We start from the raw sequence: 144179 nt of genomic DNA, 5'->3' as shown, positions 1-144179 counted from the left end.
GACATAACTTGACGCGACGATGTCGTTATGCGATGATGCATTTGGCGGTATGACGTGACGTTATGCGACGGTTTACTGAAATAAGCAAATAATGAATTGTACAGGTTACTATACGAATCAACTCATAACTATTGTTCAATGATCTCTAATCCAATGAAATATATAACACTATCTACACTGGAAGCACATTATAGTGTGACCAAATTGGAATTAATATATCCTGGAAGATCTATCCCATGATATAGATACAACGAATTTGTTGTCTTACAGTTACACAGTTATTGTTTGTCATTATTATTGCAATTTTGTATATATCGCCACAAGTCCAAATATAATTCGGTACATCTTATTCAATACATATACGCCTTTCTTTATTCATTGACCAAATCAATTGAATTACTGTGCCATGGAAGTGAAAATGTATTTCTTGTAAGAAATAATTCCAATGAATTTGTATCTCAACAAGTAACTCTGAAACTCAATGCTTGTGTATATACACATCAATAACCTAGAGACTATCCTACCAAACATATCATACAATTAAACTCAATGTGAGCCTTCGTACACAGCAATCAAGTATATTGATTATGAGCTTAAATTGGTCATGAATACATAGTACAATGTATGGTACTGCTATATACGACAGACAACGTGTCATTATGTGTTATTTACATCATCAGAGCATGTAGAAAACTTTAATGTAAATTATCCATTATACTGGTCTAAATCCATACTACAGTGTTTGATCAGCTACATGCATCCTCTATCCCAAACAAACGAACAGAGTTCACATTTCATGTTAGATATCTGTTTACAGCAGAGTATACTGAAAATGTGTATTGTACTAGTATATTGCAATCTATCTTGTCATGAGTTCCATTTATTATGATCCATGATCAATTAATGATGGAGTATTCTTGGAGAATCATGACTTTAATCAGAGTTAACCTTATGGTAGTTGCTGTATATAGTTGCTACCCTCTCAATATACAATATTGAGAAAAGGCTTAAACATACGAAACAATGAATTCGTTGAACTTATAACCAACTATTTTAAACCCCGTTTTCCTTTTTTTCTCATTAGTGTTTTCTCTCCCCCTACTTCTAATGTATACAATTTTGGAGAACTCTCCTCTGGGGTTCCAAACTCTGTTATCTTTAGCCCTTTTTACACTAAGGAATTGTGTTTCTTAACCCCGTACTTTATTTGACCCAGGACTATCGTTAGACACGTGAAATTATAGGTCTCAACCAAAACTATTCCTCGTTCTGTTTACGCTCGCTTGCTTGGCACCGCAATTGCGGGGTTAGCACTGCAATTGCGGTGCCGCGCGTTATTACCGATTAGTACGGGATTATCGGTGGGGCTAGCCCACTTTGGCAAAAACAAGTAAACAGATGGTGGGCTAAGGAAAGTCCGGTACCAACGGTGGGGCTAAGCCCCCCGCCCCTTAGCCCCACCGTTGGTATGTTGTTGTTTTTGTTTTTTTAAAGAAAGACGAGAAAGTGCGCGGGACTAAGCAAACATTTGCAAGTGTAAAAAGCACTTTAATAAGGTACAGCTATAGGCTGTGGTTTCAGGTGCGTGCATATTCTAAAGGAAAGAAAACTTGATGTATACAATGACGTAGGCCTATACCTTCTACAATGGGTGTATTGAAAGTCATGGGAGGGATATCATTCGGGGTCATCCCACTAGACCGACACCCATGAGTCATACAGCCCACGAGTTCGACATTGAAAACAGGTCCATTAGTCATACAGCTCACGAGTCATACAGCCCATGAGTTCGACACTAGGCAAATAAAGCCCACGAGTTCGACACTCGATAAAAACAGCCCACGAGTTCGACAGATACAACGCGGCGCGCAATGTGTCGGTCTCGTGGGCCTTGTTGCCCGGTTGTTGGCTTATTAGTGTCGAACTCATGGGCTGTATGACTCGTGAGCTGTATGACTCGTGGGCTAGCTGTATGACTTGTGAGCTGTATGATTTGTGGGCTGTATAACTCGTGGGTGTCGATCTCGTGACGTGCACGCTATTATTCTGCCGTTGTACTTAAGATGCACATAATCACTTGGCAGTGGTGACGATGGGATTAAAGGGGATGGATACACTGATCAGTGGGAATCAGTGGGAATGCTGGTGGATGATTGTTCCAATCCTTGTGGGATTCATTAAGAGTACATTATACATCTACTGTCGTGTGAAAATTATTTGCTTCAGAATGGTCTCATATTCAAGTAATGTGCAGTTTAATGTTTCCAGGTTAGCATACCTGTACAGTGACGGGGCGATCTTTAACGAGCTGTTAATGTTAAAGAAGACCTTCGTTATTAGTCCATACATACAGGTCCATTTAGGAGAAAAAATGAGAGACAGAAGAGAGAGAAATCGATTGAATCATTTCCTTTATCCCATCCTTCGCTTAACGATATCTGTACGCCTTTTTCTGTCGTTCCTCCTTTCTTCAGTATGTCAGAAAAAGAAGAAAAAATTGTCAAAGTAATTTAATGTGCAAATGAGCTTGTTCAAAGCCTATTCTTTCCCGCTCGATGCACAGATGTGAAAGACAAGCTTCTTTACCACAAACACTGTCTTGAGAGCATGACCCAGAATAACTTCGTGTCACATGACTTGGTTCATGTTGTGTTGTAGTTGGTCCTTCGAAAATGTATTCCAGTTCGTAACATGACTCCCTTGGGCATGACTGCAGCATTAGGAACAGATGTTTATGTCTGCAGACATCAATAGTTGACATTCGACTATCGATGACAAGTGAGTGGTGATGTTTTGTGAGATCTTGTAGACTTATCGCCGATTAATCTCTTCACTATACGTGACGCTATTTCACATATTATCTTTTGTGGAAATAATGAGGGGGCAGGAGATACCATAACACATGACTGGATTTGTCCTTGTATAGCCTGGATAATGGAAAGCGGTGCGGCCTCGTATTACACATGGCCATATCGCATACGTGCTGCCAGGACTGTAATGTGAAAATTATAACCACACCAACCCGATCACACGAGGTTTCAGAAACGGATTTCTTTGAAAATCCATTTGTTAGTTACCAATAAGAGAGAGTTAGTCCACACTTCGTCTGAATATCGCAGAAAGAAAAGTGTGTGTGAAAAAAAAAGAAAAGAAAAGAAAAGAAAGAAGGTCATCTGTATATAGCTGAATGTAAAAACGAAAACCAAAAAAAAAATTAAATAAATAAAATAAAACACACACAAAAAAAAACAAAAGAAACTTTAACAGAAACACAGAAACGACCTACTATATCTCTCTAAAAAAATCGAGTGAAAATTTTCACTCTTAAAGGAGTGAATACAAAAAAGAGTGAATTTAGAGTGAAATTGTAGTGAATTTCGAGTGAAAATGTTCATTTTCACTCATTTTGGAGTGACCTCAGGGATCACTCGAAGATATTGGAGTAATCCCTGACGTCACTCTAAAACGAGTGAAAATGAACATTTTCACTCAAAATTCACCCCAACTTCACTCAAAATTCACTCTTTTTTGTATTCACTCCTTTAAGAGTGAAAATTTTCACTCGATTTTTTTTTTTAGAGAGTACCATCTATAGCTCATCGCCTAACAGGCATGGAACCAGAAACACCTGGAAATTTCAAACCTTAGAAAGGCTAGACGAAACTAAAATCAAAACAAAACAAAACAAACAAACTACTGTATAGGCCTACTAGACATAAGTTTCACATAAAAAACATAAAAACGAAAAAGAACACACAAAAAAAGAAAAGCAACCCACTACTAAAAACAAAACAAAAACAACTTTCATATAAAGCCATAAAAAACATAAAAACGAAAAAAACAAAAACAAAAAACAAACAAACAAATAAACAACTCTCTACCATCTACAACTCATCACCTAACAGGCATGGAACCAGAAACAACCCACGAAAAACACAACCCACTATGTACAGATCATCACCTAACAGGCATGGAACCAGAAACACCTGGAAATTTCAATCCTTAAAACGGCTTCACGAAACTAAAAACAAAACAAAACAAATCCAAACAAACAAACTAGAAATGTCGCTCTGGCGACTGGTTGTATGCATCAGCCATAATGCAGGGTTCTCCCAATAGGTCTAAAAATTGAAATGGCATGTTTGTCACTTAAATGTGTTGACTGTTTATACTTATACCTTGAACTAGGTTTCAGTAAGTTGGATGGATCGCTAAACTGTTAAAGGAGAAGTATTCAGGGCTTGTTTTCACTTGAACTTTGACCCTTGCCTTTGACCCCATGGTCTACTATTTTTCAAATAATCTCTAACTGGTAACATCCATTTTCAAGATAACACTTTGAGCTATTATTAAGATATGGGAAGAATTATGGCATTTAAACATTTTCCCTTGACCTCTGACCCCATTGCCAAAAATTTTCCCTACAGAATCGATGTGCAGTAATGCACGTATGATACCTAGTCTTATTAAGTTTATGCATAATTGAGTAATTCCACGGTATGAAGAAAAGGTGTAGTTTCACCATCAGATAATAGGATTTTAGCATTTTAAGCTGACCAATGACCCTTGACCTTTGATTCCATGACCCGAAAATTCCTAAGAGAATCATTGTCAGGCAGTACATGCATGTGTACTAACCTTAACAGGACAATACCTTGAGCCATTTCCAAGATATGGAAAACGAAAAAAATGAAATGTTAGCATTTTCATTTGACCTTTGACCTTTGACCCCAGGGCCCAGAACTTTTCCAGAGAATCTTTATGTGGTAATACAAGCAGCCTATACACTAAGTTTCAAGGGGAAAAAAATCAGACATTGCATGGATGATAGGAAATAGTAAAATTTTTACAATTTGATATTGACTTTTGACCTTGACTTTGACCCTAAGAGCCAAAAAGTCCCAATCATTGACATGCTGTACAGCGAAGAATCATTGAGCCATTTCCCGGATTAACGGCGAAAAAAGTTTTTTTTCACTTTACCTTTAACCTTTAACTTTTTCTCTTAAAAATTTTAATAAGCCCATTGCCCACTGTCATGTGCGACCTGAGCCTGCGAGCTGGTGACGAGCTGATGGTGCGAGCTGCACTTGGCGTCCAATAGAGCTCGCACCAGCTCGCAGGCTCAGGTCGCACAGTGGGCATTGGGCTTCAGTTTCAAGAAATAGTCATGGCGTCTATAGATACGGAGGAGATAGTAAAATTTTGAGGATTTGACCTTGACCTTGAGCGTGTGCATCCAAAAGTTGATAGGCACAGCTTCGTCCACTCATATACCAAGTTTCATTTGGGTACCTCAAATGGTTTTCGCTGTCCACAAAATTGATTACAGACGGACGGACGGAAGGACGGACGGAAGGACAGACTGACGACATCCCGGAAACATAAAACATTCGGCGACACTTCGTGGCGGAGGCATTAAACACGGAAGCTGTCCGTTATCCCGAAGGTTCGTTATTCCGAAGGTTCGTTATTCCGATTGTTCGTTAATCCGAAACACACAAATTCCCTATACCTAGAGGTTCTTTAATCCGAAAATAAAAAAAGGTTCGTTAATCCGAACATTTATTTTGTGGCGTTATTCCGAAGGTTCGTTATTCCGAAGGATCGTTAATCCGAAAATTCAATTCATTTTTTTTTTTCAATTCATTTTATTTCCATACTTCTCATTTATGGACATTATAACAGAATCAAACAAGTTCTTTCACCTTGTAAACAATGTGCAAAACACAAACAATATACATGGTGATAACACAGTAATTATATGTAATAACTGGTCAAATTCGAAATGGAGATGGGGTTGATCAAAGACGGGACCTACATGAAAGCAAGCTTGTTTGGCTTAGCCCCGAGTAATCAGTGTTTGTGAAAAAGAAACGGAGATCGGATAGTAGATAAGACCAGATGATGTAAGGGTGCCAAATAAGAAAAAAAAAAACTAAAATGTGAACTATTACTGTGACCGAGCTATCATTGGTTTCAGGAGTACAACATGATTTGCATAATCATAAAGCCTATTAGTACTTTGGTATACACTATAAACTGTTGTTGCATTAAAACTATCGCCAGGATATGATCAGTAAGACACAAGAAGTAACATGTACAGCTATCAAGCCATTTGGTGCCTGCCGTCAAGCTCTGCAATAGAAAGTTAGAGAGAGGAAGAGGGAGAGAGGAATTTGTTGGAAGGTAGGCCTCAGAACGTGTTAAACGTGGCAAGATAATTATCATTATCGTTATGTAACGAACTACACACCAAACACACTCTCATCATACAGCCATATTCCAACGTCTTGAGTTGTGATTCGACTCGATTTACTAATTGTAATAACGGGCGTTGACAACAGAATATTTAAGTTTCAATACTATACACGCTTTATTGTCGTGTACGTCATTATATCACACGCAGGTGATAATTATAGGGTATTTCCCCCAGAATATGAATCAATCAGGGTATTGGTTATTTACGACTCTCCATGAGCAATCACACCAAATTATATTTGGTCAAAACGTTTAAAAGGAGGTCTTAAAATTGAGGGGACATACATATGATTATAATTATTAGGAGCGGTAATACAAATAAAAGGGTGCATAAGTTACAAACCACCGCGACAGTCCGAACAGAGTCCCTAGTCAGCTAGTCGCTTCCAGGGTGAAACAGCGGCCACGTCACTCTCCAAGGGGACCTCGATCGCGATCGCGAACTGCAGTGCGCACTGCCACGATGAGCTCCGGGTCGAGATGCTGACGTGTACACGCACTGTCTGGAACGGGACCGGTGTTCGCCGCCTCGTCGTCGCCCGGCACTCACATCAATAGCGTTGACATCGATTGTTACGGATGCGATCCCACTTGGAGATTCACAATAAATTTACGCTAATTCATCGTGAGCTGAACATGGATGAAGTTCATCCTTAGTCATTGACGACGGGGTTGACGATGGGAGGAGATGCGAGATGATGAGCTTTGATGCAAGCCTCATGCAGCGTCCGCAAATATGACAGGAAGGCATCTCATCTTCGTAGTAATTGTTCCACAACTATTTAGAATTAATGTTGCTTGAAACATGCACCTCACCGATGTGGTGTATTGTATGAACTCCAAGAATTATAGTACAATGTAAAACTGACTCAATACGGGATGGACTTGACTCTGGAAAGTATAATATTACATCTCCCCTTTGTATCGGAAGCAGGAGATCGATGGTCTATGTCCATCTCCTTTGGAGGTTGAGGAGCCAGAGTGAGAGAAAAAGCTATGTCCACGGTTAATGTTAGGGAAAGGGGGCTACGTGGCAAGTATTATGGGACAAGCCTACGTGTACCTTTTTACATAACCGTGGTCAAAGGACTGGTCAGCAAAAATTAGCTCTTTTGATTCTTCTTTTGCCATCGGGGAGCGTCCGGAGAGAGTAACATGATTATATAATACCGATTGAAATAGCTCCCTCTCTCGGCCGGTGACTTATAGTCAGACTAACGGGGTACGTGCTGCTACAAGGAATCCCCCCCTAGTACGTAAGTCCTGACCAGTACTGACGTACGGACTCGATAATAATACAACAGATAAACATTTGTAACGGAAAGTACAAACAAAGCATATCGGCCAAGTATGACACACACACAAAAAGTGTATGTCATGTTGCTCGTGTCGTTCTGCGATGGCAGCCCCTAAGCGTTATACAATGTACTACATTTAAGAGTATCGCAGAAAGCACACAAAGTAATATACATGTACGATAAAAATACGGAAACTTAGTGTATCTGGTTGCAGTGAATCCGCCCGTGGTAAGTTTTCCTTCTACGGGGGTAACTCTGAGATCACGCAAAAGAAACTAAGATGATAACAAATTATCACAAAAAAAAATCCTGTACAAACTGTATACGGCCAAGGCGTACACATATAACATACATACTAATTACTTATGACAGTCACATAGTATTCACATTAATTAATTAAATCTGCCTTAAAACCTCGACATCATCAAGAGTGATGGCAGACGCCTCGTAAACAAATGAAATAACATTATCCTAACGATACCACATAACGCGCCGGCCATCTGACGTGGCGCCCCGATCTCGTTTGTCGGACCGGTGGATCCGACTTCGCAGCGGGCGTATCCGACGCCGTCAACGTCGCTGGGGAAGATTCGAGTGGGGAACGCGTTGTGTCGCGAGGCACTACTACATCGTCCGGCGCGCTGCTGCTCTCGACATGCGCGACTTTTAAGCGATCGACGCTCACCTGCTCTTTCTTGCCATTGATTTCGAGTGTGTAATGCCTAACGTTGCGTCGTAACACTTTGTAAGGCCCATCGTAGGGCTGTTGCAAGGGCTTACGAACTCGATCAACACGGACAAAAACATAAGAACAAGTGTGCAGGTCTGTCGGCACGTGAGTAGTCGTGTGTTGGGAGCGAGGCGGAGTAGGTGTGAATTGAGACATGTGGTTACGTAATCGAGAAACATAGTCGCTCGGGTCGACAGTGGTCTGCTGAGGAGCAACAAACTGAGCGGGCAAGCGCAGTGTCGTGCCGTAGACGAGTTCGGCTGGGGAGCACTTGAGGTCATCTTTTACAGTAGAGCGAATGCCCAATAAGATGATCGGGATATGCTCAGTCCAGTGGGAGGGGTCGTTCTTTGCTTTTAGTGCAGCTTTCATCTGGCGGTGAAATCTTTCTATCATCCCGTTTGCTGCCGGATGATAGGCGGTCGTGCGAATCCTGGTCGTGCCTAACAACCGCGTTAATTGCTCAAATAGGCGTGATTCGAATTGAACTCCACGGTCTGTGGTGACCGTTTCCGGCGCGCCGTGCACTGCTACCCATCGTTCGACAAACACTTTAGCTACCGTCTCGGCTGTTATGTCGGGTATGGGAACTGCCTCGGGCCACCTCGTATATCGATCTATACAAGTGAAAACGTATGAATTGCCCTGTGAAGTAGGCAGTGGTCCTACTAAATCGATATGAACATGCGCAAATCGTGCGTCAGGTGTACTGAATGTGCCGAGAGGAGCTTTGACGTGTCTATGAACTTTAGACTTCTGGCAAGGAATGCACTCGCGTGCCCACTTTCGAACATCTTTGTTGATGTTTGGCCACACGAACCGAGAAGTGATAGCTAGTTGGCTGGCTTTAACACCAGGATGAGATAAGCCATGGACTGAGTCAAATATCGCGCGCCTGTGGGATTGAGGAACGTACGGACGTGGCTTTTGGGTTGACATATCACAAATAATCTCACCACCAGTAGAAATGAGAGGCAAACGTTCGAGTTTAAGGCTAGTACGTGGGTTTCGCAGCTCTGTTTGCAACTCGTCATCGCACTGCTGTGCTTGTGCCATCGATGCGTAGTCTACTGTTTCAGTCGTGTGGAGCGCGTTTACCGCAGGGCGGGAGAGCATGTCGGCTACTACATTTTCTGCCCCCTTCACGTGCCGAATGTCGGTAGTAAACTGGGATATGTAGTCAAGTTGCCGTACTTCGCGCGGGCTGTGACGGTCTGGCTTTGCATTGAACGCGTAAGTCAGGGGTTTGTGGTCTGTATATACACAGAAGTCACGGGCATCAAGCATGTAACGAAAATGCTTGATAGTCAAGTAGATAGCAAGTAACTCTCGTCCGAAAGTACTGTACCTCGTTTCCGCTGCGTTCAACTTGCGAGAGAAAAAGGCGATTGGCTGCCAGGCCCCGCCAGTCAGTTGCTGTACCACGCCCCCGACTGCTCTGTCGGACGCGTCGACCATGATACTCAACGCTGATTGGGTAGAAGGGTAAGCCAATAGTGTGGCCTGTGCAACTTTCTCTTTGATTTCGGCAAATGCCACGTCGCATGCTGGTGTCCAGTGCAGTGGTTTTCGTGAGCGTGTTGCACGATTCCGGAGGAGGTCCGTGAGCGGTGTCAATGTTTCTGCGCAGTTTGGGATAAACCTACGGTAGAAATTGACCAGGCCTAAGAATGCACGCAGCTGCTTGACCGAAGTGGGCGTGGCGCATTGACGTATGGCTTCAACCTTTTCGGGCAGTGGGCTCACACCTTCGCTATTGATGCGGTGGCCCAAGAAATCAAGCGAGTCTCTCCCGAATTCACATTTGCTTGGGTTTACTACTACACCGTACTCTTGCAGTCTTGCGAAAAGCAAACGCAGATGGCGCTCGTGTTCTTCGTGATTCGCGCTTGCCACGAGGAGGTCGTCTATATACGCATAAACGAACGTGAGGCCACGAAGAACTTGGTCAATAAACCGCTGAAATGTCTGAGCTGCGTTGCGTAGCCCAAATGGCATACGCAAAAACTCGAATAGGCCAAATGGTGTGCTAATCGCAGTTTTGCAAATGTCATCAGTCTCTACGGGAATCTGATGATACGCCCTTACCAAGTCTATTTTCGAGAAAACGCGCTTGCCGTGCAAATTCGAGGCAAAGTCCTGAATGTGAGGGACGGGGTAACGGTCGGGGATAGTTGCCTTATTCAAGGCGCGATAGTCTCCGCACGGCCGCCAATCCCCTTCAGTGCGTTTGGGCACCATGTGTAAAGGTGATGACCACGGGCTGTTGGACGGTCGCACAATGCCGAGCTCGAGCATGTGTTCGAACTCGCGTTTGGCTACGGCTAGTCTGTCAGCTGTCAGTCGTCGTGGTTGTGCACTAACGGGTGGTCCCTTTGTCTCGATATGGTGTGTGATGTTATGTCGAACGTCGCTCTCTTTGTATACCGGTTTGGTTATGTCACTGAAGTCGGTCGTAAGCAAGCATCGGTATGGGTCGTTGTCATCGTCGGCTGTCATATGTAAGCCGACGGGGTTGAGTCCGACGTTAACCGCAGTCTGTCCTGTGACATGCAAGTTTGTTACTGTGTCTATCAGTCGTCGTTGTTGGACATCGACCAAAAAATGGAAGTGATGCAAGAAATCGGCACCGAGTATCGGTGTAGCCACATCGGCAATTATGAAAACCCATCTAAAATTACGGCGCAAACCCAAATCTAATGTTAATGAACGTTGGCCATATGTGGCTATTTGGGAGCTGTTTGCTGCTCGCAAGTGATAAGAGGATGGATACTTTCGCTCATGTTTGCCGGGTGGGAACACCGACACTGCGGCACCAGTGTCAATCAAAAATTGCTGTTGCGTATTGTTGTCAGTGACGTAGAAGAGGCGACTGTTGCTATGGGAACCAGTCGGGGTCGTCGCGCCTACCCGCTGGTCGCTTCGTTTCCCTTGTACGAGCAAGGTGGAGTGCATCGATGTGCGTTTGCACCAAATCGGTAGTGGTAAAAGCATAGCTGCTGTGTATTAGCTCCGGGCTGATCACTTGACGCTGCCGCCGCAGCGTTCGCTCCTTGGCTTTGCTGGCCGTGCTGGCCGTTGTGTTGCGAGGGGGTCTTAGCGCCCCTGCCTGCCGTGCTACGGCTGCGACTACGTCCCCGCTGCTGCATCTTTTTGACGCTAAACGTCAGATCAATCAACGCACGCTTTACTTCGGCAAGCTCGCTCGTTAGCTGTGCCAACGTCGCTGGAGGCGTAACCCCTCTCGAATTTCCCCCACTACTGCTTACTGGTGCTATTATCGGAGGGCTAGCTGTCATTGTATTGACACCCGGTACGTGGGCATCAACGATCCGATCCGCGAGCTCGGCCAACTCCTGCAAAGTTAGGGCGTCAGAAGTAGATGCTAAGATTAGTCTGACATTTTGGGGGAGTCTTTGCAGAAACAGCTGCTTCAGAATACCCTTTTCTAGCGTTTGATCGCCTACCAGCTGTTCCATTCTCCGCAGCAGCTGAGAAGGTTTACGATCGCCGAGTTCCTCCTCAGTTAGGAGTCGCTTAACGCGGCGCTGTTCAGATTCGGACATTCGTGCTATGAGAGTTTGTTTCAGTTTGGTATATTGGTTGGCAGAAGGTGGGTTAACAATCAAGTCACGCACATCCTGCGCCACTTCGGGTGACAATGCGGCGATAACATAGGCGTATTTTGTCTCCTCTTTAGAAATGCCGCGCGTGCTAAACTGTGCCTCCGCTTGTGCGAACCAAATTTGGGGGTCGTTTGCCCAAAATGGGGGCAATTTGATAGAAACTGTGCCTATGAGTGAGCGTTCCTCGGGCTCTTTTGCAGGCGAGGCCGCTGGGGATAGAGTTTGCTCCGCACTGTCGGTAGCCATGGTTACAATCTCTTCACGCAAGAATAAAATCGCCTAACGAGGGCGCGAGGTCCTGACCGGAGTGTCATGTGGTATCGGTCACTGCCGCAGCTATTTGCTACTGAATACGAACTATTAGGCCCACAAACAATCGAGAATAATTTGCAAACTTAACAGACAGCAACATACATATTACGTAAGCATAACACAAAATTGCCAACCTATGTGGTATGAGCCTATATAGTAGCAAGAATATGCTCAGATGGTTCACACTAAGTGCGTGTGTGGTTGTCAACTACTACATGGGTATTATAAAGTCATATTATCAAATGGAGTGGAATCACACCTCTTTAAGATCACGTCGGGGTCACCACTTTGTTGGAAGGTAGGCCTCAGAACGTGTTAAACGTGGCAAGATAATTATCATTATCGTTATGTAACGAACTACACACCAAACACACTCTCATCATACAGCCATATTCCAACGTCTTGAGTTGTGATTCGACTCGATTTACTAATTGTAATAACGGGCGTTGACAACAGAATATTTAAGTTTCAATACTATACACGCTTTATTGTCGTGTACGTCATTATATCACACGCAGGTGATAATTATAGGGTATTTCCCCCAGAATATGAATCAATCAGGGTATTGGTTATTTACGACTCTCCATGAGCAATCACACCAAATTATATTTGGTCAAAACGTTTAAAAGGAGGTCTTAAAATTGAGGGGACATACATATGATTATAATTATTAGGAGCGGTAATACAAATAAAAGGGTGCATAAGTTACAAACCACCGCGACAGTCCGAACAGAGTCCCTAGTCAGCTAGTCGCTTCCAGGGTGAAACAGCGGCCACGTCACTCTCCAAGGGGACCTCGATCGCGATCGCGAACTGCAGTGCGCACTGCCACGATGAGCTCCGGGTCGAGATGCTGACGTGTACACGCACTGTCTGGAACGGGACCGGTGTTCGCCGCCTCGTCGTCGCCCGGCACTCACATCAATAGCGTTGACATCGATTGTTACGGATGCGATCCCACTTGGAGATTCACAATAAATTTACGCTAATTCATCGTGAGCTGAACATGGATGAAGTTCATCCTTAGTCATTGACGACGGGGTTGACGATGGGAGGAGATGCGAGATGATGAGCTTTGATGCAAGCCTCATGCAGCGTCCGCAAATATGACAGGAAGGCATCTCATCTTCGTAGTAATTGTTCCACAACTATTTAGAATTAATGTTGCTTGAAACATGCACCTCACCGATGTGGTGTATTGTATGAACTCCAAGAATTATAGTACAATGTAAAACTGACTCAATACGGGATGGACTTGACTCTGGAAAGTATAATATTACATCTCCCCTTTGTATCGGAAGCAGGAGATCGATGGTCTATGTCCATCTCCTTTGGAGGTTGAGGAGCCAGAGTGAGAGAAAAAGCTATGTCCACGGTTAATGTTAGGGAAAGGGGGCTACGTGGCAAGTATTATGGGACAAGCCTACGTGTACCTTTTTACATAACCGTGGTCAAAGGACTGGTCAGCAAAAATTAGCTCTTTTGATTCTTCTTTTGCCATCGGGGAGCGTCCGGAGAGAGTAACATGATTATATAATACCGATTGAAATAGCTCCCTCTCTCGGCCGGTGACTTATAGTCAGACTAACGGGGTACGTGCTGCTACAAATTTTAAGAGAGGGAAGCGATGTAGAATGTGGAATTGATAATGATGAATTTGGAGAGCCTGACAGCAAGACCCAAAATGGAATCTGCAGCGTGTTGACAAGAATGTTTGATCGGACAATAACATACCACAATATTACATAAGACATTACAATTATTCAGTTTCTGCAAGATATGCACTCAATAAAAACTCTTTTAATTTGCGTTTAAAGGAATATAAAGACGAGCAGCTTGTTATTTCGGGGGAGAGGTCATTCCAATATCTAGGGCCCGTATACATTATCGTTTTTTAGCGAAAATTGTTCGAGTACGTGGAAGGTGAAATGCGTCACTTTGGCGGGTAGGATAATTATGAATCAAATAGTTTTTCCTGAACATGCGAGTGAAAACATCCGGTAACTCCTTGGCAGAAAATTTGTACATAAATATGCCGACGTTGTAACTAAATAAATCTAATGTTTTCAGTATCTTATTTTTGAAAAATAAATCATTCGTGTGGGACAAATATCCAACATGGTTGATATTTCTGATGGCGCGTTTTTGAACACGGAACAGTATGTCAAGAAGATTTCTAGGTGCATTCCCCCAAACAAGAATACCATAATTAAGGTACGGAGTAATCAAAGTAGAATAAAGATTAAGCAGGATTTGACTTGGAAAAACATTCTTCAGTTTATTAAGAACACCCGTATTTTTGGAAAGAATATTACTTAAATAACTGACGTGGGATTTCCAAGACAAATCACTGTCAATAAAAAGCCCTAGAAATTTTACACTACTAGCTTGATTTAATTCAGTTTCATTAAACTTAATGTTACAAGGAAGGGTTATAAAACTGTTGCTAAAAAGCATACAATGAGTTTTATCGATATTAAAGGACAAGTTCACCTTCATAGACATGTGGGTTGAGTGAATGCAGCAATATTAGTAGAGCACATCATTGAGAGTTTGAGGAAAATCGGACAATCCGTTCAAAAGTTATGAATTTTTGAAGTTTCTGCTCACTAAAGGCTGGATGAGAAGACTACTATAGCTTGTGATGTCACATGAGTACAACGATATAAAGAAAGAATAAAGAAAATTCAACACATTCTCACTTTTCTCGCATAACAAAAGAATACTTGACTTCTCTCTTTCAGAAGGCAGGGGGAATAATATTACCCTTAACATATGTCAGTAACAAGTCGAAGAAATGTTCACTTAATTCAAAAAGTAAAGTTTTGTGAAATTCTCTTTTTATTTTCTTTATATGGTTGTACGCATAATGACATCATACACTATAGTAGTCTTCTCATCCAGCAGTGACTACGTAGATACTTTAAGAATTCATAACTTTTGAACGGATTGTCCGATTTTCCCCAAACTTTCACTGATGTGTTCTACTAATATTGCTGCATTCACTCAATCCACATGTATATGAAGGTGGACTTGTCCTTTAAGTGACAATTTGTTGGCGTATATCAAAGATTGCACAGATTTAAGTTCTTTATTCATTGTGTTAACAAGAATATAAGGATCTCTGTGTGTAAAAAAACAAATTGGAGTCGTCAGCAAAACATATAAAGGAAAGAATTGGCGAGGAACTAGGAAGATCGTTAATGTACAAAATGAACAATAGTGGGCCTACCAAGGAGCCCTGTGGAACACCACATGAAATTAACTTTACCTGAGAATCACGACCATTTATACTCACAAATTGTTTGCTGTTTGATAAATAATCTCGAAACCAGTCCAAAGCCTTCCCACGTATACCATAATGTCGTAGCTTGTAAATCAAAATATCATGGTCAATTGTGTCGAAGGCTTTTGAAAAATCAAGAAAAACTCTAATAGTGTGGGAGACATCATAGGGATGTGGGAGACATCATAGGAATGAAATAGGGTTCGCTATTCCGAAGGCTCGTTTATCTGAAAATGAAATAGGTTTCGTTATTTCGAAGGTTCCTTAATCCGAAAATGAAATGGTGTTCGTTATTCCGAAGGTTCGTTGATTCGAAATGAAAGAGGGTCCGTAACGAACCTTCGGAATAACGAGCTTTGTTTCATTTTCGGATTAACGAAGGGTCAACCTTTGGAATAACGAACCTTATTTCATTTTCGGATTAATGAACTTTCGGAATAGCAAACCTTATCACATTTTCGGATTAATGAACCTTCGGAATAGCAAACCGTATCACATTTTCGGAATAACGAACCTTCGGAATAACGAACCTTCTGACTAACGAACTGTAACCTTAAACACACACACACACACACGCAGAATGCTACGAGGTTTTCCAGAATCTTATTTCAGTCCATACATTTTGTCCTTACCGGTATATTCCTCTGCAAACCCAAACCCAAAGAGCAACGTGGATTGAGTGAAAGCAGCAACATTATGTAGAACACATAATTCAGTGAAAGTTTTAGGAAAATCCCACAATCGATGGAAAAGTTGTTATTTTTTTAAGTTTGATGTTGTAATCACTGGATAAGGAGACTACCAAAGTATATCAAGACGTCGTTGCATGTGGACAATTACAGACGGGAGGGGCATCTTCTATAAGACAATTTTGAATTGGTAAGATTTAGTTTCCTGCAATTTGGTGTATACAATTTTTTATTCAATTTCTGTTAATTGTTTTTTATATCTCTTTGGACTGAAAGGGGGGTTGGTGTACGACCCCCCATGACCCCCTCTGGATCCCCCTGGATTCAAAAAGAATATTAATCTTTCTAGACCAACTATATGAGAACTATGTGGCCATCAATGATCCCATTTCGTTTTTTCATCATTGTATGCTGTTTTCAGAATATTTTCCATCTCTTTTGATTCTTCAAATCATATGCTGATTTGAGTAGATTTTGAATCTGATTAATGATTTATCAACAAACTTCAAGTTGATGATTCCCATGTTAGGCACGATGCCAGTGTTTATGTCTTGAAATATCATGTGGGTTTGAAAGACGGAGGTGGTATGCATTTTTCAGAATAGAGTATCATGATTGGTAAAAAAGAAAAAAAGAGTTTGTTTTGTTTCTTTCTAAAGGTCAAATAAGGAGACAGGGCATCATGAATGGATAATGCGTGCATGCATTGTCTATACTAAAACGTATACCTAAAGCAAGGAATGTTTTCTTGTCGGTATAAAATTCCTTTCCTGACATCCCTGTATTTAGCTTTGTTGAAACCTTTGTCAAGTCGTTGTAGTTGTTTTGCTGCACATATTTGCTGCACACTTGCAAGTTGTTGTTATTGTTGTTGTTGTTACCTTTATAAGTTTTGTAAGTTTTAAGTAAAAAATAAAAAGGCTCAGCCGTTGGAGCAGTTTTATCACTAATGACGATAAAATATTTGTTGATTTTGTTCATTTTCTTGAGTATTCTTCAAAATACTCATGATTGTGAATATTATTTACACACAATTATAAGTGAATAAAATAATTTTGTTTGGCGAGCGTAATGATGAGCATGCACCTAAATGAGTAATATATTCATTCAACTCATAGGTGCATTCTCATCATTATACTCACCAAACTAAATTTGTTTATTCACTCGTAATCGTGTGTAAATAATATTCACAATCATGAGTATTTTGAAGAATACTCATTAATAATACTCACCAGTGTGTCATTATAGTGTCAATCGCAAAAACTCACCTATCTGCATAACATCGGGAACTCACAAGATGAGTACTACAGCAGAAACTCAATTTGATGAGTAAACTTTACTCATTTGGTGTGTCATTATATAGTGTCAAAATTCAACTTCTGTTTATGAGTAAAGTTACACGATTTTGTTTTTGTGTGAACAATATAAAGAAATATAAAGAGAATTCCGCAAAAAGACTCTTTTTTTCAAGAAAATTACCCCCTGCTTTCTGAAAGCGGTCAGTCGAGTGCTCTTTCATTATGCAAAAAAGTGAAAGCATGTTGAATTTTCTTTGTTACATTTTCTTTATATTGTTGTCCAAAAATGATGTCATTAACTCAAGGAGTCTCATTATCCAGTGGTTCCAACACCAAAACTTTCACAATTCATAAGTTTTGCATCGATTGTCCGATTTTCCTCAAAATTCCACCGATGTGTTCTAATGTTGCTGCTTTCACTCAATCCACATTGCTCTTTGGGTTTTGGTTTCCTTTATGGTTCAGGTATGTTTCCTTTTTCTGTATAATACAGCTAATACTCGAGTATTAAGCGCAGTAACAAACTATCAACTGCTCCCTCCAATAAAATTTCGTAGTAATCATTGAGTATTCATCAATCATTAGCCATGTTCAGACGTATTTCTAGTCGGAGTAAAAATTTGTGGCACGGCAATTAAAATTCAAATTAATGCATATTTTACCACGACCCTTGTGTCCACACGACGGTCGTGGGAAGAAAATCCGACCAATTTATGTGCGAGGGTCGGTGTAACTTCCGGAAGTGGTAGCGCCGCGCACGTCGACCATGCGATTTATATATATATATATATATTTTTTTTTTTTTACCAGTGGCGTTTGTCTTCTCCATTCTTGTTGATGGAAATTTCTGCATGAGCGCTAGCTTCTTCGTCGCGATCGACTAGGTTAGAATTGCACTACACGCGCACGTGTAGTCGCAAAATATCAACATTGCGATTTGAGCCAGGAAGTTTTACCTAGGTCGTAAGGTATGTAAGTTCATAGATACTTCGAGGGCTTGTCCGCACCGACAATTTACTCCGACCGGCTAGTCGTGGTAGCGAGATACTCCTGAGAAAACTCAGGAGTATCTTGGTCGGAGGAAGAGGTCGTGGTAAGTTCCTCCGACCAGAGGAAGTTACCAAGACCTCGTTCAGACGGGCACTACTCCAACCTTTCCTCCGAAGTTACTCCGACCAAGCTTCCTCCGACCCTTCCTCCGAAGTTACTCCGACCATAACTGCCCTCGTCTGAACACAGCTATTGCTAACTAGCTAACTATTAGCTATTGCTTCTTCGACGTCTATATTTCCCCATTTCACAAATTGTCATTCCTTTCCATTGTAAATATCAAGTAAGAATTCATCTCATATCACAGCCATCTGGGAATCTACACCGTAGAAGCAATGCTTCTATGTAGATTCCTCATGCATTCACATGTCAAATCGTCTTAAATGCTGCACTTCACATTATTTATCCATGCTTTTGTACTGTTATGTTTATGGTTTATCTATTTGGTGAAATGTGAAATATGGAACGATAAAAAACAAACAAAACAAAACTGTGGTTGCGCAATGCAAATGCATGTTGGCCTGTGTTGATTCATGATACTCATTTCACGTTTGTAACCCAAATGAATATGTATTAAGTGCCATACATTTCAGGGGCGTCACCAGCTTTTTTTCAAGGGGGGTGCGTTTTGACCCTAATGTAACGAGATTTTTTTTTTTGGACAGACATTTGGAATATAGGAAGCTCCCAATCCCTAGACTTTTACTGTTTTTGAGGGAAACCAAGCGGGGAAAGGGCACCGGCGTAGCTAGGATTTCATCTGGGGGGGGGGGGGGGTTGTTAGTATGCGAGGGAGCGAGGAAGGGGGGGGGGAGGGGGGGGGAAGTGCCTGTTGTCCCCCCCCCCTCCCACGGTGAGAACTTTTTGCATTTTGATGTTGTAATTGGTGCAATTTGATGCAGGCTTTTTGCGTGTTTTTATCGACTTGAAACAATCCCATTTGTTTAAGGTAGCAGTACATTTTGATGGAATTTGTTGTTGAACAATATGCCTATAAACTATATAATTTCAATAAATTTCTTGTATTGATTCTTCCACTGATATGTCATGAACGCGACCGAGCCCGAGCAAGCGGAGAGAGCGAGGGGGGATTTGATGCATGTTTTGCTTGTTTTATCGACTTGAAACAGTCCCACTTGTCTAAAGTAAAGTAGTATATTTTGATGTAGATTATTATCGAACAATTTGCCTATAAAATAGTATCATCCGAATAAACTTCCAATTTTAATATTTACACTGAATATCATGAACGCGGCCAAGTAAGAGCGAGAGGAGTGAGCGAGGGGGAGGATGTGGGAGGGAGTGTCCCCCTCCCACGGGGAGCACTTTTTGCATTTTGATGTTGTATATAAATGGTGCAATTTGATGCAGGTATTTTGCGTGTTTTATCGACTTGAAACAATCCCACTTGTTTAAAGTATCAGTACATTTTGAAGTAAATTGTTATTGAACAATTTGCCTATAAATGGTATAATTCAAATAAACTTCTAGTAATAATTCTTACACTGATGTCATGAACGCGACCGAGCCCGAACAAGCGGAGGTTGTGGGAGGGGGTTGTCCCCCAATAGTATAAATGGATTATGAAATGACGGTGTGAAACGACAAATTACTGGCAGCAATATCGGGAGAATGGCTAAAAGATTACATGCGAGCGAGCGGAACGAGCGAGCTTTAAAATTTTGACATTTTACAGTCCCAAACTGCCGTTTGTACCCATATTTTTTTGTTTTGGAAATTAAGGGGCACCGGGCGCAACTGCTGGCAATTACTGAAGGCAGCAACATCAGGTGAATGGCATAACGATTACATGCGAGCGAGCGGTGCGAGCGAGCTTGAAAATTTTACATTTTACAGTCCAAAAGCTGCCGTTCTTAGCCATATTTTTTCTCTTTGGAAATTAAGGGAGGGGGCGCACCGTGCGGAACTGCTGGCAATTACTGGCAGCAACATCAGGTGAATTGCATAACGATTAAATGCGAGCGAGCTTGAAAATTTTGGCATTTTACAGTAGAAAAACTGCCGTTTGTAGCTATATTTTTTCGCTTTGGAAATTAAATCGGGGCGCACCGGGCGCAACTGCTGACAATTACTGGCAGTAACATCAGGGGAATTGCGTAAATATTAAATGCGAGCGAGCTTGAAAATTTGGACATTTTACAGTCCAAAAACTGCCGTTTGAAGCTATATCTTTTTTGCTTTCGAAATTAAGGGGGGCACAACGGGCGCAACTGCTGGCAATTACTGGCAGCATTATCAGGAGAATTTAAATGCGAGCGAGCGGAGCGAGCGAGCTTGAAAATTGTGACATTTTACAGTCCCCAAACTGCCGTTTGTAGGTACATTTTTCGCTTTGGAAATGAAGGGGGGGGGGGGGGGCGCACCGGGCGCAACTGCCGGCAATTACTGGCAGCAACTTCAGGAGAATGGCATTACGACTAAATGCGAGCGAGCGGAGCGAGCGAGCTTGAAAATTTTGACATTTTACAGTCCAAAAACTGCCGTTTGAAGCTATATATATTTTTTTGCAGTAAGGGGGGGGGGGCGCACCGGGTGGAACTGCCGGCAATTACTGGCAGCAACTTCAGGAGAATGGCATTACGACTAAATGCCAGCGAGCGGAGCGAGCGAGCTTGAAAATGTTGACATTTTACAGTCCAAAAACTGCCGTTTGTAGCTGTACTTTTTCGCTTTGGAAATTAAGAGGGGGCGGGGGGGGGGGGGGGACGCCCGGTGCGCCCCTCCCCCTGGATCCGCCACTGGTAGTCAAGGGTGTCGGTTTATGTTCATGATTGGGGGAGGTATGACCAGCGAGGTGGCGTCGAAGTGACCAAGCATGGGAAGGATGTCCAAAATCTATCTAAATAGTAAACACTGTCTAGAATACACTTGTACTAGTAGATATGAATGAAATCAGTGCTGCCAGAACCAGGGGTGCGAATTGTTTTGAAATTATTTGCTTCATAACGGTCTCATATTCAAGTAATGTGCAGCTTAATGCCCCGTCACTGACCAGGCATGCTAACCAGGAAACATTAAACTGCACATTACTTGAATATGAGACCATTCTGAAGCAAATAATTTTCACACAACAATAGATATATAATGTACTCTTGAATGAATCCCATAAGAATTGGAACAATCATCTCCCAGCATTTCCACTGATTCCCACTGATCAGTTACTAGCCATCCACTGAGTTGTGTATCATGCGTCCGGCACACGTAGACTACATTTACAAGTTCGGATTTTACAGGACGCATTGTATACGTTTTGGACACGATATCACCGAATGGTATTGCACATCATAATTGATATGATAATGAAACCATGATAATAAAATTGACACGACTGTAAACGTTTATATGAGCTAGTTGGTAAAAAGTTGGTATGAATTCAATTCTACTTGGTCTTAGTTCGCCTGTGTTAATGGTGGGTAGTATGTTGTTTTGACAAACGATAGGTGTTGACTTGTAAGTTGTCATTCATGAGCATGATATTTCGTGACAACAATCATCAACACCTCCGTGTTTTGCGGAATTTCAAAATCCGGATTGAATCCTTCTGGTACACCACCCGTGGAAAGGGCTTAGGATAGTAAATCTCATTTTCCCTTCCACTGAAATAATTTCCCCGTAATGTCAGTCATAGGTGTCGGAAATACTTATGTTCTTTTAAATATGTCAGTTTCATATCTTCACCATCTATTCCACATGAGACATTACATGTCATAGCTTGCCACATCCACAATAGTCCCAAAACAATCTTTCTCCGAAAAAAATAAATCATTATGGTCTGAATGGAGAAAATAGCAATATCGCACAGCATTGGAAGTGCAGATTTCATGGGGTAGAGAGGTTCGATAAGCAGGAAACTGGGCTTTCATACACCAGATGCATACCCCAGGAAAAAAAGCAAACAAACAGGACACAAAATTTTGGAAAAACCATGAGCTCGACTTCTGTTCTTTAGGCCGAGTTCACATAGAAGTATACTTTTCGGGTATTCGGGCTCGTTTTTCGAGGGCACGCGAATAGCTTGAATCGAACGATAGGATTTCCTCACACCGGTTCACATAGGAGGGCACTATTCGAAAGTACGAATAGCTTCGAAAAGTATAGCAAAGTGGGAATCGAGCTTGTTCGATTTTCTTGCAGCGTATACCGTCTCTCGTTTATGAAATAATGACACTTTTGGTCTGGATTTGCCCTTTAGCAAAAATAAGCATGTAGACTGACATTCTGATGCAGTTTAGAAATTGTTAATAAGATTTGCTGGGATGTAGGAGGAAGAAATCCTCACTGCATGGGATGGTGAGTTGATGGTGCTGGTGATGGTGTATTCGGTGCCCGAATACCGAATACGAATACCGAATACCGAATACCGAATACCGAATACTTCTATGTGAACGCAGCCTTATGCCTGCCACGCCGCCGTTCAGCACCACTACCCCGACCCCACCCCCACTCCCACGCACACACCTTCCACCACGCATTTCGAGCGAAACGCGGGTAATATTAGTCGTTGTTTCTAGGCCTCTGATTCTCATCTCAGCGTTGGGAATGGATTTCCACACTTTTCACAGATTCAACAGAAATGCATAAAGATATTCTTGATATGATTGATTGATTGATTGATCGATTGATTGATTGATTGATTGATTGATTGATTGATTGATTGATTTGTTGATAGATTGACCGATTGGTTGATTGATTGATTGATTGATTGATAGATTGACAGTATTTTTTATTGTATACATGTATTTTGTTGTATAAATAAAAACGGCTGAATAGCCCATATTCAGCGATACCAACATGACATCGCTGGTCTTCCATGGGATCCAGAACTTCGAAATTACAAATGATTTTGCACCACAATAAAAATGTATGAAATACATAAGTTGAAAACAGGAAAGTATGAAATACATGAATTGAGAGAGGAAAAAACACACAATCGCATACAAGCAAATAACACAATTAAGAAAGGGATACAAGAGAAAGAAAAGGGGGAAATATAAAAAGTCATTGCTTATGAGTACCTGTTGTACCTACTAATCAAAATAATACAATTCTTTCCCAAGGACAAATAAGAATTAAGATAACGGGGAAACAATTTCAGAACAAACTTATTTTAGATTTAAATGCATTAAAACTGGGGGAAATCTTTGTATCCATGGGAAGATCATTATATTCCGTCATATCTGTATTTATGTATTCATATCTATATTTCTATTAAGACATATATTTTTCACATGCATGCATGAAGACGTCATCTTTCAAGTTTCAAGTTTCAAATTTGTTTAACCAATTCATTAAACATTTGACATGTTACAAAAAGATACAGCATTAAGACTAATGAATGGTTTGGGACCCCAAAAGAAGCAGAGCTTGTAAAAAAAAAGGGGGTCCCGGATAAACATATAAAACAAAACATACTAAAGTTTTAAACATGTAGATACTAAGGTTATATGGCAATTCAATCAGTTTCTAATCAGATGTTTTGGTTTTTAGTATGTAATATCATCAATACGACATAGTGAAGTGCCAGTTTCTTCGTGTTAATGGTCTAGATAATTCATTTTTATGCGCTCATAAAAGTGGTGTAAGAAGATAATAATAATGTCTGTGAAGATAGACTACTCACTGATGACTGGTCATGCACGCCGTGCCCTGGATAATAGCAGCGTGTGTGTGTGTGTGTGTGTGTGTGTGTGTGTGTGTGTGTGTGTGTGTGTGTGTGTGTGTGTGTGTGTGTGTGGTTATGCGTGTGGTTGCACCTTACCACCAATGATACAAGCATTCTACCAATGCAATAAATGCATCGGAGCTCGTTTGGTTGGAGTAAATCAAGGGGCTGTCCTTCTACAGCAGACTACAAGGCGTACATTTACCGTTCGCCTTCACCGCTGGACACCACACGTAGGAGCTAGCAAGGCATCGTGTGTTGATCGCTCCCACGAGTGTACTTTCATCGGCAGCCAGTAAAATTACATTCAACCCACCCGACTGGCCTGAGCCAAGATGAGGTAAGTACTAGTAATGTTAGACCTTTGTACCTGGTCGCCTTACACGTGCTATTTACTCACCAGGGCAATCATGCACTCTAGACTAGGGCTGCAGTGCACCGATAGCAGAATCACAAAATTTCAAACGCAGCAAACGATTTTAGAATCCGTACTACTTGTATGATAATTGTGTGCCCTTTCACCATATTACGCGAGCTATCACACTTCAGGGATTTACCTTGCTAATACAATGTACTCGTGATAGTCGTATCATGTAACGTTTATACAGCGGTAGTGTATCGCTCAGGATGAGCACGTAGTAAAAAGACGTATACAGCTAGCCGACAGACTGAATTTTAGGTGGCAATATTGGTATCGCTGCATGCTTCCCTCGGGCTATACTTCATTTCTCGTCATTTTGCTTTGCATTGGCTCAATTAAAACATAAAGTCAGAAACCACAACAGATATTGATCTCTCACAGAATTGATTCTGCCGATTTACCATGATGACTGCTTTATGATAGGCCTACAGTATGTACCAAATTATCACGCATTTCTCCCCGCACAGCACAGTCATTTTAATGAGTTGAGCTTCGATCATGGTCATCTCCTATAAATTTACAGCAGGGGCGGATCCAGGAATTCCATAAAGGGGGGGGGGGGGGGCGCCTTTATAGAATTAAAATTATTTTTTTTCATTCCTATTGTTTTAACCAAAAAATAAAGAGGGGCGCGGGGCTCTTGGATCCGCCACTGTATAGCTATACCTAGGCTATACCCAGATCAAGAGAAGCCGAAGGACTACCTGGTGGAAAGAGACTTTCTGCCTCCCTGGTCATTCTACAATGTTGAATACCCCCCCCCCCCCCCCCATATTCCAGTACATTGTATTGATATGAGATCCAAACGCACATCCCTCACCAGGGCTCGGACTTGCTAGTAATACAATGTACTAGTAAATTTGTACACATTCAGCCGTAATTATGATTACTAAGTATTGCTCCACGTCATGGATGATATTTTGTCAACTGTGACATATACTGTATTGTACTTTGCTATGTCGATTGTCAGCTCATAACGTTTTAAGTGAGGCCCAATCTATTAGTGTCACGAGTTCCCACACAACTTATTACATGCCACTGCCAGTCTATCTACAGAAAAGGTGGGGACATTTAGGAGCGAGTTACAATAATCGTGTCCATTTTCATCTATCTATGGAGGTCAGACTCCGAGGTTTTTGCAAGTCGAGGCATATAGGGAGTCATAAAGCGACCATGCCCAATGCAATGTGCGTTATGTGCACGGTGATAGACACAATGTCATGATACGGTACAATCATGTATTTCCTTGAACATGTTCATGTGGGCATTATGACGTTATAAAGCTAATGGAAGATCCACAAGACAAGTCACGTTTATCGGAGCTGTGGCTCTGATAATGTGATGGCATCACGAAGCTTCGGAATGTGTGCTTTCGTTTTGCACCGTTCCAAGTTTTGGTCAAGAACTAACTTCACGTTTCTACCATATTTTGGTGAGATAACAAGAAATCTCTAAATGAAATATAAAAGAGCATGTAATTTTAAGAGGAATTCACCATTTATTTGATTAGAAAATAATTTTGAAATGGCTTGAGCTCGATATCCAAAACAGAGCAATCCGAATAAAAGGTGGGACCTGCCTTTTATTACAATCCCTTTGGTTTACTGTGTTTTTAGATGTCCCAGCTATGTCAAAACCGATTTTCATCAAATAAACTTGGAATTCCTGTTAGAATGGCATGTGCTCAGCTGTACCATTTCATTTTTATAAGTAGTTTCTTGGTATCTCGCAAAAAGTCAAAAGTTTAATCCCTATCTCCACCAAAGCTTTCCTATCCCTTTAAAATTTCTGAAATTTGATGAAGCGATTTTTGGCTCACAAAACCGGAAACGATTAATAAATGAGTTGGGGCTTGTCATGCACGCACGTGCTGATGTCCCATTCAATCACTTTGTTTGAGGGTAATGATACCCAAACACTAAGTGAATGAAGCAATGTTATAGTAGAATACATCAGTGAAGTTTCAGGAACCACACAACCCATTCCAAAGCCTTGAACTTTAAAAAAAAAAATAATTTTGAGGCCGCCATCGCTAGATGAAAAGAGTACAACAGCTAGTGACGCCAACTCAGGACAATGATAATTATACAGATGATTCCACATATTTTCATTTTACTCGCATGATAAAAGAGCATTTGACTGACAAACTCCTTCAGAATGCAGGTGGAATAGTAATATCCATAACATTCAAATTATGTCGGTAGCAGGTTGAGGGAATTTGTGTTTTCATGATTTTTTTTTCCTTTTCATTATCAATGAATTTCGAATTCGTCTTTTGTTTGGCAATCGCTCTAGTGTGACGGATTGAGTGTTAATGAGCCATGGGAATATCAAACAGTATACAACCATGGAACTGTATACGTGTATAGCTCTCTGGTTCAGAGTGGTCAGAGTAATGACGGGCCAAATGCGGAAGTGGATCACTCGGTGCGACTCTCAGCCGATGGTTTTGTCACATTTCAAATCGGGAATGGAAAAGCTGCAGGTCTTATCTTATACCTTGTATACTAGTATGAGTGTAATGAGTAACAAATAATCTTCTCGATATCAATAAGGAAAATAAAAGACAACATGTGTGTGTGTGTGTGTGTGTGTGTATGGCTGGAGGTTTTTCAATCACTGCAATCAGAGATTATATCATAATTTATATCATATTTCATATTATATCATATTTCTTGTCCATTTTCCATGGCCCCATTGGATGCCTTTGATTTTATGCATACCAGAAGGCAGAAGTGCATACCTTTATGACAGAGATTGTTCGTGACAACCAAGCGGCTTCCCTGGAGGCTATATATAGCTTGAAGCTTACCCGGCAGCGTGTTTTTTTTAGACGGCACAGATTGGGGAAACTAAAAATTTATCGGGAACCCTGTCCCTAAACCTAACCCTAATCCTAATCCTAACCCTAACCATCAAACCCTAACCCTAACCCTAACCCTAACCCTAACCCTAACCCTAACCCTAACCCTAACCCTAACCCTAACCCTAACCCTAACCCCAACCCTAACCCTAACCCTAACCATAACCATAACCAAAAACCCTAACCCAACGTTTTTCCCATAGGTTTAACACGCGCCATGCCCCAATCTGTGCCGTCTTAAAAAAAAAAAACGCTACCCGGCATGTCTCAAAGTGCATTTTAAATATTTAAAGGGGCCCTGAAATCCAAATGCATGTTGATTTGTGTTGACTTGTGATACCCTTAACATCACTTTTGCGGTAAAACGAATATCTAGAAACATTCCATATATTTTTTACGATTTTTTTCTTCTATTTTTCTTCTTTGGGAACGCCCACAAACGACAATCATTCCAAACCAATCAATATTGATATTCTTGAGATGACATCATCTGTCAATCAATGCTAAAGTATTGAAATGTTCAACAAAAGACATTGGAATGCACCTTCCCCTCGACACAGCATAACTTGCATGTTCCCTCTCCACGTCTTTTGTTAAGCTATGTTCAGACGAGGGCAGTTTTGGTCGGAGTAACTTCGGAGGAATGGTCGGAGGAAGCTTGGTCGGAAGCCATGTTCAGACGTATTTCTAGTTGGAGTAAAAATTTATGGCACGGCAATTAATATTCAAATTAATGCATATCCTACCACGACCCTTGTGTCCACACGACGGTCGTGGGAAGAAGCTCCGACCAATTTATGTGCGAGGGTCGGTGTAACTTCCGGAAGTGGTAGCGTCGCGCACGTCGACCATGCGATTGTTATTTACCAGTGGCATTTTTCTTCTCCATTCTTGTTGATGGAAATTTCTGCATGAGCGCTAGCTTCTTCGTCGCGATCGACTAGGTTAAAATTGCACGTGTACTCGCAAAATATCAACGTTGCGATTTGACCCAGGAAGTTTTACCTATAGGTCGTAAGGTATGTAAGTTCATAGATACTCCGAGGGCTTGTCCGCACGGGCAATTACTCCGACCGGCTAGTCGTGGTAGGGAGATACTCCTGAGAAAACTCAGGAGTATCTCGTTCGGAGGAAGAGGTCGTGGTAAGTTCCACCGATCGGAGGAAGTTACCACGACCTTGTTCAGACGGGCACTACTCCGACATATCCTCGGAAGTTACTCCGACCAAGCTTCATCCGACCCTTCCTCCGAAGTTACTCCGACCAAAACTGCCTCCGTCTGAACACAGCTGGAGTAACTTCGGAGGATAGGTCGGAGTAGTGCCCGTCTGAACAAGGTCGTGGTAACTTCCTCCGATTGGAGGAACTTACCACGACCTCTTCCTCCGAACGAGATACTCCTGAGTTTTCTCAGGAGTATCTCCCTACCACGACTAGCCGGACGGAGTAAATTGCCCGTGCGGACAAGCCCTCGGAGTATCTATGAACTTTCTTACCTTACGACGTAGGTAAAACTTCCTGGGTCAAATCGCAATGTTCACATTTTGCGACTATTAACACGTGTGCGTGTAGTGCAATTCTAACCTAGTCGATCGCGACGAAGAAGCTAGCGCTCATGCAGAAATTTCCATCAACAAGAATGGAGAAGACAAATGGCACTGATAAAAAACAATCGCATGGTCGACGTGCGCGACGCTGCCACTTCCGGAAGTTACACCGACCCTCACACAAAAATTGGTCGGAGTTTCTTCCCACGACCGTCGTGTGGGCACAAGGGTCGTGGTAAGATATGCATTAATTTGAATTTTAATTGCCGTGCCATAAATTTTTACTCTGACTAGAAATACGTCTGAACATGGCTCTGGTCACATTATATGACAGAGACATGCAAGTTATGCTGAGTCGAGAGGAAGGTGCATTCCAAAATGTCTTTTTAAAAAAAAACATTTCAGTACTTTAGCAATGATTGACAAATAATGATGTCATCTCAAGAATATTCATAATGATTGGTTTGGCATGATTTTTTGTGGGCGTTCCCAAGTAATCTGAAGAAGAATAGAAGAAAAAAATCATTGAAAATACATGGAATGTTTCTAGATATTTGTTTTATAGCAAAAGTGATGTTGAGGGTATCCAGGCTGCGTTCACTTAGAAGTATATTATTCGGGTATTCGGGGCTCGTTTTCGAGGGCACGCGAATAGCTTGAATCGAATGAATGGATTTCCTGACACCGGTTCGAAAGTACCGAATAGCTGCGAATAGTATAGCATAGTGGGAATCGAACTTGTTCGATTTTTTGCAGCGTATACCGTCTCTCGTTTATGAAATAATAACAATTTTGGTCTGGATTTGCCCTTTAGCAAAAACTAAGCATGTAGACTGACATTCTGATGCAGTTCAGAAATTGTTAATAAAATTTGCAGGGATGTAGGAGGAAGAAATCCTCACTGCATGGGATGGTGAGTTGACGGTGCGGGTATAATGGTGTACTGGGTGCCCGAATAGCGAATAGCGAATACCGTATACTTCTATGTGAACGCAACACTAATCAACATGCATTTGCATTTCAGGGCCCTTTACGCTGTCAGAGAGAGACAAGCCCCCACTCAAGGTGATTATACCGCGCTGCATGATGGGCTCGCGATTTTCGGCGCCATCAACTACACTTAAAACATAAAACGGCGCAGGAGAACAGCGTTTACCCCGGCAGCCTTTGAAAAAGCAGAGCTGGAAAAGGGCTTCTGCATCTCCTTTGTAGCGGTCCAAATCATCGATACCGTTCAATCATGCGTATAGAGAATTCAGACTAGGCATATCACGCCAGAACAACGTATATAGCGGTCTTTGTACAAAACCCGCCCCGTCGTCAGCCAGCTTTCATTTCAGATACTATTATTAGCATTAAGTTGTATTAGACTGTGTTTAATTCTATACCGGAACTACCCACACATTTAGCAATATGAGTTTGAAGATCCGTAATTTAGAGAATAGCATTCTCGTCGCTTTCGAGAATGATGAAAAGGGTGACATTGATAAGTTCACTCGTGGCCTTGATTCAAGTGTCGTGGTTGTTTGTATGATTTCAAGCTGCAATCCCGGATATTTCTGATCGAAACCTCCACTCATCATATAGTATAGTCAAGCAGGCAACATTTTTATTAAACATTGTTGAAAGGGAAACTGCGCCTTAAATTCGACGGTTTGTTTTTATGAAGAGAGTTAAACAAACACTGGCTCAGTACAATGAAAGTATACTTTACATTGTATACAATATATACAGAGATGTTGATAGAATTTCGTACTGTCACATAATTTCCACTGAACAATGATATCGGTCATAAAACCGTTTGCAAATACATGTAACTTTCAAAAGGGGAATTCAGGGTCAGTTAAAGATTAGTCTTCGACGGAGGAGTAAGTTTATTTTATAAGAACCAAAAAGAAAAATGCGATCAAAAACTGATTGAAAAAGAAAATAAAAAAAAAAAAACGGGGATTTATGAAATTGTGAAGTTTGTGAAATTTTGGTAAAATAGTTTTCGAACAACTTGTATGAATAAAAAGCATGAGTGACCTGATAAGGCCATAACCATACTCGTAGTAGATTATTTTCTGTTGATCATGTACAAAGAAGTGACGATTTTTTTTTCCTCGGGGGGGGGGGGGGTTCTGCAATGAAAGTGTAGAACATACTAGTACCTTATTCCTGGCTGAATAACATAGGAATAATGCAGATTAAGAGGATATGAGACTGGGACACAATTGAGTTTGAATCCTGGAGATATATCATATAGGAATGGATCACCTAGAAAATGGAAATTTCACGATGATTTTATCATCAACATTTTTTTCAATAATCCACATCGAGCGCTCGAGAAAAAAATCCGAGAACATTGATTTTATAGCAGAACTTCATGAATTCGTGTAGCTTTCATAATCTTTATCCGAGTTTGATCGAGTTTTCACTATTTTGCTTTCGGGCTATAACTTTTCACTGGCCTGGAGTTTCCCTTTCGCAAGACTAGTTGTAGTGTCGTATTCTACATACAATGAAATATAATCAGGCCTATAATGATGATAACCATGGCCATTCTACTCTTCAGCGCAACTGCACTGATCTTTCCAGGACCATGCTAATTATTACCACTCTGGTATTGAATGGCAAGGTAAACGTACGCATCCATGCGTGGGTCATCCACATGATAATAAAAGCATCTTGCCCAAGGATAATTCGATTCAGGCGGGACCGGTGAGTCCAGAGCTGAAATAGATATACATCACTGTATATGAAAGTTCCTATATAGGCTACAGGTTGTATTATCCACCACCGAACTCTCACTGACCTGCGCACAGCAGACCTTCGATAACCTTCCTATATAGATCGTACAGTTCAAATGAATAATATTACATGTACATAATTATCTGAAAGCGAAGAAATTAAACACATTCCTGCATGGAGATGGTGATAGAATTGTAATGGCATCGCAATGAATATGGTCCTGTAAACAGAGCGGATGTTTCCTGTCATTAAAGTATAGACAAGCATACTGAGAGAAATCATCCCTTTTTGTAAATTGGCACAATGAAATAATGATCGTATTCAGTTTGACTGTATACGGGGTTCCGTAAAACAGGCCTATGTTGTGCCAATGTACTTTCCATAACTTTTTTCTCCCAGTTAAAGTTTTGTGCAATTGCAATGAAACCATTACGGTTCTGTTGGTCTGAATCTATGGACCAACTTATAAAAAGTCACTTTGAACACTTTCAAACTACATTTTCCCTTCAAGTACGAAAGGTATTCATCATAATACAGCGCAGCGTTGTAGCCTTGCAAAGATCTGATTAATGCGGTTAATGGATGTTAGCCGCATGTCAAGGCCCAACAACAAACGCGGTTAATGAAAATTGATGGAATGGTCTGCGGAGGTGTACTGTGTGATACCGTAACAATAATCAGGCGTCTAGCTATATTGCCATTTCCCATTTCCGGGCATGGTTATCCTCCGGAGTGACAAATTTTCAGAAAAATCATACTTAGCAATGAGATATTTGAACTCATGAACAAGTGGAAGTTTAAAGGGGGAGGGTGAGCTGAACTTCGCTCTGGGCACTTCAAAGCGGTTTTGCGACACCACCGTGTTGTGGGAATTTGCGGTGAAAAGATAAATATAAATAAACGGACGTTCATACTTTCATTAAATTCATTGAACAGGATTATTACGTTTCATGGAAACACGGAATCCGCACAAACATGATTTGGATTTTGTGTTTAAGTACATAGGCTCTGGAAGATCCATTGTTTACAGGATAACTTCACCAAAAATTAAATTGTATATCGAGAAATGCTCTCAGACCAACCGACCGATTAATTCTGCACCAAAAGTTTGGTACATTCAAGGAAAAACGAAAATGTGGCGAATACCCACTGCAAGTTCACTTCCACGTTTTTATGCAATACGTGGGGTAATTCTATTATTGTTATACTGCAAGTAGGCACCTATTACTTTAATTCTATTTTTTTTTAATTAGCGTAAACTATAGGCCTACATTGTTCTTTCACCAGATACATTCCCATCAAGGTTGTATTAGCTTTAAATGGAAGGGTGAGTGAGCGCTCTGCTATCCCTATTTGTTTCGTTTTTCTTTATTACATTTTTATTCTATTTTCCTAGCGGAATCTAGGTCAAGTCCTTCATACACCCATTATGATTGGGAGACACGTTGATAATCATTGTAGAATGTCCAAGAAATTCCATCGTGTCTAACTCTAGGCCTGTGGTCACACGGTTAGTGTAATGACACATATTTCACCGATTTCGCTTGTTTTGAGGAGACATCAGTCTGCTATCCATCAAGCAGTGAAAAAAATGTTTGTTTGTTTTTTGCGCATTTATGTAGGGGCCTTCTTAGGCCTCCTCATCATTAGTCATATTCAGATTGAAACATTATTCAATACACACAGGTCATCTCGAACAACCAAAGAGAAAATGTCGTACACGTGCGTAAGAGCAGCTGGAATATACTGGTACATTATGGTATGTATTATGATGCCCTTGAATTTCACCGCGTGATGGTAATTACAATACATATATATATATATATATATATGTGAGGGTCACAGTAATATCAGCACTCACCCCCCCCCCCCTTTCCTGTGATGATTACACTCGCTCATTATATTATGTAGTATTTATATGTATGTTTATCTATTTGATTCTCTATCCACACATGTAGGTGCATGATATATCACAGTACTCTAGTTGTATAGTAGAGGTACATACACGGTGGTATAAGGTCAGGAGGTAATTTACATAATCATGGGAAACACCCCCCCCCCCATAAGTGGAATCTCCCTGTGAGGGGTAAAGCGTGTCCTAAAGTTATTCAGAAGGGGCACCTCCTTTGATCATTCTTGAGAAGGCGTCCAAGCAGGCAACGTCACTTTAATCAACCTGCTCCTGTGGCTGTAGCATAGTCCCGTCCCTCATCCTTTGTACAAAGGTAAGAACATCTGTATGATGTGTCTTTGATATTTTATATTGATTAACATCATAATTTATGCGGTGTTCATTATATTACACATGATAATTTGAGAGTGTTTGGTTTTGCCAAATAATTAATGGATGAGGTTTCATTCGCAAACGAGTGGTTAATGAGGATGGCATGTCAGTTGCCCATGAAGTGCATTAGCGACTAAGAATTTATAGTTTTGTTTTATCTATGTTTTATATCTATGCTTTAGTGTTATCAATATGAAGTAATAAAGACACTTTTTTTTTGTAACAGAAACAGAAAAAATATCTTTGAGCATTCCTTCTTTTCCCAGTCCTTATTAAATAGAACCAGGTGATTGATTTTGTCTAATTGAGTCTGAGCTATTGTAGGTCAATACTGACTGGACGTGTCCGGCCGGTCACATAATTTTGGTGCCGAAACCCGGGATTACTGAAAAGAAGGAAGCTCGCATAGACTTAAACTCTAAATTAATTAATAAATTGATAAGGTTTAAAGAAATAGCAACGCAACACTGTCTAATTAGTCGTCAAGATGGCCTCTCCCATTCCACCGAGTGATGTGAGAACTCCAGCGGACGATCCCCGCAGCATGCCGAGAGCGACGTCGACGCCGGACCAGATGACTTCAGCTACGTGGCAGTATCCAAGGCCAGCTGTAACCCCGCTCCAGATGGCAGGATTTGACCCCGTTCCTGAGCCGACACAGAGACAGGACCAGTTCATTACGCCGAGGCTCGTGGTGTCACATCAAGTCAAGGGTGTCAATGTCTTTACAGGTAAGGGGGGAGTAAAAGTAGAGGATTGGGTGCGTGATATGAAGTATGTCATAGGATCTAAGGGCCCAATGCCACCACAAATGCAGTTCAATGAAATTGTTAGGCACACAGGGGGAAGAGCGCGGGACCTCATCCTTAATTTGGAGCTCCGTGGTGACGAGGAGATGACGCCTGCGCTGGCTTTTCGAGAGCTTCTCGACGAGTATGGGGACCGCGACTGGACGACGTCACCCATGGCAAGCTTCTATGCCCGAACTCAGCAGGCCAGCGAAACTCCATCCGAGTACGCCGTCGCACTGGAGGCAAAGCTGAGGATCGCACGAGATAAGGGTGATCAAGCGGCCATGATTGAAAAGCCTGTGCGGGACGCTATGCTTACGACCCAATTCATGTTCGGCTTGAGGGACCAGAAGGTCAAGGCTCGTCTAGCCCCGATGAGGCCGAGAGAGATGACATTTCGAGAGCTGCGACGGGAACTGCATGTAATAGAGTCTGAGGAGCGTCTAGCATCTGCCCAAGTGTATAGGCAGGATGTGAAGGAGGCGTCGAGGGAGACGCAGATAATAGAGCAGCTGACGAGGAGTATGCAGGAACTGGCCTCTACTCAGCAACAGCAGATGGACCTGTTCCATAAGGCTATGGAGGACCAGCGCAGGAGGCTGGCTGAATTTGAGAGCCAGATGCAGCAACCGTGGACCCCTCAAGGCGGCAGCTGGGAAGGAAGAGGTGGCAGGCAACCACGGCGGAGCGATGCGTGCTACACATGTGGACAGCCGGGACACTTTGCACGGTCATGCCCAAATCGACAGAACTCGCAGGGTTCCCGTGGACCGCAGCAGCAGCAGCCTTTAAACTAGCCCAACCTGCAGATGAGGGGCAATCTGTGGGTTCATTTAACCAGTGCAGCCCTGGTAGGAAGAGAACCAACTACGAGACACAGGTGAAAAGAGGAAATGAAACTGGTGAGGAGCTCGTGGGCCCAGTCAACCACACGACGATTATCGTTCATGGCCAGGAGTGCGAGGCGATTTTGGATACGGGGTCACAAGTTACGACCATCACCTCCGATTATGTGGCTCGACATCCCTACCTCAGCAAGCAGGACATTAAGCCGACTGAGATTAGGATAGAGGGCGCGAACGGGCAGGAAGTCCCTCATAGAGGTTTTATTTCGCTGGATATTGAAATTATGGGGATAGAGGTGAAGTCGGTCCCAGCTTTGGTAGTCCCTGCGATCGGAAAGGGAGGCCACATATCGTGTCTGCTTGGGACTAATGCTTTGCGTGCTTCTCGGGATCGCCTGCACTCAAAGTACGGACGTAACTTCATGGAGAAAGTGAAGCCTGTGTCGTCCGCCTGCTTCAATGCGTTCCAGGCACTAAACTGCGATGGTTTGGATCTCGCTGATCGGTCGGGAGATGTCGGAGTCGCAAGAATCAAGAGCAGGAAGCCATTTCTCGTCAACCCCGGCGAATACGTCCAAGTCTCTGCAAGAGCTCCGAGGCACACCCATAGTCGCTCGTTTATGGCCTTGGTTGGTGAATGCAGCGAGTTAGAAGGAATAAGTGTTGAATCTGCCTTCACCCCTGTCGAAGATGGTCACCTAAAATTGGTAATCACCAACAGGTCGACGCAACCAGTGACCCTGCGTAAGAATCAGCCAATTGCGAAGCTAGAAGTTGGCAGCCTAGTGCAAGACTCATCGTGGACGACAGAGGCTTCCAGTAGCAAAAGCAAGGAATCAACTCCCCCGCACACTGCTGCAAATATTTTGCATCAAGATGTTAGTTCGCTGCCCCCGGAGCTGGACTTGCCCACGGGAGAGTTAACTCCATCTGAATTGGATGCACTACAAGGACTGCTACGAAAGAACGCAGATGTCTTCTCCCAGGGGCCGGAAGACTTTGGCTGTACCAACACTATCGTACACGACATCCCCCTCATAGACCCGACACCATTCCGAATGCCATACAGACGAATTGCACCATCGGACTTCAAAGAGGTAAAGGACCACCTGAGCGAGCTCCAGTCTGCTGGCATCATCAAGCCAAGTAAGAGCCCATTTGCGTCCCCTATTGTCATTGTGCGGAAGAAGGATGGGAAGATTCGTCTATGTGTCGATTACAGAAAGCTTAATACTCGCACCATCCGTGACGCTTTCCCACTTCCAAGAATTGATGAATCACTAGATGCTCTCAGCAAGGCCAAGTTCTTCACCAGTCTTGACTTGATGGCGGGTTACTTACAGGTGCAGGTGGCCGAACAGGACCAGCAGAAGACGGCGTTTACCACACCGATGGGCTTGTTTGAGTACACGAGGATGCCGTTCGGCCTGATGAATGCACCGGCCACTTTTCAGCGCCTGATGAGCACGGTGTTCGGAGACATGAATCTGAGTGAGGTACTTATCTATGTAGATGACGTCATCATATTCAGTTCGACGTTACAAGAACATCTAAGCAGGCTGGAACGTGTCTTCTCACGCCTGAGAGAGCATGGGTTAAAGCTCAAACCCAGTAAGTGCCACATCCTCAGGAAAGAAGTGAAGTATCTTGGCCACGTGGTGTCTGAGCATGGAGTGGCAACCGACCCTGAGAAAATTGAGTCTGTCCGAGACTGGCCGGTACCCAAGAGCAAGAGGGAGGTACGAAGTTTTCTTGGCTTTACGGGGTACTATCGCAGGTTTATCAAGGACTATGCGAAGATCGCCAGACCGCTGTTCTCCCTGGTTGGAGGCAAAAATGGAACTGGGAAGCGAGCTCCAGTTACAGATGTCTGGACCAGTGACTGCCAGGCTGCATTCGAGTCCTTGAAGAGACTGATGATTTCTGCCCCCGTTCTCGCTTACCCCGATTTCGAGTCCCCCTTCATCCTACAGACAAACGCCTCTCTCGATGGACTGGGAGCCGTGCTTGCTCAAATACAAGATGGTAAGGAGAGGGTAGTGGCCTACGCCAGTCGAAGTCTTTCACCAGGGGAGGTTAGATATCCAGCACATAAGCTCGAGTTCAAGGCCCTCCACTGGGCAGCAACAGTGAAATTTCGCGACTATGTCTATGGCAGGAAAGTCACAGCGGTAACGGACAACAATCCGTTAACTTACATTCTGGGGAAGGCGAAACTCGATGCACATGGGCAGCGATGGGTGAGTGACTTGGCGCAATGTGATTTGCACATTGAATACAGGTCTGGGAAATCCAACGAGAACGCGGATAGCTTGTCTCGAATCCCCTCCTCAGAAGTACAGCACACTCTAGACATGTCCCTGGGTACCACAAAAGAGCAAACGAAGGATGACTCACCCTTGCATCAGGCGGCAGCCAGTCACAACATTAATGTCACACCTGCAGAGCAACAAGATGATGGCTCATCTACATTGTTAGCAGGCGTAGATGTGGAAGAGCTTGCACAGCTGCAGAGAGAGGACGTCATAGTCAGCCGAGTCGTCGAGCTCCTTCAAGCCGGACAGAGACCAGCCTCACGTCAGTTGCGAAAGGAAGCAATCGTTGCTCGCTTGCTGCTTCGACAGTGGGATAGACTGCACGTGTGCGAGAATGGCGTACTGTGGTATAGTAGAGGAGATCGTAGACTACTCGTTCTGCCTAAAGGTCTGAGGAAGCTGGCTCTCCGTAGGGCACACGTTGAAATGGGTCATCTTGGACTTGACAAGACTTTGGCACTTATGCAAGACAGATTCTACTTACCTGGCATGAAGACGGTCGTCCAGCAGTACATCCAGAGGTGTCGAAGATGCACTGTCCGGAAGACGACAGAAGCAAAGTCCAAGGCCCCACTTCAACCCATTAAGTCCAGCAGGCCACTTGAACTGGTATGTATCGATTTCCTTAGTTTGGAGACATCACGGGGAGGTATAGAGAATGTCCTGGTGGTCACGGACCACTTTACTCGCCACGCCCAAGCTTTTCCTACTAGAGACCAGTCTGCTCAAACAGTGGCTAGGACTTTGTGGAGCAGGTACATAGTTCACTATGGCATACCTGAACGCATCCACAGTGATCAAGGCAGGTGCTTTGAGGCAGCGCTAGTACGTGAGTTATGTGAACTACTTCACATACAAAAGAGCAGGACGACGCCGTATCACCCACAGGGGAATGGAATGACGGAACGTTTCAATGGTACCCTCCTTAATATGCTAGGAACACTGGAGCCATCGCAGAAGCCAAACTGGAAGGAGCACGTGGAATCTCTCACCCACGCATATAACTGCACCAAACACGCATCAACAGGGTTTTCCCCATTCTTTTTGATGTTTGGAAGAGAGCCACGTATCCCCCTTGACATCATCGGCACACCTCCGGAAGATGACGACAAACCCATCCTGAACTATGTCGACGAGCTTCGCCTTATTCTCCAAGAGGCTTATCAAAATGCCAACGAAAATGCCGAAAGTGCTCGCGCCAAGCAGAAAGGCACGTATGACAGGAAAGCCAAGTATGCTCCCTTTGAACATGGAGATAAGGTACTCGTAGCACATAAGGCACTGATCGGTCGTCAAAAGCTGGCCGACAAATGGGGTGAGTCTCCTTACACTGTGATACGGAGGCTGCCAGACCAGGATGTCTACACTGTCAGAGAGGACAGTACAGGCAGAGAGCGGACTCTTCACAGGAATATGCTGACTGCGTGCACATTTTTGCCGGGTAGCAGTGAAAGTGAAGACGATGCTGATGAAGACAGTACAGATGTATCGAGTGAAGAGGATGTCAGTATTGCTCATGTGGACCCAAGTTCGAGTCATCCTCCAGGGAAGAAGCGCAGTGAAGTCGATGCAAATCGTCAGCGGCGCTCATCGAGAACACGACGAACTCCCCAAAGATATGGAGGCCCAAACTCTTCCCTCAGGGTGCAACAAATACGACCTCGACTAAATTCAATTTAAATGTTGTTGTTTTCTTATCTACATTGTTGAGGACAACAATGGTTTTAAACGGTGGCGAATGTGAGGGTCACAGTAATATCAGCACTCACCCCCCCCCCCCCTTTCCTGTGATGATTACACTCGCTCATTATATTATGTAGTATTTATATGTATGTTTATCTATTTGATTCTCTATCCACACATGTAGGTGCATGATATATCACAGTACTCTAGTTGTATAGTAGAGGTACATACACGGTGGTATAAGGTCAGGAGGTAATTTACATAATCATGGGAAACACCCCCCCCCCCATAAGTGGAATCTCCCTGTGAGGGGTAAAGCGTGTCCTAAAGTTATTCAGAAGGGGCACCTCCTTTGATCATTCTTGAGAAGGCGTCCAAGCAGGCAACGTCACTTTAATCAACCTGCTCCTGTGGCTGTAGCATAGTCCCGTCCCTCATCCTTTGTACAAAGGTAAGAACATCTGTATGATGTGTCTTTGATATTTTATATTGATTAACATCATAATTTATGCGGTGTTCATTATATTACACATGATAATTTGAGAGTGTTTGGTTTTGCCAAATAATTAATGGATGAGGTTTCATTCGCAAACGAGTGGTTAATGAGGATGGCATGTCAGTTGCCCATGAAGTGCATTAGCGACTAAGAATTTATAGTTTTGTTTTATCTATGTTTTATATCTATGCTTTAGTGTTATCAATATGAAGTAATAAAGACACTTTTTTTTTGTAACAGAAACAGAAAAAATATCTTTGAGCATTCCTTCTTTTCCCAGTCCTTATTAAATAGAACCAGGTGATTGATTTTGTCTAATTGAGTCTGAGCTATTGTAGGTCAATACTGACTGGACGTGTCCAGCCGGTCACATATATATATATATATATATTAATAGGTACATTATTATACCCCCGCCAAACGAAGTTTGAAGGGGGTATATAGTTTCATATAGATTTTAACCTTTTTATCAGTTCTTTTCCTCAACTACCATTTTGATACTTGAAAAGCATTGCAAAAAGCAATGGAATTCGAGGAGTAGGCCTATACCTAAATCACAGTCCAACAGTATTATTCCCCAATTAAGCGCTCATTCCTGTCAAATGCTATGCATGAATGCCACATGAAATAACAAATACATATGACAATATTCATAATAATATGATATTATATTGCACGAGATATCTGAGGGAGTGGGTGAAGGAGGTTATTTGTTTGTGGGTGTGTGTGCGTGTGTGCGTATGTGTGAGTGTGTGTGTTTGCAAGCATTCTTTTTGTTTGTCGGCGTATCAAAACAATTAGCCCCCCCCCCCCCCCCCCCGAAGCCCGGCTCAATACTGATTAGTGATAAGGTTAGGGTTAGGCTAAGGTTTATGATTAGAGTTAGTTTAGAACTTGGATTACGGCTGGGAGGTGTGTCCCACCTCCCTGGTTAGGGTTAGGATTACGTTCGGGAGTATAGGCCTGTATATAGGATTAGGGTTAGGATAAGGGGAAAGTCTGGGGTAAATGTCCGGTGTGGGGGGGGGGGGTGGTAATTTTCCTAGAACCGTTTTTCGGTTAGCGATTATTACTCAGAAAAGATATGAATTAAGGCCCCTTCTGATGAAATTTTAAGGATGCGTGCGTTCCCCGTGGGGCTCCGTGATTAGTTATGGTGGTTATCTGGATCAAGGTCTGGATCCATGATCTTTGAGAAGGATGCGTACACAGTTCTGAATATGGCGTTAAATTAGTGGTCCTATAGGTTTAAAGCCTAAATCGTCGAAGGTTTGCGCTCTCCGATTCCGTTTTCATGCCATGGGGGGGGGGGGGGGGGCGGTCTTCATGGTTGTCCGTCCGTCAGTTCCGTCGATGTACCAGAAAAACTGTTCCATGGGTTATGTTGGTGCCTGGTTCAGACAAGCTGTTATGAGATTATGAGATGGAGGTATAGGGCCTAATGTATAGATGCCCAGATGACAATGATTGTTATGTCTATATATATATTTTTTTTTTTTGCCGAAACCCTATTGTCAAAAGTCAATGAATTCCCCTATACCTGCAAGTTACGAGTCTCAGCTGTAATAGAGTTAATTTCATCTTTAAATGTCCAGCCAGCAGTGGTTCGATCGAAGGGTATTCCAGATATGAGCAGAAAAGTGGTATAAGATCAAAGGTCACTGATCTACTGCCAATTAACATGTCATTTCCAATCACTATTTCAGCTGCACAGGGTAGAAATAAATGGAAAACTGTTTGCAGTATAATCATTATGAGGTCACTCTATACTTCCGTGCCCTTACTTCAGCTTTATGATGGAACGTCCAGCTTGGTAATGCAATCGAGGAGGAAAGAGCCATAATCATTGTACCCAATGTACAACCGTTTACATGATCGTGATAGTGGTGATGGGTCAAGGATCATTGTATACCTTCGTTGAAAATGTATATTTTCGGCGCTATAGCTTCAGCTATAAGAATCTCAAGTGGCAATGTCTGGTAAGAAGTCTAGAAATAAACAAAGAAGTATTTATTTGCCTGATTGATAAGGGTGAAAAGGTGAAGGTTAGATGAAAAGACACAGAAATTTGCGAAAATGTTTTAATGTGGTTACAACTTCCACGAGGTAAGTCGAATGAGAGTGTTATTTGGTAGAAATTCAGTGTTTTTTATGGGCGATTTTTTTCTAAATTTAGTTTCGTTTTTTTTTTTTTTTTTTGTTGATAGTTTTGTTTTGTTCTTTTTGGGAGGTAAGGGGGGAAATACCTAAGCTGTTGTATTGCTTCATCCAAACAAGCACGGAACATGCGGAGGAATCTGGAGCCGTTGGGTGAGACATCATGTCTCAGACATGTCAAACAACGTTTATCGCATCAATGTCAAAGGGGTCACACCCATGAAGCATGCAGGAACGTTGAAACCAAAACGTGTGATAGGAGAGTAGGGTATGTTTAGGAGAAGAATTTTACTGCAGGGGAGGAAAAGGAGGAGACGGAACGAAAACGAAAGCTCTGTCATGGAGTGAAGGCACAGAAATATTTAGGGAAAGGAAGAGAAGAAACTGGGGGGCAATTATTGTGTGCGAAAGATGATGTCCCATATCTGTAGGCCTATATATCAGGAGCCTGAATACTGATAATAGTGTGGTTGAAAGAAAAGGAGGGTGTGTATGTGACGTGATGTGTGTGTGTATTGGGAGGAGGGGTGTTGTTTGCGTGCCGTCATGTTTAGCTGTGATATTTTGTAGCCGTGCCCCAATTACGAACGTACAGAATCGAGAACGGTTTTGGTGTTCTTCATAACATGTAGGAGAAAATGTTCATGACGCTATAAATGACGTAGAATTTCAACAAAATAAAGACACTACAACACACACAGGCCTACATATTGACCAAAAAATAAATCACAATACAAAGTGAAACCAAGCTGAAGCTGAATCTGAGACGTACAAGATCTCATCTCTGGCTACGGATGATTGTCTATAAATTTGCTTTACGGCAGCATGAAAAATTGCACAAAATACAAACAAATAGACAAACAAAGCAACAATAGTCAAACAACCCCGACAAACAACAAGATTAAATGCCAAGTAATGAGTCTGATATTCCCCAGTAATAGTCGTTTCCAAAATGACAATTGCTCAAACAATAGAAATACAGGCATTTTTATTTGGGACGAAGGAACCAAGTTACGAGTATCGGGTATATTTCATCATAAATATTTCTTTTTACAATGATCTCGTGTGCAGGATCGCTGTCCGTCGCAAGTCACGTGACTGATATAGGGATCGAATTCCATATGTAGCTATGCGGAGGTCAAGCTTGTTATGAAGAATGTTGCAAGGATAGGAGCACTGACTAATTTCAGTTGTCAACATGCGTCGGGAAGTGATATGAACTAATGAACTGATGAGTTCGAAAGCCGAGCTCTATCTTGGTTGAAGGCAGAGGGTTGTATCAATACAATGTAATCCCGTGTAAATGCATTTATGATATACACCCCCTCCATCGGCCTCGTTATATTGTTGTGTGCATAGTAATCCTATGAGTGTGTGACATTATGAACTTCGAAGTCATGACCGGTCGTGATCATGAGCATTTTTTGGCGCTTCCCTATAGCTGTAATGATATTAGCCCGTTTTCCATACAGCCAAGGTATTAATTGTCCCCGCGACAGTTGAACAGTACAGGAGGGCTCTAATTTTACAGCATGTAAAGTGGTATCCACCACATGTTCAAGTTGATTGTAACAAAGTAAAACTAAGCAAACAGAAAGAAGAAGTATCACTTGAATCATAGCAAAATATAGGATGATCGGTACATCGTATAGATATCAGTTTATGTTCACCTTGTTTAATTTACTGACGGCGGTATCAGTCACAGCCGTGTTTGCAAAGGTGATGGTGCCATGCCTCACATGTGTCTCATACATCTTCGCTGAATTTCTCTCAAAATAAGGGGAAAGAAAGTCGAATAATCATGTATATGGATTGAAAAATGCGGAAATATCGAAGGTACACATCAGTGAAGTTTGAATAAAACCGGACATAACCCGTCCAAACGTTATAACGTTTAAAATTTCTGAACAGCCGTAGTAAATGACCGGAAGACTGCAACAATTCGTGGTGTTACGTATAGGGCCTGCATGTAGAACTCTTTGGCGGTGTCACACCGTCATGGATAAAGATATACTTGTAAAGAAGATTTTATATACAGAGAGAATTCAGCATATTTTCAAAAATAATGGAAAGGTATACTTAGCGTACCTCTTTCAGGAGGCATAGAAAAATGATATTACCCTCAACATAATATGCCAGTAACAAGTGGAACGTATATGAACATCTCGGATGATATCATGAAATTCTGTTGAATTTTCTTCATAATATATTCTTTTATATCGTTGTCAATGATCCTATGTGACATGATTGCAACGACATATAAGTGATGCCACGCTGACATCACGAATTGTGGTAGTCTTCTTATCCAGCGATTGCGGTACAGAAACTTAAAAACAAACAAACAAACAAAACACACACAAAAACAACATGTACACTTTATAACGGATTGTCCGACTTTTCTTCGAAATAATGTCACTGATATTGTACTAATATTTCTGTATTCACTTAAAATCCACATGATATGAAGTGCATGCATATTGTTTTTATTCCCTCTAACATAAATGCAGAAAGTATACAGTAACCACGGTCAGCACGTCAAATTGTTCCGGAGTTATAACGATAATAGCAATTATGATAACTGGATGTGAAGTGAAAGTGGTGGTCCATATGCTGAACCACTGACAAAACAATGATTACGATTATTATTTTGAATATGTATAAACCAACGAGAAAGTTGTGAAATGAGACGGGACCATTACTGCCCGTCTAATTTGAATTTTATAAAATGATTTTTACTGATTCACACTGAGCCATGCTTCCGGCAAAATCCGAATACATGGTTCAATCCTTGTATAGCGTTGTAGAGGTATATTGGACGCCAGATGGGGGAAAAGGTTGAATTTCATGAATTTATAGGTCCATTTTATAAAACGAATGATGCACAGGCCTATATCGTGGATCGGTGAGAATTGGATGCTCTCGTTTAACTTCAGAAACAGTCTTAAAGGGATTGTACAGTTATGGTTGAGACCTAATTTCAGGTTTCTAACATTTTTGGTGAGATAATGAGAAACCTCTTATAAAATGTGAAAGAGCATGTAATTCTATGAGGAATTCAACGTTTATTTGATGAAAATTGGTTATGAAATGGCTGAGATATCAAAAAAGAGCGATTCTTATAAAGTGTGGGACCCACATTACGATCGCTTTGTTTTACTTTGTTTTTTGATGTTTCAGTCATTCCAAACCCGATCTTCGTCAAATAAACTTTGAATTCCTCTTAAACTGGTATGTTCTGTTCTATATCTTAAGTGTTTTCTTGGTATCTCGCAAAAAGTTAAAAACCCAATTCTCATCTCCACCAAAACTGTACTCTCCCTTTAAACACTCTTACTGCTCTCGTGGGTTTATATACGTGTACAAATGTAGTTCCAGTTTTCACCGATCCACTCTGTTCTGTGCATCATTGATTTTGTATAATGACTACTGAAATTGTGAAACCTGTAGCATGTGAAAGTTAGGTAACTTTCACAGATCGCTCTGTCTGATTCTGGTGATGAAGCTTCAACGGAAATGAGACGAAACACCCCCCTGGTAAAGTGAAAGCTCCTCTGAATTCTCTTCCATGCGATAAAATGTATGCTCATGAATACGCGTATTTAGATGTATTTCTTATAGTATACTCTTTACAGATACTCATATTTATGCTTTAATGTCAACGTTTTGGATTTGTCACAATAATTCATTTTGTAAAATTGAAGAAAGGAAGAGAAACTGAATAAAACAAACAAATTGAATGTCGTGGTCAAAACATCAACGTCACAACTTCCGTGGTATGTCTATGCCCTAATTCTCATATTTTTTGTATGGGCTCGCGCTGTAATCGGTTATAATACAAGCCATGGTTCAAGGGCGTACCAAAACACTTCGAACAAAGACACAAACAGGGTGCAACCAAATCTCGTAGTCCAGTTGGAAGCATCACCGTGACATAATTCAATGAGTGTGCTCATGTAGGCGGGAAAAAAAGTGGGTGGGCGAGCATTGTCAGAGGACTGGCCTGGCGTCGTTGTGTATCAAGCTGACGGCGGACTTCAGGCACGGCCGGCGCAGTGTTTTCAAAAGTATGGGGGCCCACTTCCGGGTTTCATGAGCTAACAAGCAAAAAAAAAAAGGTCCTCAGCTCATCTCTCCCCGTCCACTTCCGGGTTTCTTCTGCTGACAAGCAAAAAAAAAAAAGGGGGGGGGGGGGTCCTCAGCTCATCTCTCCCCGTCCACTTCCGGGTTTCTTCAGCTGACAAGCAAAAAAAAAAGGTCCTCAGCTCATTCTCTCCCCTCCCATTTCCGGGTGTTATAAAAAAAAAGGTCTTCAGAGAAAACACATAACCTTACCGCCGCCCTACTTCAAGATCTCTATTTCTATTTTAGTGCCACTTACGTACTTCCGGGTTGAAAAAAGTGTGGGGGCCCAAAGTGATGACACCTTATGTATTCCTTGTCAGGGGCCTCAAAAAGGTGAGGCCTCTATGTTTACTGGCATAAGAGCAAGCATGCACTTGGAGCTACAGCATGTATAGCTCCATGATGGTGACAGACGTGACAGGTGGATTATCAGTGCAGTGTTATATGGCTCGCAAGGAATAGACATTTGCAGTATTCCAGTAATAAGCGAGTTGGTCAGGCATGTGAACAACACGTGCAGGTGAAATCCATTGTGGTATAGGCCATACCGTCATGCTCGTCAGTATACAGATGGCAGGATAAGGACACCCCCACAAATTTGATTACAGCATGGCTCATGATAGTTTCGCAATGCGCTCATCTGCAGTCCTTAGGCCTACGACAAAATAGTTAATTTCCCGTTTATGCCTTTCTTGCGCATATTCATATCTTTCTATTATTTACCATACGAAAACAAATGCGAACGTTTGCCGTCAGTAGGGCCTATATAATGGATGTTTCTTTGTATAAGTGTAGGTCCTACATGCGTCGTTGTGGTAACATAATAGTTCTAAAATACAAAATAAAATTTGTAATTCATTCTTGCAGCCTAATAAAGAATAAGTGCGTCTCAAAGCATCGCACAACAGATGGCTAGTAACTAGATGCATAACGTAAGATCTCCATCCGAAAATGCAAGCTCACGGCATGTATAGCTTCGCGCCTCAACAAATAACTTCACATTAATACAACGTGCGTGATGGCGACTGCATTGCTTTACATGTACATTTATGAACAGCTGCATACACTTTGTATCGAACATATTGTATATCAATAATAGTGATAATGATATATGCAGCTTATGTTGCGCCAAATCCACTCTGTATGCGTGGGTATGAACCACGAATTAGAATTATGATGTTCTACTAGGCCCTACTGTATTTCTCTCTCTCTGTATAATTCTGCATCCGCACACCGTGACATAACGCCGGAGAGAATGACATCAAAACTTACTCGTTCGAGGTGGCTGACTTTCGTTCTAAACATTCATATACGCAGAAAACTTTCGATATACACTGTACACAAGAACAACCTGCTACAAGCACTTTATTTTCCCCATGAACAACAAGCAATGCAAACGGGCCAGCACCCGGCATTACAGCTTAGGTTTAACCGATAAATAAATACCCTTATAGTTCGAAGGGGAAATTTTTCGTTCTTCATTCTCAGCCCTCGGCGGAGACGACGAAAAGTCCCCGTCGAGTGATAAAAAGTAGAATATTTCAAATGATAAGGCTTTGTGATGAAACGACGGCAGACTACATGTAGAGTTGCACTGCATAATTTTGTTTTATACACTACAATGAAAGAAGCCTCTGCACCGCTGTATGCTCAGCACTCTGCAGTGTGCTCTTCCGCCTCAAATAGTCCCGGTAATCCTCGAAGTTCACCTCGTCGTATCGGCGCAGGAATACTCGTTCGCCGTTGATATAGAGGCCCTCTCGTATCAAGCGGTATCTCGCCTCGTTATCTTTCACTGTGATTAGCCATCTGTCAGAGGAATAAATTCGGATACAACATGAACTCAGAATCACAGTATAATGACGAAGGAGAAATGATAATAATGATTATAATAATGATAGCAATAATAATAATGATGATAATAATAACAATAACAATAGTAATAGGTCCTAGTGAAAATAATAATTTAAAAATAATTATAATACTGAACGCCATTGGATCCATCGGTATTGGCCTGAAATTCAGGAAAAGCAGAGATGCGTTCTAAATGACTATCGACGTGATATATCACAGGCAGTTTTGATTTCGGGGTAAGTTTAGTTAGTCAGAAGACAAGAGGAAAGTTGGCTGAATACAATTCTGGTCCTTGTGTTGTTAGTTGTTGTTGTTGTTTTTCCGGGGGGGGGGGGGGCGGAGGGAGGATGAGAAATTTGCGAGATGGACCGAGTTTGTTGTAGGTTACGTACATAGCAAAAATCAACTTTGAAAACAAGTGTTTTCATCATGTGTGCATATTCTACAATGTATTAACTAGAAATGAACAGGAAATCGGTTCAAGTGTTGAACAAAAAGGGGAATGGACGCATGCGACATCGTTGCAATCCTCACCACACAATCCATCACGTTTTTGTGCACTTATAGTGTCCGTTAAAGGATCCTTCCATCAAGATCTCTAAAAGTTTCCGTTCACTGACCAATGCTGAAAATTCAGTTTTCCCTTCATGCTGTTTCATTATTTTGATCAAGCTGACTTTTCTTCTTTTTTTTTCCGTACAAGTTGTATAGGACCGTGGAAATGACGACGAGGAGGGTTGATCATGAGCCTTACCTGTTCATGACACCGGCGGCTCCTAGCACCACGTTCATATCGACAAACTGGATGTGCTGAACCTTGTCGATGGGTATCGGTTGCCGTCTCTTGATGCTCGTTAAGATGTCTTTGTGCGTGAGGTCATAGCCAGGATACGAAAAACAGAGTGTGAGTGGAGCAGGCTGTGGTGGCGCTCTAAAGAAGCGAATTTTCTTCAGAGCAAACTTGTCGGACGTGGAATGAGATCGCTGGCTATCTGCCGCGTGCATTCCATGGTGGGACTTGGGCTTCGTTGAATGGCGACCTCTGCGTCCGTGCTTCGACACTACGGCAGAGAGCTTCGCCTGCAGCGGTTGCCTGTGTTTGCGTTTTGATCGATATTTCAAAAATTGGCAGGAGCATTCATGTTTTCGGGTGCCTTTACTCATGCCACAGATTTTAGGGTTTCATTATTTTTGTTTTCCCTGTTTTGGGGACTGTTTTGGACAAGTATTATGCGCAATCATGTCTTTTGATTTGTATTCGCAATCAAAACATTTGATATTGCCGTACCTTAATGTCCGCTGATATGTGAAAATCAACTTGCGCAGTCTGTCAGTTACCTCAACTTGGAATATTTGACATGAAAATGTATACATAATATATATATATATATATATATATATATATATATATATATATATATATAATATTAATCTGAGAAACTTGAAATACTATAGTCGTCTGCTGTAAACGCGGGATAATGTTGCTTGTCAATTCATTTACTTTAAGACAATACAATTCATTTCTACTGATTACTTTAATCATCGGAGTTGCGAGGACTGCAATTCAGAAGGCTGTTAAAATAGTAGCTTAATGATAATGAGATTCTACGAGAGTACGCCCTCCAGTTTCTCACCTAAATGGGGTTTGACTTCTTTGTATCACGGGAAGCTTCACTTCAATTTCTTTTCTGGCCGTTGATTGGTTGCCTGTAAAATACTGGGACTTCGATGTGCCATTTTCGCGCGTAGAGGTCCGCTCTTCGGAGATCATCGTCGAGTACGATGCTCCTTTGTTGCCGAACGATGTTGTGCTCGACGACGTTCCGACGAACGGACTCGTGAGTCGACAACGGGAACTCGAGATCGGCATGGTGGATCAGTAATGTCAGTTTTCTGACCGAATTTTGGGGAGATAAAGTTGCTGCTCTGAAAGAAACGGCTCGTTCTCTATACGCTGCTGATAAAGAGGATGATATGCAAAAGATCAGATCGGATTCAGATTCATTTATTTTCCATTAGGATATTCTTTTTGTTGGCATATACGGGCGTACACATATATCTAACATATTCATGTACATGATTATACACAAAAATACGATTTTCAATATACCTTCATACACAATTATACAAGCATAATTCATACTCACAATACAGTAAACACATACACCATTACAAAATTATAATTCATTATATTTACCAATCAACAACAAAGCAAAAAAGTTAGGAAAACGTGGAGTCCGTCCTTTCCGAGGATCAAAGTCAAATTTGGGCAGATCATCAGGTTGAACATGATTCTATATCACTGTATCTAGGGCAGTGGTTTTAACAGGGCACGCTGCACGTTCACGCATTTAAAAATAATAATAATGATTCGGATTCCGTTAACCATCAACATGTTGAATATTGTTGAATTACAAAATATCTGATAGAATACAATGACAATGGCAATAGAACGGCAATAATAGATCTCGAGCTATTACAATATAGCTGTGAAGATTTTGTTCTGGTGTCTACATACACAGATGGCTAGTTTCTTGACATTCTACAAATTTTGCAAGACTACAGTGATCACAAAGGGTTAACGAGATAACTGCTGACATGGCAAACACAACTTCGTTGGTCAAAACGTGAAAATTCATGAAATTTACCAACTTACCATTATGCTACACAGCCAGTCTCTATACAGTGATACGAATATAACCATTATTTTAAACCATGTGCGTGTAAGAGTGCATTACATGCGCATATTATTCCTGGAAATAGCCGTTTGCGCGCATCTGATGCGCAGCCAGTAGGGTAATCCCAGGAATTTCCTGACGTCACAATGAACTCTCATTCATCACCCCTCTTACGGTATCTCGCTCGTCGAGTCTCTACAAAAAAAAAAAAAAAAAAAAAAAAAAAATGTTGGGTCCGTAAAGTTGCCCAGTTAATATATCGGACTCATGCAGTAATCAACGCACATATTCTTCACGCGTCATCAACGTCAGAGGTAGACATAGTGGATGACTGTATTTAGTTTCTTCCTTTTTTTCTTAAAAAAATAGATGATTGACCAGTGTATCGTCGTCGCACTTTTTTAAGTGAAGCTTCCCAAATATTCCACCCAAAATGTACCAGTGTATGCCCGCTAAAGGGCTTATAATGAGTAGGTAGTGAGAAAAATCTCGTTGAGGTCCGCAGTTTCCGTAGTTCCTGTGCTAAGGTTTGTAGGCAGGGCTAGGATCTTGTTGAAAACGCAGAGCAGTGGCTACGAAGTGGTTCTTACAAACTATAGCCGCGTTCACACTGCACGAAAATACAGTACGCGTAGTTTCGCGAGAAGTGATAAATTTCGCAAGTGCATGCAGGCAGTTTCGCTAGTAACTTCTCGAAAAGTTTACGGTCACGCTGCCCGTTAATATACGCGAAGCAAAATACTGGGTACATACAGGTGAAGGAAACTACGAGTAGTTTCGCGTAATGATGTGACTGCGCCTACTATTATTTAGTGTAAAACTTCCGATTTATATTCGGATGATCTGGGGCCCGTTGCATAAAAGTTACAATTATGGTAACTTTGCCATTCAACGGTAACTTCCATTGAATTCTTGATTTTGATTGGCTGTTGAGTATTGTTACCATGGTAGTTACCATTGGATGGCAAAGTTACTATAATTGTAACTTTTTATGCAACGGGCTCCTGATAATGTTCAGCAGCGTACCAAGGTTTTGAAGCTATAGGACACACATCTTTCCTTTTCTTTCCGTGAATTGGGAATCGGGGGAGAAATAGTTATATACCCAAACAAAACGATTGCCTCAAGATATTGCTTGGCACACAGACATTTTGACGATGCTTGTTGTAGGTCTACTGTTCAGTTATCTCTATGGCCTATACACACGATTCCGTCGTCTGCTGCTCGCAGGTGAACGCATGCACACGTGTACTAGGCTTATAGGCCTACTAAGTATATGGTATGCGAGCACATTTTGATCAGGAATACAGTAAAGCTACCGTAATCTTATGTAACGTCACGACATTTTGGTTTATCGGCTCCATGAGCATACCACGGTAAGTCGCGTTAAAAAGGCGCTCTTTTTTAACTTTTTTTTTATTTCTGTGCACAGCTTGGGTCTCTTATTAGGGAAGAGAACCACAACTAATACCAGTGCAGTTTTGTTACCCATATCCAGTCAAGTATTTAACATCTCTATCATCCTCCCGTCCAGTTCCTCCGCTGACGCAGACTTCGCCGCCCCCGGCTCTCCCGGTCGCTCGATAGACGTCGAGGCAGCGGAACGGGAATACCTCGGTGAACCAGGCACGGATGCCCCTCCTCGGGCGGACCAACTCGTCGTGACGGAAGTCAACTACGAGGTACAAAATTTGCAATCGCATAGAACCTTGTTTTCCGCTATGCCCAAATTTTTGAAGGTATATACTCTCTGTGAAAATGTGTAATCAATAAGGTCTGAGACTTATCAATCCAAATTATTTTGGGCGCAAATTTAGGCCTACTTTCCCATCTAATTCCAGAAACCTTAAGTGCACCAAAAATGACAGGATATTCACTCACTTGAATTTGAACCAAAGCGGTCATTGGGAAGCGTCGACGTTGACTTTGATGTCGTCGCTCAAAACAATTCGCTTTTCGCGAGCGATTGCGGCGCAGGCTGCCTGCAGTGGCTGCACAATCTGAAACTGATGAATAACATTATGCGACGAATCTTTCAAATGAAGTGAGTATCTCATTGGGCGGGATATTGGCACCCTGGTTGCAACTCGAGTCTACTCCGTGGTCGTGGAGACATCTCCGCGACGTCTCCGTGACGTCTCCTGGAATATAGCCGCCAGTCTCCGGCGAGTCGCGAGGGAATCAAACATGTTATTTTTTTTTCGGGGATTCTTTCCATTCTCCAGCGACCAAGTTGCGGAAGATAATTGTATTCGCGAGATCTCCGAGTCATTTCCGTGACTTTGCGGAGACCTATTGATGACATACGGGAGACATCGCGAAGACATCTCGGCGACCGAGATGTCTATGAGACCTCGCATCGACGTCTCGGCGACTTCTGGACGAATAAATTATTACCTAATTTGGAGACGTCTCCGAAAACGTCGTGGAGTTGCCTTCTTGTTGACAACGCAAGCCATCTTTGTTTTTGTTTTTGTTTTTTTTTGTGTCTTTCGAGCCGCACGAGTCGCGGTGACGGATCAGTTGCGGCAGTCGCGGCGAAGTCTCCTCCAGTGAGATACGGCCGTAACCGGGAGCAAAAACACCAACGTTCATAAAAAATAATATGGCAAGTTGAATGAAACTGGGTGGGAAATGAATTATTCCTAGAACGCACTCGACCACCTTGTAGACTGACAGACACAGACAACAGACAGAGAGAGAGAGAGAGAGAGAGAGAGAGAGAGACTCACACACACACACACACACACACACACACATAGGCTTCACTTTTCATTCGTCGCCGTCGTCGACTATTTGGTTAAACAGAAAAATCCGTCTGTTCGGAGGAGTTGTATACCATTATTTTACTTTGGCGGTTCTCTGAGACAGAGAAGCCGGACGTAGTCTCCGCGGAACACATTCCCCGAAGATAACCAGACTGATTTTTCGGTGTACAATTTGGTGTATTCTCTCTAACTTTCCACAACTTTGAGCTATGACATCACATAAAGTGCCGGTCAAGTTTGAGTATTGGTCAAGTCGGACCAGGTCAAAGGTCGAAAGGTCAATGAACTTACATTGAAGAACACTATAATCACAAATTGCGATATGCATGCGAGACATTGCTTGGCGTTTGCCTTTTTTAAGATTATTGCATGTTTTCAAAAGTGACATAAAACCAGTTAATTGCTGTGATGTCGCCATGAAAAATTTGCAATTTACTACACAAAGATATATTATCCTACAACAAAATATTTACACGGTTTACAGTTTGCAGAATTAGGTGCGATAGTTATATGTTTTTATGCCCCCGCCACGGAATGTCGCTGAGGCATTATGTTTTCAGGTTGTCCGTCCATCCGTATACGTCTTTCCATCCATCTGTCCTTCCGTCTGTAATCGATTTTGTGGACAGCGTAGCTTAAGAACCATTTGAGGTATCCACATGAAACTTGGCATATGTATGCGTGAGTGGACGAAGTTGTGCCTGTCAATTTTTTAATGCTTACGCTCAAGGTAAAAGGTCAAGGTCAAATTCTTAAAATTTCCCTGTTCACTATATCTCTGCAATATCTGAAAGTATTCTCATGAAACTTAGCGTGTACATGTATGACCAGGTAAAGATTCTCTAGAGAAAGTTTTGGGCCGTGGGGTTAAGGTTCAAAGGTCAAGTGAAAATACTAAAATTTCACTTGTTTTCTCCATATCTTGGAAATGGGTCACAATCACTCCATAAAATTTAGTATACATGCAAATATTGCCCGATTATGATTCTCTTGAGAATTTTAGGGTCATGGGTCAAAGGTCAAGGGTCAGAGGTTAGATGAAGATTGAAAAAGCTGCTATATGATGATGAAATTACACTTTCCCCATTCCCTGAAAATTACCCAGTGCATACTCTTAATTAAATTAGGTAGGAGGTATGTATATGTACTCACTGCACGATGATTATGTAATTAAAAATTTGGGCAATGGAGTCAAAGGTCAAATGAAGAATTATAAATGTCACTTTTTCCCCATATTAAAAATAAACTCAATTGTCATGAAAATTGGATATTACCGGTTCGTAATTAAATGAAGAAAAATATTGGCCAAGGGTCAAAAGTCAAGTGAAAATGCTCAAATTCCCGAATACTTGCTCAAACGAAATCTGGTTCAAGATAGAAATCATATCAGATAGAAATGATATTAGAGTAAGGAATGGATATTGTGAAATTTATCACATCCTGTGGCAATAAGTTGTTGTTTCTTTTTTTTTTCTAGTTAAGTATAGATAGACTTGGATGAAATTCTGAAAACCAACATTGTTCCTTGGTTTAAAGTGCCAGTTTATTCAAAGAGCATAATTATTAATTGACACACTTCTGTGTCTTTTTTTAATACCTCCCTCCTAATTCTTACCACCTATTAGCTTGAACGAAACCGGCGCAACCATCACACCACTGAGTATGAGTCTGAGGAGTTGTTTGTTCGTCGAGGACAAGACTTTGACATTGACGTGACATTCAACAAAGCCCCCAAGACAGAGGAGCTGGCACTGGAGCTCTGCATTCGAGGTGAGACCAGACACCATCCATTATTATTCTCCCGGACCCATCATCTGCTTGAAATAGCTAACTCCACAGAACATCTTTCAAATTCATGCAATGCTGCCATGAGGTGTAATGGCACTAACAATGGCCTTCTCAAGACAGTATGCAATGCCAGGCTCTGTCCATTTTTGCTCAAACAAAACTGCACGGCTGACAGCCACAGCGTGCGATGGAACTTTTAACTACATGTCACGTGATGGGCAATCGACCAATCGGATAGATACATTCTTTTTAGGTGTTGTATAAAAGTTCTTTGATCTCTGATCTCCCCTTGTTTCATTCATTTTGGAGAAATTCAGATGGAAGTGGTTAAGTAGGATTGTTTTCTGATGTACTTGTATTTCATATATTTTCTGGAAACTTTGATGATGTCCAGTTGGATGCTTTGATTATGATGAATATTTTGAAAGTCATTGATTTCTCAAGTAAATGTTGAAATTTGAACATAAATAAGCAAAATATTATGTGTACATAGTGAATCTTCTTTTTAAAACCCAGTAAATTAACAGTAGCAATATGTAATTTTGTGGACATATGATTATGTTACATGCAGGGCTCAACATTAGGGATTGCCCGCTGGCCTTGGGTTGCTAAAAATTGATGTTGAGCCATCATATTTCCAAAAAGGCTAGCTCTTGGTGGTCCGATTGGGCAGCTAAAATTCAAAATGAATTTTTATAATTCCTTTTATTTGGGAATACCAACATTTCAAATTCAAAGATTTTAGAGGCCCAAATGGGCCACCAGGAAAAAAAAAGTTAGTGCTGAGCCCTGTGGATGTATTATCCATCATATACCCTTAATATCATATCTTTGCCTTTCTCTCTTGAAGGGGCAAAAGTTTCGTCAATCAACCGTGGAACTATTGTGCGCATACCGTTCAACCGATCACACCATGTTCCCGGCAACTGGAGCATCCAGGTTGGCTCCGTGGAGGGAGCCAAGTATTCCCTGGTGGTTTCTTGTCCGGCTGACGCCATGGTTGGGAGATATGAGGTGGCCATCATCATTGTAGACAAGCTTGATGCTGGTGAGAGTGCAGATCCTTCCTCACAGAGACTTCACTGGAGGGAGAAAAGGTCCTATTTGGTGCCATCTCAGAGATAATGGCCCAAATTTTACAAAGACATTTCACAATCAAATACATGTTAGAAGTAGCCATACCTTGCAAATGGTCTGTGAAAAGAGTTGCTGGACATAACTGCGTCAGGGCAGCAAATTTCAAACTGCATTTCCCAAAAAAATTGAGATATAAAATGCCAAAAGCGTGCTATCCCGTTGCTGTGGTAGCAGTAGTGCACATTGATACAGTTGTGCAATTTTGTTGAATTCAATTTGCTAGTTACGAGACAAGGGTTAAAGAATATAATGTATTAGAGTCATAGTATTAATTTCTATTCAAACCTTTTTTAAACAAAACTACTAAAACTGTAAATGAAAAACTGAGGTTTTACTGTGCATATTGATCATACCCAAGGTAATTGGTAGCATGGATCAGTGCCTTTGTGCAGATCATCCTTGAACATTCCTTTAGGCATTGGGGCTCTTTATGAGAGCAGGCATACCACTATGAAACAAATTAGATGCACAGGATGTGATGAGATGCTCAACATTGCGAAAACAATGATTTGATTGTGATTAAAACTGGCAGCAGCTGCATGCAGTACTGAAACAATGTTGGACCTCCTTATCTTCCCCAGAGCCAAGATTTTTCAAGCAATCGCCGCTCATCTACGTTGTGTTCAATCCATGGTGTGCCGAAGACACCGTGTTCATGAATGGGGAGGATGAGAAGAAGGAGTATGTGCTGAATGAGAGCGGGTTTGTGTTTACTGGGACGGCCAGGCAGGGCCAGCAGTGGGCTCGTCCATGGATCTTTGGTCAGTTTGAGGAATCGGTCATCAAAGTCATCTTTGACCTCCTCGAGAAGTAGGTGTTTGCTGTAAACACGTTGTGGTTGTTGTTTAGGGAGGGTCAATGTGTAACACCTTGTGAATTCTGTAGCTCCTGTATTCCAAGTAGGCATATAAACACAAACAAATGTATGTTTTTGTGAATTTAAGATCAATTTATCACAAGTTCTTGCAGTGAGAGGTAGAAATGTTTCATGAAAAAACACTTCTTTACTTAACTATGACAAGATTATTAGATGTGTCTCCTATTGTCTATAAAACATTTTTCCTTTTCTTGTAGCTGTGAGAGAGTATTTGCCATTCACTTGATGAGTCATCATTAGGTTATCTGGTATCTTGAATTAAGTTGTGTGATATGTGTACAATTTCTCAACTTAATCCTGGCTCTGCATTTTCAGACCCATTATAAAAATGTGCACAAAAACCACAAATTTCATCAATTCTTTAAGGGTTTCTTGTACTCAAGGATACCAGTGTTGTTATTTTCATTGTGCAAAGTCTCCTGGATTTACCCAGAAGTTAGTCAGGTTGCAGAGTTGTTGAATGATTGGCAGGCTTTGGTTACTATTACCCTTGTCGTTTCCTTTAAGTCTGGGAAATTAGTGGATTTGTTGTAAGGAGTCGCAGCTCTTCTTCAGAATTCTTTATTTGTTTTTCACCCACTACATCTGCTATACTCGATATGAAATTGTGAAATTCTTCTGAGAAATTACAGGAAAGAATGTATGGGTTCTATTTTGTATTTCTAAGTTGCTTTGATTCCGACAGAGTATGATATTATTAAAATGTCATTGCCCTTGTGTATTTGCTGTTTTTGTGCCTAAGGCACACTCGCGATGGAGCCAGAAGGGACCCAGTGGTTGTGTCCAGGAAGTTCACCGGTCTCATAAACTACATGCCGGTGTGGGGCCGGGAGGAGACCAAGACTGGAATCCTTGTGGGAAACTGGAGCGGAGAATATGACGATGGTGAGAGCAGGGATGTGTTACATAGATCGAGTGGCAACTCTTCATCATTCATGCAAACACATGCTTGGGTTCAAAGCGTTGACAATAGGATGTCTAACATTCCACTACACTTTTAAGTAATGCTTTGCACCGCGTTAGTTGCAAGACGAAGTTTGGAGACAACGAGTGCATTTCACTTTTCATCGAATTACGAGCTATATTTCACCGTAAAATCTGAAGTGAAATGCTCGAATTGATTGAGAAGAGTTTTAGGAAAGAATTCGATATCATAAACATATATTTCTATGTCGCAAATCGATATGAAATGAAAATTAGGTCCTCTTAAAAACCTAAAATTTTTCTATGATGTGCACATTTGCTCATGTTATTTTTTAATCTTTCAATCTGGGATATTTTGATCTTTCAAATAAAGTCCTCTGCTATAGCTTGTTCCAGCATGCTTTTAAACTTTTTACTCTTAAAATTGTCGGTTTCACACTGCATTTTGATTCGCTGCTCCAGCTCAAGGTACACAAATTCATTGTTGTCATCACAGTCAGAGAGAGAGTGAATTGCAGTAAGGGGAAGTCTTTCCTGGTGTGAGAGCCATAGTACGGAGCCCCGATTATTGCATGCTCTCTTTTGTCAAAGCACCTGGTTCCCACCTGTAGTTAAGCGCATAACTTCTCGGTGGTGCCACGCCTGACTTCAAAGGAGAGCGGGAGTTGTATCTCCTTCTCTCACACCTCCCTGGTGAGAGGAAAATGCTGCCTCACATTTTTTTTTGGAGAGGTTATTTTAAAGGGAAACATAGTTCTCACCTGTGCAAGAATCCAAGACCCTTCCCCTGACCCTAACCCTAATCCTAATCCTAATCCTGAACTTAATTCTAACTTTAACCCGCACTCTTACCCTAAACCTTACCCTAGCTGAAATCTTTACTCTAACCTTATCACTAACCAGTATTTAGCCAGGGGGTAATTGCCCTGGGGGTGGGGATGGGGGGTGGGGAATTGCCTTGATGTATTCAGTGTGAAAGAATGCCTAAATAGCTCAACTTCAGTTGTGTAAAGATGAAAATGTGGAATATTAACCAAAGATGTCTGCTGGAAGTACTACAGTTTCAGGGTATACCAGATCATGGTTGCTATGCAAATCAATTTCCTCATATGAATGAATTTCATTTCATGTCCAAACCAGGTACGAGTCCAAGCAAATGGACAGGCAGCACGAAGATCTATGAACAGTATGCAGCAACCAGGGAAGCAGTCAAGTATGGGCAGTGCTGGGTCTTCAGCGGCGTCCTGAATACCGCCATGCGCTGCCTCGGAATCCCATCTCGCAGCGTCACCAACTTTTCCTCCGCTCATGACACCGACAACAGCATGACCATCGACACAGTCTACGATGCAGACACCTTTGAAGAGGTGGAGTACCTGAGCAACGACTCGGTCTGGAACTTCCACGTCTGGAACGAGGTGTGGATGGCACGCCCAGACTTGATCAAGGGTATGGGAGGCTGGCAGGTTGTCGATGCCACACCCCAGGAAACCAGCGAAGGTAAAGAGAAGTCATCCTAGCTGTGCAATCCATCCATTCATTACACACCTTAAAGGGGAATTCCAGACGATTTACATGATAATCACATCCTGCAGTACATAAATGGATAGCGCCATGCATAGATTTGTGGAATTTGATGCGGTCCTTGAGCAGATAAACCAATACCGTACTATGAAAAACCCCAAATATGATACATTGAAGAAGGATGATGACATTGGAGTCTCACATATTCCAGTAATGTAGCAATGTCATTCTATTACAATAACCCTCGCTAAACAACTTTACCTGTGTAGACTTTATGCATATTTTTTTTTCTTTTGTTCTGCTTTGTTGAGCACCCAGTCATGCATTTGTATGTCAAGCTGCTATGTCATCATCCTTGTTCGTTGTGATTAGTTATGAATTTTGACAACATCTTTGTCCCTCATCCCACTCTGTGTAAATTCTTGAACTCTGTACCAAGTTTAACCAATTTATAGATGTTCAAATGCAAAAGTCGGAAAATTATCCAGAAATCTCCTTTTGTACCAAATAATAAGGGTTTTGTTTGAAGTGCAACTTCCTCGAGTAGGCTCAGTGACATATAGCATGTATGACAGTCATTATGTAAAAGAGGAAAAATGAGGTTCATGTATTACAAAGACTCAACAATTTGATATCTCAAGTACTGCCTGTCTGAATTTCGGAGTCTATAAAGAATGTTAGGAAATTAAAAACAATCTAATTGTCCCTGAGGCATGGTGCTATATATTTCTTTAATCGACATAATATTTGAATGCATATTCTCTTGCGCATTTGACTGGAGTTTGGTGTCAGGATCCATTTTTTTTTTCAAAAATGCATTTTATATGGAGCCCAAAGCCCTATGAACTCTAACATTGTATTATTATTTGTTGTTATTGTTGTTGCTCCATTTTTTTTTCTGAAACATCATGCTCATCTTCCTTAACCCTTCAGGAATCTTCCAGACTGGTCCAGCTCCTAAGATGGCCATCAAACAGGGACTCACCTACCTCAACTACGACACCAAGTATGTGACATTCACTAAGTCGCACAGCCCCGAACTCCCCTTGTCCTGTAAGCTTAGCGACAAACAAAACTCATGGGAAATGATCTGGAGCCCATTATGTCACTTTGCAGATATTTTCATCTGATTAGTTGTCTCCTTTGCTACTGCCATAGTAACTGCTTATCATAGAGACCTTCACTGATTGCAAATCTCCATTAAGGAACCCCCCCCCCCCTGCCTAATATTATTTTCTTGATGTTTACATGGATATTATTACTGGACAGTGTGTTCAGTACCTGTTGAAAAAATAGAAACTTTATAGATGATGTCAGATCAAGAGATGTTACCTTGTTTTAGTTTGTGATGATGATCTCTTCTTTGCAATAAATGATGACTTAAAGGGGGACAGTTGCAGTTGCCTCTTATGATTTATCCAAAGAATTTTCTTATATTTCTGTGTACAAGCCAATGGGAGAGATGAGATATGATGTCATTTCCAAGTATAATTTTTATCTTTTAGCAACCAATATCACTATCAAACGAAAAATGTGTACAACTTATGAAAATTCTACATATCCAATTTTCATAGACCCTCATCATCTTCACAAAGCATCTAAAAACTCACTTGTTTCATTAATGATCCCATTGTACAGCACATTTAAACTTGTATGTATATGGAAAATGCGTTACATAAATGTATTGTTGTTTTTGATGTTTTTGTTGTTTTTGTTGTTGTTGTCATGTAGCTGTCAAATCTTCATAATTGTGTTGTTTGCTCCCTGAAACTTTAAATAATTTTCTTGAGTCGTGTTCAAAGAATATGCTACAAAAACTACCCCAATATAGGAATTGCTGTTGTTCATTTAGATGCATGTAGCACATAAGTACTTCCCTGAAAGCTCTTGGGAATCTTTCTAATTTGTTGTGTAAATGCTAGCAGCACTGCGTGGTACCATTTTGTACTACTGTATACTATTGTCTGATTTTGCTCAAACTAGACAAAAGTAAGCTTGAACATGGTTTTGAATTGCACTCAAAGGCTTATCAGACAAGATGTATGGAATCAAAGTCATAATGTCACCGAATCATTCTGATTACAATAGATTCTGCTTCGCTGAAGTGAACGCCGACCGAATCACGTGGATCGCGAAAAAGACTGGAAGGGGCAAGCCTGATATGAAGGTGTTCCAGATAAACAAGAATGCTGTGGGGAAATATATCAGCACCACCCGTGTCTCCAGCGTCACAGTGTCTCGCTGGAATGCCAGGGAAGATATCACTCACGAGTACAAGTTTAAAGAAGGTATGTGCTGCACTCAGTCATGCCTTGGAGGGGTTCTGAAGTTATATATACTGTACAACTAGAAATGTTTGCCACGTGAATCTTTTGCGAAGTGGAACCAATAGCCTTTTTTACGGCATGAAACTTTTGCGAATTGCCGACCATGAAAAAAAATTATGAGTGTTGTGCATGTACTTGTGGCACTGGAATTGTTGAAGCTCTCAGCACTCTGACTTTTCTAGCAGAGAAATTAAATGATGCCATATTGCTGTTTTGTTTTGTTTTGTTTTCTGATTGACAGCACGTATGTTATGATATATATCATAACATATATGATATGTTAGAATATACGACAGAGTTTTTCTTTTAATGCCTCACATGTTTTTCTAACTTTCTCTTATTTCTTTGCCTTGTGATATGTTTTTCCACCTAAATAAAAATCTGTAAAAAAAGAAATCTTCATTTGCTTAGAATGAGAATATGGGCATCCCCCTGGTCTTCACTACATCACTGGTAGTTTCAAAAATAGATGTATAACTGTGCTGATAGACTTTGAAGGACTTGCTCGTTCAAAAGGCCAGTAATGATGTAATTATGATTTGCCTGGCATATGTCCAGATGAGGAGCAGAGGTGTTTTGGAGGTTACTGAATCCTTTCATATTGTTTGCTCTTTTGGCAGATGGGGACGAGGAACGCATGGCCGTAGAGCGAGCGGTGTCCTTCGGCACCAGGCCCAACACGTACGGGGTCGACGAACAGGCTGACAAAGTAGAAATGGAGATCATTCTGGCTGAGCGCATTCCTGTCGGCGAGGACTTCGATGTGGCGATCAAATTCAACAACAAAAGTTTGGTTGAGAGACACATGAAACTTGTGTTCAACGCCCACATCTGTTACTACACAGGTATGGCAAGGTTGTTACCTGAAGCAGATTTGGAAGGCTGGGAAAAAATGGAGCAAAGTAGTACAGAGTCGGGAGACAAGTTTTTCTCCAAAAAGTGTGTATTTTGCAGTGCATGACTATGTTTTTTTTAGAATATGCAGTAGTTGGCAGCCCTCATGATGGCTATATCCTTGCAGATTATCATGACTACATAAAACTGCGTTTACACCATGTTCCTGGTGGCCATGGCAGCCCCATTTGCCCGAAACTTAGTGCTTCGTGAGTAGATGAGACATTCTCCTGTTTTTCCCACCTTCGCATTCTAGTCTTCTTTGATACAGTCCCCACCCCGATGAACATATTGCTGTCAGATGCTGTTCTCACAGCATGTGGTGAGGCTAGACTATCTATATTTTCAGTCGCGTCCCGCTGCGGACAACCTCCAAGTTTTGTTACAGCCTATTTCGTGCTTCCCCATTTTGTTACGTTCACCACGTTTTATCGTTGCATACAAGATTCCTCATTAGCACTGAGACTGCTGTGGCAAATTTTTTGATAGTCTAAAAATCTGACATGGCATCCACAGCAATCACGGCCTGTCACATTTGCCTATTCCGTCTCAAGGAGTTGTTTCAAGTCCATCCGGTTTTGTCCATGCTGTCCTGAAGCGGGGCTGCCATGGTCGCTGGGAACATGTAAAAGCAGCTTTAAGGGTACAGATTTATGTATGAGTAGACATAAGCCATTGCTTATGGGAAACCAGTGTGTCTGCTCACAAATTCTTGAAGGGTTTCAAAGACTCAGTAGTGTAGGCAGGGCTCTACACTAACGGTGGCCCGGTGGCCCGGGGCACCAAAAATGAAAGTCGGGCCACCAAATCTTAAAAAAGGGCAAATTTGGTGGCCCGCCTCGGGCCACCAATTTTTTTTGAAAAGTATGTCAATAAATTCGTAACTTTTTGCGCCGGAAATTAGCAGTTAAATTTGTTTAAAGGATAGATGAAAAGGACTGAATGAGTGCCTGAGAGTGAGTGTTGCAAGTTTGTTGAAGTTTATTTATGAGTAGATGTGTCCAACTTCTAATTCTTCCTATCATAAAACTTAAATATTTGACTCATGAAAAAAAAAGGACTTTTAATATTTTTTATTGTTTTTTTTTCGGGACACCAAATTTTTCTCTCGGGCCACCAAAAATTTGAAATTTAGTATTTTGGTGGCCCATCGGGCCACCAAACAAAAAAGTTAGTGTCGAGCCATGGTGTAGGGATACCATGGAGTGCAAAGACTGGCCTGGCTCAAATAATTGGACAATTCCAGTGACAAAGTGTGTGCAGCTTTATCACTGATCTCTGTGTAAGTACACACACAGCCAAAGAATCTTGACTTGACCAGTAGGCCATACCGCTGAGCGTATGCTTTGATGCACATATTCACTGACCATTGCTATTCATGTTTTTTTAATGTACTTCCATGGGAGACGAATGAATCGGGCCAACCATGAATCCCTGTGCTACTGGATCTTTAACCCATTGAAGACGAGTCCTGAGATACTCGAGCAGCTGTCTAAAGGTGGCCTCACACTATGCGGTTTTGAGAAGTCGCATGCAGTTCTCGACCGCATGCGACTTCCCGACTTGGAGGCGTCCGCAAGCCTTGCGACCTCCTTGCGGCTGCTGTCAAATTTTGAACATGTTCAAAACCTTGCTATCGTCTGCAGTTGCCTCTGCGATCCCTTGCGACCGGCTGAAATTTCGCAAGCCTTGCAGTCGTTGCGCTCACACTATGCAACTCGATGATTGCGATCTGGCAACCGCAACAGATCGCAAGCACTGCGATCGAAAAAAACGTATAGTGGGAGGCCACCTTAAGGGAGATGCGTGTTCTAGCAAAATCAAACCGTCCTCAACAAGTTAAGATGTGGGAGGATGAGGGTTAGCAGTTCCCATTCTGTCCTGTCTTTGCTTGACTTATCTCTCATGTTTTCATCATTGTTTGCTTGAATCCTTCCAGGCGTGCAGGCTAAGAAGCTGCAGTCGGAAAAAGCCGACGTAAAGATTCCCTCTGGCATCTCCGAGAAGAGACTGGGCACAATTCTGGCGGAGCGCTACGCACCAAGTCTCGTTGACCAGACCATCATGAAGATTTGTGTCTTTGGCAAGGTCCAGGTAGGTAGATGCATTCTCCACCCCAGTGCAGGTGGCTGTCATAGTCTCTGTGATTATCTCTTTATCTCTCAAATTCCAAGCCTGTTGCAACCGTCCCCCCCCCCCCCCTTGAAAAAAAAAAGGCAAGGTTAGATGAACAGACAAGGTATGGTAATGATAACAAGCTACTGTAAACTAAATTCTCACAGCATGATATATACTATGACATAGACTACATAGACTAATAATAAAGAATATAAAAAAAAGAAAAAGAGGGTAAATATAGGTTGACCATCATTTGTTGGTCATCTTAGAATCATACCATTCAATTGACCTTCACCATTCTTTGGTCAGGTGTATTGACCATCACAAGTGGGTCATCTTAGAGTACCGGGTAGTGACATTTTATTGACCTTCACCATTTTGGGGGTTGATCTTTCAGGAAACCTCTCAGCAGGTTGTTGCCCAGGACTCCATCCAGCTCACTCCTCCAGAGCTGTCAACCAAGGTCGAGATCGTCGGCTCCGAGGTGGAACTCTTCACTGAGTTTGACAACCCCTTGCCTATTCCTCTGACCAAGTGTTCCATCAGCTTCGAAGGAGCCCGCACTCTTAGCGGCATGACTCTCTATCCCAAGTAAGCATAAACATGGTACCATGGCACTCGATTATTTGTCTTATCAAGTGGTGCATCCAGTGGTTTTGAACGTATGCATTGATACGGTCGAGAATATGTATAGCACACTTGAGCAAAAGACTCCTGTAAAGTGAGGTTTTGTCCGCTTGTCATCATCCTTCAGGAATCAACTGCCATGGCCAACATATTAACCCTAACCAGACCTGGCTTTTTGGTATTACCAGATGTCCGAAGCCAAAAGGATGATTGCTTGTTTTTGTGAGCTCTCTTACGAAACATGATACTCAAGCAAAGGCAAAGTCATTTCAGTCGCTACAGCGACATTTCTTGTTTTCATAAAGAATATATAATTATGTAATTTGAAAGAGGTCAAAGGTCAACAAAAGTATGCCAGAATTATTTTGTGACACACTATTCCCTTGGTAAAGTCTTAGTAGCCTCTCAAGTAAACATAACTTATACACGTAATAGACAAAAATAAATATACAGTGAGCTCATTTACATCATTAAGAAAGTTTTCAAAATGAGAGCAATAATACTGTATCTTCTAGGGTACCGTAGACCATTATGAACAGAATATTCAGTTGCTAAGGGGTTAAATCGGGAGAAAGAAAATATTTACCATTCTGTATTTAGAGAGAGAAATAATTGGCACAGAGGTGAAAGTATATTGTGGTAGCACCTGCTCAAGACAGAATTTTACTGACCTGTTCTGTTGTTTTGTTGTGAATTTTTTCTGCAGTGATGTCCCAGCAAAAGGCCACTTCTCTCAGCGTGTGAGGTTCAAGCCACGAAGCAAGGGCAAAAAGACGCTGCTCATCGACTTCGATTCCAAGCAGTTGGCCAACGTGACGGACATGCTCGACATCGAGATCCCATAGGAGTTCTACGATGGAACTAATGGGTTCCTCGTGTCTGCATTTTGCATGCATGGGAATCTAGCAGCTGTTAATAATGTAACAGCACAGACCTTGGGCTGATTGATTAAATAAGTCAGTTTATCTAGTAAGGAGGACAACATTGAATCATAAAAGTAATGTAATTTCCCCACCGAGCAGTAATGTTGGCCTTTGTCACTTAAGAATATATCATTGTTGTTGCTCATAGTGGAACTTTTTCAGGCACATTCAACAATGGCGGCATTGTTTGATCACAAATGGCAGCATTTGTTTGATCCCATTCTTAGTCTTGGGCAAAGAATAGGCATTGTCTTTAGTTTCCTGTTGAGCCTATTGGTTTTTATCTTTTTCTGTGATAGGGGCATTTCTTGGAAGAGAAGTTGTGTTAAATTTCTTTTTCAACATATGCGACCTCACTGAGATATTTTTTGTCCAAGAGATTTTAGATTACACGACTGATCAAATACCAGAAATATACATTTCCTTATTGCAAATGATTGCATCGCCCCAATGTGCCCACTTTACAGCAACCACAGCTCCACAGAAAGAAGACATCCTTTCTTTTTAACCCTTACTTAACACATCTACTCTAGGACCTACAAATACATTAAGTCCTGAGATAGATGAAATATGACTGAAAAAAAATATGTGTAATTTTTAAAAATATTTTTTGGGGGGAGGAGGGGGTGAAAGATGGCCACAAAAGTTGCCTTGCCTGTTACTATTGCCTTCATGATTCTGTGTGTGTGATGTTTCTGTCTGAATTCAAGCCAAGGAGAGTTTCACAAGGCTCTAAAGTGACTATAAATTTGCTTTTCTTTTCATTCTTTAAGGAGGACATATAAACCTCCAAAATAGCATGTAGTAGTTGTTCAAAGAACATATAGTGATGTAATAGTTATGTGTGTTTTAATGTCAATTTCATGCACGTGATACTTCTGCGATTGAGAATTGAGACAGTAGGTTAGTCATAGTACACTTTGTGTAATCACAGTTTGTTTGTTTGTGTCTTTACTAGAATGGCTTGGATATTTAAGGGACCTAGAGCAGCATTGTACTTGTGATGGGTTTTGTCAGTTATGGAAGTGTTAGATGAGTTACATAGACATATGATAATTTGATAAATGTTTTGATACTTTGGCATGAGCCTATAGCTTATAGAACTTTGAAATGGATATTTTCTGGTGTATTTTCTAGAAACAAGCAATTTTTCTGCAGTAGATATGTAGAATCTTTGAATATTTTGAATCATGTTTGAGCATATAATTATGGTACTTAGATTTGTAATTGTAGTGTTGTTTGCAGTGTATGGAAAAAATGTTACTAACAACAAGCATGTGTCATTGTAGAGTTGAATGTGATGAAACAGCTTACGTGGCAACAAATCACATTCTACTAGATTGTGCCTTTCTGAAACGGGGTATCCGGTATGTAACCAAATACTGCAACAATACGCCAGGAAGAGGAGTATGAATTCAAGCTACACATCTCAGGTTGCTTTTTTCTATGTACGTACCATAACACTGAAATTCAGTATTACCCACCTCTAGTCTTTACCTCACATTACTCAAATATGTAAACATAGGAACTGGATTCTTGTCTGTTTACTGTATACGGCGAATATTTTGCGAGGTTTTTATTTTCGCAAATTTTACGAGTCAGGTGCTATTCGCGAAATTAAAGACACACGAAAATATTGACTCTCATCACGCTGTGAATGTGAAGTATGCATATTCATTTCTCCATTTGGTACAGGACTCCACGATCGCGAATTTAACCACTCGTGAAATCGTCAGGAAATTCCTATTCGCAAAATTTTAGACTCGCTGAATATATGGCGTATACAGTATATATTGTAGCTATTTCTCTCTCTCTCTCTCTCTCTCTCTCTCTTTTTTGTCAGATCTGTTAATAGGTTATTTTGGTGGGTAGCAAGTCTTTGCCCCCAAAACGGCCATCATACCACTCTGAAAGTTTGTTTGTATGGTAATCAACTTTAGATGATCGTCAGAAATACAAGTACCAATAAGTGGTGAACGAATGGTGTATCATCACATCACCTATCTCAATCCAAGTGCTCTTTGAAAAAAAAAATCTTTTCTCATTGTGAAATGTGCGATATTTTACGAAGTTGTGTGATGCAAGTAAATACATTGTAGTGTCATAATTTTTCGTAATCAGTTTTCTCGTCAAAGTAAATGGTGTCATAATATTTCTTAATCAGTTTTCTCAATCAAGACATGATACTTGAGATTATTTAATTTTAAAAGTCATCTCACTAGCTGCTTCTGTGTGTACTCATAACAAAATTTGCATTGTATGCTATTCTTTGATACAAAGGTACTATGTGGCTACTTGGGTGCTACTTCAATTGAGACAGGCAAAACCCACCTGTTTTTGTTCCTGCCATACAGGAGACTGAGATTCAACGAAGCTGCAGACGTAGTGATAATTTGGACTATTCATTAGTCATCTCAAATCAAAATGCTGTATGAACTTGTAAAACATGCTTGCTTTGTGTATGTGTGTGGTTTTTCTTTTGCTTTGCATTTTGGTCATTAAATCTTAAGTGATCAATATTTCAAGCGATAAATTTTTCTGTGCCCTCTACATACTCCTGGATCATGTGAATTGTATGACATGAGGTCTTTGTTTCTCATTCATTTCCACATCATGTTCAAGTTTGCTTTGCAATATCGTCAAATCAAACAAGAGATATGATGGAATCTTCCTGAAAATCAGGCGTAATCTAAGAAATTTACTCAAATTCTACACTTGTACAAATTCATACATGTAGTTTTTTTCCCTTTAGGAAACTGTTTGTCGTTGCTGCAGCACATGCAAATTATGTGAGGTATGAAGTGATGGCCTCACTGGAAGTCCGATTTTGATCATTTTGGGAAGCCAACTGGATCATGATGTGGAACTACACTTAAGTGAATAGTGTTGTGATTTTTTAGTCTTTGAATCAACACAGAATAAACAGTAGCAGTCTGTTTTTCCAATCATCAGTAACCAACTGATACACACCCAATGTGCTGTTTGGCTGTCTGTCCCTCCCTCTCATACTGATCATCGGAACTGCTTGTAGGATGACAAAGTTCATATACAAAACTTCACGAATTCATGGATGCTAGACAAAAATCCTTGTATTGCAGTCTTGCATTACAGCTCTATGAAGAAATTACAATATCAAGGCTGGTATTACATAGGGCACTCCTATTACCATAAACACAAACACAAAACTTCGTTACCGATACAACGAAGTTCAAATTCAGAACCCAAGGCTATTATCATGAAAGTCTATTGTGCAAAATTCCCTTTAGTTGTAACAAAATTTTGATACAAAGAAAGAAAACTTGCCCCCGAGGAATTTGTGATAACAGGAGTCACGTGTATCATGTTTGTCTGCACACACACAAAAAAAAAATCGACTTCATTTCATCAGTGTGACATGAATGCCTCAAGGGGACAGAGCAATTCAACAAACAAAAACCAAAATCAGTGAAACGGAGAATGAGGCATAGCATGTTCTTACAAAGTGTCAAAATGACGTGGATAACCTAGGACATGTATCTTGTGTTTGTGCTTGTCTAAATGAGTGTGTGTGTGTGTATGTGTGTGTTTGTGTTTGTGCGTGGCTGTGTGGTGTGTGCATGGTTACTCTGCTCAGATGGTATTTCATTTCTCTTTTAAATGTAATATTCATTTTCTTTGAAATGAACAACACCCCCCCCCCCCCCCGTTAAAAAAAAGAGAATCGTGAGGGGTGGGGAAGCTATAACTACACCATACGCTACATCTCAAGCAACTTTGATATTTTCTTCATGTAAAAAGAATTGGGAGTGGGAATTTTCCACGCCAATAAAAACAAATACCACAGATAATCACTTACTGAACATCCACAACACCGTTTATTTAACATCAATAAAGCAAATGAATGAAATCAGAAAGAATCAACACCTAAAGGGACTGTACAGTACTGGTTGAGGTGGGGATTCATGGTTTTTACGTTCCTAAGTGAGATAATGAGAAACATCTTCATGAAAAATGAAAGCGCATGTAATTTAAAGAAGGATTCAACGTTTATTTGATGAAAATTGGTTTTCAAATGGCTGAAATATCAAAAAAAAAATGATAATAATAAAAGACTACATGCTCAATCTTTATTAGGATCTCTTTGTTTCACCTTGTTTTTGGATATCTCGGCCACTTCAAAACCGATTTTCATCAAATAAACTTTTGATACCCCGTAGAATTGCATGCTCTTTGACATCTCATAGAGTGGTTTCTGAATATCTCGCAAAATGTTAAAAGCTAAATCCTCACCTCGACCAGAACTGTACACACCCTTTAACTTCTAGTTTGATATATTGTAGATATTACTTGAATACATTCATAACATAGTTTATCGCATTACCAAGCTGACAAAACATAAATGCAAGAAAAATGATTAAAACTGGAACAAAGAAGAAGTTCAACAATTATACTTTATGATTTCCTTTCTTCATAACTTGTTAGTTAAAAAAGAAGAAGTGTGTGATGTGATATCCATCCATCACCGTTGAAACTGGTTCTAAACAAGCTCACCTGGTCCGAATATCCGTGAACATTTGTTGTTGTTGCAAAAAAGAAGGCTTCCCATTCCAAAGCCAATTCCAATTCAATCCCCAATTCCAACCTGCAAGACTATGACATCATCTGGTGATGTTTGTTAATCCGAAAATGAAATAAAGGTTCGGTATTCCGAAAGGGCGTTATTCCGAAACACCCAAATTCCCTTTATACCTAGATGTTCGTTAATCCGAAATGAGAAAAAGGGATAATCCGAACAATTGTGGCGTTATTCTGGAGGTTCATTATTCCGTAGATTGGCTAATCCGAAATTAAATAAGGTTTGTTGGTTCGAAGATTCGTTAATTCGGAAATGACTTAAGGTTCGTTGTTCCAAAGGTTCTTTGATCCGAAAATGAAAATAATGTGCGTACAAACCTTCGGAATTAACGAGCCTTTTGTCATTTCTAGATTAATGCAGTAGCAAACTTTCGGGTTGACGAACCTTTGGAATGACAAACTGTAACCGACATCATCACTTCGTTACTTTATCACATTATAATGTACTTAACATTTGTAATGTAGTGTATAGCCCTTTCAAGTTGATGATGATGACCATAAAAAGTAAACGATGAAAGAAGAAACAACCACAAAATACAACTAACAACATTTTTTGAGGTTTTGTCTTATTCAGCGCTCCGGCGCTTAAAGTGTCCCGATATCACATTCAACAGTAGCAATTTTATTGCACATTATCAAGGATCCCCATCAAAAATACCCATGTGTTTGATCAAGTATTTGAAAAGTTTTATTGCAAAATGAGTTAAACGCAAGTTTAAAACATTCTAATATACAGTATGTCCACCATCAGAGAGACAGACTAAAACCTTTCTGTGATACCTCACTTGTACATAACAAAGGAATATTCTTGCAGTTATGAATAAGAATATTCTATATTTTCTTACGATTTCCTCTGTTTCTTATTAGCAGCTTTAATCGCAAATATGGAGTCAACTAATTATGCTATATGAAACTTCCTGACATTAATCACTCCAAATTCCTCATCAATCAGTTGCCCCCCTTTTTTTTAACAAGAGACGAGTTGACTTACAAAAGTCATAATAATAGCGAGCAGAGTGCCCGTAGAGAAACACGATATCGTCGTTTTATATAATTTTTATCATCATAGCGCAGAGTGTTCGCCGTTTTTAGGCGTGTCGCTTTATATGGCGCCCTCAGTGGAAGCAAACCTTCTCCAGTATCCCATCACGTCCCTTCCGCCATGCATTTTACCACAGCACAAGTTGGGTAAAAATCATGACTCAGTCCCCCATCACTATATATATGCAAGTTCGTTCTTTGAAACACAGTTTTGCTGAGGGGTTAATGTCCAGAGTTTGAAGGGAGTGTACTTCATGACAATTAAGAAGTCAACTTTAATCAAATTTTCTGTTTGAGCAAAAAACTGATGAAATCAGAAAGTATAGACTATGTATAACAATAAATCGTTTAGAAGGGACACAGTAAACTATTCTATGTTTTAGAATTAAATTCGTTTGACTACATATTGCGCAAAACGATATGCCATTCATATCACAATTATTATTGAATATTTCTATTATGAAAAAGGGATAAGATTCAGCAACCCTCCAAACAAATAACAGCAAAGGGAACAGAAAAAAAAACCAACAACAACAAACAAAAGACACCTTACAGCGAACTTCAAGGAAGTCCAAGACCACTCTAAAGGAAGGAGGTGAAATATAAAGATCGCAGGATCTTTGATTTTTTCTGCAAAACTGTCCTATCGCAGGGGCAGATCCAGGAATTTCGTAAAGAGGGGCGCACGCCCCCCTCCCCCCATTTTTTTTCTTTTTATTTCTTTTGCTTCAACAAAAAATAAAGGGGGGGGGGGGGCGTGCGCCGGTTGCGGTCCTCCCTGGATCCGCCCCTGCTATCGTAACTCTTCTACATCTAAGATATTGACGAAGTGCGCGTAACTTATTTTCTACGCAGAGCTCAGAGTTGCACACCACACAACTTTGAAGCGCATGCCCGCAGGACCAGCATAAAGAAAGTCACGTGGTCTCTCGCTGAGCCAATCGCATTGCTCAAAACTTACTGCACCCGAGACTCCACCAATGGTTCCCATGCAATATTCCCGTCTGTGATCATGCTACTATGTATCTTATGCTCGAACTTTGTGACAAAGGTCATCCTGCCAACCAGAAAGTTTAACCGACGATTGCCCGACATAGCAATCACTGGTGAAGGAAAAATGGATTTCCAGTATTGGAATGTGCGTGTGTACAGTTAGATGAAGCAGAATTATGTTATGTCCTCTGATGGAATATATTCATAATAAAGTATATAACAAAATATCTTCATTAAGTTAGAGAACCAGTTCGTAAGAATTTATCATGTGCTATAAAACCGGCAATTCATTAATTTGTAGGCCTACAATCAATATGATTATAGCCTTGCAAACATGACTTTAAGAGTCAAGGGAATATTTTAAAATCATTGATGGAAATAAAAATACAAATCACATAATATATTCCGATTAATAATTGAATATGATTATAATAGGACAACATTAATATATGTTATATATAATATACATATATATATATATATATATATATATATATACATATTATATATATATATATATATATATATACATATTATATATATATATATATATATATATCCAGATCTTCTGTACAATGGAACCACGATAATAGCACACCTCATCTTGTGTGTGACGGATATCAATTTTGAGGAAAAAATGCACAATCTTATTATTTTCTAAATCTCAACCGAACTTTCACTCTTGTTTTCTTTGTTTTACACTTTTTCATGTTAAGATAGATGATCTTGTCCATTTCAGCAGTTAATCATCGAGAAGATGAAAGTTTATACATGGAGAAAGAAGAAATGAAGAAAGCCTCTTGTTTCAGGATAGAAATTTGATAAGAAAACCACAAAAACAGGTTACTTTGACGAATCGTTTTATACCAAGGGTCTCCATTTGCGATCAGCGTCATCATCCGATGATTGTATGTGAAAGTCATAATGCCTATAGAGTGTACTCAAATGTGAACGGACCATGCAAAGCAGTTGCTATGACCAAGAAGGTACTAGGCAAAGCCTAGTACCTCCTTGCTATGACACTACTGCAATCTTGTGTCCACAAGTATAAAGCTGTCTCGTGACATGTGGGGTTCTCTGTCTAGGCTTATGGGGATTTTGCAATTGTGATAATTTTCAATATTGTCAGATGAAACCTTGCAAAGATGATGGATGCCATCTTTTCAACGACAGCAAGGGGAAAAAGGAGAGATGCGTCTTAGGAGAAAAAAAAGAGTGCTTGCTATTGTGTAAGGTTTCATCCAATATTAAACATGTCAAGTCAAATGATCACCGAAGCGATAGCTATCCACGCTTTTACATCATTCATTTTGATATAATCTTTACGGCTTATAAATAACTTGTTTAAAAGTGTTTATCGCATCGGCGCTTTTCCCCTCTTCCATTTCCCCATTCAACATACCGCACATTACCCGCAAAGACAAACGAGAGTCATTTCCGTCAGTTGGAGCCTCCAATAAGGCGAGCGATGCGCGTACCATCTAGATCTACACCCCTACCACCACCTCACTCGAACTGCAGCTGGTGACGCGCTGGTGATCATTCGGTTCCAAGCTCCAATTTGAGCAGGAGCGTGCAGTGCTATCGTGGCATACAAACGCCAGCTGTTCGTGTGGGTTTTGCTTTATTTGGTTGTGATGTCCCAACACTTTCAAAAGTAATTGGAGCTAAACTTTGAGCGTCAGATATGGGATCGTTCGATTTTAAATTCGGAACTTTAATCGTCGTGTTGCTGATATGGACTGCCTACTCGCAGGAGGAGAATTCGTGCGACCCGGTGATGATATCGGGAGTTTCCAAGAGGTCTGGAAGTAATGGTTATAGAATTCGCATTGACGGACAGCCCTCGTACTACACTCCGGGCGGCCAATACCGGGGTAAGTGGAGTTCACTGTTCGATGAGTTTACGCGACATGCTCGCGGTTGGCGACAGGAAAACAACATGGTAGTGCCGAGTGGACCCCTAGACTATTACCTGTTAATGTTGTGTTATGACTATGTTTTGTTGTTGTTGTTTTTGTCAGTATAGCTCTTAGATGCTGGTTATCATATCTATCGCCGTTATCTAGGAAGAATTTGAGCATGCGCATGCCATGGTGTCGTTTTCCAAGACCATCTTTAAAGCCATTGTCATTGATAAAGAGGTGACAACGAATTGAAGGAAAGAGGTAGACATGCATAAAATATACGGTAAATCCTCGACTTAACTGAACCAAAGCAGACGCAAAGTCTAGTACTTCTTTTGATCATCACTAAACAATTAACCAAGAACGATATGGTTTTTAATACCAATAATTAGAGACTTTTTAAAATTGGCACATTGATAATCTTCTGAAGATAGAATAATAGTGAAGCTCCTACAGTAGATTGTTGACTAAACATAATTTAGATATTTTCAGAAGGTTTGCAGCCAGTAGAGGAGTTGTATCTAAAGCAGTGGCATAGTCATAATTATTATCTCATTTACATATTGTGACTAATATCACCTTCATTGTGCAGACAGGAGGAACTAAAATTTCACTTTAAAAAAAATTATGTGTTTAGAAATAAGGTTCCAATTCACATCTCTACTTTTAATTACAGACAAAGTCAATCATGGGGTAGAATTTCTCCTCCAGTTGAGGAAAAATCTGCTTTATTCTTCTTTGATGAGCATGTATATAGGCCTATATTTTCTTTAAATCCTCACAAGTCTAGAGCTGAACTGTAGTTTTGTTCTCTTGTTATTAGTTCCTGTGATAGGCCTGTATGATTGATCTGCAGCAATGTCACCGCTTTTATGCAAGCAGGTTTTTTTTAAAGATCTGATTTTAAGTTTAATCTTGTTTTTTAATCATTATGTTGGTACTTCCTCAAACAGATCATGACAGCATGAAGTATATATCCATATAAAACAAACATCTAAATGTTGGTGGAGTACAGTTAATTCTGAGTATACCGACGGAACCGGAACAGAAACAGAAACAGCAGTTTTACAATGTATGAGGGGAAAGAGATATCTACACTGTCATAAGAAGGGCTGCCCAATCACTTCACAAATGAACAATGATCAATATCTGTGCAAATATCATGAGATGAATAATAATGAGGTAAAGATTCCAAGTCACATTCGAAATTGATATTGGAGTTGAAAATCAGTGAAGTATAGGAAGGTGTATGTAGGCCCCTAATGTAATTTTGATGGACTCTAAAAGAGATTTACACATACTGCTATACAGTATCATAGTGACAGCATTGCTGTTGTTGTTTTTTTTCTTACATCTATTCAAAGCTGTACTTTCGTTTTAGGGATGTGAGTCCTTGCTGCAATGACATAGAGTTAAATGATAAGTGGTTATAGCAAGTACCAGACCAGCTAAATAACATGCAAGCCTCGCAGGTAAACTACTGTATGCAAGCTTTTCATGAAAGTAGGATATACTGGACAAGACAGAATTGGTTTACCTACATTCACACTGATGTCTGTGCTGTAGAAAAAGATGATTTTTTTAAAGACAGAAAAGTTTTGCAGATGATGTATTCTCAATGGGGAGAATTATATCATTGTACTCTGTTAAAAGGAGCAAAGTTAATACTTCATGTATATTCAGTGTTTTAGGAAGCAGAGGAAAGTTAACTCAACATAAAGTCCATGAAGTTGATGACCAGTGTGTGATATATATATTTTACGGTAGAATTTCCTTTCCCTTGGTAGTGAGGCTGGCATTACAAACAAGCACACATCACAACAAGCTCAGTTTGCAAACTTAGTTATGCAGAGTCACAAATTCCACTGAGCTATGCCCTCTGGCTGACATGACAGGTCAAATTGTACCCTTCAAGTCAACCTAAACCTCCCAGAACATTCCTCGTTCTCAGCCAACCTATGAATTTTATACTAGGAAAAAAAAAAATTCTTCACCTCACCCATCACCCATCATACATATATTCAAACTGGGGTAATCTCAGATTCTACATGTACGAGGTAGGTGATTAAAATTTTGGTATGAAAACAAGAAGGATGCTCATATCTTCCTACGTTAACCCTCTCTGTCTCACTAGAAACTGTGATGGAATTATAGACTCACAGTGAACAGGAGTTCACTCATTATGAATGGAAAAATTCATGAACATTAAAATCTTTGGTATTAAAGGCACAATCTGAATGTGCTATTCAATAAAAAAAAGACCATTTTCAGTTCAATTGTCAATCTGATCAATGACATTTCAGAAAACAGTCATGGAATATTTTTGTATTGCTTTTTAATGTAAACTTTATGCTGGCTGAAACTAAAACTGATCTTGTGCTGCATATGTCTCATATGTCAGTGGTAATTTATGTCTATTAATTATGTTGCATTACATCAGCCATAGGCAGATACTGAAGCCTGTTGGGATGTAGGCCTACATACTTGGTATTGATTTACTAACTTTCAAATCCCCAACTCTTTTATTCAATGCCTGATTTTAATGAACCTTCTTCAATCAAATTCGAGACAACATGAATAGTTATTTTGGAGTGTGAGTTTTGCTTCATAGATGAAAGCAATTCTTCAGACTCCAAAGCTTTGAAGAGTTCAACTGGAAAGCCGAATGTTTGACTCTATGCTTCTTTTTTTAACCTTCCTTAGATGATTTCTTCATTTACCCCGACAAGAGTTGACAGAGTAGCCTATTGCAAACATTAGCAGACATTACTTTCTCAAATTGTGCATATATTTATCTTTATTTCATTGCACCTAAAATTATCCCTTGAGTAATCCAGCCGTTGTGACAAACCAGACCCCATAGCCAGTAGGGGCCTGAGGGATGAGTGATGATGGTACACTTATTGAACCGCCCTTAATGTGTCCACCATTATACCTTTTATCAGAAGGCAGAAAACTGGAGAGACATAGTAATCCTGGGGAGTTAAGCAAACATCTTGATCTCGGGGCTCCTAAAAGACTCTATCTGCCAATCTTGTAATGGACCATTGTTTATACTGCGGCTTGGATAATGGAGGGCGAAACCGCCTCCCGATTCCTGAGGAAGGATGGGCAGAAGACGACAGTCACTGACTTCTTTCTGCCTCACTGATTCACATGCGCTTTTAAAACTCACCTGGATTTGACCGATATGAACTGGGTGGGTGTCTGAATGCAAGGCACTTTTATCGGGGAAGGTACAGAGGAATTTGAGTAAAAAAGTAAGGATTTTATAAGAGCAATCAGATCACTTCTCTGCTTGACATTAGGTCATGAATGCAGTCACCCCTGTTTTTCGTGCCTTCTCAAATCTCCGCAAATTGGCACCTGCCTGGCCTTTGGTATCAAAATAGCAGGCTATGTGTCAAGCTTTGCATCAATCCAACCCCTCAAATTGGCTGTCAGAATGATTTTTTTTAAAAAACAAACTACTAGTTTGTGAAGAATATTGTGATATAAGACAATGTTAAGACATGTTAAGCATTCAAAGAAGAGGAAAGAAAATTCACCAGCCATTGTCACTTCCGTCCATTTGAGAGTGAGGCAGTGTGCTCTGCAGTATGGCATCATGCTGTATGGGTGCTCTTTTTGTGAACGTAATATTCAGAGTCTTTTAAAGGATTATTTGTATGCAAATGCCGAGATATAGTGTCAATAAAAAAAAAAGGTATTTAGTAGGAAAAAAATTGATTCATAAGCCTTTGAATAGGCTCTCAGGGGAAAATTTATCCATCAATCATATCCACCCTAGAAAGACTAGTAAGACCCTAGTAAGACCTAGTCTTGTTGGTGAAGATTGTTGTAAACATATGCATAATTAGGGGTATATATGCACTGCTGTATCACTTTCAGTGCATTGTATATGATAGCATGTGTGTATGTGAGAATGGCAAGGAAAAAGGTATGCAGAATAGATAAGGACGATAAAATAAAAAAACTAGAAAAGCACTTGGAGAGCACAGACCTCCGGGAAGCAGCTCATTTTCATCCATGGGTATATACACGCATGCTGAAAATTGCCAAATTTCCCAAATTAGTAATAAACCAAAAAGCCCTGTGTTTAACTTATCAGCTTCCTGCTGCCTGCATGTAGTGGTGCCTCGAGCAGAGTGTGCACTTTAGTGCGCGTAGGCAATTCTTAAATACATGCAGCCTGAACTCCCACGTTCATTGACCCTATTTGCCAAAAGATACAAAATCCACTACTTTCACACATGTTAGCTGATGTGTTAATTGCATAGATGCAATGATCAGAAAACACAATTCTTACTTTAATATTTATTCTCTTTTGTTTTTCTGATGATTTACAATATATCCATCAGGACTTTTATTAAATATGTTTGGTTTTTGTGTATTCGTGTGTTATTGTGTTGACCCTCTTTCCTGTCTGACTGGAAAAGTGCATTCATTTTGCACATGCTGCTATGAGGCTAGACATGCTGGGCCTGTAATGATAAAATGCCACTAAGTGTACACTCTTCTATCATTTTGACCTTACTTCTATTGATTACACACGACATCTTAAAACTGGGATGAAGTCTTGCATCTAAACAAAGGGTAATTCTTCCTCCCCGCCTCAAGTTTCCGTGAACCATGGATTTGAAATGATCTGTGACGTGAACACATTTTTCACTTCGGTCTGGCAGTCACAAAGGGTAGATTGAAGCACTTGATATGTAAACATAATCCCGACACTGCATTATATATATTCATATATAACCGATGTAGTAGAAAAGTACAAATATATATAATATATTTATATATAACCGATGTACGGTAGTAGAAAAGTACAAATAACCGATGTAGTAGAAAAGTACAAATATATACTGTCATCCAAGTGTGGAGGCGGATATTGACATGTTACAGCAGCTTCCTGCTGCACCATTGGCTTTTCCTGTGGTTATGATTTCCTTGCATCTAGAGTAGGTCTTTATGATCTATATTTAGCTTGTATTTTTTTACATCCATTACACTTTCGGCATGTATTGTAATATTGGAAAGTGAAACATGATTCACTGATTTAAATTTTTACCTGGTGTAAGAGTTCTGTAAACACAATTCTATTGTCATTTGTAATGCCAAGGTGGAGCATGATAATCTGTGTGAGCTACAGTTTTAATTGTTACTTTTTTTTTTTAAAATAAAGCAGAACAGGTTTCATAGCATTACACAGCTTAGAGTCATGAGAATCAACAACTACTGGAGTCAGAAAATTGATGTTCTGCAATTTTATCAAGGAATATTGGATGGGAAATGTTCCAAAAGCAACAATCTGTCAAACTACTGCTGCATTAATGTAGCAGTTTAGAAAGATGTGCAATAATAGGTAGTTTTAGAGTTGATGCCAGAATAAAGTTATTTGTTTTTTTTTTTCTATAGAGCCAGTAGCAGGGGAGGGTCTGCAGCCCCCAGCCCCTAATTATGTTACCATCAACATCCCTGCAATCTCTTTTGTAGAAAATAATCTAAAAGTAAAGTGCAACTTATGAGTCAATATGTGATGCCATATATTTCTTTGAAGTCAACTGAGACAAAATTCTGCAAACTTTTTAATCAGTACTAAGTATATCTAGAGCATGATCTAACTAGTGGTTTATCTTTAATTCTGCTTTCTCATAGTGTGTTAAGTGCCACTATGCTAGTAAAGTTTAAAGCCTAAATGAGATTCTCATTACACATTCTCATACAGCCCTTTCAGACTGACTTTTCTGTTTGGTCACCCATAAATTCTCACTGATGCATGGGGGGGGGGGGGGTTCTAATTGTTCTAATGGAGATCATGTACATTTTTCCATTTTCCATTAATACTGAAAACTTTTGAATGTCTGATTAAAATTACAAAGTGTATAAACATGACTCCCTCATCTCAACAAGCTTTACAGCATGGGTGTCCCTTCAATAGCACTGATTGTGTGATGAAGTACATGCCTTGCCACCACAAACTGTGGTAAAATTTGTGAATTTTATAGATTTCATGATAGGTTTACCAGTCTGCTGTTGAATTGTCATTTAACAATCAGGAGTTACCCAAAGGATCGGGAGGGTAAGAGCTACCATTTGAAGTGTTCAAGTTGCTATTTAGAATGGTGTTTCAAAGAGGGATATTTTCAGGGAGACTTGTCACACTGAAGCAATTTGGTTTGAAATGCCCAGTTTGAGAGGAGCAATAGTCTGGGCATGTCAGTGTAAGATGTCATGAAAAGGTACATTTTAGTGTTCTTTAAGTGATAATATATTTGAGTTCTCAGTTGCAACAATATTACCTGTGTCTCTGATAATACATTCTGAAAAAACTAAAAGACAAAAAACCCCAAAAGATCGATTTTAGGAATTAGAACAGATACCACTAGAACTCCAGCCTTTCAATACTGTGTGCCTGCTCTATGTATGCAATTAGGTTCTACATGTAATTCGGCACACCTGTAAACCTGGATCAGTTGATGCGGGTCAGCAGGAAGAATTGGCAGGAAATCGATACTTCCTTTCCACGTTGCAGACTGTTTTCAAAATGGACAAACACTGTCTGTTATCAAGTTGACGGTTTCATTTTCTCTTTGGTCTTGTGATAAGCGGAGCTTGGGGGTGGATAACCTGAGTAGTACATTAGCATGCAATATCTTCAAGCAATTCCGGTACTAGCCGATGATGAATATTCATCATCCAACAATCTTCCCTGTGTTGTGCTTAGGAAGATGGAGTTGCATCATAGCATTTTTAGACAAAGTATTCAGATTATTCTACAGTTCTTATCTTGTTTTCAAGCATGAAAAGGGAAAGAAATCATTTCTAAATAGACATCCTGAATTTTAAGCAGTATACCACCTTTGGCTACTCGCATACAAAACATGTTACTTAGTGTTATAGTGTTGAGATCTTCTGTCCCCGAGCATGAACTTGATCATCAAATATTGTAATAAGGCAAAACAAAGCACTGCTGGCCTTATGGTTATTTATGACTTGGACTTTTCCAGAATATCGAAGAATGACTTTGTGAACTAGAGACTGAGGTCAAGGCAATACCTGTGGATGTATGGATAATGAAATACTATGTTCAACTAGATATTTTAGAGAATTATGGAAGAACTGCGTCATTGTTCTCCTTGGATGTATAATGATCATTGACAATCTGACCGATGGATTATTTTCTAGGTTTCCATTTAGTGTTTTAGAAATTTGTGATAGCTTTTTTTTTTTCATGATGTGCTCTGTTTATATCACTATGTGCAATGTGTACATTGTAAGAGACTGCTCAGTAGAGTTAGGGAAAAATGCAAATCTCGAAACTCTAGTGCAATTGTGTATAATCAGGGAATCATGAAACCAGAAAAAGAGACACACATAAAACCCCTAGAATGAAAAACTGTCAGAATAATGCTCTTTTTAAACAAATATGCCAATTGTTTTACACGTACTACAAGTACTCAGTGCTTTTCTGTTAATGCTTTCGGATGATCAGATAGTAGTGTGTGGCAATGATTGCTGTTGTAGAAAGAGTCGAAGACTACAGTATATGAACCGCAGAGCCACCCGAGAAGTGGTAAGATCTGCCGCTTGTCCTTGTCTTGTTATTCCCCACATCCACGTCCTCCAGGAAGAAGGCATCTATGGATTAGAAGATTTTGCAATCGATGGGAAGCTGCCTCCGAGGGGTTGTGCTCCGGTGGGCGGAACCAGAGAAAGATAAAAGAAGGCATCCAGGTAGGATTCCACAAACCCCGATCCCCGCATCCCTTGCCTTGGGACCTCAAACAGGAGCTCAGTCAGCTAATGGATCCGTCTTCATCCATCATCTAATGGAGGTCTTTTCATCAATCAATTACCAGCCCCACCCACTCTCCCCCTCCCCTCTCTCCAAAAGAGTCTTAGTGAATCGAAACGAAGACGACCGTCAGAGTGACTCGCTCGACGAGGGGACTTAACCCATCTCAGCAGAGAGCAAGACACTCAACTTCTCATCAATAACTTCACTTTAATCAGCTCGCATTGCATTTCATCCAATCACATTTCCTGGTCCCAGAATGTTGGGCCATGCGGGGATGTATGTATACAATGTATGTCGTGATTCTTGCAGGAGTGCAGAATCTGTCTCCACATTCTCAACAGGGATAAAGACAAAGTGATTCACCAAACTACCTGTACACCACAAACATGTAATGTTGAACTTTGTCAAAGTTTCCTGTACCTCCTGTGTATGAAAATATGAATACATGCTCTGTCTTTCATATTATGTATGCGACATAGCTTTGAATCAGCATTTAGGTAGATTGAATGATACAGTACAGTAGTTTGCTTGTGCAGTGGCATTACACAATTTGGTGACATAGTATGTCAAGACACAGCTGCACCTGATACAGACAGAAACCCATCATATATAGTAATACAGAGCAGTCCATTCATTACTTATGGAGACATTTCATTTTTAATGGTTCCATAATAACAAATGTTTACTCTCTTTCTTTTTATTCATGTGGTATGTATGTTCTTTTAAACATATTGAAGATTGAGAAAAAATTAATTGAATTTGAAATTGAACTTGAATAAAAATGCTTTTCACTTTTTGATAGAGATTGGTACCGGTATGTGAACTGTAGATGTGTCTGCACAGTGTATTCTGTAAAACCAGAAACGTTCAAAGCGTGAAACTTCCACAAATTCAAGCTGATGGCCTTTTTTTGTAACATGAAATTTTTGTGAATTGCCACAGGCATTCAAAGCATTGTGTAAAAAAAAAACACTTTCATGTACAATTCACTTGTAAATCACAAATCCTGGCTCACAAAATTTGCAAAATTTCATGTTCATAAAAATTTCTGATTTGTAAAACCGTACATCATCCAAAGCTTTGATACTAGGTGAGATTGTGTAATGATTGTTCATGGTAGCACATCTACTGTATATTCAGCAGAGATGCCCCTTTTGAAGGATTCGAATGCAGTAATTTGATGAGGAGCCTGCAAACAATTTGTCGTATTGAGTTCACAGAAGTAGGGATCTAGTCCCCAGTGAGATTAGAAGCAGAGAGATATTATTTTGCAGAAATAGCCAACCCTAAATCCTGCCCACAAGCTATTTTCTTCCTATGAACAGACTGGGGAAGTAGGGGAATACGAGACTCATTCCATATCTTGGAGAGATTACGAGTTAGATTTGAAACACATGTACACATAATGCTTATATCTAGATATCATATTCGTAGAAGTTATTTGTTGTCTGTATGCTTCATATGCTTCCTTACCATTTAAAGGGTGTGTACAGTTCTGATCGAGGTGAAGATTTAGCTTTTAAACCCGTTCTATACAGGAACCTGGTAGCCTTTGTATTAAGTCTGTGGGGATTTCAGAATTCAGTACAGAATGGGTGAATGTTTTGCAAGATATTCAGAAACCACTCTATGAGATGTCCAAGAGCATGCAATTCTAAGGGGAATAAAAAATTTAGTTGATAAAAATTGGTTTTGAAATGGCTGAGATATCCAAAAACTAGATGAAACAAAGAGATCCTAATAAAAGGCGTGGCCTGTCGCCCTTTATTATTTTCACTTTTTTGGATATCTCAGCCATTTGAAAACCAAGTTTCATCAAATAAATGTTGAATCCTTCTTAGAATTACATGCTCTTTCATATTTCATAAGACATTTCTCATTATCTCACTTAGGAATGTTCAGAACATGAATCCCCACCTCAACCATTACTGCGCAGTCCCTTTAAGAAGTCTTAAATCATAATGTATCATGCTTGCAAAATAGATAGTGAATACAGTTTGATATGATGTTGACCACCCCTCTGACTATCACTGTTCTTTATCTCTGTTATGTTAAATGTTTTACACTCTGTATTTGAAGATCTTGTGCTGTGAGTTTTTGATGTCCGTCATTGTCTGACTTTCCTGTTTTGGGATGCCTTCTTGTTTTTTCCATTTCGTCCGTAGTGAACTTTTGTTCATTCGTAGACTCTTGACACGTGAGACTTTGTGATGAGATTGATGACCAAGACAATCAACTGCGCTTGCAATGCCTGACGATTTTGAACAGATTACATTGGACCTTCACATTACAACGAATAGCGATCAATTTTCTTGAATATCTCCTCCAGTAGTGCCTAATTTCGTGCTCCTCGGTACTGGGCCTTATAAAAAATGATTTGACCTTGAGGACATATGTCGTTGTAGTAACAGATATCTGTCCAATGTCATGCCAATTGAATAAAACGCTCAACGAGGCTAGTTCAACCACATGAATGTCAGTCTGTATGTCATTTGGCGTAGCATGCGGGAAACATCTCGAAATAAATCCCTAAGTGGATGACGTTACGTTGATGTCATAGGTGGGTAAGATTTGGCTGTAATTGTTTTCTTACGTCAGATCTGTACCGTTTGCCATTCCCAGACGCATCTTTTTCCCAGTCGTTTCTGACTCACACCATCCGATCTCATTCTCCGTACGCTCTCCCCTTCTTCTCTTCATTTCCAGGACCTTCTCACAGTCCATATCTCTCACAACCCTTCCCAATGGAATCGCCAGACGTATCTGAGGCTGTATTTACCCTGCGTACACCCACAATAAAGCATTTACGAGCCTATCCCAATTTATGGCGGGTCCAATACTCTCATGGTGTAAATCTAATCAGCACTCTATCTCACTTGCCATCCGAATATCGGACATCTTGGCTCTGAACATACCCACGTCCACTATTTACTCTTGGTAGTCTTGAGCTCTGAACCTCTATATTCCTGCTGCCATACCTTTTGTGAGGAGTGATCAGTCAGAAACAAGAGAGTTGGAACATGATGTGGAAAAAATAAGATTTTTGGTGGAAAAAAAAAGATTTTTGATGATGAAGAAATGTCCTTTTTTTAAAGCAGTTTAATGGATAATCTCAGGAGCACTAGAATAGTTATCTCTTCCATAGAGTCTACGCTTTTTACAGACTTCTTTGAGTGCCAACAATTATTCAGGTTTCATTTCATAGGCAGGCTGTGTTTGATAACAATTTGTTTGCTTGTTTGTTTGGTTTTTTTTTACAAATTTTATCAATCTAATGTATGTCTCCTCTAGGTGAAAACATTTTCTCAACTCAAACTCAGATGACACATTACAATATGAGTTATCTTTAACAATTACAGCACTTTTTGTTGTTTCGTGAGTGTGGATGTTGTATTAAGTAGATTTATCGGGATATTTCATCGGGAATAATGAGCCACATCCATACATCATGTGACATTGCATCCAGTACTAGATGCTTATCATGCACAAGATATAAAACACCATTAAATCTTTGATACACAAATTGCTTTGGTGTCTGCAACATTCAATCATGTACCCTGATCCAGGCATACTTTAAAACCTTTCAAGTCATTCTCCAGTCTTTCTAAAATAAAATCCTTTTAAACAGACTGAAGATTTACATTTTTCCTTGTTTTTTTTCCATAAAGCATCTGTTTTACACTTTGCCATATGAAAAGATTTCTTTTTTTCCATGTGCTTTTATTCTTTTGTGGAAATGAAAAAAAGAAGTAAGTAATGTTTGCCTAAATTTATTCAACGTACAGATTGTGCTGCAAAAAAGTGTCTTCCTATAAACATGCAAATGACACCTTCTGCATACGAGAACGATTCGCGACCACAATCGTCCGCCATTATTCATGAAGGCAGCCATGTTCCTGAATGCGAAATTAGGCCATAACACTCTGTCTGCCTAAATTGGCTAATATCGAGCATTTGTCATTCTTGCCACTACGTTGGTGCTGACAAGGCTGAAACAACATGATAATGTGCAGTAACCCGATTACCCAATCTTGGAGCCAATTTACTTGCTAATGGAGAAGGGGAAAACACACATGCCCACACTAAAAAAAAAGAAAAAGACAAAACTTTGCCCAGTCTGCTTCCTCTCGTGAATGCCAACTACTTTCCAGCTCTGGGTTGTGATTTATTTCTTTTATTTCCTAAATGAGTGAAGCAAAATGAACTTCATTCAGCTTCCAGTGCTTTTCTTAATCATCTGAATACAAGTGCTTAAAAGTTTTGGAACTATTCCATACATGGTTGATGAATTTCAAGTCTGAGGCTGCGTGCAGTTTCAATGGGCAATTTGCAACAACATGATGTACTCTCAGCTCATTTCTAATTTGGTTCTTTTTATCACTTCTTCTGAGATTGTCTCATAGATTTTGTGTTCTGTTTGCACAGTAATAACCGCTTATTTTGTTTTGTCTGCAAGATACTGAATTAAATGTTCTGCTTCATTAGTCAGCAACACTATAGCATACAATAGTGTCATTTACACAGACAAAATAGTGGGATGTTGATCGGGATCCAAATACCGAGATCTTTTGTGCCTGTCCAGATGGACAGGATTATCCCACTAATTACAGATCGTGATAATTTGTTAACCAAACTGTGCATGCCCAAAATCCACCAAAATGGTGACCCTTGCCATTGAGTTTGTGCACTTTTGTGATGTGTGTTTTGAATGATGGAATAAAAAACTTTCAAGATTATTTGCTCCAGCAGCAGCTTTCACACTCTTGCCACTGTGCAATTATGATGATAATTGCAAAGTAATAACACAATTTTGTTGGATTTGGATTGCATTGCTGATCATATGCTATTTAGTGAGATTTTTATGTCCAAACGGTTGAAAATGCTAAGATTTGGATCACAAGGCAAATCTCGAGATTTATATCCCGCTATAATGCACATCAAAATGAATCTCACTAAGACCCCGTTTACAGTGCGGGGCTGGGCCGAGCCCGGCCTCAATTGCGGGGCTGAGCCCCGCAATTTTGTCTGTTTACACTGCTGGGCTCAGCCCGGGCTTTTAATTCAAACCTTTCAATATTTTGTCGTAGTGGCATGCTGCTTGTAAACGAAGGCAATTTGGTATAGTCTGGTTTCCAGACCCTTTGCCAACTGGACTCCGCGGCGGCAACGACCTTAACAAACCACCTTAAACTATACTAGTTTTCGACGTTGAGGACGTTAATATCCTGGATAGCGAAATAGTAGTACGGACAGAGGATCTGGAAGCCAGACTAAATTTGGTCCCGCATTTGGCCCAGTTTGCATTTACTCTGAGAAAAGGCCAGGCTCGGCCACGGCCGAGACCACCTCCAGAGCGTGGCCAAATGCGCAGCCAATTTTGGCCCCGCATTTGGCCTTTTGTGCGTTTACACTGAAGTGAAGGCCGGGCTCGGCCACTGCCGAGCCCGGACTTTTCGCTCACTGTAAATGGGGTCTTATATGCCTCTGAGTGACCTAGTGAGACATTCATGGCATATTGGTAGGATATGACAGATGTTTAAATGAGACTAAACATTTTCATTAAAAATTCAATTATGCTTTAATGTAAGTACTTCTAAATATGATATTTTTCTCCCCCACAGCATAAAAAAGTTTTAATTACCTATTTGTTTTATATATATATATATATATATATGTATATATATTACCCACCTCCAATGCTTATACTCTCATTTTCAAATTAAAAAGGCAGAAGAAGAAGAATACGTTTTCATATTCTCTTATTCTGTTGTCAGCAAGAGATGCACCTGCTTTGCAGTGATTGACAGGTTGTGACCTTCAGTGGATGATAACTCATAATTGCATCCTTACGGCAGGGAGAGGGGAAGATATCCCCCCCCCCCCCCCCACCGGCAGCTGATAGCCATTGTCTCGATCAACTCAAATCAAGCAAATAACTCCCCAAGTTTGCCAACCTCTCTTCAGAGCTGGAATCAATACTCCAAAATGTCTGATATTGATGGCAAAGTTTTTAGCCGTGATGTCAGAAAATCTATTTTGTGGGGGGAAACTGATACCTCTCCAACTCTGAGAGACTGCAAGGTCAGTTTGAATGACAGACTCATCTTCCATCTTCAAATTGACTCTTGGGGGATGAAAAGGTCGCCTGTGATAGCACAAGTCATTCTTGGACTGGAATGGCCTGGGCAGTAGAGGTAATAATGTCATACTCTGTATACTTCACATACAGATGCAAATATACATGTGTGCCCATTTTTTATTTTTTATTTTCATTTTTTTTGTGTGTATTCTGTCATTCCAGCAGGCTCTGATTTTTGTTTTTGTTTGTTTTGTTTTTTGTTTGCTGCAGATTTGTCATCTTAATTGTCATCTATCTAAATTGCCTTCTCTTGATTTCACTGTATAACTTATGCAGGGAAAATATCAAATGGATCTGGTTAAAGTCATATCTGCTAAAATCAGAAAGAAATTGGCGAAAGTCTGCTACCGGGATAGAAAATCAGGAAATTTGAAATTCAAGAATCTGTTGCCAACTTAAGAACCAGTCATAAAATCTTGCAATTGAGAGGCACCTATGAGTTGTGCAACAACAAAAAAAATGATGAAAGATTTTGTTCACTCTGCCTTCTAAGGTACCGGTACTAGAATTAAGCAGTAAATATTGTAATGTGATATGAAGTGTTCCAGAGCACACACTGAAAAAGAGTAATGATATGGCTTCTTGGAATCAATGGGTTTCATTGATAGGAATTGATGAATACAGAAAGAGATCGATAAAAGAAAGAAAGAAATGAGTAAGTGCATTGATGTGCATATACATTGGGAATACATACATACACACACACACACGCACATATATATACAGGGCTCCACACAAACTTTTATTTTTGGTGGCCCAAAGGCAAACATCCGACCTTTTTTGGTGGCCCAATCAGGCCACCAAATTCTTCATTTCTGAGCCCCGATATATATATATATATATATATATACATATATAATACATGAATTTGTCTTACATATTACACCCAATGTATAGATAGATTGATAAAGAAACAAAAAGATAGGAGTTAGCAGTGCATTGATGTATATTTACAATGGGAATATAAACTGTGAATTTGTAATACATATGTATATAGATAGATAGATAGATATATAGATATAGATATATATCCATTTTGAGAGAAAGATAGACTGAGATGGAGAAAGATAGAGAAAGAAAAGAAGAAACATAGAGATATGAGGCTGGGGCAGAGTGCAGAAGACTCCCTTCTAAAGGAGGGATTAATGAGGTATCTTTGTGATGTATTATTCACCTTGGCAATATTAACACAGCGTGTTACATGTCTCTTACAAAATGATGAATAGTCTTTGGTTTTAGACCCCATAAATGCAAAGTAATCAACGTTTGCACCATTATATGGAGCAACTGCCCAAAAAGTAATATGTTATAGAATGCATGGTCACATTTCTTAATTAATTATATAATTAGCATTGATAGTAATAACTAAATGAAATAACAATGTTGTAAAGTTGTTCCTATTGATGACTCTTATGTATGTCATTGAGAGAATATGAGCAGTATTCAGTACATGAAATGATCATACGTGTGCATGAATTGGAATAGTGATCTTGTCAAAGTGATTGCAGAATATATCTTGAGGATAAACCTGGACTATGTATCTGATATTGAAGCAAGCTATTTTGTCCTGCGATCTTTGAGCTTGCATACATATGTAATGCCTTTACAATAATACAATATCATATTGGTGCCATTTTTAAAGCTGGTATATCACAGTCTGCTTGCAGATTTTAATATCAAAACACATCTGAGGACAAACTTGAAAAGGAACATGACGATGGTACTATACTGAATAAAAATGTTCATCATATAGACCCTATTATCAAAAGTGTGTACAGTTTATAACGTGCAATATAGGACTTCGACCTACAGACCATCCAACCTTTATCATGCAGGAATTAACTGCATTGTCAGCTTTGCCAATGTGATTATTGTGTTATTACAATTCAAGATATGTAGATATATAGAATATTCTCAAAGGGTTCTGACTTGTGATATGATTAAAAAATGATTATGATATTTAGTGTGATGCATTCATGAACAATCATTATCTTTCCTAACTTCCATAAGAACAGTAATTTGATGGTGGGTTACATGTTTGTAAATTTTATACTTGTCGTCCTGAAATGCAGATATTGGTCATCTTCAAGATTTCAGCAGCTATATATGCAATTTAAGTTCAGAGATGTCTGTGATTCCAACCATACCTTAATCTAGAGACAGCTAACTTCCAAGTAAAATGACAGAATTGCTGGCCAAATGATAAACATGAGACTTCAATAGATGTTATGAATATGTGTGGTTATTAAAGAGTAGAAAGTCATCAATATTGCTCAAATATCATACATTTAATACTTTCTTCATATAATTATTGGACAAAAGTGTAAACACTGGAGTCTGAGAGCTAAGACTCTCCTGTGATATTGCAAAACTCCACAATAGTCCTGTCGACCTTCCGCCATCCTTGGGTGCGACACAATTAAGGTGACATCAAAGACTGGTCTCCTCAATGGACTTCCTTCGTCCCGATCTACTCAAATATGAAAATTAACTTTCACACTGCCCAGAATGTGTCGCATAGGGAACAAATTAGATGTCCCAGGCGAACGCTGAAAGAGCGTTGCAGTGACGCGGAGCGTGATATCCTTTGTTTGATGTTCATGTGAAAGTTGTCGCCGTGATGGTGGATTCTCCAATGAAGAATGCTAACACTCTTGCATCGATTACGTGGTTGCAATAACATAATGTGCTATGGACTGCTTGCAGGAATATTTGGTTTTGAATTGTTCATGGTAATTTTTCATTGTTGTTCAAGGGTATTTGTCAAAGTTAAGTGTCAAAATATTCATTTTTTTTTTCACAACCCAAGCTTTACTACGTGGCTGCATGGTTGCAGTAAATATTTGTTGAAGTTGAGTGTCAAGATAGCAAATATTTTTCCACAACCCATGGTTGAGTGTATGGCTGCATGATTACAGTGTTATGCATCTTTATAAAGTAGAAAAGGTAATTGCAATTAAGATTTTGTGAAATCTTCTATCATCCAATTGTTATATTCAGACACATTTTGAAGTGTCACAGCTCTCCAGTTTTTTTATTTTTCTTGCTGAGTTACAAATCATTTTGATAACAATAATAATAGTAATAGTAATACAGAATGATGATAATGATAATGTTAATAATAATGGATATTCATAGCACACGGTCATTATGATAATATACTCTAATGCATATAAATTTGCAGCATGGTGTATATGATTGATATGATTCTGTGTGTGATTAAGAAAACTCCTTGAATCACCAGAAGAAAATCACTTCCATTGATAAGTCAATCTTTAACATTGCTAGACTGTCAGACAGTTTGAGCCCACATTCCTTTAAATGCTTCACCATGCCAAGTGCCATCTTCAGAGAATACTGAATGGACATAGAAAGAATATACCTCTATACCACCACTCACTGCAATATGTTCTCTAGAGTGATTTGACTGTGTGGAAGATTCTCACTAATATCTCGACTCATTTAACGATGCAGCAACTCGGACAGAATTCTACGGCGAGCATCGCGTGGATAACTTCTACTTGCAGTGCTGCAGCGTCGGTCGCAATTCTCACTCCTTCAGCTACGTGCGTTTTTAATTTGATTTGTTCTGGCAAATTGCAAAGGCGCGTGAGAAAAATCAATACCTGATTCTGACAATCCTTAGAATCCGGATTGGGGAGATGCAAGATATGGAGTGGAAATATGTAAACAGCAAACTATATGAGCTGGAGAGAGAGAGAGGAGAAGGAGAGAGCGGTTAAAAGATATGGGAGATGGGGACAGACATTGTAACATATGCATTGTAGTGTATGTGACTTGTTGATAATCTTATTTGTATTTTTATATACATTATACATACTTAAATAACTATATTTTTAGTACCAGTACGTTACTATTATTCATGTATATATACATAAGTACCTTAGATTTCTATGCATTTTCTTCTGTTTCCATGGTCATTTTCACCCGATTCTTTTCAAATCTCTCATTTTTGTCGAGCAAAGCTTTCCCACAACAAATTATTTCCGTGGCTTCAAAGTCACTAAATAGATGCCTGCCTATCTGATGTAAAGGAGATGCCATAATTGAATAAAACTGCCTTCCAGATGTGCCAAAACTTTGTTCTGTCTTTTTGGTTTAAAGTGAGAAATGCCCAAACTTTCATATTTTCAGATGTACTAGATGAAATGATGGGCATGTACTTAATTGAGGATATTTGCAGATAAATTGATACTCTCTCATCAGCCCGAGTTGTGTAAGTGGGAGTGGGAGTTTGATTTAATATGAAGTAATGTATAATTTTGTGATAAATGACTGCAAGAATTTTGATTGTTTCTGGTACTTTTCCAATGATTCAAATTTATGTTGTATTATTGTTGCAAATCATGTAAATTAGATAATTATAAAAAGGACGGTAATTGGTCCCACACTGATAGTGGTATTTTGTCAGTGATGACAGAGCTATTGCAGTGATGTCTGTGCCCTCACCACGGTCTTTAGTTGTGGAAGTACTGCTATCTATTATCCACTTCTCCCTCATGGAATCTGTATGTGTTAGCTGCCATTTTACACATGTCAGGGCTCATCGCACACCCTGAATGGCCTCTGGTTGATCAAAAGAAAAAATATCTAATCAGGAAGTTGGATCGAAAGCTACTCTGTCAACCATTTGTGTGTATGTGTGTGTGTGTGTGTGTATGCGTGCATGTTTTGCTATTGTCTGATGGGTCTTCAGCAGAGAACTCTCAAATTCTAACTCTATACTTGTATAGCCAGAAAAATTTGCATGAATCTTTTGCAATTTTTGTGAAGGGGTTAGATTTGTGAAAGTAAAATGTACACTTAAGGCTTTTTCTACCCTATGCATGATTATGTAGTGTACTCTTTATTTTTCCATGGCCAGCAATGTTGGAAAGTTTCATGCCACGGATGTTTCTAGTTTTACAGTATTGCAAGACTACAGCACCTCCACTGCAGGGAAGTAGATATGGAGGTCCCCTGCTCATGTGTTAGGAGGTAGAGCTGAAGCACTCAGTATATTCCACATCAATATAGGACAAGTTGGTAACGCGGGGAGAACTCTCGATTTCTCGTGGTAAGGGATGCGGATGCTCACCTCCATCTTCCGCCGTCGTCGCTGGGATACACTGGTAACCAGATCCTCCTGCTCACATGGGGTTACGTCATCTCTCTGATGTGTTCCTAAATGTACCAATGTTTATCGCCACACAGCTGGAATTGATTTCGGGCATTACCCAGCTCCGGGGGAAAAAAGGGAGGGTGAGAAGCATCCGGATGGTCACAAATATTGACCAGGCTGTGCAAGGCACACCACCGGTAGACAGATCCATGCCAAACTTGAGTCACTGGAAGTTCCTGCTCCACATCGTGAGAGAGAAGGAAGCAGAAAGAGAGAGGGAGAAAAGAAAAAGAAGAAGAAGAAAGGAAAAACAGAAAAAGAAGAAAGAGGAGAAGAAGAAGAAAAAGAAGAAAAAAGAAGAAAAAGGAGAAGAAGAAAAAAAGAAGAAAAGGAAAAAGAAGAGGAAGAAGAAGAGAGAGAGGGGTAGGGGCAAATAGAAAGAAAGGATAGATAAAAAACACCAATACTTAGATAGACAAGGAGTAGTAAAACGTATAGGGAAGAATAAGAATAGAGAGAGAGAGATAATAGTATAGAAGAGGTTAGATAAAGTAAATACAGAAGCAGGCCTCGAAATAGGATTTTGGAGGGGCAAGGCCATTTAGAAAAGGGCACTTTTTCCAAGAGGCCAGGGCACTTAAGTCAGTCAGAGGGGCACCAAGGCCACATTGGAAAGGGCATGTTTGGTGTTTATGAAAAAAGAAAGAAGAAAAACAAACCGAGAAAAACAAACAAACACACACACACACACACACACACAAAGTGCAACACACAACAAAAACCTCTTCCCTACAGCTGTAACACATTCCCGATCTCCGCGTTTCTATCAGGTAAAACAACATTTTTTAAAACAGGAATAAAACAACAGTAGGTATTGATTGAAACTCGACACCCTTTCAGGCCAGCCAGGCTGCCATGAAACTTCAAAGCACATTCCGACAGCTGGCTGGCAAAACCACAAGGCAAAGGAATTTGCGTGCACGTGTAGATTGCTATGATTAGTCTGTGACAGACAGTTCATGACATGACCTCCAATGCGCCAGTACGCGCGGTTTCTTCTGTTGATTGGTCTCTCTCTCTCCACCCCTCCCCATCCCCAGTCTGGCACACCTTGGCATCGTGGGATTTTTCTTTTTTCTTGGTGAACTTGGAGTTCACTCTTTACTAATCTATCTGAATATGCGCTGCCTAGCTAGTACATACTCGCGGCCACTGCGCTGCGGAGGCAGTCGGGACGGTAAAAGCCGGTCGGGCGTACATGTACGTACGCGTCGTCTCGTATCTCGGAAAGATACTTTTGAGTTTGAATCAGATACATCGGGACGCGAGTGAACTGAAGGTTTGATATTTGAGATCAGGAAAGTTGTTCAAGCTTATTAAAGAGACTTTGAGAAAGGGCATATCATACGTCATAAATAATAACTTTCATTCTAAAAGGGCACCACGGCCCCAAGAAAAAGGGCACATTTTTTTTGGCCGTAACTTTGATCAAAAAACAAAAGGCATTGCGGCCAACGAGAGGGGCACCGACGGCCATGGCCGTCGGTGGCCGTCGGTTAATTCGAGGCCTGCAGAAGGGGTGTATAGAAAGATTTGAGAGAGGGGTAGTATCAATAGAGAATGAGGTAAGATGGGACACATAGAGATAGCGGGAAATTAGAATTGAACAAAAGATACGGAAGATATGGATATAAAATAGATGGTGGAATGAATAAACACACACACATACACACACACACACACACACACACACACAGATAGGCAATGAGTGAAGGAATACTGGGGTAAGATGGATTGTACGATGAACATATTTGTATATTGAACCCAAGATAAATATAGTTGGCAAGTTTTAAAAGATTCTTGTGAAAATTGTAAGGGTGATAAAGGGAATAACTTTGATGTTGTAGTGGTTAAATGCAAAGAGCTATTACGCTTGAAGTGTGGTAGGTATGGTGAAGCAGTCAAAGTCAATAATGTAATAATACGAGCTGGAATTCAGAACTCTTCTTTCACTTGCTTGAATTGAAAGAAAGGTTACTGCACTTTCACTAAATTTGTACAAAATATCACATCAACATTTCTGCAAAGCACTTATATGCAAGATATCATATCATCAGCTGAGAACAAGAAGGGCACTATCGCATTCTAAGATTTGAGTGTAAATAAAAACAAAACAAAGAATTTTCATGAAATAAAAATTTAATATATCAAAAGTGGGTAGATTTGTAAGCATAGGGTAAAAAAGCGCCCATGTGGTTCTGATTTCGAACATTTACTGAAAATGAGAAAGATTTAGAATAGACACCGTAATGTAGAGGAGATCAAGCTCTACAACGTGATACCAATGACTCAATACCCCTCAAAATTATTATAAAGCCCTTCTGGTTCTCATCCAAAGATATGTAGTATATATGATTTACTTTTTCTGTTTGTTGATCAAGAGGTCTTGAGTAGGAATGGGAGTTGCCCTATAGTATGCACTTCAATACTTGCATTTTGATCATTAACTATGGCCTCTTGTAGAATAAATTGATTTGATGTTTTAAAAGATTCATAGTTATGGATCAAGGAGACATGTCATTTTGCTAGCAGTAGGGGAAAAAAGGGTTGCTCAAGCTGCATTCTACACTCGACAGATTGTAATTAACAGTGAGGAGTCCGCTAAAATAGGCTTTACAATGTAGGCTTAATGATTTAAAGCTTGACCAGCCATTTGTCAGTGGCTACGAAGGCATCCATCATGAATGTTTTAGATACGATGGCAGTGCGGATGAGTTGATGTGGTATTGTTAGGAGGTACCGAGGTAGGCGGCATATGCACGTAATACACAACCATTGGAATGCATTGGCAGTGTTTGTGTGTGGGTAGGTAGCTATGGGAATTGTATCATAAAGCCACAGTAAAAGGAGCGATTTACTGTTGTGGTAAAATTGATCAATTATATTTTGTGACCAGTAGTAGAATGAGTTCATATCAGCAGTAGACAAAGCATTTCATCTGTGTAATTATAATAATAATATAATAATAATAATAATTGCATTTATATGGCGCTTCATACTGACGTTTCTAAGCGCACTTTGCTACTCATACAAATAGACTAGAAAACACAATAACATTAACAAAATTAACATTAACAGTAACAAAAGAAGAAGAAAGAAAAGAAAAGAAAAGAAAAATACATGTGATACAATGGTACAATAATTGATAACTGTGTGCGCCTCCAGAAGGAGTGAAGAAGGAGTGAAATCTGTATTGTCATCACTTTCTACAGTTCTCCCCCCCCCCCTTTACCTCATTACATCACCCATGCAAAAGTGGGAGTGTTTGAATCATACATATATATTGGACCTTTTTTTATCAGTAGTGTTTTCAAAGGCAGAAAATGTGTAACATTTACTTATTCTGTTTTCTTTTCAGTTTGATTTCATTTTGTTTTTAGTTTGATTCCAGGTTTACAGGCATTATGGATCTTATGTGTGCCCAGACAATTAGCGGTAACTTGCCATGGATTTTCATCTGCATTCAATTAATTACTCCTAAGTCAAGTGGGACCTAATTGTAAGTTAGAGAGCATAAGAAACTGCTCAGTCCTGCAGGAAGGCCATGGTGACACAATATTGACCAAGGAGATTAAATGATTTCTATTCATTGGCACATAGCTTCCAGACGTCTGTGCCAGTCGGGTGAAGAAAACACTCCAGCCTTCGTGCCAATCAGTGAACAAAGTGCATTAAGGGTTAATATCAAAGGTAAAAATTGTTTCTTCAGCAAAACACAGTGGTTTGCCTGTGTCACTGCTGGATGGAAAGGCTCCAAGTTTGAGTTTCAGGCTCTTGAAAGCTCAGTGTCAAAGCTCAGAAATGCAGTGGAAGTCTTAAAGGGACTGTACAGTACTGGTTGAGGTAGGGATTCATGTTTTGAACCTTCCTAAGTGAGATAATGAAAAGCCTCTTATGAAATATGAAAGAGCATGTAATTTCAAGAAGGATTCAACGTTTATTTGATGAAAATTGGTTTTCAAATGGCTAAGATATCCAAAAAAATGCTGATAATAAAAGGCGACATGCCACAACTTTATTAGGATATCTTTGCTTCACCTTGTTTTTGGATATCTCAGCCATTTCAAAACCGATTTTCATCGAATAAACTTTTGATTCCCCTTAGAACTGCATGCTCTTTGACATCTCATAGAGTAGTTTCTGAATATCTCGCAAAACGTTAAAAGCTAAATCTTCACCTCGACCAGAACTGTACACACCCTTTAAGGTCCCCCTTTCAAAGTAGGGACTTTTCTGAGTGGGAATCCCACACGTGCAAAATGACCTGATTGCCACAAATTTTCATAAATTTGTAGATTGCACATCCCGAGTGTCATATTCTATGTCAGACTTTGCCCAAGTGTGGCTTGTGGGGGAAAAACAGAAAAATGTTACAGCCTTTTCCTGTCATCTTCCCCCGAATGCCCGCGGCGCTTCAGCCCTGTCGCCGCGCCAGAACATGTGATATGCACCCGCTAATGTGAGGTTATGGCCCGACCATGATGATATGACATTTTAACTGGGCGTCAAGTTATTTTAAAGGTTACGTTCAGCCTCCTTGTTTCTCCTACTGCTGCTCCCATGATGCATTGAAAATGAGGGCTTACTCATTTTATAAAATTTAAACACATCTCAGCAGGATGAAAAAAAAAAAAAACGGTGTTGAGGATGGTAATCCTGTCAAACTGTCACGCATGGCCACTGTCCAGCTTAAGGAAAGCTCTGAATCCCTGCACTCTGATATTTACTCTTTTCTTGCAGAGACGACAAATACAAATTGGTCGGGCTAAAATTGGACTTTCCCAGCCAGATGACAAATCGTCGGCATTTTGAGATGACAGCAGTCACCTGCTCACTCTTTACACCTGCTCTTTGCAAGTAATATTGCATCATTATGTGAGAGAGAGAGTGATGGAAGAAGTGAGGAAGAGACAAATAAAGGAGCTATTGATAGATATATGAAGAGTTTGATAGCAAAACAACTTAACTCCATTCCTGGCTATTTCAGATGTTTGTGATTAAATATGCCATAAGCAATGACAATGAAAAAAAATTATGGGATATTTTCAATCATAACTTTAAGAATGTTTCTCGTTATGCAGCCTGTAAGGAACCATTGGAATGGTTTTATTTTGCTGCATGTTTTGATGGACTTCCTTTAAAATGTGTCAAAATTGCAATTAATCTGTTTTGCGATCATACTCTTCATATGTTGAAGTCTGTTTGTGTGTGTGTGTGTGTGTGTGTGTGTGTGTGTGTGTGTGTGTGTGAAAGAGAGAGAGAGAGAGAGAGGTGGGAGTAAAAAGAAGTTGAGGGCAAGAGCAAGAAAAAAAAAAGGAGAGAAATATGGACATGAAGTAGAGATGTAGGGAGCGTAAAATGTGTCAATGATAAAAAAAATAAATAAAAAATGGAGAGATGGCGAGAATCCCGGTGTGAAATAGAGATGTGTCAAATGACATCAATATGAATAGGCAGCATTCGCTCCTTGGTCTGCTCTTGTAGTTGTCAGCCTGCCTGTACCACCAAGATGACTTATCCATCTGTCCATCCATTAGGCATTTAAGACAACATTTTGCCTGATGGTGTGGAGAAAAAGTTTGTTGTTTTCTTTTGCAAATATGTGAGTCACTTATACGAGGATCTGAGTCTTTCAGCAGTTAATGTCAGGATGGCACATGTTCTCCTAAAAAAAAAAATCTAAAATGTGGAACTGCAAAAATTTAAGGCAAATGAGACGCAGAGACCCCCCCCCCCCCCCCCCCCCCCCGTAACTAGATTCACTGCTGTTACTTTTGTCCAATTCCATTTTTTTTCTTCCTATCTTTCAGTATAAACTTTATATCACCTTATGTTTCACCAACGTGGATACCTCACAAACCTATTTGTGATGCAAATTTGCGGTACTAGAGCCATGTTACCTCAAACATGGTTGCAATATACGTATACTGTGACAATAACATCAATCAATACGTGGCACATGTATTTTTGCAGAATATATTGAAGAAATCTAGAACATGTTTGACAATGCTCAAACTTAAAGTCTTTTCATTATTGCCCGGTTGGGCAAATGAATCATCTCATTTGGAATTTGTGCAGCTAGTAACTGACTTGTGGTTGTCTGGAAAAGAGAAAAACAGGAAAAGTCATTGAGAATAAGAAATAACATTAAGCTATATGTTTGACAACTCAACTACAGACAGTGAATGGTGAGCAGCTCCTTGAATTTGGTGTACTCTCAATAGATCCCGTGGACTGAAAAGGTGTCAGAATTTTTAAGGTGCATAAGGTGCATAATTTGTTAGCCATACACTGTGTGCAGGAATGCAGGAATGCATTATATACTGTATACGCCGTTATTTTCGCGAGGGTTTGATTTTCGCGAATTTCGCGAGCGCCGGGCTGATCGCGAAATTAAAGACACGCGAAAATATTACCCTGTCATACCTTATGTGCAAATTGATGACAAATGCATCAAATGTTGGCCGGACCAGAACGCGGCTGTTACATCGGCCAGTACGTACACATACTACATATTACTAGTACGTACGCTATAGTACGATCGATTGTGGAAGTGCAGTACGATGCTAAACGTGCATTAAAATGTGCAATCTCCGTGCTACGTTACCCTACGCGAACGAACACTGGCTCGACGTGGTTGGGTACACGGGTGAGGCCTAGGGATGCATGTAGCCCGACCAGACGCCATGCGCAGCTAGCGTGACACTTGTGTACAGCGACAGGGCCGTGTATGTAGGATGCATGTAAAACTTTCGCTAGCGCTAGCGCAGCTCTGAAACTTTGTCGTCTATTTGTTGCAACATTTGGTAGGTACTGAGTACTAGTACTTGTGAATGCCGTAATTGTTTCATTTTATAAATCTTCTACTGTGTCGTTTCTATTTTCATGTTTGGGAAGTCACAATGCAAATGGAAAAACGTTACGAGTACGTTGGCAAGTGTTTGAACGTGTTTCTCGGGCTTGGCAGTAGACCCTACTACTACTATCAATCGCGAATTTAACAACACGCGAAAATGCCACTGATACTGTGATTCGCGAAAATATCTGTACGCAAAAATATTGGCGTATACAGTACGTAACTATATACAGCAATCATGAAACTTTTGGCTCCCCAAACAGGGCGACACAAACAGAGCATTTGTGATTTGTGGTTGCCCCAGGCTACGGCAAAGTTTACGCCAAGCATTTCATAATGTGTGCTCTCCAAAGTCTATATCAGAGACATAATTTGTCATAAAGCTGGTAAACTGTTTCCATAATAGATTTGAGGCTTGTAGATCATACTTCTGATTGCAAATATTTCGGCATATGCAGAGACTCCAACCCCAAGCACCTTCTGATCTGGAGATTCTCCCGCCTGAAACCCCTAGCAAACGGGAGACTCCAAGTTGATGTGTGCGAAGCGCGAAGTTCCTAGGATTCTAGATGTTCTCTGGTGCTATCTAAGGCTTATTTTTTTCAACATACGATAGAAATAAGTAAGAAATCCTTTCCACCGGGAGACACAGAGCCAGGGCGGGAGAAATCAAATCTCAAACGGGAGAACGGGAGATTGCGCAAAAAATGGGCTTTCGGCGGGAGATCTCCCGTCGAAAACGGGAGAGTTGGAGTCTCTGCATGTGTGGCTTGCAGTAGAATTGAGACAACAACAGTCTTTATGAAAAAAACAAATTGAATTGAAATTCAGATTTCAAGAATGAATGATCCTACCCATGCCATTTTGCAGGTGGACAGTCATATTCAGATGGAAAGGTAAAAATATTTGATTTACGTTTGAAGGAATCTAGATTCTCCCTTCATTCTGACCAGTAAACTTACCATAGACTTCAAACGCATCATCATTGGATTAAACTCCAGATATCTCTAAAGTATATGTCTCACATTTCCATCCATACACTCTCTTTTTCTTCTGCTAATATTCTTCTATAGCCCACCCAAAACTACTAACTGATGTAACTATGCTTTGTAACTGTTACTATTTCGCGTGAGATCATGTATAGACATTGCACATGGTCACTTCAGCACTGAAGAATTATACGTGCTTCACGCAACACTTCACATCAAGATTCTTCAGAAAACAGATCCTCACGTCCTCCATGCCTGTGAGCCATATGAAAGATTGAGTAGAGGAGGGGCTGAGGAAGACCTAACCCTGTCCGCGCCCACCCTCGTCATCAAAACTCATAGATCATTGTAAGGAGGGCGGCACAAGAGAGATGGAAGACGAAGGGGTTAAAGAGATGCGATGCACTCCCCACCTCATGTAACTGCTATAAACAGACCGCTATTGGTTGCCAGGGCATCTCTCATCGCAGGGGTCCCCCTCTCATCAACAAAATAGCTCCCGGGGTCTTCCGCGTCGATGCGGTGCTGGTGGTGGCGGATGAGTGGCCGAGTGATGGATGTGGCGGGTCCATTCAACATTCATCTCTCCTACCAGACTCAACATTGGTTGTGGAGGCCCAAGATGTGCCAAGAAGACCTCTTGATCTGCTGTAGAACCTGCTAATTGTTTCTGACATGCAGAGCGTTGCAGCATGAGATCTCTGCCAGCAGCAGTGGCTGGTGGAGAAGTGACTTTCTGGAGTAGATTTGTCTGTTCTCTCTCCTTCAAGGAGAAATTATCTTCTTCAACCAGAATTAATTGTTATAGAGACAATGTTTCAATCTGTTTCCAGATATAAGAGACATACTTAACGGATGTGTACAGTTCTGGTTGAGGTGAGGATTTAGCTTGCAACATTTTGCGAGATATTCAGAAACCACTCTATGAGATGTCAAAGAGCATGCAATTCTAAGGGGTATCAAAAGTTTATTTGATTAAAATCGGTTTTGAAATGGCTGAGATATCCAAAATCAAGGTGAAACAAAGAGATCCTAATAAAAGGCGTGGCCTGTTGCCTTTTATTATTATCACTTTTTTGGATATCTCAGCCATTTGAAAACCAATTTTCATCAAATAAACATTGAATCCTTCTTAAAATGACATACTCTTTCATATTTCATGAGAGGTTTCTCATTATCTCATTTAGGAATGTTCAAAACATAAATCCCCACCTCAAGCAGTACTGTACAGTCCCATTAAACTCTGATCGATGAAAGTAATGGAATGTTAAATTGCAGACAGAATAAATCCATTCTTAATATTTCATATTGTGAAATAAAGATCAGACTGTCAGGTGCATTTTCAGGGTAATATGTTGGATTTATCTCACTTAGTGGAGAATCACCGACTATTTCCCAGATCTAACACAGGTGGAAGCAAGTTCTTTTTAGCTGTCTGCTAACCTCACACTGTACTTTGCGAAACTACTTTAAAGTTCTCTGTGCTTGTGTAGCCTTGATATTCTGCAAATAGGATTTGCTGACTTGCAAATGAAAAAAAAACACAACTGTTGAAATTAGCCATGGGCATTTATTTTTGTGAAAAGAAGTTATTTCACATTATCCAGCACCCTAGTAGAGTTGTTGGCCACCTCATAAACCATCACAACGACATTCAAAGATTGTTGAATAAGGGCACTCGGCAGCCAAGAACAAGGAAGAATAAATCAAACAGAAAAAGCAACAAACAAATGCTACCTCTAGCGAAGAATCTCCACAGAGCAATACGCCGTGTATCGCACCCAGTGATATCTCCGGTGTCATCCATAAAACATGGTCCTATCTTGAGCATATCAATATTTGCCCCTCGCCAAGCGATATTGATCACCGCAGTTTCCACCTGTCTGGCCCGAGTGTACCACCGGGGGTTAAAACTGGCCTATTAACATCGGCAGCTCTCTTCCAGGTGAGAGCCGGTAGTCATGTACTATATACCATCCTCCCCAAGGGGAAGGGGGGGGGGGGCAGTCCTGATCTATCGGATGTCCCGCTTGTTGTGGTAACGGAATGCCTCATCTGAGAGAGAGAGGGAAAAAAAAAAAACAACTGAAAGAGCCTCCATCCTAATCTGCCCTGATGACACCAAGAGTATCCATGTTAATAATGATGTTGGCCTAATTTTTATCAAGATCACATAACCTGTACCAGGAGGGAAGGAGGGAAAAAAGGAAAGAACGTTATCATAATAGGTTAAGAGAGCAAATCAAATCTGTCAGTGATAGAAAGTATTTGCTGCATTGTTTGTTTGTTTGTTTATTTGTTTTTTAAGAAGCATTTCCAGAGAATTTATGGACAGTAATATTTCACATGGCAATGCCAGGAATGTCCTGTTGGTTGATCACTGGAAGCACAAATTGGTTCTGTCTTCCTAAGAGACCAATGTGCTGAATGCTAGTTTTATTGACATCATTTTTTTTTTTTTTTTTTTTTTTTTTTGGCTTAACCCCTTACTACCGAAAGTGCTGGTCGCTGCACCTCTCAGAAAATCACTGACTTAACCCACCTCCGGTCATCCTGTGTGCGATTGTGAGCCTGTTTGTGTCTTTGTGTGGGAAGTGGGTGTGTCAAAAATATATCTGTTTCTTTGCCTTGTTTATGTCACTCCTGTATCATCAACACTGCACCTTTATCTCAGATAATGATTTAGGATAACCCAAAATAACAAGGACAAAAAAAAAGTTTGACAAGTACCTTGTGAAATTAGAACCCTCACCATATCAGGGCACGAAAAGGAAGAAATATAAAGAGAATGGGCCTGGAAAATCACCTTGTTATCCCTCAGAGGGTTTTGTTGTATCTGGGCCCTGTTTTATGAAGAGTAATAATTGATTATATAGTTGATTTCTATCATAAGTCTATGGCAGCCTATGTGGTAAGGAAATTTATAATCTACTATATCTGTTGATAAAACGGGGCCCTGACCTATTTATAACAAGATTCCACTGTATAAAAATTACAGCTTCCTTCAATGTGTAGGAGTATAGACACGATAAGATGCCTCTATTTCTAGGGGGTTACGTATGGCAAAAGGAATTGTGGAACTGGTAGCATGATAAGTCTTTGGATACTGGTAGTGAGCAGAGAGCCAGTAACCTATTGATTCTGTCACCACGGAAGGGACCTTTAGCTCTGGCCAAAAGATGGACCACCTGTGAATTTTGGCAAGGCGTATTGATTTTGTTTGAGATGCTTAAGGATCTTCACCATGGTAAATTATCTAAGAACTTTTAGCTTTGACCAAAAAATTGACCACCTGTGAATTTGGACGAGGCATATTGATTTGGTTTGAGATGCGTAGGACCTTCACCATGGTAATGAGCTATTAAGGGACCTTTGGCTCCGTCTAAAAGATTGACAACCTTTGAATTTTGGCAGGGCATATTGATTTGGTGTGAGATGCTTAAGGACGTTCACCATGGAAATCTATTGAAGGGACTTTTGGCTTGGTCCAAAAGATTGACAACCTGTGAATTTTGGCAAGGCATATTGATTTGATGTGAGATGCTTGAGGACATCCAGTACCTCAAGTAAAACTTGTTCATTACAGCAACAGTATTGGCCTGAATGGGCACCTAAGGGGGTACACAATTTTGCCATTGGGCCAAGTGTTGAATCTATCATTTTTATTATCATTGTGTACAGTACATGCTCAGACTTTCACCAAACTTGGCACATGGCCTTTCTTTTTAGGGGCAGGGGGAACAAAGTCTTCATAAAGTAAAGGTGTCTCCCATGTATTTTAGAGTCTCTGGTTAGAGCCTCCAAGGCCTCGAAGTGCGTCAATTTTAAAAGTCTTCTTAGATACAGGAGTAGTTTAACCGAAGTTACATTGCATTCAGGTACTTTCAGAGGTAAAGAATATAAAATGTTCATGACAGTGGCAGTTGTGGCTCGATTTGGCCCCAGGGAGATAACGTGTGTGTGTGTGTGTGTGTCTGATTTGTTGAAATGTACATTGTCACCTCATGATAGGCCCACATGATAAAAACCCTTGGTGATGAAAAAGATTTTCTCAAGATCAAGTATTACACAGTAGTGGTATGAAGTGTAGGTACCTAGAAAGGGAAAACAGATTCATTAAGACATTTGAAGGAAATTCCCAAATGTCAAGGAAATCACCTCAAATTCCATGAAGCGATGGAGAGAGAGAGTGACAAACCTACACCGTCATTCATCTGGTGAGTGGAATTGCCCATGTACCATCAAATGGACTCCAGAGACTGGAGATGTTGGTACACCTTGCGTGTTGCCGTGGCAACAGGCATCTTTCTGCTGCCTCTATTTGCATCTCATATCACACTGTTTACTGAGAGTCATTGATACATGCTGTGACTACTGCGGCTTTTTTTCGAGACTGACTGTAAACGAAAAGAGAAAAAAAAAACAGAGAAAGAAATGCGTATGGTAAAAACAGAACAAATTCCTCAGAAACCGTATGCTTGTTAGTGTGCAAGATGTGAACAGGGATTCTGGCTTGTCTATGTTTGCGCCCCTGGTATGTGTCATCAATCACCTTGGTAACCACTTTTCTCCCTTACTATCCTCGCTCTGTATCCTCTTCTCTCCCTTAGATGATAGTAACATTAGCTTCACACTAAGCAGCTTCTGTTTAACATGGCATGAGATGTCTTTGAACCCTTGCCTTTTTTATTTTTTTTTCTCTCTCCACAGGCACTATATTCCATTATGTATTCATTTTTGGCTCATCTTGGTCACGATGAAGATGTGCACCACAACATTTTCATACTGTCTACGCTCGCATGCAGTCAATGTTTGTTTTTCCACTCCCCCCATGCCCCGAATCACCCATCCTCTCTCTCTTCCATTCTTTTAGGCTCCTACCATGTATGGCACATCCTGACTGGCCTTACTGCTGTCAGCAGTCTCATACTGGATTTCTTTTCTTAATCTTGCCTCAGAAGTTGCATCTAAGATCTCATTTGTACTTGAAAAAAAAAATTGAGATTTTTTTTTTTGAAGCGCATTACTTGTTTTGCTGCAGATATTAGTTCATTGTCATCATGAGAGTGCCAACGCTAGATATAACTGCGAAGTGCTATTGTTGTAGAGTGGAGAAGGAGAAGATGACAAATTTGCCAATTTGAAAAAAAATTAGACAAGCACTTTTGGCCTCTAAATGATGTTGCCAATTTAAGAATCAGCTGTACGTGTGGCAATTATAAGGATTTTGAAAAATCTTCAACCAAAACAGTTTATATAAAATGTCCAACAAATGGCTCTAATGATCAATTTTTGTATGAACTCTACCTTGTGGAACTATAGCAGTGAATGGTTGCAGTGGTAATGAAAAAGATACAGCACCAAACAAACAAACAAAAGTAGAAAAAAGAAGAGTTGGATTCTGGGAGTTGATGGGGTATAACATTAGCCAGGAAAATGGATGCTCCTATAAGATGATGCTTCCTGAACTGTGGTATACTTTTAGGATGAGCCAAAGCTGTGATGTGAAGACAAGAAGCAGTTTCAACTGTAGAGAGTCATTAGTGCAGCATGATTACAGCACAAAAAGGTATCAAGATTTCTAGGAGTCCAATGAATCATGGTGAGTGTAAATCGCATCAGAAACGGTCATTGGAACTGCTTTATACAAATGCAAGAATTAAATCCTCAATGTGAAAGGGGCATGTTCTTCATTTTGCCCCTTTTTTCACATTGTATATTGCACGAGCTTCATTTCTGACATGAGTAGGAAGTCTTTTTCTTTTTGATTCCGTGATATATATCGCTTTGAGCTGCTCTGTGTCAGTTTGTGATTTATTACCAATATTGATATCATACCTGTAAACCTATCTTTGAAAATATGTATCCTACTTTCTTTACCAATGTTCAAGACTATAAGGTCATCAATCCCACCAGAGAACCAGAAATATAATGTCAGTAAAACGCACTGAATGAATTCTCTCGTGGTCAGTAAGAGAACAAAATGAGAGCGCTTAGTTTTCCAAGGGCACGCTCTGAAATTTGTATTGGAAATATTTTTGCAAAACTGGTTCTTTACCTGCATAAGTATTCTAGAGTGACTTGACACATTTTTGTAAGCTACCTTTGGGGAATTAGAAAAAAATGAGAAGAAAACTCACCATCAAATTTTAAGCGTGATGCATATAAATGATAAACGAGGTTAGAAAAAATCCCATCAAGACATGCCATGCTTTTCAAAACATGGCTCTTTATATTTCCTACACGTGCTGTCATGATTGTTAACCTCGTTAAAAAGAAGCGTGTGCTTCAATGAAGCGACGACTGAAGACGATTTTGTCTGCATCAGTTTATGATGGATGGTATATCCACTATGTCTTAGAGGGGATTTTTTTTTATTTATAAATCCCAGAACAGTACAGCAGATGTTTGGTATATTACAGTACACTGAAGTGCTACTGGTATTCCCGTCATGTACAGGAATGTCAAAACAAGATGCCCTTGCTATAAATCTGTTTTAAGACGCAATTCCACATAGAATTTCGGTTTTTTTTTTTCTTTGCCGTAAAAACTCATCATCATGAATAATTCAGAGCATTTACCATTAGTCTTTCATGTTTGCCTTTTAAAAATGAATCACTCCATCTAAAGTACAGAAGACGCAAAAGAGGTTTGAATCCTTTCTTTCTTCCACGATAATTCTATAGTGGGTGACGGGACCTTTTATATGAGAAGGGGGTAATTTTGCAGGGATAGTCGAAATGCCATGGGAGTTTGTGGAATTTGATTTTGTGTGTGTGTGTGTGTGTGTTGTGTTTTTGTATTTGTCTGTAGTTTACTTTATTTTGTATTTGTTTTTTGCTCGACTGCATGTACTTATAACTCTGATCTCCAGTAGCATCATGGGATGTGTGCTTTTCTTAAAGGTCATGTTTTACTCACTTGCCAAAAAACTGGACATCAGTAGTTGAGTTTGGATTGTTAAGTCTTGCTGAGAAAAACAGAAGTACATAATGATATAGAGAAGTTAAAAAAGAATGTTTTTTCAAAGTGGAATTTTCTGGAATATTGAAGGAATATGCAATGTATCCCCCTAGAAGGCATGGAGAATACCATTTGCTGTCACATAACTCAACAACAGATCATGGAAATGTGTTGTAGTTCATTAATCTGAAGGTTACTTATTCCTAAGGTTTGCTATTTCGAAGGTTTGTTAATTAAAAAATGAAAAATGTTTTTTTATTTCAAAGGTTCATTCATCCCAAAATGAAATAAGGTTCGTAATTCCTGAGGTTTGTTAGTACACACCTTTTTGTTTTCGGACTAGACAAAACTTCAGAATAATATACCTTATTTAATTTTCAGACATACAAACCTTTGAAAAAACGAACTTGTGGAATAGATGTTCACATTAAAAAAAAAACCTATTTCATTTTCTAATTAACAAACATCTAGGTATAGAGAATATGTGTGTTTCAGAATAACAAACCTTATTTCAAATTCATGTTAACAAACCTTCAGAATAACAAACAGCACCCATTTTGCAAGCTTAATATGTCATACATCAAGGACTGTACACTTGGGAGTGGTTGAATTCACGATCATAGAAAACCACATTGTTGGCTCTTTCTTAGCCCACCCTCTTATCTATGATGCTGTAATATTTGTCTGTTACAATACAGCAATAAAGTGAGCTGTGCGGCATTGGCTCATCATGCAGTTGGTAGTTGCGTTTATTCATGGACCCTCATATATCAGGTGTGTATCTGTAGGTCTATTGTCCTAGGTTTGCCATTACCCGACCAAATGGGCTGATGTGACATTGCAGGTATGAGTTGCTCATGTTCAAGACTTTCTTGTCATGTCAGGCCCTCCTTTTTTTCTTTCTTTTTTTTGCATTTTTTTTGTTTTTTGCATGACAGTGTTTAGGGGGAATTATGTGTCAGTGCATACCTCTGTACCTTTAGACTTTCAACACCTATACTCTTCCATTAAAAATTTGGAAAGCAGTTTAAAAAGAAAGAAAATTATATGGGAGGTTGTGAACAGGTCAAACTTGGGTTTGATTGGAATGAGTATACAATATTCCTAAAACCCAGACTCCCTACCTGGCACTCAAAGTTAAAGCCTCAGTGTTTATTTACTCTCATCAAAGTAGGATTTATGAACAATGTGCATGGAAAATGAACGCTGCTGAGAGTTGCTTTGATTTAGTCCCTTGAAAAAATATTAATACGTCACTCCCTATTTGCTAGTAGTGATAGATTGGCGAGGACCAGACAAAATGGTGAACTTAATTATTTAGATTTCGATTCAGCAGAATTCAAAACAGTCAAATTTCATCTTACCTTTTTGAGCATGAAAAATTACTCATGCAAAAATCTCCACCTTTACAATAATTGAATATTAGTTACTAGTGCCACCTGTGCATGGTTTCTCCATGTCCTTCCTGCTGAGGGTTGTTTATTGACACTTCATCTTTGAAAAGGTTGAGGGAAATTTACTTTTTACCATAATCTGTATCAGTATCAATGATTGTAAAAAAGCACCAATGCCAGTGCTTGTTAAAAGCAATTTAATGCCTGAGAAAATTGGCATTTGTGTCCCTTTCACTAGCCATCTACTTGTTAAAGGGATGGTATAGTACTGGTAGAAGTGAGAATTCAGCTTTTAACTTTTTTGCAAGATATTCAGAAACCACTTTATGAAATGTTAAGATGTTTGTGAAAATCGGTTTTGAAATGGCTGAGATATCCAAAAACAAAGTAAAACAAAGTGATCCTAATAAAAGGTGGGTCCCACCTACTACTAGGATTACTTTGTTTTGGATATCTTAGCCATTTCAAAACCAATTTTCATAAAATAAACTTTGAATTACTCTTAGAATTATATGATCCTTCATATATCATAGGAGGCTTCTCATTATCTCTAAAAGTCGTCATAAAAAAACAGAAAAACCTCCAACCCCACCTCAACTGAAACTGTACCATCCCTTTAAGACTTCTGACCCCCCCCCCCCAAGCCTCCCCCGCAAAAGATAGACTGGGCTGATACCAACTTTCCAAAAGCAAGTGACGGCCAGTGCTAATTGAATAGTGGTTACTGAGTCAGTCGTCGGAGGGCCGCCTATGCATGGTTTCTCCATAGCACTCCCGCTGAGGGTTGTTTACTGCAACGGCATCTTAGTTGATGGGAAATTTACTTCTTGCCATAATCTGCGTCAGTATCATTGAATATTGAACAGGATCAGTGCCAGTACTTATTGCCAGCAATTTAATGCTGGAGAAAATTGGGTTTTAGAAGAGCTTAAGGTGGCATCCCACCAAGATGATTTGCCTGAGGCAGTTATTTGACTCACTCAAGAAAATTGTAAGTTTCCCAGCCCAGACAGAACTGAATTAAGAACTCTCTGTCTCACCGCCTGCAAGATTAAATTTTATCCGATTTCTGAGGAGTCTGTTATCTTCATAGATATTATTCTCCTCGAAAGATATGATGTGAAGGCAAAAAACAAAAACAAAAACAAAAACAACACAAAACGAGGCAAAACCTTAAAAATCTGAAAAACAAGTTTTCTATTTTACTGGAAGTGAATGCGTCAGAAACAAATGGCCTGTTACAGTTTTGTAAATAGCCTGGATACTGATTGAGAAGGCATACACACATATGTTTGTGTGTGTATAACTTACATATAGTTTATACTTTGGATATGATTCTTTTTAGTCTGCTTAAATGTTCCTGTCTAAAGGAGAATAGAAATGTGCATCATGGAATACACTTGGTTCTCATGTTTGTTGACTTCTGAATTTCTGGTTCAGTTATGGGAGGTAGAAATAGATTTCTTATTTGTTTTGAATAGCCTTAGTGATATACAAGAACTTACCATGTAGTTGTTGTTTTTTCCATGTTAGTTCTTTTCAATGGGGTTATTTCAATGGGGAAAAAATATATGAGAATAAAGGCAGGAGCCATGTGCATGGATTGTTTTGTCCATGTAGATTGCTGTTACAAGAAGAATGCATCTGCATTAAACTTAATCAGTCTTCCTCAGAGTAAGGACTGCCTGGACTCTAACATATCTTATTTCTTTCACAAAGTAACTGATGCTCTCGAGTTCCAAGAAATTCCCAAACAGCATGCCTTTAGAGAATTGAATAGAATTCGACAAAATAAGAGAAATTCCCTGAAGCATGTCTGATGATGTAGAGCATTAATTCATTTACGATGGGACTTTAATAGGATGATGTTGTGTAATGGTTTAAGTCTTAGAAATCTTCAAACATGTTTCAGAATATCGGTACCCACACCCACTTAGACGCCCACACCCTCAGACATAACATAGAACAAATGCCAACAAAGAAATAGGATGCTAAATGGGATGATTTACAAAAATTTGTTCAGCATTTCCCGGTTCCCTTGTGTCCATTTGAAAGTGCCCAACTTTTTTTTTTTTAGAACTGGTACGCGGAAAGCTTGATTTCCCAAATTAAAGTTGTCAGCGAGGACTATCAGATTGTAGAGTCGTCTGGAGGAGGGAACGCATCTCCGCATCTTTGTCAGGTTTGGATGCGGAGCGTCGTGCCCCAGCGGATGATAACTCTCCCGACTGCTTTGATGTCTCCCCGATAAAGTGCCCGATTGGGTTCAATTACGCACGGCGATATGCCACGCATTTCAAAAACTCCTGTATCATTTTCCTCTTTTTTTCCCCTCCTTTTTTTTCTTCTGGAGCCCGATGATGAAGAGTTTGTAGCAACCCACTGGTTGCTCGGGGGCTCGCTGTTATCCGGCTCTTGCTCAAACAAGATAATCTTACCTCTCTATACTCCATGCACCACTGAAGCACACGGCCGTCTGTAACTCGAGCAAGCTAATGACAATGGTAAAGATGGATTGTGCGCTACTGCTGCAAAACTTGATGAACGATTGATACCAGTGATACAGCTTATGTTTTTCCAGTTTGGTAATGGAAAAGTGTAACTTGATTTATAGAGTGAAAAGAAGAAGGGCAGAATTCTGTAGACTTCAAATAGCTTTAACTCATTGCCCTAGGGGAACAAGCATGGAGAAACCAGGTTCATTTTGCACAAAGTCTATGGAGATCTTAGAATCTTCATGGGAGTGGGTTAAAGGGAATTCCATCCTGATGTTATATGTTGCTTTGAATGAAAACAGAAAAATCAGAGAAGTAGATCAGTGAAATTGTGGGAAAAAAAGTGCACATGTAAAAAAGTTATGAGTAGTAAAAGGCAAAGAGAAAAAGAAAAATTGGCAACTCTGTGTGATCTGGGTGTTGAGCACCTCTTTATTTGCTTTGTACACAAAAATTCATCAATTTTCATTTTATTCTGAGAAAAATGGAATTCTTCAGACCAGTTCTTGGGTGGTATATTATAGTTAGAGTAATACATTTTTGTGTGTCCTCCATAGATAAGCAGATGAGTTCTGTCTGGGCAAAAATATTTGAGAAAAATTAACCCATTTAGTATGGACTGATTTTGCTACAACACATATTTCCCATGACCCCTGCCCAAGTATACTCAGGACTCGTCCTCAATGGGTTAAAATTTGTGAAATTTGGTGTCCTAGACATATAGAGAGCTCATCAAACACCTACATGGACATCACAGAGTTGCCATTTTGTCTTACTCTCCAAACTTTTATGACCGATAACTTTTTTAGTATGTCCGATTTTCCCAAAAATTTTCACTGATTTACATCTCTGATTTTTCTCATTCTAAAAGGCTCATGAAACAATGTCAGGAAGGAATTTCCCTCAAAAAATAGCCTGCATATCCTTAGGTAGTGATGCTGCAAAGATAAACCAGGTGTAAATGATATTGAGCATCACTCGTGTGATATCAATCTGAATTGCACTCCTCACACTCCCACAAACACTTTTCATCTGTCCGTGTCTTCTCCCACTTCTTACTGATATTCACACACTATATCTGAACTCTGAGATTAGAGAGACTATGGAAGAATCAAGTCATTGGAAAGGGTTCCCATTCAGGAATGGTGTGAGGAGAGTCGATGAACAGATAGATTTAACAGAAATTACTTTCAGGTGCTAATCCATATTTCTCTTCTGTTAGCTCATGATCATATTTATTTTGCATGCCTATAAAACAGATATACTTCACAGCTGAATTCAGGTACTAAACCATATTTCTCTTCTGTTAGCTCATGATCAAATTTATTTTGCATGCCTGTTAAACAGATATCCTTCACAGCTGAATTCAGGTACTAAACCATATTTCTCTTCTGTTAGCTCATAATCATATATTTTGCATGCCTAAAACAGATATTCCTCAGATTATGATCAGAAACTGAGATGATTTTTATCAGAGAATGCTCTCCTTGCTTTGATGGCATGTACTTACGTGTCTGTACTTGATATAAGCAAACAACTTCAGTTTCTCTGGTAGTGGAAGCTATCCACTCGATCCATATTGGTAGAGTGATCTTTTTATAGTACATATGTGTATCTAATGGTGCGACATGACAACCTTGATAAATGTACAAAGGGTGTATAAAAGTGGACGTCCGCTCTCTGTGATGCTGTTTGTAGGAACTTTCTGATTTGGCATTCTCTGAAACCTTGACAAATTTGATTGTCATAAAGGATGCCCCCATAAGAGAATAAACTTTATAGGAACCCAGGAGAATATTTTTGCCTTTGGTTTCAACAGGAGTATGATTTTGCAGCAATTTGGAACCCATTCTAGACATGCACACCCCATATTGAAACACATTTATTCTGGCAATATCATATGTGGAATCCTTGTGCATTACAAAAAGATATCTTCCCATGTATTTTCCCACGTACATTGCTTCCCCTTCCCCCAACCTCCCTAAATATATCATTTGTGACTTTGTGGAAAGCTATAACAGATTGATGACGTGATTGAAAGATGGCGATGCTTGAAAATGAAAATTTTGCAGGATTTAAGGAGTAGAAAATTTGTCCTGCAAAGGTGAATGCCTCATGTGATACTTTAACTTAGGAGGGAAGGATGGGGATACCCCAGTCTCACCCTTGGGCTGTTGAGCCCTTTCAATTTGTGGAGCAACTTCATTTATGGTGTCCCTCGCTGCTCTTCTGATCAGGGAGAAAACGCCTCTGCCGCCATACCCACTATGGGGGGAGGGGGGGGGGGGAGGGAGGGAGGGAGGGGGGCTTTGCACCAATTCGCAGGAAATAAACCTCACGGTGTGTCTAGCGGAGTTGTTTGCCCAAAGCCGACACGAGATTGATTGATGGGCCTCCGTAGGAAATGATATGGGACGTCTTACTTGCCACACAACACGCTCGATGCTGAGCTCGTGCAGATGGGGACAAGTACAGAACCATGAGGGATTGGGGTGGGGTGGGGTAGGTTAGAGAAGGCTGGATGATGATGTATTGGATTCTTGTTTCCTGATTTCTAGATGCAAAATATGTATGTTGGTGGGAAGGAGGAATGCTGTATACGCCATGTATTTAGCGAGTCTCATTATTCCCGAATTAGTAGGACTTCCCGACAGTTTTGTGAATGGTTAAATTCCTGATAGTGGAGTACCATAATGAATGGATCAAGAAATGTATGCATGCACATTACATTCATGTCCGGATCAGAGTAACTAATATTTCCATGTGTTGTTAAATTTGTGAAGGAAACCTGACTTGTGAAATTCATGACCAAAAAATCCCCAGGAAATATATGGTTTATATGCATACAGTATATCTAAGAGGATAGATGAATGAAGAAAGGCATTGTGTGAGTTGTGGGGCATCCAATAGACAAAGAAGGGGGTGTTACTGGTGGTAGTGGGTGTGGTGGAGATGGTAGTGGTGTTAACAACAGTGGTATGGTAGTGGCAGGTAGAACTTCGACACCTGGATCCTCCCATCCTCAATATTGTAATATCTTCACTTGTTTTCACATTTTCAAAAACACTCAAGACACTGCAGAAGAACAAAATTGTACATATGTAGCAAGAACTGTACATACTCTTATCCACGGAAACAACATAAGCTGCGTAGGAATTGCAGAGTGACTCTACTTTGATCTTTTTTTATGAAAATGAAGTGACCCGAAAAATAGAAAAAGGCAAGGCTCGTTCAGACAATATTCCTCAAATAAAAGAAACAAATAAAAGAGCAATATCAAAGTCTTGTTTTTACTGGGACTATAGAGTAAGAACACATGCTGATAGCAACTGCATGAGAGTTGGTAGACATGGACTGTTAATCATTCTGGGGCCCGTTGCATAAAAGTTACAATTATGGTAACCTGGCCATGCAATGGTAGCTACCATGGCAACGGTGCTCAACAGCCATTCAAAATCAAGAACTCCATGGAAGTTACCATTAAGGCAAAGTTACCATAATTGTAACTTTTATGCAACGGGCCCCAGATCTAAATATTTTCTCTCAGGGCCTAGGGGTTGTGCCCATGGGTTCACAGAGCTGAGATGTTGCCTTGCCTCACATAGCAATATCTAAGAAGGTCAAAAAGTATGAATGAAAGATGATGAGGAAGAGGTAAGGGGGTACGTGGGAGGAAATGTTAAAAGAGTAATAGAAGAGCTCGGTGGATATTTTTCCCACTGATGAAGTTGTTGCAATGTGGTATAAGGTCCAAACAATATTTCCAAACAAAAAAGTGTTGTCATTATGAATTCAAAGGTGTTTTTTCAGCAGCAGGCAAAATTTGTGTAAGTGTACAGGCAAAATTTGTGTAAGTGTACACTTTAAAAAAAAGGAAAAAGAAAAAAAAAAGAAACAACCTTGACACGCTTAAAAGTTGGTCTCAGAAACGTGATAGCAAACAAGTTCTTTTGCTGGTGTGAAACCCCCACTCTGCTTCCTATCAGAGGTACAGGTCATGTTGCTTCTCTTTGTAAGATGTAAACACATTCAACTCTCTGGTACTCTTAATTTACAGCCTCATAACTCAGAGACAATAAAACTCTGCCAGTTCATCAAAGCAGATCCTTCCTGCCTCCCTGACTCGTGCCCTTGATGTGCAGCCTCATAACCTTTAACCAGCGCAACTCCCGCCAGTTCATCAAAACAAATCCCGCACCACTCCTTCCCTTCATCTGGGCTGCTATTTCCCCTAGCTCTTTCCCATCACCACAAAAATATACCACCCCAAAGAAAAAGAAGCGGCCACTTGCTTCCACTTTCCCCATCGCCCAGCCAACTCCTTCAAATTGGGAGCAGCGGCAGATCCAATTTTCGAATCGTGGAGCATGCGGGCACATCATCCACCAAGAATGCTGACGGTTAGTCGGGAAGTTTTTCGGCTCTCCCAGCTCACATTGTACGATGAAATAAAAGTTGACAGAAAAATTGATTGATTCTGCATCTCAGGGGAAACCATTTCTCCTGAAATATTTCCTCTTCAAGTTGTCATCTAGCACTGATGGGTAAAAAGAGGCCATGCCAAACATGAATCGTGACGTAGCCGTTATGTTGGAAATCTGACGTATAGGAGTCCCTCAACTCTTGCGAGAGATTTCTAGAGTGCTGTCCGATTATGTCATGGTTCAAAACTATGGATTGCCAGTTGCAGAATCAAGGGTGAATATAAATTTCCAAAGTTATGCCACTAGACTGTAGCTGCTCACCAAATAACACAGAATGATGTTTGCTTTGGAATCTTTAACTTCACTTTGTACTGTATATAGGGCAAAGGTGGAAATCCTGTCCTGAAGATACTGTTTCTGTTCACAAGTCAATCTAAATGGTGACCATGTTGTGTTTTGTCGTATGGCAGCAAAATGAGTGGCATACATAACTTGAAACTACTCACATTTCCTTGTAGAGAGAAAGAAAGGGTTGAGATACTTTCCATAACCATCCAAAAATAAAAAAATATTTCCTGGCTAGACAAACAGGATTTTTCTTGTTTCTCATGTATCCAACCTGCATAAAAATGGAACAATCCAGTATCACACACAGACATATGTTTCAACAACAAAATTGTGAAATCAAGACAGTCTGATGACATTCCCATTTCCTAACTCACAGCAGAGTTCATCGTTGAAATTAAAGAATGATTTCTCATCTTTTATCATTGCCATGCTACTGTTGGCAGCGTGCCAAGGATTTGCAGTTTTAACCCCAAACATCCAGGTCTGTTTTTCCAGCCGAGTCAATCAATTCATTCCTCCCTGTTGATGATTTGTGGAGCGAGGCACAGCAAGCAGCTAGAGATACTTGATTCTTCCTGTGCAACTTCCTGATATTGTGGCCTGCTTGTTCAAGGTAGTCAGAGTATTCGCGGAAGTCAACTCTTCTTTGTGGTGGGAGTTAAACCAGCAAATTCAATTCGTGACAGTCTTCTGACATAAAGAGGAATCAGAAGATTCAGAAACATGGTGATCCAGTGGAAAAGGCTCTATACTTTTGAATGGAGGGTTCCAAGTTCAAATCCTGTCATTAGACAAAATGTGGTAGTCTTCGTGTTTCACTTGACAAAGGTGTGAAAATAGGTACAACGCTGTGAAAATTATAAGGATGGATCCCTGCAAAAGACCAATGCTAACACCAAAATGCAAATAAGACACATCTCAATGTAGCTTTGTTCATACAGTATCATATTATAACATAACTGTATTTGAATCTAAGCTTCATTTCAGAAACTTGTTGCAAGCAATATTGACATCAACAACCACAAATGGAATAAAACATATGGAACATTCTTAAGACTTTTTGTTTCTGATTTCCAGAATCTGTAAATCATGTACCATCCCTGCCATGTGCTTGAGTGCTTGAGAACAACATGAAATCATAGAAGTAGTCATGAATAGGCAATCGACACACTCATAACAAAATGGAGGGGCTATGCTGAGAGATGATAGGAATTTCAGGTGGCTGTCTGAATTGTGACTTTGAGGGGAAAAGAAAAGGTAAAAATGAACTGAAGTTTCATGGCTAAACCCATTTTTCATGAGATTGAAACGGGTGTGTCAAATCTGTAGGGATTTGTCTCATCCCTGGAGACAGCAGGGTAATTTGTGATTTATTGTTCTTGTCTTGTGGCTAAACCACATCCTTTAATGGCACTGGGCTATCAGACCCTTTTTGTGAGGAAACTCATTGTGAGCATGGCATAGTTCATACAAAATCTAGTTTGGATAGTAGAGTGCAGTCGTAAAGGTGATCTGACAATTTGCTGTTATGTTATGCACAATTAGTTACTGCCCTGGGAGGCATGGATAAGAACCATGGCCTGTTTTTTTTTGTGTGTGTGATTTGTTTTGTTTTGTTTTTGTTTATGTTTTGTTTTTTGCATTCCCACACCCCTAAAGAGTACTGCTGGTGAGACAATTTTTATTTCTCTCCTCTTAGGTTGAAACCATGTCTTTTCTTCACCTTGGAAATAAGAAGTATTCAGATTTGTGTATGCATTATCTGATTTATCATAATTTGATAGCCACTTCTGGAAAGAGTAATGCGTATTTCATCACCATCTGCAGCAAAATGATGGTTAGATTACACAACAATTTGGTCAGTGTAAAAGTCCATCTTTTGTTAAGTCATTACTTGTAGGAAAACTTGACATGCGCCCTAGTTGTGACACAGCAAGGTATATTGACTACGCAAGGTCAATAAACCACCTTTCTGCCTTTTTACCACTGATAAGTAGGCCTATAGTAGAAAACAAATCACATTCATCTAAATAAAAATGCCAATGCCTCTTACAAAATTTCAAACATTTGCATATGTGTATATATTTACATGATTATGTTTTGTAACAGATGGTGAAATAATGAATAATTGTTCCCTTTTGTAGAATCAGTGTATTTCTATGACAAATCACTCACCAAATAAAAATTATGTTTCAGCTTATTTTATAAATTATTCAGAACAAGATTGAAAGCTTTAGCAAAGCTTGTTCCATGACCGACACATTTTGGACACTACAGTTGTCAATTGAAAACCATGGAAAATATGTTCACAAGTGAATATACAACTAAGCATGGGTAGAATATGGTAGGGTAGATTATGTCAAGACAGGGATAAATGTGGAAATATTACACGATTTACTGATACAAAATTGGATTTGTTCTAAATTTCTGGCGTCATTTCTAACTATTCTCGATAAGCTCTTTGTAAGGCTCTGTGTAGTACGTTGATTAGTACCACGTAACTTTCAATGATTGTCCATGTATGTGAGTCCTATATCATGGCAGATGCAAGGATGTCTGGAAGCTCATATCTTCTTCTTCAGGATTTTGTTGACAGTCTGATTTGTCCGGAGGGAAATAATCAGCCAAATGTTGCCCGTTGTCCTGTTTACTGGCCTTCTCTGGACGCGGCCATTTCTTACCCACCAAAGATTGAGCAGAATGATTACTCCTTGTCGGCAAACGATGCAGTCCCCAAGGCCATTCATGACCTTGTGTGTCTGATCACCGTCAGAAGCCCTGATGAAAGCAGCGGTGGGGTTGCGTAAACGATCCACGAGCTTTTTTATTCCTGCAATTACTGCGTGAGGATGCACCCCGACGCTCGGTAGAAGACGACGACTCATTGAATTTTGCAGTCTCTCTCAGGAAGTTGTGTGACTGGAGTAATCTTTCGCAGAGACAGCGTGCTTTCCAGGAACACTTGATGTACACTTGATTAGTTGAGAAGATGTAATAGTACATCTTGCTGCTTATAGTGATTCTTACATTAAGGTTTCTGCAATATCATTCAGTCATCCATTAAGATATCAATCCGTTGTGGCAGAACTGTAGAATTATTCCATATCCTTCCCATGGAACCTGTTTTTCCTGTGTGTGTGTTGCCCTCGGCAGTTTCTCTTTTTGCTGTTATTGTGACATTTGTGATGATTTCCTCAAAAGAGATTCTTCTTTTAGCGTGAGTGCATGTTTGCTTATTGCAATTTTTTGCAATTTTGCATTGATTTTCTGATTGCTATTTATAAGCAAGACAACAGCTGACACATCAAATTCATGGCAATATTTCAATTGTGACAAGTAATTAATTACAAAAGTTATGACAACCTATCGTTTGTAGTCTGAAAGGTATGGAGAATTCCTAGTAATGGCTGTTTGTGCACTCAATACCATGCAATTATGTACTAGGAAGACAGGTTATGGCAAAGAAAATCATGCCGATTGTGTAATCACGCCACTGTAAGAAATAAAACTGTCTTCGGTATCCTTACTTTCAGTCTACCTCCAGAGCACACCACCGGTGTCCTTCAAAGATTTTTTCCTGGTGGCCAGCAGGGAAGATGCCCCCAGTGAAGCAGCCGGAGATCTTGGGGTGAGTTGATAAAGATGAATATTTCAAACTTTAGTATCAATATTAAGTGATAAGCACACTGTAAACATCAGAACATCTTAATGCTTCTTTGGGGCTTGTAGTATGATATTCGCAAAATGGAATGGATTTTTGGAAAAGGAATAGTAGCACAATATCTTATAAAAGGTTAGCCATGTTCCATTGCATTCTTCACCCAAACATAAACAAGGCCACAAGGCAAGTTTGATTAAGGAATATAATCAGGCAGCTCTGCTTCCAGTACTGTTCTGCAAGACAGCATGCTATGAAAATGTGGGAAGCTTGCATAAAGGAATGCTATTACTTGTAGGATCCCCTTCCCCATTCTGCTCCATCTACTAATAAGTGTCACATTCTGTAGGTTTTTTTCGATATTGCCTGATTGGCTGAGATATCCTGACACTATCCTTTGGTAAATCTGTGTTAAGTAATCTCTATCATCCCATTATATCACGATAAATTTGTCTATGAGAATGTGATGTTCATTCTCCTGCATAAATAGTCTAGCTTACAGTACAGTAATTTTTTCATGGACTTGGGTAGGAATGAAATGGCTTCGTGCGCATTACAGCTAAGAGACTGAGCCCATTAGGGATTAGCGCGGCATGTTAGATGAGATGGCAAAATGCGACTGTAGCCCAGATAAATCTAGTGTATAAATAGGAGTGATGAAATGCCCTTGTGCAAAATTATGTGGGTGGCATGGACAATAAATCACATTTGGTCTTACGTTCAACATTTATGCATGAAATATTGATAGCGGTCATGCATGGTGGTGATTGTAAAAAAAGGGGGGGGAGAGAAAAAAAAACTGTCTCAAATTAACTCCCCCACTCCCACCCCTCATCTCCCCCCCCCCCCAAAAAAAAAAAACAAACAAACAAAAAAAAACAAAAAAAAACTACACAAATAGCAAAGAACTGAGACATAATTGAAGCCTTTGTAAGCACTGCATTAGCTGCCCCAAAAAAATGGAAGCATTTTGCAGCTTAATCTGATATCACCTTCATTGTGGTTGCTACCGAGTTTCATCCAGCTTTTGTCCCATTCATTGCGCAGAGCACAGTGTGTTGATATTAACACTTCAATAGACCCTAAACTTCAAAGCCTTTTTTTTCCTCAGTAAACACTTTTCTGGAATGTTTACATTCTTTCCATTATCTTTATAGGTTGGGAGAGTCCATTTGTACTAAGTTATACATCATTGTAAAGTTTAGAGTCTGCTCTTTCAGAATCTGCCCGTGACTAGAAATCCATGTCTGGCAACTTTTTGGTGGTTTTGTGATGCAGGGTCACATATCTGCTTGTATGTGAATGCACAATGGAATACATGAAGACTGTTATCTGTATTGCTTTCTTAAAAAAGTTAATGTCCATCCCTTGCCCTCTTAACATCCAATAACAGTGTAGACCTTTCACTCTTTTCTTCGTGAAATCTTGATGGTTGAAGTGGGAAATAGTTTCATATCTTCCAGAGATCGTACTAGTAACAGAACAATTGTTCAACTACATAGTGAATATCATAAGATAGCCAGGTGTATTAGATTTAGACAAGGATGGCTATCAAAAAGCAAAACAATTCAACCCGTCATCATCGTTGACAGATCACCGATAGACGAACCACTCAGTACTCCCGCACCTGCAGCCATGCCGTAACCCACAGCGGTCGCGTCACCAAGTCTTCCGTTCTCGTTACGTGGACAGCCCCTCCGGCAGGCACCGGTTGCGTCAACTTCAGGTAAGAAAGAAATGAGAGAGAGCAAGATAGAGGGAGAGAGAACATAAGAGAAATGAGCTGAATATATGTGTATATATATATATATATATATATATATATATATGTATATATATATATATATATATATATATATTATATATAACATATTGCTTAATGGTCACAACCATTTAGAATATTCTTGATAATTGAATTCATCAAAGGAGGTGCACAGATGTCTAGCCAGTTCAAAATCATCAACATTCAAATTGATTTGTAATCATGGCATATAATTATTCATAACCTCACACTTTCTTGCTAGGAAATATTTGGAAACTTGAAAGGTTGCAAGGTCATGAGAGGCCCTGCTCTTGTAGGCTTGCTAGCGTTTGAGTGCTGATGATGTACAGTTGCTTAGAACTGAGAATTGCTTTGGAAGCAATCAATGGTTTGGTTTATTTTCACCTGGGGCTACACTGAAGAATACTGAATGTTTTCACAAATGCAAATGAATAATATTCTTAAAGGGGTGATACAACTTTTGCTCCTGCAACAATTGCTCTGTTCTTATCTTCTCCAAAGACTTAGGGTTAGGGTTAGGATTGTGAAAGGGTTTTAGGTTTAGTTTGATGTGAGGTTAGGATTAGGGTTAGAGTTATGTTTGTGGGTAGAATTTATGTTTGGCATAGTGTGCAGTCATTTCGTGGGAGCAATTGTCGCATGAGGAAATGTCATGGAACCTCCTAAAGGACATCATATGTATTCATATGGTCTTTCATAGTCTTTGCTAACAACTGTAAAGTGTTTATTTGGCAACATTATCATTTGAAGAAACATTTAGTTACATGTTCAAGAGGCAAACAAGAATTTTATTTGGTGTGTGTGCTCTTTAGATATCATTTGATGAAAATATGATATTTGCACAGAATCAAAGCTAAACACTTATACAGTGCAAGGTGAAATCCAGTGTGATACCTTTTCTGTGCTTTCTGAGCAAGACCTAGTGAAATATATCACACAGTTAATATTTCATAAAAGGAGACTTGACATATTTCATCCTGTTACAATTCTTTGTACCAAAAACTAAAAATTTTCAATGATTTGTATCACTGATTTTGCAAAAGTTGTACCTGTTTTTTTTAAATCAATTATGCAGCTGTGTTGGTTGCAAGAGATGAGAAAGTGGTGGTGTAGTGCTCGTAGGAAAAGCAATATAGGACGCTATATTGGGCGCAAGGATGAAGCTTTTAATTATCTGGAATGACTTAATTACCACTTAAGCTAACCTCCTGTGCTTATTAGCCATGCTCTGGAATGCACATGACAGAGAGAAAAAAAATGGAGGATTCTAACTTGATCATGTGAAAGTAAGAAGGGTGCGCGGCAAATTCAATTAAAGTCTGAATTGCTTTTTGATCTACTTAGCTCAGATTAGATTTGGTTGAATGAGCTGGCAGACTCCCCCGAGACCATGAACCTTAAAGGCGGGATGTGGCAAGCTATTTAACCCCTCTTTCGATTACCCATCTAAAAGGGCCAATGGCATCGGGTGTAGAGTGGTCACCAATTGGTATTGATAGGGTTAGACTTAGACTTCAGTCATTTCAAGGTGGAAAAGTTGTTGGTGAGATTCTTTTATTATTCTTGTATTCTTTTCTAGCACATTTTAGTAGGCCTAAACTTTAAGGTTGCATTCATTCCAGACACTCCTTCAGTCTCCAAAGAGATTCATGTGCAGATGATATTTTGATGATGGATTAACTTCATTGTATCAAAAACATGGGCCAAAAGTGCTGATGACTTCAGAAAATTCCAGTTAGATTCAATTTTCATTATATTCTGTAATGTCATGCCATCATTCAGGTTCCTTGTGACAGCAACAGGATGGTTTTTTTTTTGACACAAAGTTACACATGACCAATCAAGAGATGCCTTTAGGGAAAGTCATCATACTATGCAAGAAATGATAAAAACAAACAAACCACTGTTCCCCCAACTATTCGTCTCTTTGTAAATCACAGTACAACTACATATTTCCTTGCAAATGTTACTTGTGAAATCTGAACTGCAACTTTACAGACAGCATGATATATGATTTAATTCAGTGTTTATGATAAGTTGTGCAGGTGTGTCTTAAATCTTTAATAAAGTATTCTTGTCAATGAAGTTGCCAGTGTGCCTCATGAGTAGTAACAATTAGAGACTAGGACAATTAATACAACAATTTGGAAGTATTTCATTGAGCAGTAAAGTCTTTTAAAGAGGTTCTTCCATAAGTTAGGTAATTAAAGGACCAAAAAAAGTAACAAGAAAGTCACCTTTTTCTGCTGAACAAGTGTCCAGAACTTGTAGGTAGTTTCTTTCTGCAGAAAAGCTACTTTTTTATTTTCTTGATTTTATAGAGTTATATGGCATCATTAAACAGCAATCGATAAATATGTGAAATTTCTCCATTACAGAGATATTAGATTTCAAAATGCTGGCACACTGTTGGTGTAAATTAGCATTAAATGAGTTGATTCAGTGTGTATTATACTGCCCAATTTAGTACTGTGTAACAATATTGAGATTGATATTGAGATTTGAGACTGCACACTATCCAAAATCTAACCTGTACCTTGCAAATGATGGGTGGGGCCTTCAGGAGAAACATTGGTTACTGCAAGTGGCCACCAGTGAGTCATCAAGCATTCATTGTAACCACACCCTTTTCATGTCCATTAATGTAACATTATTTTGATGGATAAAGGCTTAGTTGTATCGTGGGAAACTGTGACAATATCTTCAACGTTATGACTTGTTTTATGTGGCTGCTAAGGAAGCGAGTTCCATACAGCAAGTTACAATAGGACTGACAGCTTAAGTCTCCTCTGAAAGACTAGGCCATGAGAATAAAGTGCTTTGCCTAGGGGCGCAACCACTACAGCCAGGGGATTTGAACCATACACATCATATTGACAGTCCATTATCTTACCCACTAAGCCACAACAGGTGCTTTATAGAAAGAAATACAGAAAATTTTTCTCCCTATCATACAGTGCACTCCCATTATAACAAACATGGTTGTAACGAAACTCTCATTACAACGAAGTAAGAATTCAGGTCCCCAAATTATTGTCTATATATCTTTATATAGCGTACTGTTTGGCTATAACAAAATTTCCATATGACAAAAGAAAACTGCTAGTCCCAAGGACTTTGTTATGAAGGGAGTTGCATGTACTACAGTATTTAAAAATGTGGAACAGCTTTTTTTAATGACAAGACGTGCTCTATCCTGAGGCAAATGCTCTGAACAGCATGGTTTACCAGGAAAGGCTTTGGTACTGTGTGACAATTTAACTGAATCAGTCACATTCTTGTAAACCCTGTCCATAAACTGTATGTGTATCAATTCTAGGGACATTTAGTATCGTAGAGCTGTAGAAGTCGCAGGTAAGATGAAGCCACACTGTGGAAAGAGCCTTTTGTTGCCACTACTCTGAGACTTTCGACCGTCTTCGCCATTCGTCTTTGAAGGCACGTCTTCCTTCTTACTGTTTTCCCTGCCAAGGAAGTAGTCAATATTTCTCACATGGAATTTACCACCTGCAAGAGAAGGTCAGGGGTAGGTTTTTTTTTTCTTATTTTTTTCTACTTCCCCAAAGCAATTTAATTCTGTTAACGGCTTCTCTGGAGTAAGCTACTTACGAGCTAATCTCATTTGACAGCCTAGCAAACAGTGCCGCATATCCAGGGATGCGCTAGCCAGCCAGTGAAGTCACCTGCGCAGGATCTAGCTGGTATCGCTGAATGTGTCTGGCCCGCGCAAATGAACGGAAGTCATTCGTGACTGTTTAGAATAGGAAATGTGCACTTCAGCACACACATTCAAACAAACAAAAACTGGCATTCACAAACACAGATACATGTACGAACACACGGAGCAGTTTCTCGGGTGAATTCAGCAAGGACAGTCATCACAGTCACTAGCATATAGTCGAATAAACACAAGGTACTTGCTGGTGTACTTGGTTTAAATCTTCTCTACAAATTTATCAAAGCAAGAAAATGATTACAGTGATATGTATACATATATGTACATTTATAAAACCTCTCTATATTATCTTATTTCTTTTCAAAAACAAGGATGAATACCACTTGCAATGAATACTTTTTTCAATTGATGTTACTCTGGAGGAACAAGCGAAAATAGAAATCATTTGCTTTACCTTAAGTTGGGTTTCCAAATGTTCAAAAAGTGATTAATGCAAGTAAAAAGTTAGCATAGGGTGTGATTGAACTGCACCAATATTTATACTAAACTTGAACACATTGTGCAATACTGTTTAAAGAATGTATGAACACGTAACTTTCATTCTTTAAATTTTTTTTATAGTACTTTAATAGTCAGAAGAGATATAGAAATGTTGCAGAAAATAAAGATTATCCCAACAGGAAATGTGATCAACAAAGCACAATTCCCTTGTGTATTGGGAACACAACCTGAGTTTTAAAAAAAATATAATGTTTTGTTTTGTTGTAGTTTTTGTTTTTACTACAGCAAAGGCTCAAGGAAAGTTTGTCCTTAAAAGATGACCAGTAGAATTTCAGTCTTTGGACACACTTTGATTTGAATGACACCTTTGTGCAAGAAATGCCACTTTTATCACAGTTGTGTCTGTCAGGTGTAGTACAGTCTGAACATTTTCCAGTGCTTATTTCAGGTAGCCATAATGTTGATTACATCTCCCTTTCTGTTTTGCTTGATCACAAAAAAAGAAAGAAATGGTGGAAAATTCTCCTTGTTGGAGAGAAATCTCATGCACTTCTTGTTCTCCTGTGCCTCAAATATGGTAAATTCTTCTTGTCTGACTATTCTAAACTCCTTTAATTCAATTTAAGGGCAGTACAGGTATGTGAACACTTAATTAAAGAAACTTCGAGTCGCAACTCGTCAATACATTGGCAACAAAATGCAGGAATCCACATTGAATCCATCTGTTTGCAGCTATTTTTAAAACCCCCATAACAGAGGATTTGATCACAACTGACAGATGCTAGGTGCAATGAAGTATTCGTCATTGGAATATGACAGTGTTTTTCAAATGCAGCTCATCAGAATGACATGGTGAGAGCCATTCCAGAGTCTCATCAACCGGTTTCTCACTGATGCCTGTTGATGGCTAAAGTGCATGGAACTAAAGTTTGCCTAGTCTCACCGCGGCAGACTTCGATGCGGTCCCTTTTCTTCAAAATGTCGGGGATTTGGCGGTATTAGTAATTGCTTTGTGGAATACTATCCAGGGCGTGTTCACCAGCTCGCGGCCTGTTTTGAGCTCAAGTTACAGATTATTCCAACAAAACTGCAGATCTGAGTGATGGACAGTTTCATCTCCAAAATACAGGCCAAAGTTTTTGACACATCTAAAAAAAAAAAAAAGGAAAGACATCAGTAAGTGTAAAAGCTATGTCTGTAGAATGATAACATTTTAGGCTTGACAGCAGCAGTTGATTACCATATTTCAAAAGTCCAATATAGCTGTTTTAGCACAGCTGTAAATTTTTTCTGTGTCTTCTGGCACAAGATGCTGCAACTGTGTGCTTGTTGAAACATATGTCAGATGGTGGTATATAATAATATAGATAAGTGACTTGGCCTATGGAGTCTTAAAGGCACAAATGTGATATTAAGAAATAAAAACACCTCATGTAATTCAAAAAATGAAATTGTTTGTTTGTTTGTTTGTTTGTTTGTGAAGGGCCCCCAGTAAGAACAGTACCTGCCTACTGATGGGGCTACCCTGTTGAAAAAAAGACTGAATAAATAAATAAATAAATAAATAAATAAATAAAACCGCATTCTTGTGGTAGTTGATCCGGAATGACTAGTACTGTATATTCCTTTATATTTCACAAATTAGGACTTCTTTGCTTGCGGTTAAATTTGTGATTGAGAACAGCATTGATGAAAAGACAAAGAAGCATTATTCCCATTTCAAGAGAAAGTTATCAATTTTCCACCTTTGAGATGATATATAAACACGTTGGCATTATGTGAGGCAGTACTTTCAAAAAGTTTTGATTTTGTAAGTACCTGTAGAATTGCTCGAAAATGAAAATGCTGCAAAATATACCTCTGTGGTAATATTCCTGATGTTGGTTATTTACATTCCCATATTCTAGACAACTTAAACATATTCTGGTTGCACTCTCCTTCTTCCATGCCCCAGATAATGACCCAAATCACCCTGTCCAAGCTGTCGAAAAGTCCCCCCCCCCCCCCCCACTCCGTCCCCAGTCCTGCCTATCTTAAAGGCCAGTAAAGACACTCAACTACCTGCTAAAATTCATAGTTCATGTACATTTAAGAGGAGGCACCATTTCATCTTAGACGCAGAAAGCGACTTGACAAGAGCTCTTTGCCTGGAGTGGACAGAGGATCAGATGTTATTGATGTAATTTTTGTGTGGCTTGGATGCCATATCGTAGTGATCACATGATGGATAAGTGAGGCACAGTTGGACATGGGTGGTTATCGTGCACTTCGGATCAAATTAGCGGACCCGATATCATCGACGAGAGATTTGTGGGGCATCCACGGACTCCGGGGGTAGTTGCGTTTCGGAGTGCAATCCCTCATCCGGGCAGATGCGCTCTGAGGACTGAAACCCCCGGCGATGATTGGAAAATGATTGCCAGTAAAATGACGGAAAGAAGAGAAACGGCAAAGATGAGAGCAGTATGGGAAGTAGTGGGGGGGGTTATGTGGATGGTTGGCACAGATACAGCCAAATCTGAGTAGGAGAAAGAGCAACAGTGGAGGCCAACTTTGTGTTATTAATTTGGGGATTTATGTCAATATAGGCAGGTTGTTTTTTTTTATGCAGTATTATACTGGTCTGATGGCCTTTGAATGCCAAGCTTGCATGAAACACTGGTTGCTTGCATCACTGTGCTCAGCTAAATGTCACAATTGATGCTCGAAAACTGCCGAGTTCAGAGGAAATCTAGAATATTTTGTTAGATTGGTCCAAAGTTTTGAAGTTTACAGAGTTCTCCTTGCAAAGATCAACATAGAATGCCCACGGTGTTAAATTTCATACAATCAATCAGAAGGCTGTTAATTAGCTCATCAAGTCCCACAAACCAAATATATGTGGTTGTTGCTGACTTATAATTGTAACTGTTAATATTCATAGCTACTGTCTCATAAGGTAATCATAGAGATTATTTTCATAGCTCTTTCATAGAAATGATTCTGTGTGTCCATTAGTTCCAGGACTTTCAAACCTCTAAATTTATAAATTCATACCCGATTATTAAATTGGCAACATATTACATAAGATTAGAGTCACTGTTTCTCTCTTAAATGTCAAATTGTGTATATTTCTCCAAATTCAATGCAGGTTTGGCTACCAGTTCCATGTAATCCTACACTTTTTAATAAATTGTACAGTGAAATTCAGAGGAAACATTTTTTTTTTTCTGCTGACAAGGTATTTTCAGCAGAATTTATGTTTTGCTTGAAGTAAGAATCATCATAAAGTCTCATCCATACTCCTTTCAGTTATCTATAGTTGTTGCAGCAAATGCAGTCTGAAAAATTGTATACTTTGTTCATCAGACATTATGTATACACTTCTGAGATACTTTGATGAGCATTAGGTTGTGTGTATTGATCAGTTAGTGCACGCCCTGAACATATCCTGTTTGAAAACATATAAATGAACTTTTCATTATTCATCACATACAAGAAAATTTTCTTTTATTTCTGGTAGCTGCAAGCAGTGTATGATTCATTTTAAAAAAAGAGAAAAAATTATAGCAATTTGCAGTGAAAATCTGGTTGTGTGTTTTTTTTTCTTGCCCAAGTTTTGATCAGCACATGTGTTTTCCATATGACTGTGAAGTGAAGACTGTAAAATGAGTTTTGCATTTTTTGATTTTATGTTTGTCTGTGCCATGCGTCATTCAAAATTTATTCTGTTTGGCTGGGTGTAAAGGTGTCAACTGGATCAGAACAAAATGTCACTTGACCCCTTTTAGTGTGAAAGGATAGAAGCTTAATGGCCATTTAAGCCTCGTGTTATGAGATTTGAGCAGTAAAAATGAACCCGTTCGACTTTAATGTCTTAATGGCATCACATCATTGCTCAAAGGCAAGAAAAACAGGGTAATTCTGGAATCTCAGAGATAGATGGATGAAAAAAAAAAGAATTCCCTCAAATTCGTGGGAGGAGGTGGGCTAGAATTTGCCAGATGCCCTTTTGTTCTGTTCTGTTGTATCTTTCTTTTTTTTTAAGTGTGATCAGCTGCGGTACTATAAAACACGATATTTTCGCAGCATGAATTTTTTGCGAATTGGAGCCAACAGTCTTTTTTTTTTTTGCAACTGATTGACAAAGTGCCCTACATCGACATAAAGCTTTTTTTTTGCATGAAAATTTTGCGAGTTGCCTCTAACATTCAGTGCGTAAAGTGTAGACAAGAACTTTCACGTACATTTTAGTTTTGCGAATCTTGGCTCTCGCGAAATTCATGAAACTAAAATGCATGAGAACATTCCTCATTTTACAGCATATGAGGAGGTATGTTTGTTTATTAGGGAACATTCATCAATAATTCAAGTGGTTTTGAATCAGCAGCAATCAGAAGGGAATTCATTAATGATTTTGCATCTCACCATAAGAGCTGTCTAAATCTTTTTTAGGGATTTGCTATAATGATTGAAATATGCGGTGTCAGTGGGACAACTGGAATGTTTTGATACTTAGAATCTGTTCTGTTAGAACCCTCATCATAGTGAGATATATCAATGTGTATAATGCAAGAGAGAGAGAGAGATAAAATGCAAAATAATTATACCATCAAAAGCACAAGAAAACCAGCAAAATCAGCATTAGCAGATTTGGCTTTCTATGTGCCATTGAGCTAACACACCTGATATTCATTGACATCATATTCTATGTAGCAGTGGTTTTTCATCTGCAACGAGAATGTCTGATGCTTTGTATATATGACATTTGAATGTACCTCTTGATAAAATTTAACTAATATCGGATATCCGTGCTGGACTCTTCTGGTTTTTTTCCAGAGGCCATGTTTACATAATAAATTTTCCTTATTGGCTCAATATCGCACTTGCAGTGAGTGACTCATCTTTTCTGTGCAATAAAGTATGGAGACGAAAATGGTCTTTCGACAGCAAAATGAAAATGTAACAGAGTGGAGATTTATGGGAGTGTGTCTCAGGGAGGGTCAGATGAAGAAAAGCAAAAAATGAGATGTTCTGTCCCTCTAAAAACGAAATGGCTCCCCGGGGCTTTACTGCAATCAGGCGCGAGACCATGACACTGTGACAAAGGAGCGAGTAAATGGCAGGTCGAAAAGTTTGCAGTGTGGGACAACTTTATTTGTCGGTCACTCGGATGATGAGTGGAGGAATGCGCGATTAATATTGTTGTCAGCCGTCTTGCATTCCCCGGGTCTGAGGCTTTGCCGAGTGCTCGCCAACCACCGTGGCGTGCAAATACGCTCAAGATGTTTTGGGTGGCAAGGGAGGAAGCTCGGGCAAAGCACGGTCGTTGGCCTCCGTGTCATTGTGGGGGGAGAGGATTCAATACGAGGAAAATACTGCCTAATCTAATTTGGCAATTGCGTCGTAGATTTGATGTGTGAAGCATATATATAGAGCCTTTATCTCTCTCTCTCTCCTTATCTCTCTCTCTCTCTTTCTCTCCCTTTATATTTATGTAGTCATATACAATCTACCCACTCTCTTAACTATATGTCCTCTTGTATCTTAACTTTATAAAAATCTTTCACCTCCCTATGGGTGCTTCACTGATTGAGTCATTGTGTAATTGCTTTTCTCTGCAGGTCTCCCTCTCTTTCTCTCTCTCTTTGTATGAATATAATTATATGCATTATATGTCTATCCTATAACAAACTCCCCTTCCATCTTAATATTGCCCAAATCTGTGTGATAACTTTTTTTTTTTAGTACCATGCCATTTATTCTCTATCCTCTAGTTTTTCCTTGAGTCTGTATATGCTCCCTCCACTCTCTATCTTTCCCTTTCTGTCTCTTCCTACACACACAGACGCACACACACATATGACACATATTTGTTCGTATGTTTGTATGTCTAAAAGTCTTTCCTCCTTTACATCAGGGTTTCGCAGGATTTGTTTGATTGATTCCTGCTAAAGTCATTGTCCCCCAAAAGGACACACCGGATCGTCGTGGTTTCATACCAGGGGTATTGACCCAGGGAAAGAACAGTTGTATCATTGGCTCTCAGCCTTTATTAATAAACCCAACCATATGCACTGTCGTGAATGCAGACAGTCGGAAATGGAAGAAAAGGCACATTAGAAATCTTGAAATGACACAAGTTATGGTATCATGCATTCACTTTCCATAAGCAGCTTTCACACTCAAAAACTAATGCGTTGTCACAGCCTGAGTTTGCGTGCTGAAATCAGTGTAAGATGTGAATGTAATGTGTTGTTCTGTTTTATTTGTTTGCTTGTGGGAGAGGGTCATTTAAATAATGAAGGACAAACAGGAGTCTAGGACTGTCATAATTGTCTGTCACCTATTAGCATTTGCAATGTATTCATCATTTATAAGTAGAACTTTACTTGATTATAACAAATGTCTGAAATTACCCCATTTTTTGCAAGCATGAAACTCTCACAGATTTTGCAGGGAGCAAAGATTCGCAAGAGTGAAACACATGAGAAGGTTTTTTGTTTCCAATTTTTCATGCCCTGGAAAAGGCCATCAGTTCCAATTTGTAAAAGTTTCATGCCTTGAATGTTTCTGGTTTTATGGTATGTGAATTCGGTGAGATTTGTTTGTTCGTTTGTTCGTTTGTTTCATTTCCATCTGAGAAGATGGCTGGATAGCCCGTATTCAGCTGCAATGGCTGATCTTCCATGGGGTCCAGTTGGATGTGACTGTGAGGCGGGACCATGCACTTCACCGGGTTAAACACCCAGCTCTTTGTGATGAATAAACGAAGTGGGATCTTTTACGTGCACGAGTTGCGACTCTCTCTCACGCACGGGACCTCCATTTTATGTCCTATCCGAGGGACATAAATGATGATGTCATACCCTCGCAAGTCCTCAGTTTGTTTGTGCCAGAAAAAAAAAGAGAAAATAGTTATTTTCTTGTCAATAAATCAGCAACTACAACCCTTTCTACATAAGTTTTGATGAAACTTTCACTGTTTGCATGTTATTCATTTAGAGCCTGGAGTGGAATTGCTCTTGAACAGTGAAACTTCTGCCCCCGAGGATATGCTGGTTTCCACCTAGGATTTGAATGGCTCTGAGAATAATTAGTCTTAATAGGTCTCTTCTTGATATAAATGGCACTTACGGCTCTGCCAAATAGGACAACAGATAATTATTTGAAGGAAAATTATGGTCACAGTGCAGAGTGCTGTGCTAGCATGTCTATGTTAAATGGAGCATGCAATATTAACCTTCTTTTTACCACCAGTATTTTCTTTTTTTAAACTCTGCTCATTGAAGAAGAGAGTTCTGTGTGGCATATGTTAGTAGGAGCTTTGTATTTCTTTCATTTAGAAAGAAAGAGAGAGAGAGAGAATTGTCATGGTGTCTATTACTGGGGGCTGAAATAAAGGGAAAGTGTTTCTTTACTTCAGGTACAGTACATTTGTCAATCAATATTCTGTGGAGTGGGCATCATGTCTTGTGTTACATTGGCATGTGGCACCATCTTGTAAGCAGCATCCCTCTTCTATGTATCATTCTGTCTGCCTATCTGATTGTCTGCCTGGTTTTATCTCTTTCTCTCTCTAGTTTTTCAGAAGGGGGGGGGGGGGGGTAGGAGAGGGAGGGGGATAGACTTACCAGTAAAGTAACAGAGATCTCTGATCAATGAGATTCCAATGCTGAGAGTGCAATCTGAGAGTCTCAAATTCAGTGGATGATACTCCGGTCCCTGTGGGTTGGATACTTCTCGCTTCCGCTTGCTTTCGGCCCAATCACTGCAGATTCTTCCATATAAACCTCTGTGGCATTGGTAGAGGTGGGATGGAGGCAAAGGAAAAGGGGGGAGGGGGAGAGGGCGTCCATTGTGAAGAAAGGGGTGGTGTGGAGTTGGCAGGTGGAGTTGGCAGGTGCAGTTATTAGGAGAGGGTACCGTAGGATGCCCATGTATAGAATATAGATTAACACCTATGTCTAACAATAACTGTAAGTGATAAAAGTTGCCTAACGAAGTGCCTCTGTGATGCCATGAAGCGATATCCCTCTCTCTCATCCAAACATAATGTCATCAGTCTGTTGGTAGATATCTTGAAGCTCAAAGAACTTTTGTGACACAATTTTATTGTTGGCATGCACTGAAAATGAAAGATCCACTTTACTGGCATAGTTATAGGGAGGGGAGGGGAGGGGTGCCATAGAAAATATGATGGTGAGCTTAGGGAGGGGGTGTAATGAAATAAGATGTTGACCCAAACTTTTAAAGTCACACCATGCATTTTTATGGACATCGAGTTTGTCAAATATCTTCTTACAATGTATTTTCACTTTTGATTTACAGCCATTCATCATGAGATCAAGTCAGTTTTGATGGTATCATAAAGATAATTGCCCAAGGAGTTTAATGCTGGCAGTACCAATTTATGGCCTCTTCCTAGCTGTTACTTCTGCTGGGAATGATTTATGGTTGTCCTGTACAGAATCTCTCCTTCGGTATTTGCTCTAAATGTATGCATGGACCAAGAATTCGTAGTTTGCCATGTTAAAATCATGTCTCGATCATAAGGGAAGATTAAGGGGAATAGCACTCATGCATACATAACTTCTGAAAATGACCCCATTGAGGATTGCATGATACCCTGTTGGAGATTTGTTGACCCCTCCCCCCCCCCAAAAAAAAAAAAACCAACAACAACAACAAATACTTGATTCTCCTAAAACTTGCAACAGTTTTTTCTTGTGAGACAACATTCATGGCATGAGGATGGATGGAATCATTTGGCTTGTGAGGAAATGTTGATGTAGAAGACATATGAAAAGTGGTCTGCGCAGGGAAATTTATTATAGCAACAGGCTTGTTATATGTTCGTGGTGTCAGGGCACTGTATGCGTTAGGCACAACCATTTAATTGTTCTTTGTTTAATAAATATCATACCTCTAGTAGACATGACAATAAAGAATTTCTGTGGTCTTTTTTTTTTAGAAATCATCTTCTAAAGATACAGTCCGTCCTCTCCTATCCGGACAAGTCGCGACCGGCGATAATCCGGACAAGGGATTTGGCCGGATATGGCAGACTCAATGTTTAATAGACGCATCAGCTGCCGAAAAAAAAACAACAATTGCCTGTACCATTCCCTGATAATGAAAAGTTTTCTTTCCCACGTTCTTGCGGTGATTTTGGGGGTAATGAATGTCTGAATGCATGTTATTTTCATGAAAATTAGATGTAAATGTATGTTCATTTTGTGAAGAATGATATGTAATTTATGTGAGTTTGTGTATTAATTTTGTTTGAGTTTGAAGTCCCCCTTTCCTCAGTAATTATTAGAATGAAAAAAAAACCAAAAAAACAATCACGCCGAGATTTCATCCAGATAATAGAGAGATCCGGATAAAGGGAGGCTGGATAGGAAAGGTTGGACTGTATTCATGTCTGATCATGTCTTGTTTTCAAAGAGTTTTTCATCTTGATATCATTCCCTGTGCCAATTTTGTGGTGATATTCACAGTTTCTTTGTCGTTGTTGTTGATTGCTCTTTGTCTCTGTCACTTCATTAATTCATCTCACCTTTCAAAGGGGCATTTTATTTCACGAATATAAAAGTCTTGGCAGCTCAGTGCTATGGACAGCGACTGTGATACAAGGCACGCGAATAAGAGTAGGTGGGCGGAGCAAGATTACCCTTCCCACGAGTCTTCCGCCGGGCATCAAAAATGGATGGTGATCGCATGTCTCCTGAGAGGAGTTGTCTTGCTTGCCCCTATGTTCACCAAAACCACAGCTGCGTTTTGGTTGGCTGTTCATTTTAGTCACCTTCAGCCCACAGCAAATCCTATAGCTGTGCCAGAACAGAATGTGAACCTTTCTTTGTTTTTATATTTTTAAAACCCATTGAAACAATAAGTTTGTTTGTGAATGTTTCAGTGAAATATGGTGGTTTTTTTTTTTTTTTTTTTTTTTTTTTTTTTTTTTTGCTGATCAGTGATTTGTCATGGCTAGTTTTCTCAAAGGTGTAATGTTTGGATGGTAGTATGCCATGCTGTGAACATTTTTTTTTTCTTTCAACAGCTCTTAGGAATTATCATTTCCCCTTGAAACATCATCTTGACTTATGCATTAAAAAAAATACCATTCATAAGAAATGTTTTTGTATATCTGTAAGTTCAGGTTGTAGATTGATTAGTAAACAATGGTGCCAGTGAGAGAGAGAAAAAAAAGGTTTCCTAAAGCCTTAAAGTGAGGCTAGGTCAAGGCCTTTAGAATGTCTCGAGAGTCTTCAGCTCAAGAACAGTTTTCTCAACAACAGACTTCCGAGAGGCATTGGTACCCAAATTTAGCTCACCTGAGCCATCTAGAGCAGCAATTGGGAATACATGAGGAGGGGGATGGGGGGATGAGGGGTGGGGGGAGGGATGCTACCTACTTGCAAAGGATAGACTATAGAGCAGAAATAGATTAGCATCGTGTTGCCTAAATTTCAAATCGCTTCCCGTATCGGCACATTATACGATTTGTGTGAGATGATATCAACATTTTAAGGTGACGAGCACAGAGGGACGAAGATATCCCATAGGGGAAACCTCGCTGCCATAGAGTTAAATGTCACACAGGCATTTCACTGATGCAGTCACATTAACCCTTCCCATGCCAAAGAAACAAGTTGTTATACTGCTTTGGTGCACAGTTTTAAAATTGCCCTATTGCTGCATGGCAGCAGAGGAGTGGAGGGTAATCTATAAATTCAGTAATGGCTTTGCACTATGAGCCATAGGTTACTAGACCAGGCTTGACAGCGGGTCTAAAATGAAAGAATTCTTGGAAACAAGCTGTCAAGATCTCTGTATGTAAAAAGTAGTGAATTTTTAGGTGTCCCTGTGAATTTGTAGGGATGCAATATCTTTTGGTGTAATGAGGTTGACAGGTTAAAGCTTACAAACTTATGCTCTTTTTTTCCCTCCAAGGATAGGATATGGTCTCACTTCTTTGAAACCTGTTAACATAGAATTATACTGGTATGTGGTGCCCGCATGAATACCCAACCATATATTGATGTTGCTGCATTTTTATAAATGTTTAAAAAAATTTGAGTGGAAGTGGAGAAAACTTTGCATATGTCTCGACATATGATCATGAGAATCAACACCATACAGCATGCATTGGAAGCAGATTGAGACTAACATTTGGTCAACAATATGTTAAAGGAAGTAGTGCTGTCTTGTAATTCAGGGACAGTTAAAATGAGATTATGAAATGATGAAAACTTTATGCTCTTCTGTTTGAATTTGATGTGTTTGTGAATTTCTGGTCTTTTTTGTGTGTTTCTTCACTGAAAATAGGGCCGGTGTTGTCCAGAAGAAGACAGTTTGGTTTGCAGAAGACGATGAACTGACATTGCAGATTTGTGAAAGAGGTATGCTGTTTGTCTTGTTGGTCTCTCTCAAGCTTCTTAAATCTGTTTTTGTCACCTTCTCTTTTTCATTTTAGTTCCTTGTAAGTATTCATCTTGTGTGCTTGTGATTTTCAATGAAGATCATTTCTTTGAAGTATAGTACTGTATACACCATATATTTAGCGAGTCTAAATTTTCGTGAATCGGGACTTCCCGACAATTTCGCGAGTGGTTAAATTCGCGATCGTGGAGTCCTGTACTGAACGGAGAAATGTGTACGCGTACGTCACATTCATATCGGCATTGGAGTCAATATTTTCGCGTGCTTTTAATTTCGCGAATAGCAGCTGACTCGCAAAATTCGCGAAAATAAAAACCTCACGAAATATTTGGCATATACAGTAGATTTGGTATTTGAAGAACACCAAAGGGTTTCTGGAATAATTCCAATTTTATATAATTCCAATTTTATATCTGTCGCATCAATTTTGCAATGCTCTCTCTCGCTATCTATCTATCTATCTATCTGTCCATCTGTCTATCAATCTATCTATCTATCTATTTGTTCATCACACACACACACACACACACACACACACGCATGATACACAATTGTCATTATTTTCCCTTGCATTCTACATAACAATTAAGTGCAATTTAGTGTTTTAGTTGTTGCTACGATATCTTGTCACCGGCTTTTCAAATTGTGAAATATGATTCAAGGAGATTGCAGCATTTGGTAAGTATGATCTACTGTTCTTGATGCATTGAAGTGAAATTGAATTTAAGAAAATTGAGTAAACAACAATGTTCCCATAGCCAAAGAGCGTGGGAAATGCTCAACCCAAATGCTGCATAGACTCACCTAAGTTGAGGCAACTGTAAGCTTTCCAGTTTTTAACCCTCTTGGGAAATGTCATCCCACAGGTCTGAAGTCACTGCGTACATCATCCTTGGACCAAACTTGTTTGTACTATGCCTTAGAAAGGGGTCCAGTCCAGACAATTGGTTTTGCATTGAATGCCCACATAGTCCTCAACTGGTGTTTAGGACATTTTGGGTGGTAGATTATGATTTTCATCAGTCTCGTAATTTTGCACATAGATCAACAGCTCTGGACAGCTGTGTGATCACAGTTTTCCATCCAACATATCTGGGCCCTGTTTTATGAAGAGTTAAAATTGATTATATAGTTGATTTCAACTGTAAGTCTATGGCAGCCTGTGTAGTAAGGATATTTACAATCGATTTTATCTTTTGATAAAACGGGCTCCTGATATGATAACTTCTTTTGTCATGTTGCAGAAGGTGCAGCCACGACCCCCGCCCCACATGAGGGACCGGACCCCACTGCCTGCTGTGCCCCGCCCAACCAGGAGGCCAAGTACATGATGACATTCATCAGTACCTGGACACCAGAGACACACCCATACCAGTACCCAGAAGGTGCTCTTAACAAGACATTCCGCCCCACTCCTGATGTGTCTCAATTTCAAATAAATCCCCATAAGGCTTCATTGTGGTTCAGTGTTTAAGACCAATGGACCCTCAATCTTTAGGTCCTAGGTCCAAACCTATTGGTAGCAAGCATCCATTTATCTTTTGCAATTTTCTTGTTGTTTCCTGGTACTCCATATACTTGTTGTTGAGGGTTGTTTCTTTCCATCATTTCTTTGGGACCAATGTCCAATTTTCTGTTGCGGTTGCAGGTAATTCATGACTTGTAAAAGTAATATTGTATGAGTAAAAACTTTTATGCAATCAAGTTGTTGCACTGGGCCAACATCAGTGAATCTAACGTGCTCATTTCTGTACATGTTTTTCAATACTTCACAGAAATCTTTACACCACGTTCAGTAGAGCATGAAATTTGCAAAAATTCCACAGCGTGAGCTTTTCCAAGTTTACAGGATGTGACGGATGTCATAACGATTATTTCTTTTTAAAAATGCGCCAGCAATTTGTATGCCAGTAAGTTTGTATTTTGTTTCATAACAGGGCGTGGGAACCACTGGTCTGATCTGATTGGGGCATCTCACAGCCCAGCCTACACAATATGGGACTATGGACAGTATGCCACCCAGGGGGTTAAGATGGTTGCCGAATGGGGCAGTCCCATAACTCTAGAACGTGAGATCAAACTTGAGGTATGCGCAATCATTTTGACATTTTGTCACAATTCCTTAAACTTCGTCTTCACCATGGCATATATGCAGAACTGATGTGACTTATTATGACACTTTCTACATATATTTATATATATGCATGCTTAAATTTTCATCATCAGGAAAAAAACAAAAACAAATATATTCAAGTGAAAAGATAAATGTCTTTGTAGAAGTCATGTCAGAGAATTGAAAATATTTTTGCAAATTTTGTTTTTCCATCATTGTGTCACTGGGCAGTTTGTTGGTTCCATCAAAAATGCTATCGAAATCTTGGATGGTCATTCAATATCATTCATTAGCACATAAATTTGATATGAAATTGTCAAAACTTACAACATTACAAATTGGTATGATGGACGGATGTGAATGCTCTTGTTCAAGATCAAGGCTAAGTTTCACTGTAACTGCAACTGATGTATGCATCTGTACAAAAGAGAAGATTGAAGTATTTATTTCGATATTAGCCATCAGTGATGTGTTTTCTCTGGAGGACATGTCCTTAAGCTTTTCTGTAGATTTTAGGCTTAACATGTTACTGCTATTTCCCATTAGTTTGTGGGTGAATGTGTGTGTATGTGTGTCACATGTTTGTGTGTCTGTGTCTGTGTGTTTGCAGAATGTGCAATTACTCTGCTGAAGCGAACAAAGAGTGCTGCTTGAGTTAGGAAAACAGGAGGAAGACGAAAGGCCTTCAGTGGCCCTCAGAGCATCTTAGCCGTATCCATGGAGACAAGAATGACTTTGGTATTGGATGCTTAAGTGCCAGTAATGAAAGCGATGGGCGGAAGTCTAAACTTCCACAGTAGCCTACTTCTGGCGCATATTACTTTCCTACTCATGCTCTATTACTGCAACTAGTTTTACCAGGTAAAGCATGCCATGTCCCATTAATGTTCTGTCTGGTTTTCAATAGGTACCTAATATCCCTGAGAGGAATGTGCATCTTGTAAAGCATTATTGGGGTAAATGGAAACTTGGGGCTCATTAGCAAACTTGAATGGAGCTCTTTCTGATCATACAAGCCTGTACACTGTATGAGAATTTAGCAGTCAAGGACCTCACTCCCGCAGTATACACATTGTCGTCATGTAACAGCAGGGTCTACATCCAGTCTTTGGTTTTGTGTCGTGGTTTTGCTGATTTTCTTCCATTTTTACTGCTCTTCGAATTATTTCTGATACCAGGATATTGTCGTTTTAATCATTGTATTATTCTTACCCTTTAGATGTACCACTCTAGAAAGATCTCATGTGGTACTCTTGATATAAGAAAAGAAAACACAAACATCATTTTCTGAGAGAAACTAAGGCTATGTTGCAGTCATATGATATAGTATGCAATGATATGCATACTTGATGAATATTATAGAGGAGCATTAACAAAAAATGTTTGATCTACTTATTAGAGAGCATCTCTGGCCAGGTGTACCAGTGGCTACTTTGATAGAATTGCAAAATGGCCATTGTCTGTAAACTCTTACCTTCATAGAATAATGTACCATTTTGCCAAACAATATAATTTCTCTTATCATAGAGCTTAATTTCAAATGATAGATAGGATTCTTACTAGCTCCTGATATCCTCCCCCCCCCCCCCCCTTACAAAAACCTAACAACTTTACAGATCATGTAAAATGCAGGCGTGCACATAGCATAATGGATTCCTTAGCACATGACAACTCCCCCAGGGTGCTATGTATTTGTCTAGTCTGAGATGGAATGATAGATTGCTAAGGGCATAATATCACACTTGTTTTGCCTATTCAGGCAGAGGAAATGTAAATGTCTATGCATTACATCTTTTCCTCGGTGTGCAGATATCAAAGCACTGAAATAAGATGTGCCAGTGTCATTGAAGTTGACCCCCCCCCCCATCATCTCTATTCATCAATTTTTTTCTATCTGTCCATCTTTACTTTCTTTATCTCTGTCGATCCGACAGTCTTTCCATTGACTTACCTCTCTCCTTCTGTCTCTCTCCGTTTGTCTGTGTATGTCTATATTTGTGCATACTTGTTTGTGTGTGTGCATGTGTCTATTAGATAAATGTATAAAATGAGAATGAGAGATAAATCTATGTATCACTTTTGAATATTTTGTGTCCACTTGATGTTGATTTTGTGTCCACTTGATTCATTTATCTATTTTGTAGTCATCTATCTTTCTGTCTGTTTATGTTTATCTGCTCATCAAAATGTTCATTTTTCTGTCTCCTTTTGTCATGTGTATTTTGAATATTATTCTTCTGGCTGCTTGGTCTTCTATTTCTTTTTTATACCACTGTCTATTTGTCCTCCCTTTTTATCAAGTTAGAATGTATATTTTTTTCATTGTTCTAACATGTGATATCAGTGCAGCTAACTCAGTTAAGTGGTTTTCTTAGCTTTTTATATATTTTCATGGACACACACAAATATTTATCTCGTAAAAGATACACTCTTTTGAGCTCACAAACATCCTTATTCCAGTGAAAATTGTGGTACTATACAACTTCATGTTATAGTTTTTATATCTCTATAAAACATTGCTGGATCCTGTGTGTCCAAGAGCAATACTCTATTTCCATGTTTACCTCGTCTCTTGTAAATTATTCATATTGCAAACTTGTCCCGTGTTGATTGTGGGAGGGCATTTGAATAATCCTGCAGGAAGCATTGTCATCAGAGACACCGCTCCTGCCACATCTCTTCCGCATCGTAACTCCCAAATCTTGCCACAAGCTTCCGATCAGTATAGGAGAAGGATGTTTATGTGAGTGTTTGATTTAATAGCTCTTGTAGGAGAGCATCCTTAAATGAGTCCTCACCAAACGTCGGTGAGCTCTCGTCTCGCGGATTGCGTCCGACAGTTCTGTGCCAAAGCGGCAAGAGTTAATGGGACAAAATAGATGCCCCGAAGCATGCCGACAAACAAGCACACCTCTTTATAGCTGGGCATTGAGAAATGTCCAGATCCTC

General features: G+C 39.9%; 4 protein-coding genes across 4 annotated transcripts; 2 read left to right on the top strand and 2 right to left on the bottom strand.

Moving 5' to 3' along the window:
• Nucleotides 1–11195: 11195 nt before the first annotated feature.
• LOC139736615 (uncharacterized) lies at nt 11196–12161 on the bottom strand. Its single transcript, XM_071647362.1, has one exon. The coding sequence runs from the start codon at nt 12159–12161 to the stop codon at nt 11196–11198; it is 966 nt and encodes a 321-aa protein (XP_071503463.1).
• Nucleotides 12162–48106: 35945 nt separating this feature from the next.
• Nucleotides 48107–50214, bottom strand: LOC139736614 (uncharacterized). The gene is made up of 3 exons (XM_071647361.1): nt 49979–50214; nt 49099–49437; nt 48107–48299 (listed from the first exon to the last, which is right to left on the bottom strand). Exons 1-3 carry the CDS (start codon nt 50212–50214, stop codon nt 48107–48109), a joined length of 768 nt encoding a protein of 255 aa, XP_071503462.1.
• LOC139736613 (protein-glutamine gamma-glutamyltransferase K-like) lies at nt 50213–67474 on the top strand. The gene is made up of 13 exons (XM_071647360.1): nt 50213–50223; nt 52557–52704; nt 55416–55560; nt 56429–56626; nt 57297–57525; nt 58335–58477; nt 59657–60016; nt 60974–61046; nt 62129–62328; nt 62988–63212; nt 65201–65355; nt 65777–65970; nt 66713–67474. The coding sequence occupies exons 1-13, from the start codon at nt 50213–50215 to the stop codon at nt 66849–66851; spliced, it is 2220 nt and encodes a 739-aa protein (XP_071503461.1). The 3' UTR covers nt 66852–67474.
• Nucleotides 67475–75125: 7651 nt separating this feature from the next.
• LOC139736607 (spondin-1-like) lies at nt 75126–141203 on the top strand (the record flags this gene model as incomplete). Its single annotated transcript, XM_071647354.1, has 6 exons — nt 75126–75454; nt 121609–121703; nt 123326–123459; nt 139004–139077; nt 140362–140502; nt 141055–141203. Coding segments are annotated over exons 1-6 (783 nt in total), but the record flags the coding sequence as incomplete, so codon positions are not given.
• Between the last annotated feature and the right edge of the window lie 2976 nt (nt 141204–144179).

The sequence above is a fragment of the Diadema antillarum genome, unplaced genomic scaffold, assembly GCF_040938485.1.
Source record: "Diadema antillarum isolate AM-2024a unplaced genomic scaffold, OU_Dant_1.0 seq00000658_RagTag, whole genome shotgun sequence".
Lineage (NCBI taxonomy): Eukaryota > Metazoa > Echinodermata > Echinoidea > Diadematoida > Diadematidae > Diadema > Diadema antillarum.
Note: the sequence above shows the minus strand (reverse complement) of the source record. Positions and strands in the feature narration are given on the sequence as shown.

Coding starts and splice junctions, on each gene's coding strand:
- LOC139736614 (XM_071647361.1), bottom strand. CDS start 50,214: ATGCCGATCTCGAGTTCCCGTTGTCGACTCACGAGTCCGTTCGTCGGA. Junction 49,438..49,978: donor AGAAGTCAAACCCCATTTAG/GTGAGAAACTGG, acceptor ACGCAAACACAG/GCAACCGCTGCAGGCGAAGC. Junction 48,300..49,098: donor GCCGCCGGTGTCATGAACAG/GTAAGGCTCATG, acceptor TTCCTCTGACAG/ATGGCTAATCACAGTGAAAG.
- LOC139736613 (XM_071647360.1), top strand. Junction 55,561..56,428: donor ACTGGAGCTCTGCATTCGAG/GTGAGACCAGAC, acceptor TCTCTCTTGAAG/GGGCAAAAGTTTCGTCAATC. Junction 61,047..62,128: donor TACCTCAACTACGACACCAA/GTATGTGACATT, acceptor TGATTACAATAG/ATTCTGCTTCGCTGAAGTGA.
- LOC139736615 (XM_071647362.1), bottom strand. CDS start 12,161: ATGGCTACCGACAGTGCGGAGCAAACTCTATCCCCAGCGGCCTCGCCT.